At 52.1% G+C, this 135,631-nt stretch overlaps 5 protein-coding genes and 1 non-coding gene across 8 annotated transcripts; 2 read left to right on the top strand and 4 right to left on the bottom strand.

Moving 5' to 3' along the window:
• Positions 1–10,466: 10,466 nt before the first annotated feature.
• On the bottom strand, positions 10,467–31,247 carry SNUPN (snurportin 1). 2 transcript variants are annotated; one of them, XM_065906786.1, is made up of 10 exons: positions 31,167–31,247; positions 28,213–28,375; positions 26,527–26,674; positions 23,639–23,794; positions 21,892–21,996; positions 21,564–21,660; positions 19,446–19,543; positions 16,951–17,028; positions 15,332–15,412; positions 10,467–13,651 (listed from the first exon to the last, which is right to left on the bottom strand). In XM_065906786.1, exons 2-10 carry the CDS (start codon positions 28,368–28,370, stop codon positions 13,328–13,330), a joined length of 1,245 nt encoding a protein of 414 aa, XP_065762858.1. In that variant the 5' UTR covers positions 28,371–28,375; positions 31,167–31,247; the 3' UTR covers positions 10,467–13,327. The 2 variants fall into 2 exon arrangements, with proteins under 2 accessions (XP_065762858.1, XP_065762859.1); XM_065906787.1 differs by lacking the exon at positions 23,639–23,794 and having other exon boundaries at positions 10,469–13,651.
• A 6,682-nt stretch (positions 31,248–37,929) lies between these two features.
• Positions 37,930–38,036, bottom strand: LOC136147741 (U6 spliceosomal RNA). The gene has a single exon (XR_010659387.1). It is a non-coding gene; the product is annotated as a U6 spliceosomal RNA (small nuclear RNA).
• A 9,109-nt stretch (positions 38,037–47,145) lies between these two features.
• Positions 47,146–48,362, bottom strand: IMP3 (IMP U3 small nucleolar ribonucleoprotein 3). Its single transcript, XM_065906334.1, has one exon. It carries the CDS (start codon positions 48,283–48,285, stop codon positions 47,731–47,733), a length of 555 nt encoding a protein of 184 aa, XP_065762406.1. The 5' UTR covers positions 48,286–48,362; the 3' UTR covers positions 47,146–47,730.
• Positions 48,363–58,114: 9,752 nt separating this feature from the next.
• On the top strand, positions 58,115–72,437 carry SNX33 (sorting nexin 33). Its single transcript, XM_065905994.1, has 2 exons — positions 58,115–60,786; positions 67,540–72,437. Exons 1-2 carry the CDS (start codon positions 59,334–59,336, stop codon positions 67,791–67,793), a joined length of 1,707 nt encoding a protein of 568 aa, XP_065762066.1. The 5' UTR covers positions 58,115–59,333; the 3' UTR covers positions 67,794–72,437.
• An 11,043-nt stretch (positions 72,438–83,480) lies between these two features.
• On the bottom strand, positions 83,481–118,470 carry CSPG4 (chondroitin sulfate proteoglycan 4). Of its 2 annotated transcripts, none has more exons than XM_065906951.1 (10): positions 118,265–118,470; positions 99,481–99,644; positions 94,673–98,200; positions 93,055–93,537; positions 92,557–92,733; positions 90,753–90,951; positions 90,539–90,673; positions 90,273–90,439; positions 86,506–86,689; positions 83,481–86,228 (listed from the first exon to the last, which is right to left on the bottom strand). In XM_065906951.1, exons 1-10 carry the CDS (start codon positions 118,350–118,352, stop codon positions 84,394–84,396), a joined length of 6,960 nt encoding a protein of 2,319 aa, XP_065763023.1. In that variant the 5' UTR covers positions 118,353–118,470; the 3' UTR covers positions 83,481–84,393. The 2 variants fall into 2 exon arrangements, with proteins under 2 accessions (XP_065763023.1, XP_065763024.1); XM_065906952.1 differs by lacking the exon at positions 118,265–118,470 and adding an exon at positions 106,414–106,535.
• Positions 118,471–129,569: 11,099 nt separating this feature from the next.
• Positions 129,570–133,127, top strand: CIMAP1C (ciliary microtubule associated protein 1C). Its single transcript, XM_065906945.1, has 4 exons — positions 129,570–129,690; positions 130,705–130,815; positions 131,947–132,060; positions 132,649–133,127. The coding sequence occupies exons 1-4, from the start codon at positions 129,570–129,572 to the stop codon at positions 133,125–133,127; spliced, it is 825 nt and encodes a 274-aa protein (XP_065763017.1).
• Positions 133,128–135,631: the final 2,504 nt, after the last annotated feature.

Genomic DNA, 135,631 nt, shown 5'->3' with positions numbered 1-135,631 from the left:
GTGAGTTTCGTGAGGTTAAGCTCCGTGGAGGGGGAAGAAAAATAGTGTTTGAAAACTAGCTGCCTTAGGCACCTGGACTGGGGTTACTTGCTGCTATCCGTTCCTTGTGAGGAGCTCACAGTCGTCATCCACTTCCACGTCCCTTGCTGACTGGAAGACCCCTTTTAAGGTTGCTTACGAAGTCCAGGGTCCGCAGGGAGAAGAAACAGACCCTATTAGCTAGCTGCTCGCGGCCCTAGCTCGCTCTCACTCCTTGCCACCGGTATCCGGTAATCCATCACCCGCGTGGTTAATTTTAGTGCTTCAACAGAAACACCATTCAATTTCGAACCCCTTTCAGGAATCACGCAGTGTATGCAAGCGTTTGATTTTCATGAAGGCGAGAGCAGCAAAGAGCTTGGGGAAGGTCTTGGAAGTCCGTTTGGGAGTAGACAGGGCACTGGGAAGGCAGGACTGGGTCTAGCATGTTTTTGCATCATTCCAGACCAAAAATACTCTGAAAGGGATGCAGCTAACAAGTAGTGCAACAGCTAGTCCCAAGGGTACACGGCTGGAGAGGTCACAGAGGCCAACAGGAGGGATCCTCAGACAACAGAGGAAGATGCCCTGAGTTCTGATGCTCCTTCTGGGGCTTAGAAAGTAACCTCTGGTGGGACTTCCCTGGTGGTCCAGTGGTCCAATGCAGGAGACATTGGACTCCAGACTTGGTCAGGGAACTAAGACCCCACGTGCTGCAAGGCAACTGAGCCCGTAGGCAACTACTGAAGCCCACCCGCCCTAGAGCCTGAGCTCTGCCATAAGAGAAGCCACCACAATGTGAAGCCCTCAGGCCACAACTGGAGAGTAGGCCCCGCTGGAGGCAGCTAGAGAAAGACCACCGGCGGCAAAGAAGACGTAAGGCAGCCTAAGTAAATAAATATTTTTTAAAAATAAGTTAAAAGTAACCGCTGTCCTCACCTCATTTCTACATCATTGCAATAGAAACTTCAGGCTGCCTTTGATTAAAGAAACCCCTGGTTTGTTTCTGTCTCAGAGGGGTTACTTTGTCCCTTGCACCAGTAAGGATGACTCCAGGTTGAGTTCATTACCCCATAAAGAAGTTAGTTTCAGTATTGTAACCGGCTGGTCCTCTGGAGGACTATTTAACAAGTATTTTATATGCCAGGCACTGAGTCTGCCCTAGGGTTACAACCATGAACAAGACAGTGGTCTCTTCCACATGTAAAGGAATGGAACATCGTAAGCTATGTTATTAAGTGAGAAAAAAGCAAGACCCAAATAGTGTGTATAACATGCTGTCACTTGTATAAAGAAAGAAATGAATATGTATTTGTAAATTTATTTATACACCGGAAAGGTTTGAGGGGATATACAAGAAAGAGAGCCTCCCAGGAGGGGAACTGGGATTCTTGGGAACAGAAGGGAAGAGGGATACTTTCCCCTATATGGTCAATTAGACATTTTAAGTTTTTTTTAAGAACTTTTTACTAATGTATAATATACATACATAAAGGTGAAAATATGTGTACAGCATCATTTTTGTAAACTGAACACACCCATGTAACCGGCACACAGATCAAGAAATTCCCAACTTGTCAAAGTCCTCTGATGTCCCTGCCTGATCACTACTCCAGTTACTGCTATTTTGACTTCTAACAACAAATTGACTTCTAACAACAAAAAATTTAAAAAAAAATTTTTTGGAAAAGGTTATACATCCATGTGCAAATTTGCACGTGGATGTATAACCTTTTCCAAAAAAAATTTTTTTAAATAGTAACTTAGTTGCTATCCCGAAGCAGGCAAATGGCTCTAGGACTAAGCTGGAGTAGGAAATGGCAGACCTGAGTAGTACAAATCTCCGAGTGGATGTATAAGAGATTGAAGTTTCTCAGCCCACTATTTACACTTGTTTTTGCCAATGACCCTCAGGATACCAGGGGTTGGTGCAACACAGCTAATTAATTAGTATTGAACTCAAACTTGAATCCTAGCATTCTGACTCCTCATGCAGGTATCTGGTGACAGAAATTTTAAAAGGGGGAGGTTGAACTGAGTGAGCTAGGAGAGAGAGCTCAGCAGAGTTTTCAGAAGCACAGCTGTGTGTGTGGGCGTGTGGGTGTGTAAGGGAACAGTTCTCTGGAACTGTTGCCTATCACAGTCCAAACAGGATAATGTTTGGAAGTTTCTGAGCAGAGATGTAAGGAACAGAACCAAGTGCAAGGCAGCTGGCTGGATTTGCTCTTAGTGGGAAATCTTTGGAGAATCAGAGTACAAAGACTTGCCTTGAACTGCAGGCTTGGACTAACAAAATCAAGTGTAATACTGTATTCCTGTTCAATCAAATCTTAGAAACTGCAAAATGATTTGTAATACAAAAGATTGGAAACAATATAATGGCCTATCAATAAGATACTCAGTAAATAAATCATGATACACACATACACTGAACTAATAGACCACATTTGTTGTATCCTTACCAAGTGCCAGACTCTGTTCTTTTCATTCATCTAATCTCACCATCACAGTATGAGGTAGCTGAAGTTTTGATCTTCCAAAAAACATATATATATTTATGTGTGTGTGTGTGTATAAAGTAGATCCATATGTATTGACAAAGGCTTGGATTTTTCAATACTTGGCTGCAGGGCCTCAAAAGGAAGGCTAGAGGGTTGAAATAATATAGGCAACAGGAAAAAAAATCAGTTGTATTAAATTAACATGAACTGAAATCTGAAAGTGGAAAATAAATTACAAAGAGGGAACATTAGGAAGAGGAGTGTTAGGGGTTGTACATTTGTTTTTTGCTTTGAAAGCACAGGTTTCAAGTCTGTCTCTAGAAAGCTTACCCTCCCCTTCCTCCTACCTCCTTCACCAGACGAATCTGACTCATCCTTAAGGTCTCAGCTCAAAAGTCACTTCCTCAGCAAGATCTTGACTACTCCCTGAACTGCTCCCTGTTACTCTCTCCTAGCACCTTCTTATTCTTTATCAGAGAGCCGATCACCGTCAGTAATTATGCACAAGTTTCCATGTTCACTGGCCTCGTGTCTGCCTGCTTAGCCAGGAAGGCAGGAGCCACATCTGTCTTGCTAGCCCTGGTACCCTCAGTGCCTAGAGCCTAGTACCTAGTAGGCAGGTCCTTCATGAATATGTGTTGAATGACTGAATCAATAAGACAGCCACCTTAATGCTGAAACCTCTGTCTTACCATTTTCTCCTGCCTTTTAAAATATTTGTTTGAGTCTAGGAATAGAGTATTTCCAAAGCTGTGATTAGAATTTTGTAAAGTTTCCCCCATAATACCATTACTTCTAAAATCTAAAGGTTCTCTTAAATATTCCTCTAAAATATCTACTGCCTATGAAAGACATGTCTAAAAGATAGATACAGAATAAGCAAGGCCAGGGACTACCCTGGTTGTCCAGTGAAGACTTTGCCTTCCAACACAGGCAGAGTAGGTTCAATCCCTGGTCAGGGAGCTAAGATTCCACAAGCCTTGTGACCAAAGAGCCAAAACATAGAACAGAAGCAATATTGTAACAAATTCAATAAAGATTTTAAAAATGGTCCACATCAAAAACATTAAAAAAAATAAGGTCATACTCCTAACCAATGTCTAGGATAAAAATTTGTTCTCATTTATTCATAGGCCAAATCTATAATTGCTAGGATGGTCGAAGTAAGCTATGTAAGGAAGGTGAAAAATCTTGTATAGGTAACAGTTCCCCCATTACCAAATACTTTAGGGCCTGGTATTTGCCTACTGCTGTTCTCTGCTTTTTTCTATTCTTTTTTCTCTAAGCTAAAATATGATCTGTCTTCATCACAGTTTTCTTATCCGACACCCCTATCTACCACTCCCAGATCACAGACTTATCGGTTACTCGTCTGGGTTACTTCTATATCTGATACCCATTGTCTAGAGTTTACCCAACAGTTTGAATTGTAATTATTTGCTTATTTGTCTGCCTCCCCCACTAGACCATGAGTTCCTTGAAGGTACTATGAGTTCCTTGAGGGCACCATGAATTCCTTGAGGGTTCCTTAATGTCTTATTCATTGCTCTCCCTTCAGAACCTGGCATAATATATCGTTCAGAGAAGCTGGTACTCAATCAAAGTTTGCTAAAAGAATGGACCCATCCTTTTTCACAAACAAGGTCCATGCATTCATGCTCAGTCGCTTCAATTGAGTCAGACTCTTTGTGAACCTATGGACTGAAGCCCACCAGGCTCCTCTGTCCATGGGATTCTCCAGGCAAGAATACTGGAGTGGGTTGCCATGCCCTCCTCCAGGGGATCTTTCCAACCCATGGATTGAACCTGAGTTTCCTGCATCTTCTGCTTTGCAGGCAAGTTCTTTACCACTGAGCCACCAGGGAAGTCCTAAACAAGGTCCATTTCCTGCCAAAGGTACCAGATAGGTTTGGTTACCTTGGATACTTAATTGCTCATGGGAAAATATTCAGTACAGGCACAAGGTACCAATTAGTTACTTTATGCTCAGTCTCTTTGACTTACTTGTGGGGAGGCCAGAGAAGAATGGATAGGGTCCATAGATAGAACTTAATTTGAGCCAGTTTCAACTTCCTACCTTTTAAAAAACTTTTGTTAAAGTTCCTAATGAGAAGCAGAACTGACGGATTTGAGTTCCATCTTTTATTTCCCGGACTGACTCCAGAGAAAACCTGAAGGGCAAAAACAGAGGAAGAGACAGAAGACTTGAAAGACTGCCGACCCACTGGGAGGGAGGAATGGAGGAAGCTTGCTAAAAATGTTAATGGTCTGTGCAAAGTCCCAGCCAGAAGAGCTCTCTAGGTTTCAAAATTTGCCTCTTCCGGTTCCACATTGTCCCTGAAGATGGGAAGTATGCTCCTGGGTTGGGTCCAAAAGCAAGGCCTACCTCCCAGTTTCCAAGGCTGTCTCTGGGGTCATTTTTCTGCCTCATCAAAGCAGATTTTAAAAAATTAACTTTTCAAAATACTCACCATCTTGTGAAATGGATATGAGAAGCAAATAGGGCTTCCCTGGTGGCTCAGATGGGAGAGAATCTGCCTGCGGTGCAGGAGAAACAAATATACACATCCTGCTTTGGGGGACTCTGTCCCTTCCCTCCGATATTTGCTGCCTGGGGTCATTCTTTTATAATTATTGGACTATAGTTGATTTATAATGTTGTGTTAGTTTCAGGTGTAAAGCAAAGTGAATCAGTTATACATATACATATATCCACTCTTTTTAGATTCTTTTCCAATATAGGCCATTACAGAGTATTGTATAGTTTCCTGTGCTATACAGTAGGTCAGGAGTCCCCAACCTTTTTGTGGAAAGGGACCAGTTTTACGAAAGACAGATTTTCCATGGACTAGGGGTGGGGGAGATGGTTTCAGTTTTACCCACTGCTCACCTCCTGTTGTGGAACCTGGCTCCTAACCAGGTACCAACCAGCCCATGGCCTGGGGGTTGGGGTCCCCTGCAGCAGTAGGTCCTGATTAATTATCTATATTTATATATAGTAGTATATATATGTCAATCCCAGTCTCTCAGTGTATCTTCCCTCTACCCTCACCCCCTGGTAACCATAAATTTATTTTCTACATCTGTAACTCTATTTGTGTTTTGTAGATAAGTTCATTTGAACTCTTTTTTTTTTTTTTCGATTCCACCTGTAAGTAATATCATATGATATTTGTCATTTTCTGTCTGACTTACTTCACTCAGCCTGGCAATCTCTAGGTGCATCCATGTTGCTGCAAATGGTATTATTTCATTTCTTCAGGCTGAGTAATATTCCATTGTACATATGTGCTACATCTTTATCCATTACTCTGTCGGTGGACATTTAGCTTGCTTCCATGTCCTGGCTATTGTAAATAGCACTGCAGTGAACACTGGGGTGCATGGATCTTTTTGAATTATGGTTTTCTCTCTATATATGTCTAGGAGTGGGATTTCAGGACCACATGGTAGCTTCAAGTCTTTAGGTTTGTCTTTTTTTCCCTTAATCTTTTTTTTTTTTTTTTAATTTTATTGGAGTATAGTAGTATAGTTGCTTTACAATATTGTGTTAGTTTCTGTTCTACAGCAAGGTGAATTAGCCATACACATACATATATCCCCTCTTTTTGGGATTCCCTTCTCATTTAGGTCACCACAAAGCATTGAGTAGAGTTCCCTATGTTATACATAGGTTCCATATATTCCCTATGTTATATGTAGGTTCTCATTAGTTATCTATTTTATACATAGTATCAATAGTATATATATATATGTCAGTCATTTAGGTCACCACAAAGCATTGAGTAGAGTTCCCTATGTTATACATAGGTTCCATATATTCCCTATGTTATATGTAGGTTCTCATTAGTTATCTATTTTATACATAGTATCAATAGTATATATATATATATGTCAGTCAGTCCAAATCTCCCAATTCATCCTATCCACCTTTTCTCCCTTGCTATCCATGTTTGTTCTCTATGTCTTTGTCTCTATTTCTGCTTTGTAAATAAGATCATCTATACCATTTTTTTCAGATTCCACATGTATGTATTAACATATGGTATTTGTTTTTCTCTTTCTGACTTGCTTCACTGTGTTTGACAGTCTCTATAAATGACCTAAATTTCATTCCTTTTTACGGCTAAGTAATATTCCATTATATATATGTACCACATCTTTATTCATTCCTCTGATAGACATTTATGTTGTTTCCATGTCCTGGCTATTGGAAATAGTGCTGCAATGTACATTGAGGTGCATGTGTCTTTTTTTAAAGATTTATTTATTTATTTATTGTTGCACTGCGTCTTTGTTGCTGCAGGCAGGCCTTTCTTAGTTGCAGAAGAGGGGCTACTCTTCATTGTAGCACACAAGTTTCTCATTGCTGTGGCTTCTTTTGATGCAGAGCATGGGCTCTAAGGTTTTCGAGCTTCAGTACTTTCAGTAATTGGGCTTAGTAGCTGCAGCTCCCAGGCTCCAGAGCACAGTCAGTAGTTGTGGTGCACGGACTTAGTTGTTCCAAGGCATGTGGGATCTTCCTGGACCAGGGGTCAAATCCATGTTCCCTGCATTGGCAGGTGGATTCTTAACCAGTGGACCACCAGGGAAGTCCAACAAATATTTTTAAGCAAGCATGGTCTTTTGTTTTATGCCTTCACATATGTAGGGCAGAAAAGATTGATAAGCTTTGAGCTTTTAGCCAGCGTATGACTGGTTGCTTCGGTAAGATGAGCTGATTTTTGAGTCCCACTTTGTCTTAGGCTTTTGTTATTATACTCAATCTTTACATCAAAAGAAGAAACAGATTAATTTTTAAATTCTGTTTCCCCCTCCAAGTACTGAGAGGTTTGATCTTGGGCCCTGATTGATTGTGACTTACCTCCTGTTCTGTCTTCTCGGAGAGTGTCTGCTATCTAATAACAAGGCAGAGGCGAGGTGTAGAGGGGCCTGTGAGTGCTGAGAAGCTAGCAGTAATGAAGGTGGATTAAGAACAGCCTCAACAAGAATATACACTGGAGAAAATACAGTCTCATCAATCAGTGGTGCTGGGAAAACTGGACAACTCCATGCGAACGAACGAATTAGAACACTCTGTAACACCATGCACAAAAATAAACTCAGTTCAGTTCAGTTCAGTTCAGTTCACTCAGTCATGTCTCTTTGTGACCCCATGGACTGCAGCATGCCAGGCTTTCCTGTCGTTCACCAACACCCGGAGCTCGCTCAAACTCATGTGCATTGAGTCAGTGATGCCATTCAACCATTTCAATAAACTCAAAATTAAAGTCCTAAATGTAAGACCAGATACTATAAAAATCTAAGAGGAAAACATAGGCAGAACACTTTCTTTTTTGATCCAGCTCCTTGAGTAATAAAAATAAAAATAAGCAAATGGGACCTAATTAAATTTAAAAACTTTTACACAGCAAAGGAAACCATCAATAACACAGAGACAACCCTCAGAATAGGAGAAAATATTTGCAAATGAAGCAACTGACAAGGGATTAATCTTTAAAATATACAAACAGCTCTTGCAGCTCAATATCAAAAAAATGAACAACCCAATTTTTAAAAATGGATGAAAGATCTACATAGACGTTTCTCCAAAGAAGACACACAGATGGTTAAAAAGTACATAAGGTGTCATCTCAAACCCATTAGAATGGTTATCATCAAAAAATCTACAAACAATAAATGCTGGGAAAAGTGTGCAGAAAAGGGAACCCTCCTATACCGTTGGTGGGAACAGAAACTGGTACAGCCACTTTGGAGGTTCCTTCAAAAACTAAAAATAGAACTACTATCATGTGACCCAGCAATCCCACTACTGGGCATATACCCAGAGAAAATCATCAAAAAGACACATTTGGGCTTCCCTGGTGATCCAGTAGTTAAGAATCCACCTACCAAAGGAGGGGACATTTGATCCCTGGTCCAGGAAGATCCCACATGCCATGGAGCCACTAAGCCTGTGCGCCACAAATACTGACCTGTGCTCGAGAGCCTGGGAGCTACAACTCCTGAGCCCAGGCTCTGCAACTAGAGAAGCCACAGCAGGGAGAAGCCTGTGATCACAATGAAGAGGAACCCCCGATCACCACAACTAGAGAAAGCCCAAGTGCAACAATGAAGACTCAGCGCAGCCTGAAATAAATTAAATATATATGTAAGTGAAAGTCACTCAGCCGTGTCTGACTCTTTGCAACCCCACGGACTACACAGTCCATGGAACCTAAAAATGGAGTCGGTAGCCGTTCCCTCCTCCAGGGGATCTTCCCAACCCAAAGGTCGAATCCAGGTCTCCCACATTGCAGGTGGATTCTTCACCAGCTGAGCCACAAGGGATGCCCAAGAACACTGGAGTGGGTAGCCTCTCCCTTCTCCAGCGGATCTTCCTGACCCAGGAATTGAATTGGGGTCTCCTGTATTGCAGATGGATTCTTTACCAGCCGAGCTTTTTATTGATTTCTCTGTTAGAAAGGAAGTCCATAGCTGGGAAGGTAATTTCTTTCCCTCCTCCAAGGTATGTAAAGTGAAGTTTTCGTGGCTGTCGTTTTTTTGGCCACACCAGGTGGCAAGTGCAGGATCTTAGTTTCCCCCACCAGGGATCAAGGAACTTGCACCCTCTGCAGCAGAAGGGCTTAAACACTGGACTGCCCAGGATGTCCCCTTTTATGGCTCTCCTTTTAATCACATTCACAAATTAAATATAGTTCTTATTCTTAGACGCCTGCAGCATATCCAACCACCTGTTAGAACCTACACACCTCCTCTCAGTCTTCTCTCCAGGGTCACTCCCCTGGGCAGGAGAGAGGGGAGGGGGTCCCCCTCCAGACTGCATTCTCATTTCAGCTCATCATTTCATTCACTCAGCAAACATTTATTGGTGCAAGTACCAGTCAAAGTGCCCGGCACCAGGAATCAAAACATGAAAAAAACCAAGTCCCTGACCTCAAAGTGCTTACCATCTAATAGCAGAAGTCTGTCATAAATAATTCAACCTTGCCCAAAGAGAGGCTGGCCTTTGCCCTTGGCTCCTGGGAAGCAACCTCTAAGCCCTTGGAATGTCTTGACTAACAATAATGTCTTTGCACGGTTATCTTTTGCCTCACCAGATAATCCAGCAATGTGACACATAATCAGCCAGACCTCAGGAACAGCTGGAGAATGAGGTCAGCCAACCAGGTCTGTATGACCAAGTTCAACAACAAACTTTAGATGCCAAGGTACAGGTGAGATTCTCTGGTTGGCAATATTCCATGAATTTTGTCACACAATTACTAGGAAGTTTAAAGCTGTCCATGATGCTACTGGGAGAAGACCAGTGGGCAAGATCCATGTTTGGGTTTCCACTCCATTCATTTCTTCCCTTGGTTAACTTAAATCTGTTTCATTTCACTGTGATAAACTTTAACGGGGAATAAAACTCGCTTTCAGTGAGTGTATTGAGTCCTTCTGGTGAATTATCAAATCAAAGGACAGTCTTGGAGACTATCCTAACTTTGGGAAATAGATATGTAGTGGAATGGGGATGGCGCAAAGATGAGAACGGCTAATTCCACCTGCAGAGATAATGTTCCAAACAGGTATCTGTTTATTCAACATGTGGATGGTAGGGACTTCCCTGGTGGTCCAGTGGCTAAGACTTCATGTTCCCAACACAACAGGCCTGGGTTTGATCCCTGGTCAGGGAACTAGACCCCACATGCTGCAACTAAGTTTGTATGCCACAACTAAAAAGATCCCATGTGCTGCAACTAAGACCTGGAGCAGCCAAAAGTACACAGATGGGTAGGTATATTCACCAAGTGGATGAAATCAGAGAGAGGAGGGCTGGTTGGGGGAGGTGGGGAGGGGAGAAATATGAAACACGTGTTTGTACTAAACCATTAAGCAGCATGGCTAGAAAGGAGGCAGTAAAAGCGGCAAGGTATTCCATGAGACGAGACAGATACACGAAGGCCAGGTCATGAAGAAACTTGCACAGCAGGTCAAGGAGCTTTACTCGTGCCTTGTAGGCCATGGGAAGTCCTTGAAGTAACATGATCAGACTTGCATTTTTACAAAGGGTCACTCTGCCAGTTGTTGCGACAGAGACAGATTAGAGCCGAGGGGGAGGTGGCGGGGAAGACTGGTGGCAGGGAAACCAGGTGAGAGACACTGGCAGCGCTGCAGGAGAGAAATGATGGAGACTTGAATTAAGGCCTAACTACTGCCGAGTCAATCTCCCAGTCATTTCAAAATCGGCTTGCCCCAAACTGAGCTCATTATCTTTCTGCCTCGGAGTCCCTCCCAGTCGTGTTCTTCCTGAGATACTTATCCTTGTTAATAGCATATAGGCACCCAAGTTAGGAACTTAAGAATCATTCTGATGATTCCTGTCCATTTCTTTTTTTTTTCCTTAATGTCTTTATGCATAATTTATGGCAAGACAATTACTCGGCCCTCCTTTTTCACAGATTTGGTATTTGTTGCTATTTGCCAAAACTGGAAACCACCCAAATCAATACTTCACATTTTTTACACTCATTCACATTTTGTTGTCATTCAGTCGCTTGGTCATGTCTGACTCTTTTGCGACCCCATGGACTGTAGCACGCCAGGCTCCTCTGTCCATGGGATTTCCCAGGCAAGAATACTGGAGTGGGTTGCCATTTCCTCCTCCTCCTGTCCATTTTCATTTCACAGCTAGCGAGTCACCATGTCCTTAAGTCCCACCTCTCTCTTCTCCATTTCCTCTACAATCTAAGTTTGGAGTTAGATGTTAAAATGACTAATATCCAATCACAGAAACCGACAACACAACCGTCTTTGAAATGGGTGGCAAGAGGTGAACTCATAATTCACAGAGAAATATGACCAGGAGACACAGTCTATTCAGTGATTGATAAATCATACTGGCTCATTTAAAAACATGAGGGCACACCCCTGAGAAACATCCTTCAAGGTACCATTCAAAAGTATCAAGTTGTACATGGTGATAAGTTCGGCTGATTTGTTCTTTGATTCATGCATCTGTCCCCAGAGGGCATTCTTTGAGAGAAATAGTCCTTCCAGACATGATTATTTTTGGGCAAAGTCTGGTCAAGTCTCTACTGATACTAGCATGCACAGCTCCTGAAATGATACAGTTGGCTGCTGAGAGCACAAACTAGAGCATTCAGAAGATCATTAAACAGAGACTAAACCTCTAAGCAGTCTACAACATGCTTTTTGGCAAAAGGAACACGATGTTCCTATTACAGAATTGACCTAAATTTAGGAAACAGCTTACTGATGTAGGCATGCTTAAATCTGTGGCCAGCTGGGTCATTACTGGGTAGGGAAAGGGGTTTCTTCCTTCTCCAATTTTACGGTGTCAGCCTGAGCAGCCATCTAAGAGACCAACACTGAGGCTAGTTCCAGTGGGGTGCTGAATTTGTGTAATTAGGCTCTGCTTAACCACAGCTTCTGCCCGGATCCGTTCCCAGAATTGACCAACACAAAGAAACAACTGCATGTCAGACAAGATCTGACCTGGATCCTTCTGAAATTTTCTCCACAGGATACTAGTACACTGGAGTGGAATAGTGAAGACCTTTTTTCTACTAAGAGAAGTCCTAGAAAAGTGGAAAGCAGTATGGGGAGCAGATTGAGGCCATGGGAAATGGGACACATTTCCTGAACAAAGAGCAGAATCTGACTGGTTGGTGTTAGAGGCCGCCTTCCACCCCCACAGCTGCCACAGAGCTCCCGTCCACAAATCTAAGTGGATCCTGCCTGCTCAAAGCGCTTCATCAGTTCCCTTTCATCCATGATATAAAACCCCAAACCTCTGTATAACACACCTTATACACACAGGCCACTTACAGTCAGGCCCATCTCTTTCCAGCCTCCTTTACCACAGCCTCCCAGCCCCCCTTTAACCTTGAGCCATGCTGAACCAACTTCAGACCCCAGAGCAAGTCCTGCTCAGCTCTTGAGGTGTGCAACTGCATAAACTCCTGCTTCTGTGAGAAACTACCCCCTCCTTGTCCACAGAGCACATATCTGTCCCTCCTCTGAGTCTCAGCCCAGCTCTGAAACCTCCCTCTGCTCCTCCCAATCTCCCCTGCCCGCTTTCTGCACTAAAGCCATCATCCCACCATCTAGATGCTGGTGGGTTTATTTCCTCACTGGATCCTGAGCTCAAGGGCAGGGATGAAATCCTGTTCCACACCATAACCCACTCTACACCCCCGGACCTAACACAAGGCTTATTTTCTGGAAGATGTTCAAATGTTGGTGGAAGCAGTGAATGAACTCTATTTGCATTTTATCTCTGGCTGTGTCGAAACCAGAGAAAATCACACTTGTCTTCTCAGAAGAGGGAACATATTCAAATACCAAGAACTGCAGTTCCTGGTAAGACCTTTTAGAAAATGACGTTACCAACAGCAGCAACTAGAAACTCAGCAGAATGCTTAAGTGCTAAACAGAGTGAAATGGGCCAACACTTGAAGAGTCATGGTTTAGGTAGCCTGAAGGAGTGGAGATGGGGGAGATTCCTGACAGTCTAAAGTTTAAGAACCACAAATAACTTCTTAAGAATGACATATATTTACACTGTGGATCTGTGATACATTTTCACAGGAGTTGCTGCTCAAATCTGAAGACCACCCAATGTGGGAACCTTCCCTACTGTTAAAACCAGCATTTCAGATAGGAGACAAGCTCTTTCCAGCTGGAATGGCTTTGGAAGGTCTGCCTTAAAATGAAGGCACTTTGTTCTTGTCACTGGTCACCTCCCCAGCCCTCCTCTGAGACCAGCCACCATCCTGTGACTCCCAGAGGAGGCTGCCGGCCTAGTTCTCCATGAGGCTCTCCGGGTGGTTGGGGCTCTGGGGAGGGCTCTTCAGCTTGGGGGTAGACAGGTGCTCCAACTCATAGCATCCATTCTCAGAGGCCCTGGGTGTGAGCTTCCCCATTATGCCCTCCTTCTGGCTCTTCTTGTGCTCAATAATCTGCTGGAGCTGGTAGCCAGCGTATTCTGGCTTGGTGGTCAGTGGGCCGGCTGGCACAGCTACGCCAAGAACATCTGACACCATGTAGGGGCGCAGCCAGCCCACCAGAGGAGTGCTTCCGGGGCTGTAGTGGGCCTGCTTGTGGTAGAAGAGAAGCCCATCCACCTACAAGAGAGGAAACCTGGGATGAGAAGGGATTCTGGGGACCATGTCTCCAGGAGAGCTATGTACAGTGTGACAATTCCTATGGTCCAATTCTTTTTTCCTGGGTCACCGCCAGATGAAAGACAGTCCTCATTTCTCACACATGCATTTCTCTAAATGAAGAAATGGCCTAGAAAATGAAATTTTAATATATAAAAACATACAAAGTACTTTCCCATTTACAGGGTGCTTTCCTACCCACTATTTCACCCTCTTCAAGTATGTGTTAGTCACTCAGTTGTGTCCGACTCTTTGTGACCCTATGGACTATAGCCCACCAGGCTCCTCTGGCCATGGAATGTTCCAGGCAAGAATACTGGAGTGGGTAGCCATTCTCTTCTCCAAGGGATCTTCCAGACCCAGGGATGGAATCTGTCTCCTGCACTGCAGGGAGATTCTTTACCATCTGAGCCACCAGGGAAGCCCCATTTCACTCTCTAACCCACCATGAAAGTGTCTGAGAGCTGGGGCTGCTCTGGCTCCGGGAGTTCCGGGGCCTCCCCCAAACACACTGAGGATGAAGTAGCAATCCACCCTGAGCCCAGGTCTTCTCTCCTCTGATTCCATGTACTTCCTACCACCTGGAGATCCCAGTAGTGGGGGATGTGCTCCACACAGGGGACAAAGCGGGGAAACTGGACAAGCCCCTCCAAGATGCCTGACTGCTGAGTGCAAGGGAAGCAGCTGGCCAAGCAGCCAGCATTTCTGGCTGCCTGAACCTCCCCCCAAATTGTTTGAGAGCTACGTTCTGGGAAACTCAGTTTTTCTCAACGGGAAGACCTCCCACAGTCCCATATTTTCTTTTCTGTGATTCAGTGACTCATCTCTAAAAAGCATTTATTGTCACTGGGGCATAAGGGTTATAAATAAAGATGGTGTTCTTACCACCTTCTTAATTGACTCCCAGAAATGAAGGCAGCTCAGCCTTCGCTATTTCCTTATTCGGGAAGCTATGGTCCTTTTAGCAAAATTATATTCAGTTCAAGCAAATACTTGTGGGTGACGAGGCAGAATTTTAAAGGGTACGATGGGCAAAGGAAGTCTGTGGAGAGGGTACTGACACATTCCGAGGAGGACAAAAGGCTGCCCCGGGCTGAGCAGACCCTGGGGACCTGAGACTTTGAGTTGAGCACTAGAACCCGGGAAGTCCTGGGCAACCAGGGATAAGTTAGTCACCCTGCTGCCCTGCCACTGCTCAGCATGCACTGCCGTCCCTGGGGACCATCTGCTGGTCGGAGGAAGGAAGGGTTAGGAGTTCAAAGCCCTGCAGTCTGTCAGCCACAGAAGCGCCTTTACAGCATAATCAGCCGTGGTAGTCAAACATGGGGCTGATTCTCACGCTTGTAGCAGAGGACACAAGGACCCAGGAATGGAACCCTCACCTCTCTCTGGGTCTCAGTTTCTCCATCTGTAAAATGAGGGAGTGAGATGAGCTTTCCTTTCAGGGCCCTTCCAGCTCTGGCCTTCTGACTTATCTGATTCTGAAGGGTCATGAGAACATCCTTTCCCGCGAGTCAGCTTTCAGCCCTTTTTCTGACGCTCTGACACAGCAAAGTCAGAGGCACTGTTAAGACTCCAGGTAGCCAAGTTTCCCTGTGTCCCACCATCACGTCAGAGCAATAAAGACAATGGTTTTGTTACCTCAAAAGGGAAGTCCATAGACAGCACTTTACATAGGCTCTCAGGGGTACAAGGGAAGTTCTTCAGTCCCACAAATTTAAACTGAAACATGAATTAGAACAAATAATGAGTATAGGTTACAAACAATACTGGTTCCAGCAGTTGAAGAGCTAACAAGGAATCAAAGAAGAAAAGTTTTAGTCTCACCCTAACCGCCCCCCTCTACCTGTCCTCTAATTACTAGGCATAGAATTCTCAATCTTGTTTTTTACAGGAGAACCATCTGGGAAACTCTTAAAAATTACTGATGCCCAGACCTCACCCTGAAATTCTGACTGAACTGCTCTGGGGTGGGACCCAAGCATTTTTGTTTTTTAAGTTCTCCTGTTGATTTTAACATATGATCAAGACTGTGAACCACTACCCTGTACTAGGCGTGGGGACTCTGTTATTCTCCCAACCCTATGACAGCTGCCCCAAACAAAGGGCTGGTGAAATGCCACAACAGCAAAAATTTTTATAGTAAAGCAACATAACAAAGTGATGAGGATTATGACAACCTCTCAGTCAGATTGCTTGGGTCTGAAGCGCACCTCTGTCAATCATTTAATCTCCATATGCCTCCATTTTCCTGTCTATATAAAGGGATAATAAAAGCATCCACTGCATAAGGTTGTCATGCAGACACAGTGAGACAGTACAGGTAGAGCATACAGAACAGCATCTCAGAGGAAGCAGCACCCATGTTCTCCCTGGACCTTACTGATAACGTCACTAGAAGTACTGGCTCCATTTAGTGTCTGTAACTGGTTATCTAGTTGCCTTTAAAAATGCTGTAAGCAACCCAAGCAAATGCCAGTCTATAGAGCTTAACAAATAAAATGCAATGAAAATAGCCGTCCTGTGTTTAATCACTGAGTGAATAGCAAAGACACTTGGGCTATCATTCTGGACCGTGGGACCTTGGGGAAGGCAGCACCCTCTCTCTGCGCCTGCATCCTCATCTATAAAAAGAGGGAACTCACTAGATGAGGTCACTCTTAGCTCAGATACAAAAGCAGGGGTTCTCAAAGTGTTGTCCATGGACCAGCAGTACCAATTTCACTGGGGAACTTGTTAGAAATGCAAACTCTCAGGCTTTACCTCAGACCTACTGAATCAGAAACTCTGGGGGTGAAGCCCAGGAGCTTGAATTTCAACAAGCCTCCAGTGGCTATGGATGCAAGCTACAGTTTGAGAACCACCATACTAGCATTCTATATAGCATTATTAATAAAAGAAGCTATTAGCATTTTCTATCAACCACTATTTATTGAGTGCTCACCCTAAGTATTATGCTAGAAAGACATGCACATTTATATCATCTGGTTCACAGAACACCTCTGTAAGGTAGGTGTTATTAACCCTATTAAACAGATAAAGAAATTAAAGCCAAGTGAAGATATTAACTTAACCAAGTAATTGTTAAAAGCCGAAACTGGAATCTGGATAACTATTGAGCGCATACTTTTCCCACTATGCCATGCTGCCTCAAAAAGAAAAACTAAAGATAATTTTACCCATAACGATTGAATTCAGACAACAGAGCAATCCAAACCGATCCCCAGAAGGAACTCTGAAGCCCTAACACCAGGCCTTACAGGATTGAGCTTGGTTTTCTCTCCCAGTCCTTCTTCCTCTGGTAACTTTGAATCCATCCAATAGAATCGGAAATCAGTCTGCCAGAGAGACAGCGAGAGATGAAATACGGCTCCCCGTTTCATGAACAAAACATTGTTTTATGAACAAAAACGCTCCGTTCTGAAAACTGCTTGATGGGCAAAAGGCACAAATATCCAGTTATAAGACAAATAAGTACTAGGCATTGAAAGTACAACACGATGACTATGGTTAACTGTGCCGTCTGGTATGTATGATAGCTGTTGCAAGCTGTTGATCCTAACAGTTCTCAAGGCAAGGAAAAACTCTTTCTTTCTTTCTTTTGGTATCTCTATGAGATGATGGGTGTTAGCTTCCTGCACCACATATGTAAACCAAATCATTGTGCTGCACACTTTAAACTTACAGTGCTGTATTACACTTCAATAAAACTGAAAAAAAACAGTCACCTGATTGACGAAAACATAAGCCCTCCTCTCATTACCCTCACTTCTGTTAAAACACTGCTATAAGGTCAGGAAGATATCATAAAATCTTTGGATATATTTTCCTTAAATCCAATAGGATCATTAATAGTAGTAATGCCAACATTTATCACTGAAGCCTACGATGTTTCAGGCTCTATGCTAAGGACCTTATGCACATAATCGTATTAACCATCAACCATCCTCTCCAAACTGCATTATTACTATCTCCATTTTACAGGTGATGACTCAGGCTCGGAGAGATTCCATCACTCACCCAGGTGCACACAACATGACCACAGGACCAGGACTCTGCCACTCCAAAGCACACTGTGCTAACTTCTGTCTTACTTTACCCGAGAGCTAGGAACTGCTTTGTACTTGTAACTTCTCATAAACGACTACTTCTGATTCCTATCCTTCTGTTGATATTTAGGGGCTTTGCTTTTTCTTTTCAAATTTTCAAACCCCCCCCAAAAAAACAAAAAAAACAACCCACAGTCTTTTTTCTTCATATTATTAAAATATAGGTGGCTTTAGTTACCAAATTTGTAGATTGTGAATGTATGTTATGAAATACCCTTCAACAGAATTAAAGAAAAATAGGTTCTGGACTGAATTTGTGAATTCTGAGTTTGGGGATTGGCTCTGCGTTTGGGCAAGGTAGTTAACATCTGCAGCTCTCAGTTTTAATATCTAAACAGTCAGGAGTAAAAACAATAGTACATACTTATCTTCTAGAGTCGTTGTAAGGGATTCAGTGAGATCATGCTCACAAAGTGCTTAGCGATACAGGTCCTGGCTATTATTTTTTTAATTAGATGCATGTTAAAATTCTGAACTACCACCATCTGGCATGATTGGGAAACCTAGGCTGGGGTAATGACTATGGAAAGAAGCAGCCAATGGTGATAACCTGTGATTTGAATGCTTGGGCCTCTGTGAGGATCACTAGGAGGCTTGTTAAAACATAAGCCCCATCCCCATAGTTTCTGATTCAACAGGTTGAAGAATTTGCATTCTGAACAATCTTCTGAGGCCACACATTGATAACTACAATGATAAACTATTAACAATTGAGAGGGAGCATTAAAAACCCACTACTATAAAACTGGACAGAGCTTGCCAGATGGCTCAGTGGTAAAGAAGCCACCTGCCAATGCAGGAGATGTGGGTACGATCCCTGAGTTGGGAAGGTCCCCTGAAGTAGGAAATGGCAACCCACTCCAGGGTGCTTGCTTGGAAAACTCCAAAGGAGCCTGGTGGGCTACAGTCCATGGGGTTGCAAAGAGCTGGACATGACCTGGTGACTAAACAACAACAAATAAAACCAGGACAAGGTTGGGGGAGCACGGGAGCAGAGATGGACCCTGCGGGGTGACCTGGCCTCTCTCTTGATGACTGCTTGTCACTCCTAAGTATCACCAATCTGAGAAAAATGTTGTGGGAAGGTGAAACTTGAGGGGAGAATATTGGGGGGGGGGGTGCATTTCCTCCCTTGGAAAACCTGCTTCCAGAGCTAGCCCCTCAGGGGTTCATGCCCTTATAGTCATACTAAGGAGGCTCTGACATTCAGGGTCAGGATGTGGCTGGTAAGGAGTGGAGGTGGCAGAAGTCTATCTGATGGTGCTTAACACTCCACCTTCTCTTTCTGGTGCCGCCTGCACTAGGCAGCATCCCCTCCACCCACAGTCTTCCCTGCCAGCAAGCCTCCCACTCTGGAGAGAGGGGAGGGCTACAGCTTCCACGAAGTCCCAGCCTATCCCTCCACTCTGCTTCTCTTTCCTCCCCTCGAGAATGGTGATGCTTCCCTTAGTTCCTCCTACCTCTTTTTAGAAATGAAGCTAATTTAAACACACTCAAAGATGCAAGGAACATTAGATGATGTTCCTAATATACCACATCCTGTAAACATCAAGAAGCTGGTCACGGACTAAACCCACATGCTGAGCCACTTTCCTGGGAAGGGAGGAGAAAGCAAGAGAAGACATGAGGAGAGCATCAGTCCTTACCTGGCAGTCATAAAACGGGTGTCCCCGCCAGCACATCACATCCAGAACGTAGTATGTCTGGTTCACCTCATTGTAAATGCAGTCCAGAATGGTGTAGTCTGAGGGCAGAAAGTCAGTACAGGGTACCCATCAGGGCTCCCTCCACCATAATCGAGGGAGCCCCATCTTCAGGGCTTGGGAACTGCATCCAACAACCCTCAGTGATCACAGCAAGCACCAGCACTAAGGGACAAAGTTCTTCACAGCCTTTTCTGGCTGCCTGGTATAGCCCAAAGGTGGCCTGAGGTGTGACAGTACAAGAGGGGTCAAGGCCGTGCCACATGTGAACTCTGAACCTTTAGATAAGGTTTAAGAGAAGTTCAAGCTTGAAAGCAAGTAATGTCACCTTGCTTATTTAACTTCTATGCAGAGTACATCATGAGAAACGCTGGGCTGGAGGAAGCACAAGCTGGAATCAAGATTGCCGGGAGAAATATCAATAACCTCAGATATGCAGATGACACCACCCTTATGGCAGAAAGTGAAGAGGAACTAAAGAGCCTCTTGATGAAAGTGAAAGAGGAGAGTGAAAAAGTTGGCTTAAAGCTCAACATTCAGAAAACTAAGATCATGGCATCCGGTCCCATTACTTCATGGCAAGTAGATGGGGAAACAGTGGAAACAGTGGCTGACTTTATTTTTCTGGGCTCCAAGATTGCTGCAGGTGGTGATTGTAGCCATGAAATTAAAAGACGCTTACTCCTTGGAAGGAAAGTTATAACCAACCTAGACAGCATATTAAAAAGCAGAGACATTACTTTGCCAACAAAGGTCCGTCTAGTCAAGGCTATGGTTTTTCCAGTGGTCATGTATGGATGTGAGAGTTGGACTATAAAGAAAGCTGAGCACCAAAGAATTGATGCTTTTGAACTGTGGTGTTGGAGAAGACTTTTAAGAGTCCCTTGGACTGCAAGGAGATCCAACCAGTCTAACCTAAAGATCAGTCCTGAGTGTTCATTGGAAGGACTGATGTTGAAGCTGAAACTCCAATATTTTGGCCACCTGATGCGAAGAGCTGACTCATTTGAAAAGACCGTGATGCTGGGAAAGATTGAGGGCAGGAGAAAGGGATGACAGAGGATAAGATGGTTGGATGGAATCACTGACTCGATGGACATGGGTTTGAGTAGACTCCAGGAGTTGGTGATGGAAGGGAGGCCTGGCGTGCTGCGGTTCATGGGGTCGCAAAGAGTCGGACACGACTGAGCGACTGAACTGAACTGAATCTTCCATTTTAGTTGACAGTTACTTTTGAGTTTCTATCATAGGCACTGCGTTCTGTGGGAAGTATTGACTGTAAGTCATCCCTGCCTTTAGGGAAGTTACAATCCAGTTGAGATAAGGTGATTGAAGAGGAAAAAACCAAGAGCTGCAGTGTATAGCACAAACTAAGAGAAATGAGAGTTCCAGGAAAGGGGGACTGAACAGCAGGAAATGCTTCACGACCAGATAGGATATGAACAGTCTGGTGGGATCAGAGGACTAAAATAGCAGGGCAGGGGGCAGGGGAGGGCCCATTTCAGGCCAGAGTGAAAAAAAACAATGGCGGGGTTGGGGCTCAGGACAGAGGACAGCAGGAAGCACCAAGGGAGCTTAGAGACAAGAGAACTGTGTAGGCGCAGCTCTGCCAACTCCTTGCTGAATGACCGCGGGCAAGTTATTTAACCTTTAGTCTCCTCGGCTGGCCCCAGGTGGGAGGGAGAAGCTAAGGTGAGGACAAAGATAAAGGAGATAAGGGCATTTGGCAGGAAGCCCCCAGCAACAGCTTACTGTATGTTACACTTGGTCTTCTGAGGGACCTCTCCCCAGAAAACCGCACCTCTAACCTTGTGACAGAAATCCATGGGAAAGGTGTGCTGACTTTAATTCAGGGGTTTAATTCAGCAGGCCTCATAAGTGGCAGCTATTCTGCAACTGAGGAGGCCTGACTTGAAGGAGAGCCCAGTGGGCAGGACAGTATCTTTGTGCAGTTCCAAAGGTGTTCTTTCAAAGTGGGTCTTTAAAACAACTAAGCAAGTAACCAAGCACTGTCTCTTGCTGATTATAAAACTTAATAAACAGACAACGTTATGTGGGCACCTTTTGCTGTTGTTGAGTTTCGCCTGTTGCCTCCTGGCAGAAGGGAAGGAAACCTGTTGACACAGTAGCCGCTCTTGGTGTAGGCACTGGTAGAACCCTGTGGGGAGAGACAGTTACATCAGGCGTCAAGGTCTCCTCCTCCTTTTGCTTCCACATTCTGCACGGGTGCCATCAGTCCAAGGATGGCTCTCACCAAATCCCTCCCGCAGCAGTATTTCAATCCCCGGGCAGGCACAGCTGCCGGACAGATAAGGAACACAGAGCGTGCAGAGAACCCCTCAAGTTGCAGGCTGGGCATGCTGGCACGGGCATGGGAGTGGCTACTCACCTGGGAAGCCACGATAAGGGCTCTTTTTCCAACAGGGCACACGACCACAATCCATTCCTGCCCCAAATCTGAAGGGACGTCAATTAACCACTCTGAGAGCATTAACTGGGAACACAAAAAATGGTGTTAAAAGTGAACAAGGCTGATGATCCGAGTGGATTTGTGGACAGAGCAGGGAAAGGTGAAGATGGGATGAATTGAGAGACAGCACTGACATATATACATTATTATGTGTAAAACAAATAGCTGGTGGGAAGTTGCCATTAATATTTAACACAGGGAGCCCAATCTGCTGATGATCTAAAGCCGTGGAATGGGGGTAGGAGGGAGGCTCAAGAGAGAGGGGAGATATATATATATATATAATGACGAGGATTCGAGTTGTTGTATGGCAGAAACCAAAACAACACTGTAAAGCAATTTTCCACAACTTAAAAAAAACAACAACAAAAAAACAGTCAACAGGGCTGTGCTGCTCCTGTGCTTACAGTGACAAAGAATTTAAGTCCTGGGACTTCCCTGGTGGTTCAGTGGCTAAGACTTCTCCTTCCCAATGCAGGAGGTCCAGGTTCAATCCCTCGTTAGGGAAGATTCCACAAGCTGCAACGAAAGATCCTGCCTGCCACAACTAAGAACTCAATGCAGCAAATAAATAAATATTAAAAAGAAAAGAATTATATATATATATACATATATATATGTAATATGCATATGTATATACATATGTATATGCACATACACATATGTATATGTGTACATATATGTATGTACACATATGTATGTATACATATATATGTATATATGTATACGTGTGTATGTGTATGTGTATATGTATATGTATATATATGGCTTCCCTGGTGGTTCGGATGGTAAAGAATCTGCTGCAAGGCAGGAGACCCAGGTTCAATTCTCGGGTCAGAAAGATCCCCTGGAACAGGAAATGGCAACCTGCTCCAGTATTCTTGCCTGGAGAATTCCACTGACAGAGGAGCCTGACGGGCTACAGTCCATGGGGTTGCAAAGAGTTTGACATGAGTGAGTGACTAACACTTTCACTTCATGTATATATTATAATGAAAATACATGTAAAAGAATGAGAACAGAAAACAGTGACAGTGGGACCTCCACCTCACTAGCTCTTAGTAATCAACTCATCTCCTGTTCACCCTGAACTTAAACTTCTCACCTTCCTTATCTGCATCCTTATATATTCTTACTACCTCACCTCCTATACTGGAGGATGCAACCCTCTTTCCTTCCTTCCTTTGTCCACCCACCTACCTTTATCACACCATTATGTTCTAGGGGTTATACCTCAGAGATGAATAAAATCCTTTACCTTGAGATACTCTAAACTAGATCAAGTCCCAAACTACTGACCCAAACACTACACTAAAAGATGTTAGGAAATCTACCTTAAAAAAGAAAAAAAAAGGCTGTGGTAAAAGGAATTTGAAAAGATCTGCTCTTCCTTTCATCACTGGTCCCTCCCATTGATACCAAGACTTTGGCCTATCAGGTAATCCCTCCCACTGAATCTACCATCTCTCCCAACTCTCCTTCCCCGTAGGCCACAAAATACACAACCGCTAATCCTCAAACCCAAGGCAAAAATGAAACCTTTATATTCTATATTTCTATTAAGCTCTTCCACTTTCTCTATTAATACTTCATATTTCCTGCTGCTGCCTTCCCACCCACTCTCACACCCTCAGTCCAGATTTGCTACCCCCCAGATACGCCTTACCTCCCTGCAGCCGAGCATGTCTATTCCCTCATCTCCCCCTCCTTCCTCCACTCCTGGTGTGATGCTGCCAGTCATATTCTCCTTGACACATGCTCCCTTGGCTCCATGACACATGACTTTTCTGTTTCTCCTCCAAATAGTCCTCCACACACGCCCCTAAAACATGTAAATAATCTTCAGGGGGCTGTTTTAGGTCCCCCTTTTCTTTTCTCTTAGATGCTGTCCCCCGTTGGGGGTGGATCTCATCTACTTCTGTAGCTTTACTTGTCATTCCAAAGAAGATGCCTCCTAATTCTCTTCTTTTTCATCTCCAGACTTTTTTCCTTTGCTCCAATTTCGTATTTCCAGCTGTCTACTTGGTATCTCTTTCTCTGCTGGTCCTATCTGTACCTTAAACTCAGCATATCCAAAACAGAATTCACTGCCTTCTGTACCCCAAGTACTTCCCATCCCTGAAACATCCACCCTTCCCCTTCTGCATTCTGTGCCCTATTAATAATATCATCACCTCCCTCTAAGTTAATCAATCTTAAACCCAAGGCATAATCAACAATCGCTTAAACAATAGTAGTAATACAACATCAAAAGGACAAATGACGAAACACAAGATAAATTAAGACTACATCAAGCTGTAAAATTTCTGTGCTGCCAAAAACATCATGAAGAAAGTGAAGACAACCCACATAATGGAAAATATTTGCAAATCATGTATCTCATAGAGAACTTGTAAAGAACTCTTACGACTCAATAACAGAAGACAAATAACTCCACTTTTATATGGGCAAAGACTTTGAACAGACATTTCTCCAAAGATACTGGTTAATAAACACATGAAAAGAAGCTCAATCGCAAATCAAAACTGTGGAACAGCACTTCACACCCACTAGTATGGCTATACTCTAAACGCTGGACCATAACAGGTACTGGCAAATATGCAGAGAAAGGAGCTCTCGCACATCGTTGGTGGGAATGTAGAATAGTATAGTCACTTTGGAAAATAGTCTGGCAGCTCCTCAAAAGGCTAAACACAGAGTTATCACATGGCCTAGTGACTCCACTCCCAGGTATATATCCAAGAGAAGTGAAAACGGATGTCCTCACAAAAACATGGTAAACAAGTATACATAGCAGCGATATTCATAATAGCCCCAAAGTGGAACAATTCAAATGGTCACCAACTGATGGATGGAAAAACAAATGTGGTATATCTATACAACAGAATACTACTTGAAAAGGAATGAAGTTCTAACACATGCTACAACATACATGAATCCTTTTGCTAAATGAAAAAAGCCAGGCACACTTTTATGCCCTCAGTAAACTCACCATCAGCTCTTTTAGCAAACCTAGCTCCCTACCACAGTCTCTCTCTTCCAGGCCTTTCTACACACTGATGTGGGAGTCGCCCCATGAAGTCCCACCTCTGCCCCTGGCTCAAAAATTCTTAGTGCTTCCTCACAGTATAGGCCAGAGTCTAAATCGCTGTACATTTCTGCTTTATACCTCCCCCAACCCTACACTGCTCCATCCGCACATACCCTCTGTACATCCCTTCTGAACACATCATATATTCCTCTCCACATCATATATTCCTCTCCCACCTCTGCCTCTTGTTCAGTCTTATTGTGCTGCCTGAAACACCCTGAAATGCTCTGTACCTCTGCCTGTCCTACCCATGATTCAAAGCTGTCTTCTCTTTCATTAACCTTTTCCTGATTTCAAAACCCTGCTTCCTTCCCTGCTGGAAGTTAATAGCACTTTCTTACTTAAAAAAACATACTCTACACTTACCCTAGGAGTGCACGGGCTATTTCCAGCCCATGTCTACTATCATATATAGCCTAGCTATATATGATATAGAGCATAGCCTAGCTTAACAAAGAACAGGGCCTTCAACAATGTTTGCTGGGGACTTGCCCAGTGGTCCAGTGGTTAAGACTCATGCTTCCACTGCACAGGTTTGATCCCTGATCAGGGAACTAAGATTCCGCATCCACAAAGGCTTGCTCAACAGAACTCAACCGTACTTTGTCACAGAAGATGTTGTCTGTGCTATATTTGATGCAGAGAAAGAGGATGGCAGCGTGTGTACCCAGGAACCATATTCTACAAGTAGAAGAGGAGGCTGAGGTGACAAGACACTTGGGTCACAGAGAGAAGCGTGCAGCAGCAGGGTAGACCCCTGGCCCCACTCAGATACACGCCCTACCTCTGCAATAGCTGGGTTGCCCAGAGCCCCGGACAGTCTCCAGGCCTGCCTCCCCTATGGCACCACAAGCCACAATGGTTTCTTCTCTGGAATTAGCGGGGCACTAAGTGAAGTTTGCTCTAGTGGCCTGTTGTCTCATATAGTGGTCTGTTACAGTGGTCTCAACCTCAGCTGGCTGGCCTGGAGGTGCTGGGCAGTTCCCAGTGTTCAAGGGCAGCTATACTTCCAACCTCCAACCACCTGAATGTAAAGATCCAAGACGGGCATATTAGTCTACCACTTGAGAAAGATTACTAACCTGGGAGGTGGGGTGGGGCACAGTGCTGGGCTGGGCAGGCCTAATCTAAAACATCTGTATAATGACTAGTAGAGAAAGAGAAGAATGGAATCAACTAGCATATCAATAGCTCAGGGGTTTCTGGCAACAGGTCAGAAGCCTTTGCTAACAGCATGGGGTGATGATTCTGAAACCCACTATCCAGACTCCATCAGCGACACCCATCAGCACACGGAGCTGTAAGCCATCTCTTCATCTCAGAAATGTTCTGCCCATCAGCACTTTCAATGCAATTCCTAGTCTTCCTGTCACTTCCTCTCTGTTCATGGTTAAGCAAAGAGCTCTGATTGCACAGTAAATGGAGCGGGACCAGCTACACTGAATCTTCTCTGGACCACTCACTTGATTAGCATAGCGTTTTGGTAACTTCTTGCCAGTGTCAACCTCCATTTCCTCATCATCTTTCTTTTCTTCTTCTTCTTCACTCTCCATCCCCGTCCAGTCATCTTCAGCCAGTCTTCTGGCATGGTTCACATAATCCAGCCGCTTTCTGGGAGAAAAAAAAAAAAGTTATATATGACAGATGTAATTCAAAGTCTCTAAATTCAGGAGCAATTTGGAAATTGTGGTGGGAGTAAGAGATGATAGAATTTCCTTTGTAAGCCTTAACTAGTGACCACCTCCTCACAGATCCTAAATAGGAAACCCAGTTTAAGCACACTCGGCTTTCTTCAGAGTTTCCTAGGAACAAGCAAAGTACAATATTTAAAGGAATTTTCAAGTTTTGCCAGTGGCTGATCCTACTCCCTCCCACTCCACCCTAGGCGCCCATCTCCATGCAGGTGAGAGCTGACACTTCTCTGCCTGGCAGACATCAGTCTGAAGGATCTCAGGGACTGCAAGGAGGAAACACTGGGATGCAGTGAGAAGTCTGAGACAAGGACAGCTTCTGGAGCTTTCTGAGGAACAGCAATGCATCTCTCCTAACTTTCAAAAAAGACCACTTAGAAGAGCTAAGGAAATCTAATAATAATGTATCAACATTTATTCATCAACTGTAACAAGTACACCATAAGAAGTGGGGAATTCCCTGGCAGTCCAGTGGTTAGGACTTGGCATGTTCACCACTGTGGGCCTGGGTTCAATCCCTGGTCGGGGAACTAAGACCCTGCAAGCCGCTCAGCGTGACCAAAAAAAAAGAGTGAGAGAGAGAAAGGAACTTGATGTCTAGAAGACAGATTTTTCACCATGTACTCTTTTATGTATTGTGGATTTTGAACCATATGAATGTATTATCTATTCCAAACTAATTAAACACAATTAACTGTGGAGGTTATGGGGAAGGAGCGATGTGAGAATGTAATCTGCAAGCAACCCAGAAGCCACAGGGAACCATCTCTGCTATACACATCTAGCAATGAAGCAGTGGGCAAAAATGGAAACTGCAGCTGTTGATAGTTTCTCCTAATCCTTAATTCCTTACCCAGAAGAGGCCTGTGTTGCACTGAGAATAAAAGGACAGGCCTCACCTTCAGAGCAGCCCAGCCTCAAACACTCGCTATCCTATAAACTCTCTTTCCCTGTTTGCTCAGCTTGGCACTGAGACTGAAGTGTATGGAAGACATTTCCTCAGATTCCCTGTGGAATTATTTGTCTGGAACTCCCAAGGGCTCCACAGAAACATCTGGGCTGAAGGAAGACAGGAAGCCCACACCAAAGCCAGAAGTCAGAGTGCAGGAGAAGCCACACAGGGAATGTGGGGAATGGAAGTCTGGGCGTGACTTTCCTAAGTCCTTAAACTGCAAAGCTCAGTATTGCTGCCAGGAAAAAAGAAAAGAAAAAGTTAACCAGATAGTTGAGTTTTTGCTTTCAAACTTCAGTCTCTCCCTACTTCCTCACCTTTTCCCAAGCTCTGGATGTCAAGGATGTCTACCTCTGCTGGGATTTATCCCTCCCGACCTTGTGAGCAAGAACAATCTACAAAGGGTCCACTTTGAAGGGGGTTCTGTAGAGACAAGCCCGGAGCCTCCTGTGTGGTTCACAGCTGCCAGCCTAAGAGAGAAGCTAAGGAGTTAAAACATCTCTTACAATTTCTGCAGTTCCAGTAACTGGCGCCGCCGCTCACTCTGCTCCAAGGAACTGTACTTGGACTTGTACTGGGACAGGCGGGGGTGTGGGGCGGCTGTGCTGTTCAGATCTTGAGACACAGAAAAGCTACCAGCCAGGGCTTGACTCAGCTCTTCCATCTTCCCTACAAAGGAAAACATAAGAAAATGGTTCATTCATTTTGTACCACCTCCTGGGTATAGGCAGTTATGATGTAACATGATGGCTACATTCCTAAGAAACCTCACTTAATCCAAAATCACAATTATTTCCATCAGGAAAAAAAGGAAATTAAAGGGTGAGTTACATATGAGCAAAAACTTTTTTCCTCACAGATATTTTAATAATGATCATTTTGATAGTTCTGAGTGTATAAACTTCAACATCAATTATTAAGCAAATCTACCTGGTGACTGAATCTAATTTTTGCTCTTTGCCATCATTCACCAGGGATCTTATCACTAATTCCTTCTTACTATCATTGGCATTCAGTGATGTGATCAACTATCTAGTTTTTCCCCGAATAGTTCTAAAAATGCTTTTTGATAACTAATGTAATTATCTTTTTAAGACAATTTTTTTTAAAGTAATTTCTGATACAAGTTTGATGGGATGTTTAGTTTTCTAATAAATGCCAACTCACATCAAGAAAATTGAGCTCCAGGAAAAGTGCTGGTTCTAAAGCCTTGGGAGGAAGACAAGGAGCCAAAAACCCAAACCTGGCAGTTACTTTCTTGGTCTGTAGTTTGTTTTGTATGTTTGTTTGGGGCAGGCAGAAGCAAGGTTTCAAGGCCACACATGGAGGACTCACTTGGAAAAGAACTAGAATATGGAAGGCCACCTCCCAGTTCAGTTAACACCAGCTGCCCTAAGAGTGTAAAGGACTAACTGTGACACGTTCGGGAGACAGAGAGTAGATGTCACACTAGAGACAGACTACGAAGGGCAACTCTAAAGAATGGGAGTGGAAAGAGAGGATTTCACACTTCACTCACCCTTCCCTGAATGAAAGCATGGGGCAGTACAGAAGCTTGTTGCTGTTTAGTCACTCAGTCAAATCTGACTCTTTGCAACCCTATGGACTGTATGTAGCCCGTCAGGCTCCTCTGCCCATGGGATTTCCCAGGCAAGAATACTGGAGTGGGTTGCCACTTTCTGCTCCAGGGGATCTTCCCCACCCAGGGATGGAACCAGAGTCTCCTGCTTGGCAGGTGTATTCTTTATTACTGAGCCACCCAACAAGCCCTGCACAAGTGCTAACCCAAGGATTAAATGTGTGCCTCAGGGAATTCCCTGGTAGTCCAAAAGTTAGGACTCTGTGCTTTCCCTGCCCAGGGTTCAGTCCCTGGTCTGGGAACTAAGATCCCACAAGCTGCCATGGACAGGAAAAAAAAAGTGTGCCTCAGACTGCAAGAAAACAGGAATATTTGGGAGAAATTTGACTCACACAGCTGGACTGGCCCAACCCTTCAAGTTCTAGTATAAACCAGAGGGCATCACTAGGGCTTAACTCCACCCCAGGCCAGGTCCAGTACTCTCAGCATCAAAACCAACAGGTTCATTTCAGAGCCTCCATAGTTAAAAACACAACTCTATGGGCCTCTACTTGGCAACGAGTTATTTTCCATTGCACACTTGAACTCAGATTTTATTTCTTAATTTACAGCATTAGGTTTTTTTTTTTAATGCCTGCTGCAGGGTTTGTGGGATCTTAGTTCCTCAACCAGGGATGGAACCCCACCGTGAAAGCACCAAGTCCTAACCACTGGACAGCCAGAGAATTCCCTAGTTTTTTTTGTTTTTTTTTTTCTAATTTGAAAGGAACTTTTGTGTGTGTGTGGTTAAAAACACATGACATAAAAGTTTACCACTTCATCATTAAGTGTACAATCCAGTTGTGTTAATTACATTCACTGTTGTGCAAGCAATTTCCAGAACTCTCTACTCTTGCAAAATGGAAACTTTACCCACTAAACATGAATGGAAAAAAACCAAAAACTTAAAAAGTTATCAGCATGGATTTGAGGCATACTGACACATACATGTTATGCAACTAGGGGTGGCCACTCATGGTTGAGGCTAGGTGGTAAGTACTTAGGATTCTAAATTGTATGCTATTTTCTGTATTTTTCCATACTTTTGTGTAAGTCTGAATACTTCCATAATAAAATTTTTAAAATATTCATTATGACTTCAGTTTACTGAAGTAATGACCAAACCAAAAATACATTTATTAGGCCTCATCATGCCTTATCGTGGTGTGGGCTCATGCTCTGCCAAGAAGTATAAAATCCTTAAAATTGATGCCTTGTATACTGGGGCGGCTCAGCACCCCCCTTCCCTCCCCGCCCGGTCCCCTGTACCACGCTTTGTGGCTGTGCTTGGCTAGCTCCTGCTCTTTCAACCTATTCTTCGAATGGAGATAACTCAAGGGTTTTGACTTGGCGGTCTCAACACCTGCATTCATCCTCTAACTCTCCATTTCCGACCAGCCCAGGCATCTCCTCCGAGCTCCAGACTCCGCGTGTTACCCGCCACGGCTTCTACCTCCTTTCCCTCCCCCTCCGGGGACCCCCGCGTCGAATCCCCCAGCCCAGGATTTGGGGTTCCTCGGCGTCTCCCACTGGGCTTCAGTTCGGGGGCCTCTACCTGCTCCACTCGACACTCCTCCCCACCACATCCCCACACTGTTTTTCCCTATGGACCGGGTGCATGACTCGTCCCTCCCCCACAAAAGTATCCCCGAGGGGTCCTGGCTCGACAGTCGGGAACTTGAGAGTGGAAGCCCGCCCAAAAAAGAGGCCCCGGCCTCGCTCGGCCCCTCCAGATCATGCCTCGGGAGGCCGGGAGCGTGGAGCCGGCCCGAGGGAGTCACTGCCGGGAGTCTAGGGACAATGCCGGAGCCGGCGAGGCCCAAGCTCGAACTCAGGACTCACCAGGCCGAGGTGACGATTTCACGCGCAGCCTCCACCACCGCCGGGCCGACCAATCAGCTGCCGTGAGAGAGCCGGCCCCGCCCCCTTGACCGCCGCCGGGCCCACCCACCTCGCGCGGGTAGTTTCCGGCTCCTCCAGCCGTTGAGAACCCTGGGAGTTACTCCGCGCTTCGGTCACAGGTTTGCGGTTACTTCCGCCCGCAACGGCCGTGTGTTTTCCAGTCCGCCCGAATTTGGGGTCCTCCTTCTGCTTTTGTGTTGTGACCCGCCTGCAAGGTGACTTGGTTGGGCCGAGGCCTCACTCCTGGGCACGAGCTGCTCCAGGTTTCTTTGGCCAACAACAGGAACTCCGATCTCGTGACCGGGCATTCAAGTTCCTCCAGCGCCTTTGTCCTGTCGCCTCCCCAAGTTCCTCACAGGCCTTAAGGGTCCAGCTGCAGTCCGCTCTCACTCCCGTGCCCGATACAGGCAACGCAAGTTGCCCTGAATGACTGCCTCCTCCCCACCCGTCCCGCGGACCCCTAAGTCTCAGTCAGTCGTCCTCTCCCCATTTCCTCCTTAGAACACTGGAAACCTTGATTACAGCCCGTTAGTCGCCTGTGAGCTTGGCAATGGTAGGGACCTGGTTTGATTTCTGCCTCCGGCAAACGGCAAGGAACTGGTGAAGGAATGATTGAACTGGTGCTAAGGGTAGAGGGAAGCAGCTGAGGTTTAGAAAGTTAATCAAACTAGACAGTGGCCTTTGTAAACTAGGACCACAGAGATGCAAAATAGAAATATGAATAGCCATTTATTGAATACTTACGTTGAGGCGGATACCGTGTTTCACATGCATTATCTAATCTTACAGTAATACAAGGAAGTACAGACTGAAGCGCAGAGAGGTTAAGTAACTTGGTGGAAGTCACACAGCTTTTGAGTCAAATATTTAAGTTTGCGGCATAGTTGTCTTACAGGGAAGTTGAATATTACTATACTACAGAAACAGTGTTGGCACATTTTGAGTCCAAGGAATGCCAAGGTGTGGATTTGTTGCATGTTTTATGTACACGATTCCATCCATTTGGAGGTCAGATTGACGGAAGGGCAGAGGGGTCCTGGAAGACCAATTCTGTAAAAAAAAAATATTTTAGAATTTATATAAGTGAGCTTTAACTTGGCAATGATTAGGCTGTGCACTAGGTTATTTGGTGCATTGGCAGATAAAAGGTGATTTGTGAGACTGACTTTGACACCAGGATATTAAGTATTTTGCGTCTTAGAACCACCATTCTCTACCCACCACGACGGAGATTGCAGAAAATAAAAGCCCTATACATTGGAGGCAAATAGACTGACATGGACAAATTCATGCACTGAGGTCCAGGAGAATGGCTCCAGTCCATCATTCACACCAGCTAAATAACTTCCCATGTCACTGAAAAACACAAACTAAATGACACTCAGCCCAGGGGCTCATCTGGGGCCAGTTTACCATCAGGGGAACTATGCTCTACCTGCAACAATGATACCATAACTCTAGCCTCTTGCACTCCACAAGGTTGGCCACATAAACCTGTATTTAATGTCTTTAAACCAGTTTACTTTTTAGAAAAGCCTAGTACTTTTATTGTGCCCATCTTTGCATGAAATGTTCCCTTGGTATCTCTAATTTTCTTGAGATCCCTAGTCTTTCCCATTCTATTGTTTTCCTCTATTTCTTTGCATTGGTCACTGAAGAAGGCTTTCTTATCTCTCCTTGCTATTCTTTGGAATTCTGCATTCAAATAGATATATCTTTCCTTTTCTCCTTTGCCTTTAACTTCTTTTTTCAGGTATTTGTAAGGCCTCCTCAGACAACCATTTTGCCTTTTTGCATTTCTTTTCCTTGGGGATGGTCTTGATCATTGCCTCCTGTACTATGTCACAAACCTCCGCCATGGTTCTTCAGGCACTCTGTCTATCAATAAAGGACAGAAATGGTGTGGACCTAACAGAAGCAGAAATATTAAGAAGAGGTGGCAAGAATACATAGAACAACTATACAAAAGAGATCTTCATGACCCAGATAACCACGATGGTGTGATCACTCACCTAGAGCCAGACATCCTGGAATTCAAAGTCAAGTGGGCCTTAGGAAGCATCACTATAAACAAAGCTAGTGGAGGAGATGGAGTTCCAGTTGAGCTATTTCAAAGCCTAAAAGATGATGCTGTGAAAGTGCTGCACTCAATATATTTAATAAATATAATGAATTTGCACTCAGCAAACTTGGAAAACTCAGCAGTGGCCACAGGACTGGAAAAGGTCAGTTTTCATTTGAATCCCAAAGAAAGGCAATGCCAAAGATTGTTCAAACTACTGCACAGTTGCACTCATCTCACATGATAGCAAAGTAATGCTCAAAATTCTCCAAGTCAGGCTTCAACAGTACATGAGCTGTGAACTTCCAGATATTCAAGCTTGATTTAGAAAGGCAGAGATACCAGAGATCAAATTTCTAACATCTGTTGAATCATTGAAAAAGCAAGAGAGTTCCATAAAAACATCTATCTCTGCTTTATTGACTATGCCAAAGCCTTTGACTGTGTGGATCACAACAAATTGGAAAATTCTTCAAGAGATGGGAATGCCAGACCACCTTACCTGCCTCCTGAGAAGTCTGTATGCAGGTCAGGAAGCAACAGAACTAGATGTGGAATAACAGACTGGTTCCAAATCGGGAAAGAGTATGTCAAGGCTGTATATTGTCACCGTACTTATTTAACTTTTATGCAGAGTACATCACTCGAAATGCTGGGCTGGATGAAGCACAAACTGGAATCAGGATTGCTGGGAGAAATACCAATAACCTCAGAAACCCAGATGACACCACCCTTATGGCAGAAAGTGAAGAGGAACTGAAGAGCCTCTTGATGAAAGTGAAAGAGGAGAGTGAAAAAGTTGGCTTAAAACTCACCATTCAGAAAACTAAGACCATGGCTTCTGGTCCCATCACTTCATGGCAAATAGATGGGGAAATAATGGAAACAGTGAGAGACTTAATTTTTGGGGCTGCAAAATCACTGCAGATGGTGACTGCAGCCTTGAAATTAAAAGATGCTTGCTCCTTGGAAGAAAAGCTATGACAAACCTAAACATTAAAAAGCAGAGACATTACTTTGCCAACAAACGTCCATCTAAAGCTATGGTTTTTCCAGTAGTCATATATGGATGTGAGATTTGGACTATAAAGAAAGCCAACCTGGAGAAGGAAATGGCAACCCACTCCAGTATTCTTGCCTGGAAAAGTCCATGGACAGAGGAGCCTGGTGGGTTGCAGTCCATGGGGTTACATGACTGAGCATGTGTGCACGAGGGTGGAGGGAGATGGGTTGGTAGCAATAAAGTGGTAGAACTAAAAAAGTAAAAAAGGAAGCCAAGCGCTGAAAAATTGAGCTTTTGAACTGTGGTGTTGGAGAAGACTCTTGAGAGTCCCTTGGACTGCAAGGAGTTCCAACCAGTCAATCCTAAAGGAAATCAGTCCTGAATATTCACTGGCAGGACTGATGCTGAAGCTGAAACTCCCACACTTTGGCCACCTGATGTGCAGAACTGACTCTTTGGAAAAGACCTTGATGCTGGGAAAAATTGAAGACGGGAGGAGAAGGGGATGACTGAGGATGAGATGGTTGGATGGCATCACCGACTCAATGGACATGAGTTTGAGTAAGCTCTGGGAGTTGGTGATGGACAGGGAAGCCTGGCATGCTGCAGTCCATAGGATCACAAAGAGTCGGACACAGCTGAGCGGCTGAACTGAACTGAGTACGTTTATTTGAAAGAAGAACACCATATCATTACCTTAAATCACTTCCCACTTTAATAGAAAGTACCTGTGAACTCTACAGTGAAAATAGTATAATGTTATAATCTAGATACTGATGTATACAAAAAAGTGTAAGGCTGTGGACTTTGTAAAAATCAGATTAGCAAGTGTTGGAGAAGTCATAGGAGTAACTCAGAATTCTTCTTTTATATAATTAGAAAATTCACAGGAAACATCTACTTTCTCATGCTAAGACTGAATAGTATTTAAGGTGTCATTTGGGGATTTCGCTGGCAGTCCAGTAGTTAAGACTCTGGTTCCACCTCTAGTCAGGGAACTAAGATCCTGCATGCTGAGCCACATGGCCAAAAAAAAAAAGGTGGAATTTGTGTACCCGCTAAAATCTGGTACGGTTTCCCAGGTGGTGCAGTGGTAAAGAATCCACCTGCCAATAGAACCAGAGACTCGGGTTCTATTCCTGTGTTGGGAAGATCCCCTGGAGAAGGAAATGGCAACCTACTCCAGCATTCTTGCCTGGGAAATCCCATGGACAGAGGAACATGGCAGGTTACTGTCCTTGGGGTCGCAGAAGAGTCAGACAGGACTGAGTGACTGAGCACACAAAATCTGGTAAGCACCTACAGGCAGAAGAATCTCTACCTTGAAAATAGGAGATTGAGGGCAGAAAGGTGTCCACCCTTTTCCCAAAGAGGAGCCCTGAGTGTCACTCTCAGTCAATTAACAAATATGTATTTAATGCCTGCTGTTGGTCAGGTACTGTGCCAGGCCCAAGAGATAACAAAACGACCAAGACTGAGTTGATGCCTGCCTTTCAGGAACTTACAGCCCAAGTGTGGTAGGAAAGACAATAGATGCCATAGCTGAGTGCAGACCAGTACCAGGGAGCTCAGGTGACTGGACAGAGAATGAGTTGGGTGGAGCTGCTGAAGCTACACTGTTTGGGAAACTCCTCTCCCAGGAGGTAACATCTGAATCTAGACCTAAATAATGAAAAAAGGAGCCAGTCACAAGGATAGGAAGACCAACCATTTCCAGTGGAAGGCCACCAGGGGTGCAAAGAGAGGCTTTGTGTGAAGGGTAGACAGAAAGCCTTTAAACAGTTCCTGAGGTTCTCACAGCAAGTATACAGGATGGTTTGCCATTCCCTCCTCCAGTGGATCATGTTTTGTCAGAACGCTCTGCTATGACCCGTCCGTCTTGGGTGGCCCTACACTGCAGGGCTCATAGGTTCATTGAGTTACGCAGGCCCCTTCGCCATGACAAGGCAGTGATCCATGAAGGGGTGAACTGTAAAGAAGACCGAACACCAAATAATTGATGCCTTTGAACTGTGGTGCTAGAGAAGACTTCTGAAAGTCCCTTGGACAGCAAGGAGATCAAATCAGTCATCAACTTTAAGGGAAATCAACCCCGAATACTGGTTGGAAGGACTGATGCTGCTGAAGCTGAAGCACCAGTATTTTGGTCATCTGATTTGAACTCATTGGGAAAGTCTCTGATGCTGGGAAAGATTGAGGGCTCAAGAAGAGGGTGTCAGAGGATGAGATGGCTGGATGGCATCACCAATGCAATGGACCTGAACTTGGGCAAACTTTGGGAGATGGTGAGGGACAGGGAGGCCTGGCGTGCTGCAGTCCACGGGGTCGCCAAGAGTCATATATGACTCGGTGTCTGAACAACAACAGACAGAATGCCAGCAGGAGGGGGATGCAGAGGGAGACAGGGTCATAGAGGCAGGTGGGACACAGGCCTGTGGGCCAAAAGGAGTTCGGGTTTTACCTCCGTTACAGACAAAGGTTTTTAAATGGCTGTAACCTAACCAAATGTGAGCTGCAGAGAGAGTACGCTGGCTATTGGATAGAGAACTGAAATCAGCCAAGCAAGCATGGAGGTCAGGAGGTCAGTAAGCAGCACTTGCACTCAAGTTGTGGCTGTGGACATTATCGGAAGGGCTGGATTGGGGATATAGTTTAGAAAAGAAACCAAGAGGGCTTACTGTTCTTAAAAGGAAGACGTCACTAAGAATTATACATGTGTAAAAGTCTAGCCCCAGCAAAGACTTTCCCCTTGAAGTTATTGAAACTGAAAAGGGAACTGCTTTCCCCTATGTAATTCAATATTATTTAAGGCCTGGAGGGGGAAACTGAGACTGTGGAGTTGAAATAACTCACTCAGGCCATCACCTACGCCATCTGAAGGACCGATGCTTCTCACTGCCCACTTGGAGACACCTGCAGGAGAGGACTTTTTCAACTGTTTTGTGGCAGGAAAGAGAAGTTGAACTGAGAGCATGACAAAATCGTGTATCAGTGGGAGGGGTCCCATAAGCCAGGATACAGAAACTCAGTCATAGGAGACTGAAGTTCTGGGACATGACAAACCTCTTCTCTATCCCAGCATAGTTCCTGGGGCTCAGCTCTGGGTTGCAGAAAGCATGTACGAGTGATTAAGGTTTTAGGCTCTGGAGTTGGATGGCTTGGGTCTAAATTTTAACTCAGTTACTTGCTGGCTCTGGGGCCTGCATGTTTATTTCATCTCCCATATGCCTCAGTTTCCCACTTTGTAAAATGTGGCTAATAGCACCTACCTCATAAGATTATTATAGTTGAGTGAGTTATTCCAGGTAAACTCTTTAGAACAGTACCTGGCACAGGCTAAGTCCTCAAAAATGTTGTTTTGTTTGTATTTAACTTCTTCTAATAAGATAACCCTTTCTCCAACTTCCCTGGTGGTTCAGTGGTTAAGACTCTGCTTCCAGGACTTCCCTGCTGGTCCAGTGGCTAAGACTCCATGCTCCCAATGCAGGGGGCCTGAGTTCGATCCCTGATCAGGGTACTAGATCCCACAGGCTCCAGCTAAAGGTCCCAAGTGCCACATCTAAGACCCAGCACAGCCAAATAAGTAAATATATATATATATATATATATATATATTTTTTTTTTTTTTTTTTTTTTTTTTAAATATGGAACGCTTCACGAATTTGCGTGTCATCCTTGCGCAGGGGCCATGCTAACCTTCTCTGTATCGTTACAATTTTAGTATATGTGCTGCTGAAGCAAGCACGTAAACATATTTTTTTAAAAAAGATTTTGCTTCCACTGTGGAGGGGGTAAGGGCGTGGGTTTGACCCCTGGTAAGGGAAGTTCTCCATGCTGCATGATGCAGCCAGAAAACCAAACAACAACAAAAAGATAATCTTCCCCTTATTGATTTACTTACATCATAAATAAATCAACCCCAGATTAGCCTAAGAGGATGTCTTCCCTGCAGACAACAGTGCTTACCCAGATTAAGGGGCTTGAAATAACTTGTCCAAGTTATGTACAGCCAGAAAGCAACGGGGCGAGGATTTTAATCCAGGTCCCACTGATTCCAAAGTCCTAATCTTTACTCTGCAAGATCAAACCAGTCAATCCTAAAGGAAATAAATCCTGAATGTTTGTTAGAAGGACTGATGCTGAAGCTGAAGCTCCAGTACTTTGGCCACCTGATGGGACTCATTGGAAAAGACGCTGATGCTGAAAAAGATGGAAGGCAGAAGGAGCAGAGGACAACAGAGGATGAGATGGTTGGATGGCATCACTGACTCCACGGACGTGAGTCTGAGCAAGCTCTAGGAGATGGTGAAGGACAAGGAAGCCTGGTGAGCTGCAGTCCATGGGGTCGCAAAGAGCCAGACACAACTGAGCAACCAAACAGCCGGTGGTTAGGACTCTTGAGGTTTGATTTTTCTATTTTGATTTGTTTTTGTTGTTGTTTGTTTATTGACTGTGCTGGGTCTTCATCGCTGTGAGTGGCGGCAAGTTGTGGCAAGCAGGGGCTACTCTCATTGCATTGGCTTCTCTTGTTGCAGAACTTGGACTTTAGGGCACGCAGGCTCAGTAGTTGCAGCCCACCGGCTTAGTTGCCCTGAGGCATGTGGAATCTTCCCAGTTTAGTCACTCAGTCATGTCCGACTATCACTCTCGTCCCCTTCTCCTCCTGCCTTCAGTCTTTCCCAGCATCAGGGTCTTTTCTAATGAGTTGGCTCTTCGCATTAGGTGGCCAAAGTATTGGAACTTTAGCATCTTCCCGAACTGGGGATCAAACTGGCAAGCAGACTCCCAACCACTGGACCACCTGAGAAATCTGTTAGAACTCCAATCTTTCACTGCCCAGGATCCCACAAGCCTCGAGACGTGACCAAAAAAAAAAAAAAAAGCAAATTCTCAGACCCACTCCAGACCTTTTAAATCAGAAACTCAGAAGGAATGGGCAGCATCTGTTTTCACAAGCCCTCCGGGTGATACTGATGCCTGCTCAAGTTGAGAATTAGTCTAAGCCGTAAGTGTATGGAACTTGGAGCCAGCAGGAAGCAAATCCAAGGTGCATATGTGTGTAAATAAGTGACTGGGGTTTTGATAGTGGCTCAGTGGTAAAGACTTCACCTGTCAATACAGGAGACATGGGTTCGATCCCTGATCTGGGAAGATCCCACGTGCCAGGGAGCAACTGAGCCAGTGGCCCACAACTATCGAGCCTGTGCTATGGAACCTGGGAGCCGCAGTTACTGAAGCCTGCAGGCTCTGGAGCCTGTGCTCCCCAAGAGAAGCCACAGTGAGAAGTCTGCTCACTGAAACCAGCGAGTAGCCCCTGCTTGCCGCAACTAAAGAAAAGCTTGAGCAGCAAGGAAGACCCAGCACAGCCAAAGTAAATAAACATATTTTTAAAACTTAATAACCAGAACTGGAAAAAAAAAAGAACCAAAACTGAAACAAATGAAACTGTAAAACTTGTAGAAGAAACCACAAGGGAAAATCTTTATGACATTGAATTTGCCAGTGGTTTCTTGGTTATGACACTGAAAGCACAGGCAACAGAAGAAAAAAGTAGATAAACTGGACTACATCAAAAGTAAAAAGTTCTGTACATCAAAAGACACTATGGGGAATTCCCTGGCAGTCCAGTGATTAGGACTCTGTGCGTCCACTCCCAGGGGCCCAGGTTCAATCCTGGTTGGGGAACTAAGATTCCCTAAAGCTGCATGGCATGGCCAAAAAAAAAAAAACCCCAGAAAGCAAAAATAAACAAGGACCTTGTCAAGAGTGAATAGACAACCTACAGAGAAAATTTTGTAAATCAAATATCTGACAAAAGGCTAATACCTAGAATACAAAAAAGAACTACAACTCAACCAAAAAGACCTAACTTAAAACAGGCAGGAGGGGACGTCTTTGTTGCTACAGTGGATGAGTCTGCCTGCCAATGCAGGGGACATGGATTTGATTCGGGCTCTGGAGACATACCACGTACTTCAGACAACTAAGCCCATGCACCACAACTACTGAAGCCCATACTTTAGAGCCTACGAGCTGCAGCTACTGAAGCCAGCATGCCCTAGAACTGGTGCTCTGAAACAAGAGAAACCACAGCCATGAGAAGCCCGCACACCACAACTAGAGAGTAGCCCTTTCTCGACACAACTAGAAAAAGCCCTCAAGCAGCAGGGAAAATCCAGCACAGCCATAAAAAAAATAAACATAAAGTAACCCAAGGGAAGAAGCCCAGATCTGAGATTTTCCATTGTCCTCTCCCTATGAGGTCAGGACAGCATTCTTCTGATAGCTTCCATGGATGACAATATGCACAGAATGCTGCCCCCCAGAGAAGATCACCAGGCCAGAGTCTTTACTGGGGCTCCGTTACACAGAAATGGTTAACTGTCAGAATAGATGGCTAGTTGAAATTTGCTATATGATTCAGGGGGCTCAAACTGGTGCTCTCTGACAACCTAGGGGGTGGGAAGGGGTGGAAGGTGGGAGGGAGGTTCAAGAGGGAGGAGATATATGTATACCCATGGCTGATCCTTGTCGAGGTATGGCAGAAATCAACACAACATTGTAAAGCAATTATCCTTCAATTAGAAATAAATTAAAAAATAAATGGCTAACTGTCCACCTCGGGGCAGTTTTCAGCCCCTTCAGGACTCCCAACTATTGCTCCAAAACTCCCAGCCTTCATTGTGGTATGGCGCAGGGCCCCACCCTAACTCACACTGCTGTTATCTGTGCCAAGGGCACCAGGCGAAGACATTCCTATCAGACATCATGGTCCAAAAGTTTAGGGATTACCTCCCAGAAGAAAGGGTGATGACCTTTTGGGGCAAAGTTATATTCTTTTTTTTTTTTTAATATTTGTTTGTTTATTTTAACTGTGATGGATCTTTACTCGTTGTGACATGTGGGGTTTTTTTTGTTTTGGTTTTTTTTTTAGTTGCAGCATGAGAACTCTTAATTGTGGTTCGTGGGATTTAGTTTCCTGACCAGGGATTGAACCCAGGGCCCTGGCATTGGGAACACAGAGTGTTAGCCACTGAACCAGCATGGAAGTCCCCTAAGTTAAGTTCTTTACTACACCTTAATGCCAGTGGGAAGTGGCTATGGCAAATGGTGTGATAATGGTTCAGAATGACCAGACCCTGGGAGACCCAGAGTGAGGCCTGTTAGATACCCTTCTGGCTTGCTCAGCTCCCAAACCCTCAGCTGCTAGTGAGTCCAGAGATGTAAACAGCCAGCTTACTGTAGCCTCTGTCTTCTTCAGATAGGGACTGTGACTTCTATGTACTAATTTTTCATGAGCTTTGAGAGCACCATGCCTATCACCAGGGCAGGAGCTAAGGAGAGACAAATGAAGGGTGCAAAATTTAAGCAGGTGCTCATTTTTGGGGTCTAGCAAGTGCCCTGGGTGCCTTCTCCCCTTTTTTTAAAAAAAATATTTATATGGCTGCACCAGATCTTAGTTGCAGCATGCAGGATACAGTTCCCTGTTGTTTGTTGTTTAGTTGCTAAGTCGTGTCCAACTCTTTTCGGCCCTATGGACCACAGCCCGCCAGGCTCTTCTGTCCATGGGATTTTCCAGGCAAGAATACTGGAGTGGGTTGCCATTTCTCAAGGGGACTTTCCCAACCTAGGGATCGAACCTGTGTCTTCTGCTTGGCAAGTGGTTTCTTTACCACTGAGCCACATGGAAGCCCACATTTAAGGCTGAGTTGTGAGGCATGCAGAATCTTAGTTCCCCGAACAGGGATCAAACCTGTGCTCCCTGCATTGGGAGCTCACTAGACCACTAGGGAAGTCCCTCCTTTGCCTCACCTTGATCCAGCCCAGCTGGTCACTACAAAGAGGCTAAATTTGAAGCAGTTATTAAGCATCTACTGTATGCAAGGCCTCATTCTAGATCTCATGGTGGTGACACAGCTAATTTTCCATCATGCCTGAGCCACACTCTTGGGCAGTCACACTAGCCACAGGCAACTTGAGACTAATATTAAAATACCATGACACGCAAATTCGTGAAGCGTTCCATATTTAAAAAAAAAAAAAAAAAAAAAAAAAAAAAAATACCATGCAAGTTAACTGCTGCTGCTGGGGGATGAGACAAATGCATCTCAGCCAAGTTGCCAGTTTTCACAGCCAAGGCATCCTAGACCAGCTGACAACCAGCCAGCCTATCCCCAGACTTAAGAGACAGCATAGTCAAAGTCAGCAGAGTCATTAATCCAATACACATTCAATCACAAAATCTAAGTGAGCCCAGCAAAAATCTGAAGTGCCAGGTGACCTGCAAATTCATGAGCTAAATAAATGCCTACTGTTTTTAACTGAGTTTCAGGTTGGGTTTGTTATACACTGTTATTGAGGCAATAGATAACTGATACAGAAATTGGCCAGACCAAACCAACACAATAATGTGAAGCAACCATCCTTTGATTAAAAATAAATAAATAAATAAAAAAAAATTCCTCAGACCAGAGGTGCATGTGACTAAGCAGGCACAGAACGGGGCATTGCCAAAAGCTCTGACCTAAGTACTCACAGACTGAGGCCTGGGCTCTTCTTTCCTTATGTTGCTACTCCTCTGGCTTCTACAGTCCCCAAACCCTCAGCTGCTCTTGACTACTGTGGTCAGAGACATTTTTACCTTGACATAGCTCACGTGTGAAATCACGTGCAAAGGCCTCAGGTGGAATGGCAGCCTGGGACCTGCTTTTATCCACAACGTTCCCAGGTCAGCTTGGTTCTATAATTTTTTTTTTTTTTTTGGCTACGCCACAGGACATGTGGGATCTTAATTTCCCAACCACAGATTGAACTCACGGCCCCTGGTTTGGAAGCTCATAAGCCTTAAGCAACAGGCTGCCAGGGAAGTCCCGGTCCTGTCGTTTTGACTCTTCAGATCCAGCCAGTCTCTTGGACATCCCTTACAGTGAGGCTTGCCCGAGTCCATCTGGGCACACAAGCTCATTAGAGGGCTTTGTGATATCGTCACATTATCTTCATTTCACAGATGAGCAAACAAGGCTCTGAGGTGGGAGGACGCTTATTTGTGATTAAATGGGAAATAGATGGGGAAACAGTGGAAACAGTGCCAGATTTTATTTTTTTGGGGTCCAAAATCACTGCAGATGGTGATTGCAGCCATGAAATTAAAAGATGCTTACTCCTTGGTAGGAAAGTTATGACCAACCTGGATAGCATATTTAAAAGCAGAGACATTACTTTGCCAACAAAGGTCTGTCTAGTCAAGGCTATGGTTTTTCCACTGGTCATGTATGGATGTGAGAGTTGGACTGTAAAGAAAGCTGAGCGCCGAAGAATTGATGCTTTTAAGCTGTGGTGTTGGAGAAGACTCTTGAGAGTCCCTTGGACTGCAAGGAAATCCAACCAGTCTAACCTAAAGGAGATCATTCCTGGGTGTTCATTGGAAGGACTGATGTTGAAGCTGAAACTCCAGTATTTTGGCCACTTGATGCGAAGAGCTGACTCATTTGAAAAGACCCTGATGCTTGGAAAGATTGAGGGCAGGAGGAGAAGGGGACAACAGAGGATGTGATGGTTGGATGGCATCACTGACTTGATGAACACGAGTTTGAGTAAGCTCCGGGAGTTGGCGATGGACAGGGAGGCCTGGCGTGCTGCGGTTCATGGGGTCACAAAAAGTCGGATACGACTGAGTGACTGAACTGAACTGAATTACCACAGAATCTTCTCTACTTCTCTATGGTTGAGATCAGAGACAGAATGCCCATTATATTTTCTATAAGTTTCAGTTTCCTCCTTAGAATGCTTGATTCGAAATTCTTGGTCAGTTTCCAGAGGTTTGGATTGTGGCGCTGTTGCCATAGGGTGCAGTAGCAGTCAGTTGGAGAGACTCAGGAAAATAATAGAGCCATATGACGATAAAATGACCTGATGTACCAGTGAGATGTTATTCTTTCCAAAAACAAAAAACTACATTGGAAATTTCTCCAAGTCATTGTGTTAAGAAAGACATGTTTCAAAGCCCCACCAAAAATAGGCAAGTAAGTGGGAAGAGAGGTAAGGACTAATCAAAGGCAGCAGAGAGAACATGAAAAATTAAACTTTTTACAAGTTTAATCTGGAGCCATTCTGTCAAACTAGAGGTCACAGATAAGAAAATTTATATTGTAGTTGTTGTTGAGTGTGTTTGGGGATGTTGCTCCTTTGGGTGCATCCGTTTGTTGCCTGGCAAGTCATAAACTTGTTGCTTAGTTGCTGAGTTGTCTGACTCTTGCCACTTCACGGACTGTAGCCCTCCAGGCTCCTCTGTCCATGGAATTCTCCAAGAAAGAATACTGGAGTGGGTTGCCATTTCCTTCTCCAGGGGCACATTTTTTAATCCATTAGGCATTTTTGTGTAATATGTTTATCTCCCTGTACTTCTGTGACCTGGGGAAAGAGGATGGGAGCTCAGCTCACATGCCAGTAACTTCTGTCAGGGCTTTATAGGAATTAAGCCATTTATTCCTCTCTATAGTTTTAAATGTCAGTACTATTATTACCCATCTCCCTTTTCATTTTTATAAACTGTAGTATGTATATGGTGGTGGTTTAGTCACTAAGTTGTGTCTGACTCTTTATGACCCTATGGACTGTAGCCTGCCAGGCTCTTCTGTCCATGGGATTTCCCAGGCAAGAATACTGGAGTGGGTTGCCATTTCCTTCTCCAGGTGTGTGTGTGTGTGTGTATAACAGAATTTGTCATTTTAGCCTTTTTTTTTCTTTCATTTTAGCCATTTTTAAGTGTACAATTCAGTGGTATTATATTTGCAATGTTGTACAACCATTACCACTATTTCCAATTTTTTCTTCATTGCCCCAATCAGAAACTCTGGACCCATTAAATAATAATTTCCCATTCTTCCCCCCTACTCTATATTACCATATTTGTGACAAGGAAAATGGAGGCACATAGAGGCCAAGTAAAATAATCAATACACAGCTAGTGGGGCACAGACCTGGCGGCCTTCTGAATCACTTGTCTTGCAGGGGTTTTTTTTTTGGTTTGTTTTTTAAGCCCAAATTTTCTGGTTACAGGTTCTGGTAAGTTATTTCTTTCCACTCTTTCCCCTCAAAGAGAGAAGAAATAGCTTTTCTAAAGAATCTTGAATTTTACTCCTAACTTTCTAAACCAAGTTTCCTTCATGAGAACTTTGAAGTTGTATCTGCTTGAGTGCTAAGGGCAGGATTCAACTATACCAAAGGGACCAGTCTGCCTTGCCCTGTGGGGTCTAGTGAGAGTTGGAGGGCTGCAGGCAGTTTCCACTTTCTAGAACCACTAAATTCTTCCCCATAAGATCCTTAATTCTAAGATCCCTGAGGACACTCCTCAAATGGGCAAGAGATTCTGCTCAGCCACCACAATGGAGGAGTGGGATTGTTTCTTCTTCTTCTCTTAAATGAATGGCACTGAGAAGAATACAGTCTTTACAGCTCCATGAGCCTAGACCTGAACCCCAGCTTTGGACAAGTTCTCCCAAATTTGTTTGCCAAACTGAAAATGTGTAAATACCACCACCTACCTGTAAGGGTTGTTAGGAAAAGAAATGGCAGCCTAACACAGACAGGACCTCAATGAATGTTAGTCAAACCTTGGCAACTCAATGCGTGCTCCTTATTCAAGTCAAACCTTTACACCCTGTTGGGGACCAACCATGTTGTCTAGAGCTGCTGCTTCTCTGCTCGCTTGGAAACTCAGGTCAAGAACTCTCTCTAAACCCTGATGTTTCCCAAGGGCTGGCTGTGACAATGTTTGCACTTTTTTTTTTGTTTGGACATGCCCTGTGCCATGGGACATCCTTGTTCCCGACCAGGGATCAAACTAGCGCCCCCTGCATTGGAAGCACAGAGTCTTAACCACTGTCTTGCCAGGGAAGTCCCGCATGACTCTTTAGAAGCATTCCAGCTCCACCACTTAATTGGCTATGCAATCTGGGGTAGTTTGACCCATCTCTGCCTCAGTTCCCTTATTTGAAAAGTAGATAACTGGGCTCCCCACATCATTGAATTGTTAGATTAAATGGATTAAGATACGTAATGCACTAATTGTCTGACATACAGTAGAAGCATCTGCTATTACTGTCATCTCCCGTGTCACCTTCTCTTGTTTCTTCACCAAATGTTGCCTTACACCTGGGGAAATGGAGACGGTACAGGTAAAAGCAACCCAGTGGTCTTGGCATTCTATTTTCCTTGTAGTGGTACTGAGTAAAAGAAGTAGTCTTCCTTCCAGTGAGCCGGCAGCATTAGAACAGATCCTCTCCCTTCATGTTCTTCAATTGTCATCAGGCTAGGCTCTCTGACTCCCAATTCATCCTTTGTGCCCCTCAATAAAACCCACTCTAATTGGGCAATTAACCTTTCTCTAAATTAAAGGCTGGGCAGGTAGTGATGGCAGGCTGTGATGGATAGTAGCTGTGGAGCCGCTGCTCTGGGCAGGCGGCCCTGGGGCCTTCTGAGGGCTCCATTCCTAAGAATTTTCCAAGATCCTCCTGGGCTACTTCTAACCACTAGATGGACAAGCTACAGGGTGATTATTTCCTTAGGCAAGCAAACACTTCAGCCCTTTAATATGGTATTTCCTGAGGCTGGAATAGTAACAGGAAGTCCTGTGGGGAAGAGTTCTGCCAAAACACTCATTCTGAGGAAGGGATCAGTAAACTGACAAATCTGCCCAGCCCTGTACAACATCCTGCAGCCTCCACACGTGGAACCCAGGGCAGGTCTCACCCACAGGCAGCTCACTGCCATCACTATTCTTCTGTGGGTTCCTGAATTCAGGGAGACCTATAGATGCGACCCTATGTGACAAACCCAGACAAAAATCTGCACTTAAAAAAAGCAGGTAGGTCATTTATTGGCATTAGGAGAGCATTCCTTTAAACAAGAGAAAGAACTCTGACCACTAAAATATCATCCATTTTATGAAAACTTGAGACCAACCTCTACGACATCTATATACAGTTTAATCACGAACAAGAGCAAGGATTCGAGTTAAATTAAACCACACTTCCTGTTACAAGGAAATGAAAGGAAAGCTGGGGGCGAGGGTAGGCCCTCCCCCATCCCAAGTCCCTGCATTCACACCGCAATGTTTCAGGTACGAGACATAACAATTCCCCAGTGCGGCACAAAACCGCTTCCCATTGTTTCTTACGGCAGTCACTGAATTACCAATTGTCCAAGGGCTAAGAAAATTTCGTGGAAAAGGGCGTACCCTTTGGCTCCGCGCGTGGCCTGTAGCTGAGGAGGCAAGTTCTTAAGAACCGACGACTGGCTGATACACTCTTGCGGAGACGCGCATTCATAGAATCTCAAGCTCGTGTCTCAGCTTCCCCATCTATAACATGCAGTCTTGGCGAGGGGAGATCCACTAGGCTCCCCATCTGTAAAATGCAGTCTTGGCGAGGGGAGATCCGCTAGGCGTCCAAATCGAAATCGTCACGCTCCTCATTGTACTCCAGCACGTGCCGCTTGATCTTGGACGAGTCAACCCAGGTGACAAAGTCCTCCATGCTTCGCGTGACAAGGAAGGCGGGGTCTGTGACCACGTCGGGGCCCACGCGCACGTGGCCCTGCTCCACGAATGCCACGGCGGCCTGGAGGTGCTGAGCCATGCGCAGCTTAAGCAGCACGGTGGGCAGGCGGCGGCGGCAAAAGGACGAGGCCGTGACGAAATCGCAGAGCTCCAGCGATCCCCGCGTGGGCACTAGGCCGAGCGCATACAGCTTATCCAGCAGCGCGGCCGAGGAGCGCACGCGAAACGGGTCACGCTCCGGCAGATCGCGTAGGCGCCGGGCCAGCTCGCGCACAGCACGGCTCAGCTGGTTGTAGCGCGTATAGTCCTCGCGCCGCTGCAGCCGATAACGCCGCAACACGCGTAGCTCATGCAGGTTGTGATCTGTGACCTCCCAGTTCAGAAAGTCCACCTGCTTCAGCAGCTTCTGCTCGTGAAACTTAAGCTTCCGCACCATGATGGCGGCGCAAACGCTGCCGGTCCGGAGGCTCGGCGCGCATTCCGGCTGTCGCGCGACTTCCGCCTCAGTACGGCTAGACCCGGCCGCCTTGGGGACCCTGCGCCAATGAAAGGAAGACTCAGGGCCAGGCCTCCCATTTCCATTGGTCAGGATGAGGCCACGCCCCGTGTTCGTTTCTCGCGTTTCTTCTCCGCGTTCTCTGAGGGAGGCGGAGGGAAGAAACGCTCGGAGAGGCCGGGGTTGGGAGAGGCGGCCTCCGAGGCGAGTCTGTGAGGTTTTAAGTTGCTGAGAATGAATTACTTAGTGCCGTAATTGTTTCCTCTTGTTTAGGTTTCTGTCATTCAGGGCCTCTCTGGAGAGCCTCTTCCAGAAGAGCCAAAGAGGATAGCTCCGGGAAAGAGGGGTGACCGCCGCGCTAATATGGATTTACTGTGCTAACTGTGGCAGGGGGCGAGGGGTGGGTAGGGGGCTGCCCTCCCACCGAGTGGGGGCTTCTCGGAGCCGACAGGGGCTGATCGAACATCCCCACAGCCTACTAACCGCAAGTCCATTACGAGGCGGGCGGAGCTTTTTCACCCTACCAATTGGGGCTTGAGTTCAGTACTGATTCCCAGGCTACTTCCTGCATGCCCAGAATCAGGATCTACACTGGAGTCACTTGGGAATCTGTATTGTTAACAAGAATGCCAGGTGATTCATAAAATCCACTAAATTTGAAAAACTTGGATAGTACAAATCCTTACTCTTTAATCCGGGCTGAAAAGAATTAGCCTGGCAGGTTGGATTTCTGGAGTATTTAGTGAACAGACAACACTTTTTCTGCAAATTATATCTGTTTTAGTTTAGTGTAGCGCTACAGGACTACTTCTTTATTTACCCAAGACTATGACGCCACCTAGCTTCTTTGCCTGTAATTTTATTTTTGTACGCTTTTCATTGTTTTTTTAAAGATAGAATATTTGATATGGGCGATACTATATGTAACATGTGAGATACAAAGAATACTTGTGGACCCAACAGCCAGTTTAAGAAAGCATCACCAGGACCTATTCAACCACTGTCCCAGTCAGAGGTAAAGATATCTGTTGTCCTGAATTTAGTGTTTATCTTTGCCTTTTATTTAAAAAGAAAAATAGTTCTATCATTTTATGCATCCCTAAGTATATTGAGAATTTTCTTACTTGAAGCATAGCCCATGGATCAGCAGAGAGCTGTTGAAAATGCAGAATTTCAGACCCCATTCTGAACTTACAGAATCAGAATCTGCATTTAACCAGATCCCCAGGTAATTTGCATGCATGATATTTGAGAAGTGTTGCTTAGATGATATCACATATGGAATTTTTTATATATAGCTGCAGTTGCTTTTTAAAAAACTGCTGCATTATATTCCATTGTTTTGTTGTTATTCACTTGCTCAGTTGTGTTCGACTCTTTGCAACCCCACGGACTGCAGCACTCCAGGCTTCCCTGTCCTTCACTATCTCCTTGAGTTTGCTTAAACTCATGTCCATTGAGTTGATGATGCCATCCAGTTATCTCATCCTCTATTGTTCCCTTTTCCTCCTGCCTTCTATCTTTTCTTAGTATCAGCGTCTTTCCTGATGAGTCGGCTCTTTGAGTCAGGTGGCCAAAGTATTGGAGCTTCAACTTCAGCATCAGTCCTTCCAATTAATATTCAGGGTTGATTTCCTTTAGGATGGACTGGTTGGATCTCCGTGCAGTCCAAAGGACTCTCAAGAGTCTTTTCCATCATCACAGTTTGAAAGCATCAGTTCTTCAGAGCTCAGCCTTCTTTATGGTCCAACTGTCACATCCATATATGACTACTAGAAAAACCATGTTTGGTTCTATCCAATTTATTAATCCATCTCCTGTTGGATTTTTTCTTTTTTTGGAGTGACTATTTTTTAGCAGTGCTATGTTCCTGTAGGTTTCCTGTTGTACCTATGCAGTAGCTTCTAGTATACATCTTGAAGTTGAATTACTGAGTTGTAAAGGATACGTGAATATGTAAAGTGCATGCTCAGCTTTACTGCTGCTGCTGCTAAGTCACTTCAGTCGTGTCCGACTCTGTGCGACCCCATAGACGGCAGCCCACCAGGCTCCGCTGTCTCTGGGATTCTCCAGGCAAGAACACTGGAGTGGGCTGCCATTTCCTTCTCCAATGTATGAAAGTGAAAAGTGAGAGTGAAGTCGCTCAGTTCTGTCTGACTCTTTATGACCCCATGGACTGCAGCCTACCAGGCTCTTCCGTCCATGGGATTTTCCAGGCAAGAGTGCTGGAGTGGGGTGCCGTTGCCTTCTCCGGCTCAGCTTTACTAGCTATTGTCAAATTGTTTTCCAAAGGGGCTGTACCAATTTATATTCCTTTGTAATTACATGAGAGTTTCCTTTGCTCCTCATTCTTGACAGTGCTTGGTTGGTAGACTTTTTAAATATTTGTGAATCTGATGAGTGTGTGATGGTATTTCACTGTGATTTTAATTTGCATTTCCTGATGAATAAAGGTTTCATATATGTTTCTTCCTCTGTGGAATGCCTCTTTGTGTATTTTTCTGTTGGTTTGTGGGGTAGGTAGAATAGTGACCCCCCCCCCCCAACCCCCAAGATGTCCACCCAGAGCCTGTGATGTTACCTTATATGAGAAAAGGGATCTTGTGGATGTGATTAAATTAAGCATCTTGAGACAGTGACATTGTCCTGGATTAACTGAGTTAGTCTCATTAATCACCAATGTCCTTAGAAGTGAAGAGGGAGGCAGAAGAGTCAGGGATATATGATGATGCATGCAGAAGTCTCAGGTGTGATTTCTGACTTTGAGGATGATTGGGAGCCAGGAGCAGAGGAGTGTGGGCAACCTTTAGAAGTGGGAAAAAGCAAAGAAGTGGTTTTTTTACCTAGAGCCTTCAGGAGGAACATGGCCCTTGCTGACACCTTGATTTGAGCCCAGTGAGATCCAGTGTGGTTTTCTGGTCTCGAACACAGTGAAAGAATAAATCTGTGTTGCAAGCCACTAAGTTTGTGGTAATTTGTTGTAGCTACAATAGGAAACATACAGACTGTTTGCTTTTTTTCTACTTTATTTGAAGGTGTGATTTGTATATTCTGGATAGTAATCCTTAACCAGTTATCTATAGTGTGCAAATATCTTTTCCCAGTTTGCACTTCATCCCCACCCTTCATATTCCCCCAGCCCCACTCCCTTCCATCTTCAGCCTTTGTTTGGTGTTTGTGGGAGGACTCTTGGTTAACTCCCTTCTCCCTAGACAATAAACATAATAAATAAGTAAATTATATTTGTTAGCAGGTGATAAGTGTCATTAAAAAAAATTGAGCCAGACAGAGCTTGGGGTGAGGATGGGCTGTAATTTTAAACAGGGCATGTCAAGGTAGGTCTTACTGAGAAGGTAGTATTTCGTGGTGGGTTAGCCATGTAGATATCTAGAGGAAGAGCATTTCAAGAAGAGGAAGCAGTGAGTGCAAATGCCTTAAGATAGAAATGTGCCTGGCATCTCAGAAGAGGAATAACAAAGCCATCTTGGCTAGAGCAGAGTGGGCCAGTAGGTGAGGAAAGGGGGCTCAGATAACAGAGGCCCCACAGGCTCTCTTAAGATCTTTGGTTTTTAGGTTGAGTGAGATGAGGACACTGGAGGGTTTTGAACTGAGAACTGACATCTAACTTATGTTTTAAAAGAACCACTCTGACTGCTATGTTGAGAACAGACTGTCAGGAGGCAGAGGTGGAAACATAGAGGCCATTAGGAAGTTGTCGTGATGTAGGTGAGAAGGGTGGTAGCTGGGACCAGGAAAGCAGTTGTGAGATGCCAGTGAGAGAGGAGTTCCAGAATAAGGAGAAAGGTCAAAAGGTCAACACTCCAGTTATGGACCTAAGCAAGTGTCAGAAAGTAATTACTGCCTCAGATGGGGGAGATTGCCAAACAGAACAGATTTGGGCGGCAAGATTAGAAATTCAGCTTTGGACATGTTGGGTTGGAGATGTCTGCTAGACATGCAAAGGGAGATGGCAAGGAGAACGACATGTAAGTCTGGTGTTTTATTTTTTATGTTTTTTGTCAAACCTCGAGGCATTTAGGATTTTAGTTCCCCAACCAGGGATAGAACTTGTGCCCCTTGTAGTGGAAGCATCAAGTCCTAACCACTGGACCACCAGGGGGTTCCCTCAGTTTGGTATCAGCCCAGAAAAAGGCCTGAGCTGAAGATTTAAAATTTGGGATATTATTGGCAGAAAGATGGTGTTTGAAGCCATGAGTCTGAGTGAAGTTGTCAAATAAGTGAAAATAGAAAAAGACAAGAGGACCACGCTACTAGTAGGCACTCTGGTGTCAAGAATTATTGACTTTTTGTCCCTTTCCGGCATTCAAGAAGTCGAAGTGAGATGTGAAATTCTGGATTTCCTTGGGTCTTCCTGTTGGAGCCATGATCAACTGTGCTGACAAAACAGGAGCCAAAAATCTGTATATCATCTCTGTGAAGGCAATCAACGGATGACTGAACAGACTTCCTGCTGCTGGTGTGGGTGACATGGTGATGGCCACAATCAAGAAAGGCAAGTCAGAGCTGAGAGAACGTACATCCAGCGATGGTAATTTGACAATGAAACTCATACTGGAGAAAAGATGGTGTGTTTCTTTATTTTGAAGATAATGCAGGGGTCAGAGTAAACAATCCCTGGAGGAGGAAATGGCATTCCACTCCAGTATCCTGTCCGTGTACGGACAGAGGAGCTTGGCGGACTACAGTTCATGTAGTCACAAATAGTCTGACATGACTGAGCAATTGAGCACATAGTAAACAGTAAAGGCAAGATGAAAGGTTCTGCTGTTACAGGATCAGTTGCAAAGGAGTGTGCAGACCTGAGGCCCAGGATTGCATCCAGTGCTGGCAGCATTGCGTGCTTCTTCGATGTATTTGTAAAAAAGATGTAAAATAAAAATTATTTTCTCTCCCCCCCAAAAAAAAACAACAACAGAATTATTGGAGAGAAGTGGATGAACCAGTGTGGTAGAAGGGAAACCAGGAGAGTATGGCTGGCCAGTGCAAACGAAGAAAGTGTATCCAGGGGGAAGGAGTGATCAGCCTGGTCAAATGCTACAGAGAGCCTAAGTACAAGAGAAGGGCTGAGAATAACCATTAGGTCATTGATGACTGATAAGAAGAGTTTCAGTGGAGTGTGAGATTGAAAGAATGGCTAGAGGGGTTTAAGAAGAGAAAGGGAGGAAAAATGTTGCAAACAGCTGTTAGAGATGACTGTTTTGAGAACTTTGCTGCAAAGGTGAGCAGATAAGGGACTTGGTAGATGGTCCAGTAGTTAAGAATCTGCCTTGCAATGCAGGGGGCATGAATTTGATCCCTGGTCAGGGAACTAAGATCTTACGTGCCCGGGGCGACTAAGGCCGTAAGCAACAACTTCAGAGCCCTTGCGCTCTGGAGCCCATAACATGCCATAACAAAGATCCTGCATGCCACAAGTAAGACCTGATGCAGCCAAAAAAAAAAAAAAAAAAAAAAAAAAAGCCACCAGAGGTGGGGTGCAGTGGGGGGGGAAGTGGAGTCAATAATCTATTTTTTAAAGGTGTGGATTGACTCTTCCCTCAATATCGACATCTTGTTGGTTGTCATTCCAGTCAGTTCTACCCCCATAAAATCCCAAATCTACTTCTCCCCAGACCATTACCTCAGGCCTTCATCATCTCTTGAATGCATTTCTGTAGTAAACGTCCAGTGTGTCTACCATGCTAGCCACCAGCAGAATCAGCCTGGAAACCACTGGCCATTGTTCCCCCTTGCTGATTCCTTTCCTAAAGGAGGAAAGCTGGGATGGGGGATGGATGCTGTTTCCTGTGTCTGAGTCAGGGTCGCAGCAGGAAAGAGAGAACACACTCCAATTAGAACAACACGAGGAGAATTTAATAAAAATTTTCCCAAAGGAATGGGCAGGGTGTGGGGAAACCACAAAGGTTAGTGCAGTTGCCTGAGAGTGGTAACTGTGGGTCCTGTTACCCATAGGTTTGAAGAGAGTTGGGAATAGAAGATATAGGTTCTGGATATCTCAGTGAAGCTTCAGAGTGAGTTTTCCTCAAGAACCTGAAAATAGAGTGGCTACTGTGAGACAGAAACCACCACCTCCCTCAACAGATACGGAAATAAATCCAAGGTGTAAATGTGTATAAATATGTGACTTGGGCTTCCCTGGTGGCTCAGTGGTAAAGAACCCACCTGCCAATGCAGGAGTTATGGGCTTGATCCCTAGTCTGGGAAGATCCCAAATGCCATGGAGCAACTAAGCCCGTGTGCCACAGCTGTTAAGCCTGTGCTCTAGGTACTCCACGAGAGAGGCCACTGCAACCACTCTAGAAGCTTGTGCACCACAACTAGAGAGTATCCCCACTAGCTGCAACCAGAGAAGGCCTGCGTGCAGCAACAAAGACCTAGCACAATCAAAATAAATAAATAAAATTATAAATATGTGACTGAAGCATTTGGGAACCAACTAAAGACCATCAGGGTGGTGACTGGGGGTCCCTCTGAGGGGTAGGGTTAGACTAGGGGTTAGGCTGAGCACCGAAGAACTGATACTTTCAAACTGTGGTGTTAGAGAAGATTCTTGAGAGTCCCTTGGACAGTGAGGAGATAAAACCAGTCAATCCTATAGGAAATTAACCCTGAATATTCACTGGAAGGACTGCTACTGAAGCTCCAATGCTTTGGCCACCTGATCTGAAGAGCCAACTCATTGGAAAAGACCCTGATGCTGGGAAAGATTGAGGGCAGGAGGAGAAGGGAATGACAGAGGATGAGATGGTTGGGTGGCTTCATCAACTCAATGGACATGAGTTTGAGCAAATGCTGGGAGACAGTGAAGGACAGGGAAGCCTGGCATGCTGCAGTCCATGGGGTCACAAAGAGTTGGACACAACTGAGCAACTGAACAGCAACTAGTAGGGTGAGTAGAAATCCCATCGATTTTATTAAGTGAGTTAATAAAGGTAGAACATTTACAACAGTCTAGCACTCAACAAGCACTAAGGGAGTAGCTGCTTCTGTTAAACCAAGTTTGAAGAGAGGTTCTGCAAACAGAAGAGAGATCACAGAAAAGGGGTGTCCTGGAAGCAGCTGTAGGAAACATATTCAGTCTCTGGTCCTGGTGATCCTAGACTGAACTGAGTCCTTAGAATCAAGGCTGCACCTATGGTTGAGGGAACCAGACCTCAAGGTTTCTTGGCTGAGAGAACCATTGGTTCCTCCCATCCTGGGGCACTCAGTTTCACTGAACCAAACTTCTGGTAACTGGGCTTCCCAGGGAGCAGCTCAAATTGCCTTGATCTATTGATGCATAAATTCAGGTATGCCTGGACAGTTGAATTTCTTTTTGCAAAGTAATACCTGGGCTTCTGGGGTTTACACATAAACCTTTATTCTGGTCAAATGCCAGCTCTGCGTGGGGCATTGGATCTACTCACTGAACCAGTGAAATTGGCTTTTGGAGCCAGAAACCTGCAAATTACACCCTTCAAAACAACCCAAGGTGGGGAATTCCCTGGCAGCTTAGGGGTTAGGGCTCTGTGCTTCTACTGCAGGGGGCATGGGTTCTATTCCTGGTTGGGGAACTAAGATGCTGCATGCTAAGCCGCCAAAAGAAAAAAACCAAAACAACAGCCCAAGGTGCCCACCTTTACAGCACCACCTTGTGCTAGTTAATCTACAACAAGTGGGAAGTATGAGCATGAGGGGGAAAGAGGTTCTAGTTAGAGGAGGTAGACAAGGCTCACGGCATAGCCAGGAAGGGGAGTAGGGGCTGAAGCCTTTGTTCATCTTGGGTACCTCCTGTCGACTTAAAAAAATTGCACAACATGAGAGTTGCAAATTAAGTTTTATCTGGGGGCAAAATGCAGATTGTAGCCTGGGAAACAGCACCTCAGATAGCTCTGAGAAACTGTTCCACAGAGGTGGGTGGGGGGGAGGACAGTATATATGTGATTTTGGTAAAGGGGGAGTACATTGTAATCAAGCAAATCTTTTTTGTAGAAGTCTCTGCTAGTCTTATGAAGCTTCTGTTAATCAGCATTAAGGATTTTAGTTTTAGTGCTTTTCTTAATATGAGGAGCTACAAGAATTGGGCTCATAACATCAGCTCCGGAGAATATCTATCTGAAGACCTGTTTTTCCCTGAGCATAGAGTACCTCATTTCTGCTTTCCACCCTGAACTCCTTCAGGGATGTTGAAGGTCAGTGCTGCAGCAGCACATGCTTTAATCCTTACAGAGTTAGATAGGTAGATGGCAAGTGCCAATTCGTAGTTGACACTCCTCCTCCGGGAAGCGTTCCTTGATCTTTGCTCAACCCAGGTTGGGATAGGTGACCTCCAGTCACATTTCATGGCACTGACCACACTGCGCAGGGAACATGGCTTTATTTTCCTGATACATCTGAACTTCCCATAGGTGAGGAAAATAGCTTATTTGTCTTTGTAGCCCAGGAGGCCTGGTACAGAATACTCAGTTAATGTTTCTTTGAGTGCAGGATCAAATGAAAGAGACAAAGACAGAATGAATGAACAGAGGACAAGAGTTGTTATTGTTAGATTGCTTAGGCCTGTCCAACTCTTTGGTACACCATGAACTGCAGAATGCCAGGCTTCCCTGTCCTTCACTATCTACTGGAGTTTGCTCAAACTCATGTTCATGGAGTCAGTGATGTCATCCAACCGTCTCATCCTATGTCACCCCCTTCCCCTCCTGCCTTCAATCTTCCCCAGCATCAGGGTCTCTTTCAATGTGCGGGCTCTTCTTGTAAGACAAGAGGGCAGACTGTAAACTCTCCAGGGCGGGCACCACCACTACCGTGTGGTACCGTGATCCCCAGTGCCCAGCACAATGTCTGGCAGAATCAATGACCAGGGTCAAGTCCCCTTTACCTCCTCCCAGAGCCCCAACCCGACCATTCCGCTCTTCTTCTTGGTGCTAGCAAAGACAAGACGCTGGTCGCCAGCCGCCCAAAGCACGACGGAACCTGATCGTGCCTACTCTAGTTCCCCGTCACTGCAGATGCAGTCTTGTCTTTCTTCCTGAAGCGAGTCGCCCAGGACAGGGGTTCTCCTGGCCCTGTCCGTCTAGGGTACAAGGAGCCGCAGCAGCCCGTATTCCAGCCTGCTCAAGCTTTTTCCAGGAGGGCACCGCTGGCTTTGGGGCCCCCTCCAGAAAACAATCCCCAGGCGGCGCCACGGCCGCGTCCGCCGGAGCGCTGGCGGGGCGGGGAAGCGGGAGCGGGGGCCTGCGGGTTTCCGTGCACCCTTCCTCCTCCTCCCGTGTTCTGGCTCTGGCGCTTTCCTTCTAACCTCGCACGTTGCAAACTTTCAGAGTTTTCCTCACTTGCGTCACGGAAAAGGCAAGAGGGTGACGGAGGCCGGGAGGCGAGGCGGCTGCTGGAGAGCTCCCCCGCGCGGCGCTTGAGCCCCTCGGGGCGAGAGGTGTCTCCCAGAGAGCGCGGACAGGCTGCGGGGGTGCGGCTGCGCTAGGGGCTGTCCCCGGAGGCTGCCTCTCGTCCGCGATCGATCGTCTCCTTGCTCTCGCATCCCGATCTCCCCGCGAGTGAGCGAAGGCGCCCGCCACAAGAGAAAAGAGAGGAGTAGGCGGGAGCCGGGCTGCGGCGTCCCAGGCCAGCGGGAGGGCGGAGCCGGGCAGTCCCTGGCCAGCCAGGACGCACGGAAGTGCCGCGGAGTTTGTCCAATTCCCCAGCCTGCTTTTCCTTTTCCCTCCCTCTCCCCACCCCTCAACCCCCCCTCCCCGTCCCCCCGCCGGCTATTCCCTCCTTCCTCGGGACGCCACCTCCCGGAATCGCCTTTTTTTCTGTTGTTTTGGATCTGGCTTCTCGCTGGCGGCGCCGAGGAGCTGCGAACGCTAGAGAAGAACGCGGGCTCGGGGCGCAGCCCGCCGCTCACCGGCGGGATCCCCCAGGGCAGAGCAGAGGACGGACGGACAGACGGCTGGACAGACGGCTGGCCGCACCATCACCTCTCGGAGCTCACTCTCCAAACTCCTGTTGAGTGTGTGCGTGCACGCGAGGGGTGAGGGGTATACGTCCGGCGCGCCAAGGCCGGTTACCAAGGGGATTACCTTTGGACGGGGGTCCTTGGACTCAGATCAGGGTCATCTTCGGGCTCAGAAACTGCTGAGGAATTAGGCAAACAAAAGAGGCCACTCAGCTAGTGGCCAGGAGTCGCCTGAGCGCCTCGTCGCGTCCCCTCCTTTCCCCCGGGTGGGGGCTGGCCGTTTGGGGGCGGGGAGAGGGCACCCAAGCCGGCTGGGGGCTGGGGGCCGGCCGGGCCGCCGGGTCGCAGAGTTGGCTGGCCTGTTGTGTAAGCCTCAGTCCTTGTTTTCCCGGCCTGGCTTGTTGTGAAGCCGGACACATCCACCCCTGGATTCGACTCAGGAGGTTGCCGCTTTTCTCCTTGCCCCTCTTGGATTTTCTGGATTTTTGAAAACCCAGTGGCCCAGGAAGAGGAGGAGGAAGGAGGAAGGAGATCTGCAGAGGAATGTGAGAGCCTCCAGAGGCCCAGGCTGGAGGAGCCAGAAGGAGCTGGGAGCCAGAGCTGCCGGAGTTTCTGGGACGGTGGTTTCCGAGTGATTCTCTTCTATTTTAGAACATTGTTTCAGCGGAGAGTGTCCAATTTTGCCTGCTCAGGGCTGGTTTTCTCCTAGTCACTTGACTTTTCTTCTAGGAGTGGGAGGAGAGACTCTCCCGTGCAGGGGCTGCGGAAGGAAGGGAGGAAGACCAGGGACATGAGCCCTCCCCGCTCACAGGCATGTGCCGGCAGACCTGGTAGGGCCAATTCTGGGCCGTGGACATTGCTTTGAAGAGAGGGAGGCTGGATACCTTCTGTGGGTGCTCAGACCCCGCAGTAAGGACTGAGAGACTGAGGGCTGTGACCGGTCTTGAGCTGCTCGTGCATCCTCAGACACCCTAACAAGTGTCCTCAGTTCTGGACAGGACTCTCCTCATCGTTCTCTACCACCGGCCCAGACATGGCACTCAAAGGGCGAGCCCTCTATGACTTCCGCAGCGAGAACAAGGAGGAGATCAGCATCTGGCAGGACGAGGACCTGGTCATCTTCAGTGAGACCTCGCTGGATGGCTGGCTGCAGGGCCAGAACAGCCGTGGGGAGACCGGGCTCTTCCCTGCCTCTTATGTGGAGATCCTCCGTTCTGACACCGGCTCCAACCATGCCGACTACTCCGGCAGCCCCGCAGGCTCTCTGGGCACCCAGGTGAGCTTGTATGACAGCTCCAACACTTCCAGGAGTGGTGGCTTCCTGTCAAACCAGGGTAGTTTCGAGGAGGACGATGATGACGACTGGGATGACTGGGATGATGGATGCACGGTGGTGGAGGAGCCACGGGCTGGTGGGCTGGGCACCAACGGGCACCCTCCGCTCAACCTCTCCTACCCTGGTGCCTACCCCAGCCAACACATGGCCTTCCGGCCCAAGCCGCCGCTGGAGCGGCAGGACAGCCTGGCCTCTGCCAAGCGAGGCAGCGTGGTGGGACGCAACCTCAACCGCTTCTCGTGCTTCGTGCGCTCTGGTGTGGAGGCCTTCATCCTGGGCGACGTGCCCATGATGGCCAAGATCGCTGAGACCTACTCCATTGAAATGGGCCCTCGCGGCCCCCAGTGGAAGGCCAACCCCCACCCGTTTTCCTGCTCCGTGGAGGACCCCACCAAACAGACCAAATTCAAGGGCATCAAAAGCTACATCTCCTACAAGCTCACACCCACTCACGCCAGCTCACCTGTCTACCGGCGCTACAAACACTTCGACTGGCTCTACAACCGTCTGTTGCACAAATTCACTGTCATTTCAGTGCCTCACCTCCCGGAGAAGCAGGCCACAGGTCGCTTTGAGGAGGACTTCATTGAGAAGCGGAAGCGGCGGCTTATCCTCTGGATGGACCACATGACCAGCCACCCTGTGCTGTCCCAGTATGAGGGTTTCCAGCATTTCCTCAGCTGCCTGGATGACAAGCAGTGGAAGATGGGCAAACGCCGGGCCGAGAAGGACGAGATGGTGGGCGCCAGCTTCCTGCTCACCTTCCAGATCCCTACGGAGCACCAGGACCTGCAGGACGTGGAGGACCGCGTAGACACCTTCAAAGCCTTCAGCAAGAAGATGGACGACAGCGTCCTGCAGCTCAGCACGGTGGCCTCGGAGCTGGTGCGCAAGCATGTGGGGGGCTTCCGCAAGGAATTCCAGAAGCTGGGCAATGCCTTCCAGGCCATCAGCCACGCCTTCCAGATGGACCCCCCTTTCAGCTCTGAGGCCCTCAACAGCGCCATCTCTCACACGGGCCGAACCTATGAAATGGTTGGTGAGATGTTCGCCGAGCAGCCCAAGAATGACCTCTTCCGGATGCTCGACACACTGTCACTCTACCAGGGCCTGCTCTCCAACTTCCCCGACATCATCCACCTGCAGAAAGGTAAGGGCCAGTGTGGGCTGGAGACCCTGACAGCGTCTGCGCTTTGCAGGGCACAGGGGCTGTGAGGATGGCCTAGAAGGGGCAGAGCGGCTCAGCTAGTCTTTCGGTCTCTGTCTCATTCGTTCATTCAGCAAGGGTGTTGAGCACTTAGCAGATGACAGGTGCTATTCTAGGTACAGGATATTTATGGGCAGGTCTGGTCCCTGTCCTCATGGAGTTCACTGTTTACCTTCTTGTCTGTTCATTCATTCACTCACTCACTCATTCATTCATTCATTTTCTCTGTTTCTGTCTCATTTACTCATTATATATTGAGTCCTCCAAGTTATTAGGTTGGGTTCTGGGAACACGGAGCTGACCAGGGCCCACGCCTTGCCCTTGAGGAGCCCACCGGCTTATGGGGGACATGGACACAGACTCAGATAACAAGAGCACAGAGCGTAGCCTATCTTCCCGCTTGTCACCAGCTCACCTCCCTGCCTTTGCAACTTCAGAGACTGTTCTCATGGCCGCACATCCTATCTGTGAGCTTCCTCCCTATCTGTGTTCAGGAGGGGTGGCTGTCCCCATTTTGCAGACGAAGGAGCTGTGTCCACAGAAGGGTGGCTTGCACAAGGAGTCTGTGGCCTCGCTGAGACTGTCCCTTCCTTTTGCACCTCCCCAAGGATACATGCTTTTTGGCCACCTCCCAAGCTCAGCCGTGTGTTCCGTTCTCACGGTCTCCTCCCTAGGGGAGGGACAGGATGGGTCCCTGTTACTGTGGGGCTGTCAAGGAACTGCCAGGGAAATGACTCATAGCCGGGTCACCGAGGGGCACCCGGAATGGACTGAAGGAGAAGCCGGGGGTCCAGGGCACTGCCCACGTGGTCCATCCGATTCCCCCTTCCTGAGCCTGGCTTCTCTTCTTGCCTGAGCACTGAGTCAGGAGCTGACCCGGCAGGTGGCTGAGTCTTGCGGACTACAGGCAGGGCAGGAGGGAGGTGTGGTCCTCCCCAGGGCTGCTTGGTAACTCAGGAAGAACGTCTGCAGGGCGTGGGGCTGGCTCCCAGGCCCCTGAGCCCTGAGGTCAGGCCTGGCTTGGTGGAGAGTTTTCCTCTGGGCGGGGTCAGGAAGCCGGCTCTGCACTGAGCCTGGGGAACAGCAAACATCACTGCCCTACCTTGGTTGCTGGTAGCAAACCAGCCTTGTTCTCCTTTTGTTGTTGTTGTTCAGTCACTAAGTTGTGTCCGATTCTTTGCAACCCCGTGGACTGCAGCACACCGGGCTTGCCTGTCCTTCTCTATCTCCCAGAGTTTGCTCAGACTCATGTCCATTGAGTCAGTGATGCCATCCAACCATCTTTAGGAGGTTAACTTCTAAACCTTCTCCACCTTCCAGACTCTTTTCTCCCCTTACTGTCTGTCTCTTCCTCCTTCTCCTCTCTGCCTTTTTTTTTTTTCTTTCTTCTCCACATTCCTCTTTTCCTCCTTCCCTTCTTTCAGCTTCAGGAGACATGACCTGAGTTCTGGTCTTGGCTCTGCCCCCAATTTGCTGTGTGTCCCTGGACAGTGCCTTCCCCTCTCTGGGCATTAGTTCCTCAATCTGTAACACAGAGTGGACACTGTGAGCTCTCAGGCCTTCAAGGGAGTGGGGTGGGGGAGAGAGTCCTGGGGAGGGTCTGGTCAAGGACAGAGTGATGCCTTAGTTTCGACTCTGAGTTCTGGGCAGGGACAGGGCAGGGGTGGTGGCTGGGGCCGGCTGGCCCACTGGGGCAGGTGTCGCCTTGTGCGGAAATAGAGCCACGCTCACTGCTGCACTAGGACCTGGGAAAGCTGGTTCAACCAGCTCCTCGGGTGGCGTGTTCATGTGTGGGCAGCAGGAGAAAGGTGAGCAGGGGCACAGTGATGAAACAGCTGCTCCCATCCGTGTCTGGGGACCCTCCACCCAGGGCAGAGCTGGGGGTGGGAAGGCAACCCTGTACTCAGGGCTCCCAGACTCCCATTAGAGCAGGAGGGAGTAAAGGCAGTCTGGCCTTTCTGACCCTGGATCGGGGGGACAGAGCTGAGAGAGGCCACTTCTGAGTTTCCACTGGAGGCTAAGATGAGGGGCCAGTGGTCCTCTGGGGGTGATGTATTCAACCTCAGACAGAGGCCGCACCCACCTTCCCTTACCCAGAGGGCGCCTCCCCATTCTGCCAAGGGCTTTGGGGCTTTCTCTTCCACTTTCTAGGCTCTGTACCACCACTCCCAGCCCTGTGTGGGGCAGGTACTACAGTGGTTAGGGAGTGGGGCTTGAATCTGGCTGAGACAGAATCGGGCAGGCTTTGGGGAACCACAGCCTGCCGCGGGGAGAAGAGGTCCCATGGTGGCCCTGTGAATAGAGATCTTTCACAGAGGGAGGAGCAGGAAAGTTGGGGCCTGGGTGCCCAGGATGCTGTCAGCCTGTTCATACACTCTAAAATATGGTGAGCATTTGGGAGAGGCTTTGCAAGGAAGAAGACAGGAGGCCTGGTAGGGTTTAGGAGACCAGAATTTGGACAAATGTTGTCTTTGAGGTGACCCTGATTGAATTTCCTCCCCTGAGAAAGCTTAGGAAAATGGGCCATGGAACCCATTTGGTGCAGAGTTGAAGCCCACCAGCCTGGTCTGCTACCAGCCTGGTCCCTGGAGCTCAGTTCAGGGGTTTCTCCTAAAGGGAGAAGGGTAACCATGTGATTTATCATCCAAACCAGGGCAATCTTGTAGGGGGAAAAGAGAGCCTTGATAATAGTTAACCTGGAACGGACCACCAGCCCAGGTGGGATACATGAGTCAGGTGCTCGGGCCTGGTGCACTGGGAGGACCCTGAGGAGTCGGGTGGGGAGGGAGGTGGGAGGGGGGATCGGGATGGGGAATACATGTAACTATATGGCTGATTCATGTCAATGTATGACAAAACCCACTGAAATGTTGTAAAGTGATTGGCCTCCAACTAATAAAATAATATTAAAAAAAAAAAAAAAAAAAAAAATAGTTAACCTGGGACAGCAAGGGGAAACAGTGACTGTCCAGGGCCCCTGCCTGAGAGCCAGCCAGGGCAGGACTCTGTTCTAAGACTCGTCACAAACCACGGAGGTTAGTGTGGGTCCCTCTGTTCTCAGATGAGGAGCAGTGAGGGGGGCTGATCATCAGAGCAGGAATTGGAACCCCAGTGTCTCTAACTATACAGCCAGGCTGTTTCCACTGTGCCAGACAGATGGGACAGGGAGGTCCCTGAGGGGTGGTGTCTGGGGTAGACAAGCCAGAAGGGGAAGGACCAAGGAAGGAGTTGGGTACCCTCTCACCAACTCAGCTGGCATCCTCTGTGGACTAGAGGCAGGCCCTGGACCACACAGCATGCATGGAGGGTCATGGTGCTTACAGGTTGTCCAAGGTAAAGTGGCCCTTGCAGGACCAAGTTCTATCCTGGGGGAATAGGTGGGTTTAGCCTCTGTGCTCTGGGCCATCACTTAACTTTCCTTCTGCCTCCCCTCCTAGGCTCCCATGAACAAAGAATCATATGGCCCTGAGCCACCACCAGCTGGGTCTCAGCTGTGACTGAAAAGCAGTTTGCACCTAGCTACACATAGCATCTGGAGCTCTTATCTTGTCAGGCTCCATCCCAAGTGCTTTAAACGTATTAGTTCAATTAAACCTCTGCTCTAACTAGAAGGCGAGTACCATCATTATCCCATTTTACTGATGTGGAAACCCTAAAGTGCTATATTGCCCTGAGCAGCTGTCAGCAGCATCATATGTAGTCCAACCTGTCCTGTTTGACAGTGGGGAGACCTGCCATCCTTGTTGGAGGTGACACAGTGGATTAGGACCCAGACCTCCTGCCCTCAACCTAGGGTAGGGACAAGATGGATTCAGGTGGGAGTTTAGGCAACATGCCTGAGACCCTGGGGATCTGAAACTCCAACCTTCCCATCCCTGTTTCTGGGATCCGGCCTACAGGACAACTGCCAGGGCAGGAGGTGCCCAGGTTCCTCAGCTCTCAGGGTGAGTCCTAGGTGGAATGTGGTGGGGTGAGGGGGGACTGGCCCAAGTCCTGACTCCCAGTTTGTCTCTGGGGTGCGTTAGTGTTAGCTGGTACCAGTCCCACATCTGAGTCACAGGGTGGAGGGTGACAGAGAGCAGGGTGGGGCCTCCTCTGGCCCCCATAGCCTTTGCCCCCCATCCCTGGCTCCCTGCCTGTCTGTGGATACCTAGCAATTGCAATAGACTCGTTCCTATTATCTGGGCCTCAATTTCCTTCCTCTAGAGCCATGGGCTTGTGCTCAGTCGTGTCTGACACTTTGTGACCCCATGGACTTTGTAACCCACCAGACTCCTGTCCATGGGACTCTCCAGGCAAGAATACTGGAGTGGGTAACCATTCCCTTCTCCAGGGGATCTTCCCAACCCAGGGATCAAACCTAAGTCTCCCGAGTTGCAGGTGGATTCTTTACCATTTGAGCCACCAGGGAAGCCCAAGGCCATGGGCTGTTTAAGGCCTTAAATAGCTTCTCAAATGCAGGTCCACCCCCACCGCACCCAGACTTTCTCAGGAAGGTGGAATCCAGATTGGTATGTTCCCTTTGCTGAAGCCTAACTCTAGTTTCTTTGTCCAGCTATTTTCTACCTTTCTTCTGGTTCTTTCTACCCCTTGGGACCTTCCCAAATTCCTGAGTCCATTGTCTGGATATCTCACGTATGTGCCTGGAGGACCTGGCCTGGGCTCCCTGCACTAGAAGTGGTGTCCACTCCCCACTCTGCAGGGCTCCCTCGGGGCCAGATATCCCGCACTTTGTGGGCAGGAAGGAGGCTGGAAGCCCCTGGACAAGTACTTTCCCACCAGGACCTGAGTTTCCTCTGAAGAATCCTGGCATGGTGGTGGAGCTGAAGGTGGCCGTGGGGGTGGGGGCTGGACAGCTGTCCTCCAAGATCGCTCCAGCTCTGAGGCCTCTCATGGGGGTCTCATCTTGGTCCCACGGTCAATCCCTCTCCTTCTGCCCGGGTCTGGGTGATCAACCTGGGAAAGGGACCCAATCTGGAAGAATCTGAATGAATCAATAAGGATGAAACCAGAGGCAAGAAGAGGTGGTTCAAGGAAGGTGCTGCAAGGACCGAGTGGGCTGGGAGCTGGGCACTGCAGAGTTCTCTTGGGTGCTGTGTGAGCAGTTCTGGAAGTGTTGCCAATGTGAGTCGGCCTGCCCGAAATGGCGCTATTTGCTGATTAGCCACACACTTGCCGCCTTCCGTGGGTACTGCTCCTTCTAAAGGCAGAGTATTTCCAGCACATAATAAATGCTCAGTAAACGCGTCCTGAATGCATTGAACAACCTGAGAGTAAACAGATGGTGTTTCAAAGGTCCCTGAGAGGCCCCCTTAAGGAGGAGGTGGGAAGCATGTAAAACAAGCCTGTTGCTCATGTGCAGTGGGTGCTTTTGAAGCACTCTGGGAGCATGCTGTCCTCTGTGCCAAGCCTGCCCACCGCCATACTCTTCTTCACACGGTGGATTTCCTACAGCCCTGAGAGGAGTGCCTTGCTAGGCACAGACAGACTGCCTCCCCGGCTCAGCAGCTGCCCACTGGCTTCAGCGCAGCATCAGTCAAGTGCCCATTAATTCAGAACTGAAATCGTTTCACCAGTTGCTTGTTGATTCACTCAGGTTCTTCCAAATTGGGTCCCTTCTGCAGGTTCATCCCCTGACTCCCCATCTGTCACCTGGTTATGACAATGACCTCCTCTAGTCCCTTGGGGACTGGGGTGAGGAGGGAGCAGAGCTTATATGTGAGACACACACAGAGGAAAACTCCAGGTGGCCTTTCAGCCTCTGTTTTAGAATCAGCAGTGTGCTGGGGGCAGGGAGAAGGATGCTCCATGTGGGAGTGGCACCTGATCAGAGCCTTGAATTATGCATAAGGATCCAGGAGGCAGAGATAGGGAGGTAGGAGAGAAAGGGTGAGTTTGATGAATATGGGGTCAGTGCGGAACAGGTGCAGGGTTCAACTTCCAGAGGGCCTCCCAGGCCAGGAGAACGGGGGACCTTGCTCTGCAGGCCAGAAGGAAGCCAGAGGAGACCTGGAGCTATGGGTGCCAGCTTGGCTGCTCGTCAGGTGCCATAGAGAACCTCTCAGAGGTTGGGACTGAAGTGGGGAGACCCGTGGAGGGGCCTGTTGTAGCAGTCCAGTGAGATTGAATTAGTTTAGCAGACACGTGTCAGAATCTGCGTGGGCTAGGCTTTGTTCTAGGTGCTAGAGACATTGAGCTCATACCTGGAGAGATGCAGTCAGAAAAACCACAGAGAGGGAAGAGCTGTAGTAGAGGGAAGCCCAGGACGCCTGAGAGTATGGAGACGCACCTGATGCATTGGGACCACCCAGAAGGCTTCCTGGAGAAGGTGATATCCGAGCTGAATGGGGAACCAGCATGAGGGGTGATGAGGCCTCTGGTGGATGGGGACAGCCTGGTTGTAGAAGTCAGTACAGCTCGCAGGGTTGTGACCGGTCAGGTGTGCGCTGCTGGTGGTGCCTCAGGTTTGGAGGGAAGAGGGTATGTCTGGCTTAGGACATGCTGAAGGTGAGGGTTCGGGGACATCCCGGTGGAGACATCAAGTGGCTGGACCATGGGTCTGGAGTCCAGGAGGGGGGCCCGAGTTGAGCTGGTGAGGGTGCTGTCTGCCCTCGAAGGGTCTCAGGGCAGGGTTAGGGAGCGAATGGGAGCGACCGGAGCCCTAACCGCCCTTGCCCTCCGCTCTGCCCGTGCCAGGCGCCTTCGCCAAGGTGAAGGAGAGCCAGCGCATGAGTGATGAGGGCCGCATGGCGCAGGAGGAGGCTGACGGCATCCGCCGGCGCTGCCGCGTGGTGGGCTTTGCCCTGCAGGCCGAGATGAACCACTTCCACCAGCGCCGCGAGCTCGACTTCAAGCACATGATGCAGAACTACTTGCGCCAGCAGATCCTGTTCTACCAGCGGGTCGGCCAGCAGCTGGAGAAGACGCTACGCATGTATGACAGCCTCTGACCGCGTGGCCCAGGCCCTCACCCCGCCCCCAGGGCCTTCCCACACCAGCAGTGCCTGGAGGGCGGGGAGTTGGGGGTGGCCTCTGGAGGAGTCATGAATATCCCTGGGAAAGTCCCCCACCCCTTAGAGCTGGGGGCACAGCGGGGATGAGAACAGGGCCAGGAGCCCTCCAGGCCCAGGCCTGGGCTGCTGGTCAGTCACTTGAGGCCAGGCCGGGGTCTTAACTTCCCCTGGAGCCTTAGCGCATGCCCACCTGGCCACTTCCCCCTCATTTGTTCAGTAGAAATGCGGGCCTGCTGCGGCCCCAGGTCAGACACTGGGCATCCAGGGGTGCGACACGCCTGCTCTTATCCCCTGTTGAAGTGGGGGGTCAGACACAGAAGCAGGCAGGGGCAATACAGAATGATCGATGGTAAGGAAGGGGCTTCTGGAAGCTCGTGGAAGGGACCACTCGTTCTGTCGGTCAGGGATGACTCCATGGAGCAGGTGACATGGGAGCAGTGTGTCTTGAAGGATGACAAGAACCTGCCAGACAGTGGGGACAGTGGACGGGGAAGGCATTCAGAGAAGAACAGCCTGGACAAAGCTGTGGAGGCATAGAAACACCTCTTCTCCTCTCCTTTATCTTTCCCTAGCAAGTTTGGTGCCCCCTTGGTGTGTCCCCTTGTGTGACAGAGGGCAGGGATCTGCCTGGCTCCCATGCCCCTGTCCCTGCCCTGCTCCCCGCCACCCCGCAGGAGGGGCTGCAGGCCAATTCCCTCCTGACTCCCCCTTCACCAGCTGAGCCCCCTCACTCCCTGGCTAGGGACCATGCAGCATCTTTGCCCTGGGCTCAAGGTGCTGAGACAAGCCACAGACCGCAGGATTTTGGTGGTACCAGCCTGGAGGGCACACCTACAAGTTACTGGGTATTTGAGTTCACCAGCCATAGCTCTCACACTCCGGGCAGGCTTGGATCTCCGGCTCCCAGGGGCCAGCTTACCCGTCGCCCCAGGGATCCTGGGCCCACCTGCCCATCACCAGGCTCACTGTGATGACATCCAGGTCCTGGGGGGATTGTGCTGTCTCCCACTCATGTTTACATCCTCGAGGGAGCTCTTCCCACACCCCCCAGGCCGGGGTATGGTCGGAAACTGACAGACGCCGCTGCTGGCCCTCCCGGGAGGTCATGGCTATTTCTGGCTGCTGCTGCTTCAATCTTCATTCTTTCTTGTTTTCTTGATAAACCTTTTCCAATTACGATAACAAAAGTATGACTCCTTATTTGGATCCTGGGGGGGATGAGGGTGGAGGGAAGGATGGAGCTCTAGTTGTCCCTGGGAGCAGCTGGACCAGATTCTGAGGTCGTGATGGGCACAGCATTCACCCCAGAACCTCAAAAGTTGGTGGGGAGAGGGCAGTGCAGGTGGTTGGGGCTAGCTGGGTGGCCATGGACCCCAGCTCAACGCAGACCCTTCCTAGACCTCACTCTCCTCTTTTCTCAAATGGGTGGAGTCCTGCTGGGGGTTTGGCTGTGCTGTTCTGTGATCCAGGACTGAGGGTCACAAGAGGAAGGGACAGTCTAGTCGGCAGGGGGTTCAGTCTCCCCAGGAGTCCACATCACAGCCTTGCCCCCAGGAAAGCCCAGTCCAGGAGAGGGGGTGGGACTCAGACCCCGTGTCCTTCCCCGGGCCGTCCAGTCCAGGGTGCCCAGTCCTGAGTGGCTTCCTGGTTGGAAACTGAGGTGGACCCCCCAGCTGTGCCCTTGGGCATGTCCTAGGCAGGATGGACAAGAATCTGTTTGCACACGGGAAAGAGGAGGGCTGGGAGGTCAAGGTCCTCTTGGGGGCAGTGGAGACTGGGTGGAGGGAGGGCTGCTGGGGTCCGGGCATCAGGGGAGGCTTTGACTGGGCTGGGGGCTGCGGGATCTCACGGCAGTGAGATGGAATAAGGGGCGGCAGGTATAGCAGGGTAGAGGCAGTAAAGGCTCCCAGATCCAGCAGAGCGTCCTCAGAGGAACTTCTGGAATGGGCCCCTGGCCCTGGGTCAAAATTAGGTCAGATTTGGGACTTTCTGTGGAATTTTCCCCTCTCTTCTCCCTGCCCTCCTTTCATTTTCCAACCCATCCGAGGACCTTCCCACCCTTAACCTCTTCTCAGCTTCAACCTCCAGGCAGCCTTCTGCAGTGAGCTCTCTGACCATGGGGAGAGGCAGGGGTGAGGGGGTGGTCTTCCCAGGGCTCGTCTGTGTTGAATGATGGGAATGCTCTTAACACCAGTGCCTGGAGAGTCCCCTGTTCATGCTTCCTGCCCTGGGAATAGCGTCACCTCTTGTGTTTCTCGAGAGGAGGGACCACCTCCCACACCTTCTGTCCTCAGGGTGAGGGGGTCTGATCTGACACGTTTCTCAGGAGGAGCTGCACCTAGGAAAAGTATCGAGATGTGAGGTAAGGGAAGGGAAGGACAGGCCAAGCCTCTGAGGTCTCTAGGCTGGGATGGACATCTGTGTAGTGGAAGCGGGGATGTCACAACCCTTCTCTCAGTGTGGGTCGGGGTGCTGGGGAATTTGAGATTGATCTGGGCTAGCCAGCCTCTTTCAGCAAGGGCTGGGGGACCAGTGTGCATGGGGGACCAGTCTGGTGGTGGCTGGGCCTGCTGGCCGGCCTCAGTCACACGCCAGGCAGATGTTCCAGACTGAGCTAGGCCCAGCTGCCTCCAGTTTCCTCCCTTGGGAGGAGGGTGGAAAACAAGGCCTCTCTTTCTGCCCTGGGCAGCTACCAGGACCTGGAGGTGGGGGGCAGGGGACCCCGAGCCCCAGTCTTGGCCCAGCCCAGGGAAGGAGTCTGCTTTGTGGCCTCATATGGGGGTTGGGGAATGGGGATGGCTCTGTGATCCTGCATCCTATTGCCTCCCGGGCACAGGAGGGCCATGGACCACGGGGCCACTGCTGGGCCACGGCTGTAGCAGAGCCAGGTCTGGTCACAGACACGGTTGCCCAACCCAAAGCAGATGGAGCCACATACCCTGCCCACGGGCACACAGGTCACACCTGGTTCCACACACACACACACACACACACATGCATGGTCACATGCTGACACACCTGCACTCCCAGCCACAGTGCCACACAGTCACACCTTCCCAGCCACATCCACACTTGCCCACACCTACATGCATGTTGTCTGTCTCAGCCATTTTGTCACTCATAGCCCCACCATAGTCCTGTGCACACAGGATTCACCCAGGGGCACACACACCAAGACATGCATGGCCACAAAGTCACACATGCACATAGCGAAGGTGTCATACACATAGATGCTCATAGACTCGGCCTGCATCACCTCCTGGGGGAACCAGTCCGGATCCTCCCTTATCTGACACCACCAAGTTCAGTTCCTCGTTGCACAGGTGGGAAACCTGGCTATATCACCCAGTGGGGATGGGGTATGCTCTGGGGTCAGAGACCAGTTCCCAGTAGGCTCTGTGGCCTGGTCTTGGCCACTCCTGGGCGGTCCCTGGGGCCAGGCTGCCTCTGAAGGCCCCTGGCTGAACCCACTCAACAAAGCTCCAGGCATCTCGCATCTAAGAGCCAGGATGTGGTGGGCAAGTCCCAGGCCTGGGCGGGAGGAACATTCCTGCACCATCTCCTCCCCAAGCCTGCAAGGACTGGGCCCGCCCTGCCTGCCCGCCCGCTGACTCAGGCCTCCAGGAGCCAAGCCGGCTTGGCTCCCTCACCCACCCCAACCCACCCCAACCTGCTTCCCCACCACTGCGGCTCTGATTCCTCTCTCTACTGCTTGGGGCAAGAGGAGATGGTGAGGCCTTGGCAAAAAGACCGTGAGGAAGCATAAAAATTCACCTCCCCCAGATATAGCTCAGAAGGGCTGATTGTGAAACCCCGCTCCGGGCTTTGGCAAAGCTTTTTTCCTTTGGTTTTGTTTGGTTAGTCAAACCCCAATGCAGTCTACTCTGTTTAAAAAGCAGTGTCTCACGCAGTTGCGTCCTCCTTGGTCCACATGGCAGCCCTGGTAGGCAGTAATGCCATTTCACAGACAAAGAGACTGAGGCTTGGCCCGAGAGAGGATGCGACCTGGCTGGGATCACACAGTGGGTCAGGGGTGGTTAGACTTGAACCCAACTCTCTGGCCACATTCCCTAGAGTCACCTTGATTAACTCCAGAGGGGTTGGCAGATCTTAGCTCCAGAGGTGTGAAAGAATGGGAGGCTGGCAAACTAACTGCTGAAATGTGCAGGGACTTTGAGGGTGGGGTGACTCCCGCCAGCCCCCCAGGGATGAAGAGGCTGAGGGCGGCATTGCACAGTGAGGTCTGCAGTGACTCAGGGTCTCCATTTACAAATGAACATGTGCGAGGAACATCACTTCATTTTTCTGTAATGACCTGAATTTCCCTTTTGCTTTCTCATTAACCCACCCAATAGAAAAGTAATCTGAAATCAATCTTGGGACCCTCCTTTCCTCAGGGAGGCATGTAAGTTTTGGGGTTGGCACATTTGAAGACCCTAGGCAGACCCCTGGCACTTTGAATTTTAGATGCTGAATCCCTGATCCTATCACTCGTATGAAATTTTGCCTGCATTCCTCATTAAAGGTCATTCATATATAGCTACTTGAGTTGGGTTCAGTTAATTACTTGACAATGTCTTGTCGTGTAGATATTTAATTAAATTTTATTCATTTTGATTTTGTCTTTATTTTCTCTTGCTTTTTGGTGTTTTGCTACTTTTTATCCACCTGGCTACAAACATTGTTGTGGGTCTTGCAGTGCCCCTGGACCCTGGCACTGGGCCTGGGTGCCCTCCATGGTCTTAGGTTAGCACCGGACCTTTGGCTCATCTTCCCGAATCTCCTGCCTTTCCACCACCTGCTCCTTTGATCCCACCCTCAAGCCTCCGTGGGTCTGGCCCTTTTTCAGTTTGGGGCACTCCAGGTTCCCTCAAGTGTCCCTGTGCCTGTGGGCCTCAGGGAACCTCAGAGTGAAAGTGAAAGTGAAGTGGCTCAGTTGTGTCCGGCTCTTTGCGGCCCTGTGGACTGTAGCCCGCCAGGCTCCTCTGTCCATGGGATTCTCCAGGCAAGAATACTGGAGTGGGTTGCCATTTCCTTCTCCAGGGGATCTTCCCAGCCCAGGGATCGAACCTGGGTCTCCCGCGTTGCAGGCAGACGCTTTATCCTCTGAGCCACCAAGGAACCTCAAGGGGCTGGCAAAATCATTCCACAGCCTCCACCACACATCCAAGCATCAGGTGCTCTGGGAAGCTGTTTAGAGACCCTCTGCAACCCTTTGTCTTCTGAGGTCTGGTCCTGCCTGGGAAAGGCATTCAAGTCCGCACTGTGCCTGGATCTCCCAGCATCTGGGGCATCTACCACCCCCGGGGCAAGCGGTACCGTGGTGGACAACGGATGGCCAGTGTTTCACAACCACCCAATATGCAAGAGATAATCAACATCATTTCACAGACCGGGAAATAGGGCCCAGTGAGGGAGATGCAGAGTAGCAGACTGGTGTGAGTGGTACCCAGGGTCTGGGCTACATCTGGTGGGGAAGCAAATGGCTGATGCCTGAGGTAGGAGCTGGGGGCTGGCTGGCGCCTGGAGGTACCTGAGGTCTCTTCTGAGCTGACTTAGTCCCTTGGCTGCCATTGGAAGGAGTGCTCTGAGTGAGGGTAGCATGAGGCTCTGGCACACAGCCCTGCTGCCCCCCAGACACAAAGCCCCTTTTCCTCCACCACTCAGAGGCAGGATCCGCGTGGCTGAGTCTGAGTACAAATCCACTCTACACCTGCTTGTCATTGGGATGTTACTTAACGCTGCCATGCCTCCACTTCTCCATTTATAACAGGAATTCCAGATGGCTGTGGGGGGCTGGTCTATGAGCCAAGCACGTCAGCAGGACAGTGCCTGCACATAGCCAAAGGCCCAGTAAGGAGCAGCTGGGATTACCAGCCTCTGAGCAGCCCTAGAGACAGGCGGGACCAGGAATACCTTACCCCACTACAGGAGTGAGAAAACTGATTGGACGAGCCCTCTAAGGCCACCCAGTGGGTGGATGTCAGGGCTGGGCCTGAGTGCACAACAGCGGCCACTGAGTGGCTGCCACGTGCTGCTCCGTGCTGGGCACTGGCCTCAGTGCCCCCGTAAACTCTCTCCTTGCTCACCATGGTCTGGAAGGTGAGAACCACTTCTGGACCTCTCCAGCAGACGGAGACTCAGAGGCAGAGTCACCTGCGTGAGACGGTGCAGCTGCTTGGCAGCAGGCAGGACTGACTTCTGCCTGGACACAGCCTTGCCCTTCCCATGGCGCCAGGCGCCCTTCCAAGGCTGGCAGGCTGGTTGGTGGGCAGGGGTGGGTGGGCAACTGTCCTGTGGTAGAGAGAGTGCAGGAGTGCTAGGAATCGAGGGGAATCACAGGGGAGGTGGTGGGGATTGGTGGAGGTGACCATGCGCCTTCAAGGGGTTAGGTGGAAAGGCAGAGGGCTTGGCCCACAGAGAGCGCTGAGCAAATGTTTATTGAGTGATCATTTTCTGTGGCCTTCTCTGATGGCTCAGGTGGTAAAGAATCTGCCTTAGGCTGGGGTATGTGAGCAGGATCTGAAGGCGACTGTACAGATGAGGCCGGGAGCGGTGGGGGGCTGGGTTCTGGTGTCCAGGAAGAACGTGAGTCAGAAGCCTCCTTGCTCGAGGGGCTGACATGGGAGGCGGTGGTGAGGGTTGGTAAGGAAATGCTAGGACTAGGGACCCTGTGGGTGCTGCGGATGAGCTGGAGAGCACGGGGGCTGCAGTCCTGGGGCTTCTGTGTGGGGCTGGGTGGGGCAGGCAGGGTGGGGCGAAGGCTCTGTGCCTGGTGTCCCAGAGTGTGTGTGCATCCCTCTGTGTGCTTGCTGGGGGGCTGACACTGGGTGTGAGGTCCCCACCGGGGCGCTCTTTGCCTGTAGTCAACCGGTTGCACATGCTCCCCACTGTGTCCCTAGCCCTCACTTCCAAGCTCAGGTCCTGCTTTGGAATCATGCTTGAAAGTGAATATGAAAGTTGCTCATTGGTGTTCGACTCTTTACGACCCCATGGGCTATACAGTCTGTGGAATTCTCTAGGCCAGAATACTGGAGTGGGTAGCCTTTCCCTTCTCCAGGGGATCTTCCCAACCTAGGGATCGAACCCAGGACTCTCACATTTCCAGCAGATTCTTTACCAACTAAGCCACAGGGGAAGCCCAAGAATACTGGAGTGGGTAGCCTCTTCTGTCTCCAGGGGATCTTCCCAACCCAGGAATTGAACCAGGGTCTCCTGCATTGCAGGTAGATTCTTTACCAACTGAGCTCTCAGGGAATCGTGCTTAGCTTCTCTCTTTTTCTCACTTTACATCCACCCGTGAGCAAAGTGCCTCAAAAGAGATCCTACATTGGATCCGTCTCACCATCTCACCATGAGTCCCAAGCCAGTCCCATGCTTGCCCAGACTACTGTAGTAGTCTCCAAACACTTCTGTTGTCTCCTCCTCCCAAAGATCCAACAGGAGCCAGAGTGAGCTCTGTGTTTTTTTTCTTTAATATTTATTTGTTTGGCTGTGTTGGGCGTATATATGTGTACCTGCCACATGTGGGCACTTTCTTGTGGCCACTACAACTACTCTAGTTGTAGTTCATGGGCTTAGTTGCCCCTCGGCACGTGGGATCTCAGTTCCCTGACCAGGGATTGAACCCATGTCCCCTGCATTGGGAGGCAGATTCTTAACTACTGGATCATCACAGGAGTCTCCAGAGTGGTTTTTAAGACCATATTCTAAATCAAATCACATCTGTCCCGTGCTTTCGACCTCCAGGGAATCCTGCTGTTCTTTTTTTTTTTTTCCTGCTGTTCTTAAGAGAGATTCCTAACTCTTATTACAGCCACAAGGCCCCTTTGATCTCACTGTAAAATCCTGTGTATTTTGGTCACAGAATTCCAGACCTACTGAACTGCTATTTCTCAAGCTTGTTATACCTCAGGACCTTTGCATTTGTGGGTCCCCTCTGTCTGGAATGTTCTTTTTTCTGCCTTCTAACAAAAAGCTATATGTAGCATCTAACTTGGGCACTTTTAAGTACTTGTAGAAGAGACTGTGTGATATCTAGAGTTTGCTGGAAGCAAGGAATGCTGGGAGTAAGACACTGGCCCAGGGTTGATAATTGTTCTTCCTCCCAAATGTCTGTGTGTTTGAACCTCAGTTAATTCAGGTCTTTGCTTAAAACATCACCTCCTTGGAGAAGCCTTCCTTGACTTCTTAGTTCTAGTGCTTTGTATCTTTACCCTGCCTTTTTCCCCCCTTCATTTTACTTATTATCAATTGCCAATTAAATATGTACATGTATTTAACTTTTTATTTTGGAAAGTTGCCAGCATATACAAAATAGAGAAACTAATACAGTATCATGGATCACTGTGTGTCCATACTTGAGCTTCAACAATTATCAACCCTGGGCCAGTATCTTACTCCCCCACATTTGTTGCTTCCAAAAAACTCAAGATATCACACAATCTCCTCTGCAAGTTAGATGTTAAATATATCTGTTTGTTAGAAGACAGCCTTCAGGGGACCTGGGGTAACTCTGTTGTGCCCAGCATGGTGCCTGGCTCATAGCTGGTGACCCAGAAGGTCTACATGGCAGTGTCTTGGGTCTCTGGGGAGAAGGTGTGTGTGGGTTCTGGTTTGCACAGGTCGGCTGCTGTCAGGGAGTCAATCTGCACATGTCTGCATGCACGGCCGCATGTGGCAGTCCCTTAAATTGTGTGTGTGTGCACACACGTGTGTGTTGCCGCAGCAGCTGGTGGCTGAATGCATGCTTCCCGGCTGATGTCATCTCCCACACCCCCTAGAAGCCAGTGACTTGCTCTGGGGAGTCGTTCCCTCTTCCTAAGCAAAGTGTGGGTATGAATGGGTGGGAGGGATCAGATCCTATCCACTGCCCCCACCCCCACCCCGCCCTGCTTTAGAGGCCTGGGTTCAAGGCCAGAGCAGAGAGCCCCTCCCTGCTCCTCTGGTTAGCGGGAGGCTGTGCCGTCCTAGCTGGCCGAGCGGGCAGCCTCCTTCCTTCCCTGCACCGCACCCCTGCCCTGTTGGCTTGGCTGGGAGGAGTGTGGGGTACATACGTGTGAGGGTGGTGGTGTTCCAACCTGACCAACTCTTTAGGCTCCTCGGGTGACTCCTGGGTAATTGGGCAAACAGGGCCACTCACACTGGGGGTGACTGGGTGCAGAGCTCTGGTCCAGGTCTCAGAGCTCCCCACTTCCTACCCTGGTTCTGCGTCATAAGAGGTGGACCCTGGGGGCATGGGCAGTGGGAAGGAGTGCTTCCAGCCCAACACCAGGCTTACTCTTGGGGGCTGCTTCTGCTCAGACCTGGCTTCCACGGGAGCGTCTCTCAGTCTGCCCCCAGAGCAGACTGCTCCAGGGCCTGTCTCCTCCTCGCTCAAGCTCTGCATCTTCCTCCCTCTTAATACTCTCACTTAACCTCAGGTAAGTCCTCTGACTCAATGGGGAGGCGGGAGGTCAGAGTGGGGCTGCTGGCTTCTCCTACCCAGAACCTGGCCCCTTGCTGCACACCTCACTCTCCCTGCCCAAGCCCAGCAAAGCACATGCTCCCACGTCCATCTTCTTCAGGTGGGGGATGCATGCATCTGGCCTTCCAGGAAGACTGAACATTTGTTCAGCACCTACTATGCACCAGGTACTGTGACAGCTGTGATAAATTACAAATATCACAGTAACACCAACCTGGAAGCACCTACAGCAGGCCAGATCCATGCCAGGCAATTCAACAACCACTGCTGTTACAACAGCAACTCATCACAGTGTCTTACTGACTGTTTGTTTACACACGTACTGAGTGGTCACTGCGTATCCAGGTCTCTTCTAAGAGCTTTGCCACAGCCACGACCCTTTGAAACAAAGCCTTGGTCAGTTGCTCTGCTAGGTCCTAACTCAGGCAGAGGAGCGGGAGCTGGCCTGGGCCTCTGGCTGGCCACATTGCACAGATGCTGGAAGGGACAGGAGATGGGGCAGAAATGAAGCAGTGGGGCTCTAGGCAGAAAGCAGGCGGCCTGCTCCTCCCAGCTGGCTCTATCCTCTCCGGTGTCAATGATCCCATCACGAGTGAAAACAGGTGGGTGGACTTGTACAAGTTCACTGGGCTGGCACAGTCTCCACCTCTGCCCTCCCTCCTTCAGTTCACGGATTCCGCCCCCAGACTCTGAGGTCCTCAGGGCAGACGATGGGGCAGTAGGGCGAAGGTCCTGACGCCTGGAAGCTTGTCGGAGTCCTCAGACCTTGCCCCAGCCATCTGTGCAGGTGCCACCCTCTCAAGGCAACCTTTTAGCCGGGTTGACTCAGAGGGGGACTTTCCCCCGAGTCACCGCCTTCCAGGAGTGCCCAGGCTCTGCCAGCCTCGCCCATCTGCCTGCTTGCTCAACAGCCCTTTACAACAGGCTCCACCTTCCTCAACAAGACCCAACAGGGCTCCCCCTGCTGCTCTCTGGTTCTTGGCGGTCTCTGCCCCAGTCAGCATGGCTGGCAGCCCTGGCCCACCTGCGCTTGCCCTGCCGCCTTTGTGGGAACCAGGAATCCCACTGCTGGGAGAGGCATCCTTGGCGTCTGGAGGGGTTTGGAGACTTGAGGAGGCCCAGCTCTGCCAGCAGATTGCTATGTGACTGTGGCAAGGCATTCCTGTAAGGTTGGGACTCTGAGCCCCCAAGCTGAATGCAGGCAGTCCCGCGGTGGTTAGACCAGCTGGGCCAGGAAGGTTCTGGCAAGGGGTTGGAGTAGCAGGGGAGCCTGAGTGGTAGGGGTTCTAGTTTGTCTCCCCCTCCTGCCCTGTGTAATCCATTGTGACTCTCTCTCTGGTGGGCTTCCACATTTAACTTGGTCAAAGTGTTCTGCCCATGAGACTCTGAGCAGATAGACCTCAGGTCTTTGGGTGGGAGGGAGCCATGGTTCGCGTGTGGAGGGACAGAGGAGAGTCTGGGAGGGAGAGAGTCAAACCTGCCCTTTAGAAACCTGAGGTCTGCCTGGGCTCGGGAGGGGAGGCAGGAGCCGGAGCAGCAGTGGGGAGCCTCGTCAGCTCTCCTAGGGGATGAGGGAAGCTGGGAAAAGAGGTCTGGGTGGGCCTGGTGGTGAGAGACCTCTTGGGTCTGTGGGGAGGGGCTGTATTCTTGCAATAGATGTTTCCTGGCCATCTTTGCATGCCTCGCATTGGGCTGGCATGACCCTGCCCCGACGGAGCACATAGCGTTGAATTATGCTTCCTATAAGGTGTAGACCTCCTGCAGGGAAGGGCGGCAAGGCTGGGACCTTCTCCCAGGCTGGGGGCCTCCGAGATCTGGGAGGGGAGGGGACTTGGGTGCTCCAGAGACAGTCCCACTAGCAGGGCAGCACACAGGCTGGAGGTCAGAGTCAGCGTTTATTTAGGGGGTGCAGAAGAGTTAGTTTGGAAGCCTCTGTCCAGCCCCTCCTGCTCCCCACCCTCTCTACCTTCTATGGAGAGCTCTGGGGAGGCCCAGCCTCACTTCTTGATCATGCTGGGAGGTAGCCGGGCCAGTGGCTTCTTCCCTCTTCTGACTGCCGTGCTCTGCCCTGGAGGAGACCCAACGCACTGACTGGTAACCTTGGCTGGACACCTCCCTTCTTCGTCCCTCCCTCTGCATGTGGGAAGGGGCCAGGGAGGGAAGGACGGGCTGGATCGCAGACGGCGGGGTGCACAGAGTTGCTGCACTGGCTGGGGACCTGTCTGTCGCTGGGAGGTAAGGGTGGGAGTGGGCAACTCCTTGCCGACTCTCTTCTCTGGATCAGACCTGCCTGCCAGCCTCACCCCTGCTTCAAGGACTTAGACAGCCTAGCTAATTTGGACTTCAGGACTGACACCTGAGCCCTTTGTGACCTCACAAAGCTTCAGAAGGAAGCCTTGGGTGTAGCTCCAGGCTAAGGGCTAGCTGAGCTGGCAATTCCTAGGTTGGGGGCCCAGGGAGCCGTGTTAGGGTAGAAAAGTCACTTCTGGGCCACTGGTTGATTTAAGCAAGGGCTGCTTCTGTCTTTAGGGGCTCCCAGGACATCAGAAGGGTGAAGGAACACAGTACCACCCACCAGTTATCCTGGTGGCCACAGGGGGCTCTCCGAGGAGTTGGCACCTTTTATGACGACAACAGCCGTCAGTTAAATACTGTACCTCATTGCATAGAGAATGCATATGTGAGCAGTAGGTGGGTTGGCCATGCTCGGCATTAGCACTGCGTGGCTGCTCCTGGTGTGGAAAGACCCAGTGCTCTGTAAGGAGAAAGGAAGCAGCCAGAGCCAGAGGGCCTCCCACCAGCCAGCTCACGCCGCTGGGTTAGGGCACACACGGTGTGGTTGTTCCTCACTGGCATGTCTGGGGCTCTTCAGGAAGGGCTGGGTATATTTCTGTTTGCTTCTCCCACAGGATTTTTGGCACCAAATACCCTTGCCAATGCCTGAATAATCCCAGCGTTGATTACCCAGGCATGACATTAACTATGAGAGGACCTAGGATGGGGCTGTAGAGAGAGGAATCCAGCACGTCTGGTTGCCCCATCTTGGCTCCAGTCACTTGTCAGGGCTCCCTCACATGTGCCAGCCAGGAACAGCAGACCCAACCTGAGAAATTGGTGGTGTGTGTATGTGTGTGGGGGTGTTGCTGCTCAGGTACCTCCAGCCCTTTAAGATCTGGAATCTTCAGGGCCCAGAGGAAGATGCTAACACCCTTGGCAGTTCCCATTGGTCAGGAGAGATTGGTTGTGGGGAAGGAGGACCATTTCTCTTCCTTCCTATTGGAGGACAATGGTTCCAGCTCTGCGGGTTCTACAGCTGCCCCGGCAACTCCACTTAAAGGGCCAGCTCACAGAATGAGGAGAGGGGCTCAAAGGAAACCCCCCGCCCTTTTTTTTAGCATCTAAGAGGCTAAACCACTGAAGGTGGTGGGCAAGGCTTCTTCCAAGCTGGGGACCTGAGCCCCTCTGGCAAGCCCTACCCTACTCCCCACACTCCTTTCCACCATCTTTCCTACAGTGGGGTCACTTCCCCACTGTGCGGAAGTGAGTTCGGACCTAGTGATGGGCTGAATATCCCAGGTACCACATGGCCAGCTCCTGGGACCTTGGGAGGACCATAGGCAAGGGGCACTCAACTCTGGAGTTTGTGTACTTATAAGTGCATGTTTGTGTGTGTGTGTAGGGGGTACACAGGCAAGTATGTATCTCTGTGTTGTGTTTCTGAAGGCCTGAAAGTGCACAGCTGTGAGCACAAGCCCACACTGTGTGTGTGTGTGTGTGTGTGTGTGTTTGTGTCTAACAAGGTCAGAGGCTCCCGGACATTCCTGAGTGCTTGTACACAGGCTGGCGCCTATCCTCAGTGCCTGGGAGGAACCAGCTCCTTAAATGAAGGAATGGTGAGTTATTTTGTAAAGTGGGTAGCAACCTCCTTAAGTTGGGGGTGCTTATCTGAAATCTGCAAGGGATTTACCTAATAAACCGAGGCCCCGCATTTAGAATGGGCTCTGAGGATGGTGTGCCAGTCAAAGACCCTCTCCCAGGTCCTGGCAGAGACGCTGGCACAACGCCTAGGTGCCAGCCCACTGTCCAGCCCAGGCTTGAAGGAGCAAGAGCAGTATTGGCCTGTGCCAGCTCGCTGGGGGCAGGGCAGGCTGGGCCACGTGAACAGAGAGGGTGTCGTCAGGCCTCTTGGGGGAACCTGAGCCGAGCCAGATCCTGCCTGGCGGGTCCGTCACCTTCATCTCAGCTTACACTCCCAGGGAAACTGGCTGCTCTGGGTGGAGGCTGGCCCTAGATATCAGGGCCCTGAGGATGCAGCCTTGAACTCCAAAGAGAAGCTGACCAGAGAGTGGGGCGTGGCATGGAGACGCCCTTGGCAGGGCCCCTGGGTGAGGCTGGCATGGGGTGGATTGGAGAGGCCAGGCTTGAAAAGGAAGCCAGAGCTAGGACTTTGAGCTCCGGGTACAGAGGGATCTCTGTAGAGCCTCCACTTATGGGTCCTGGCCACCTTCCATGAAGGGGAGGCTTTCAATGTAGCAACAGGAACTGGCTGTGGTCAGGGTTCTTGGTCTACCCAATGCAGGAGACATGAGACACAGGTTTGAACTCTGGGTTGGAAAGATCCCCTGGAGTAGGAAATGGCAACCCACTCCAGAATTCTTGCCTGGAGAATCCCCATGGACAGAGGAGCCTGGTGGGCTACAGTCCGTAAGGTCGTGAAGAGTCAGAAAGAATGAAGTGACTTAACGTGCATGCGTGGCTGCCTGCTCTGCGAGGCTCTAGACAAGCCTCTTGCCCTCTTAATCCCGCTGGGTCCTCTGGGGGCCTTCCTGCAGTGACCCACCAGGATTCCAGGTTTCCTTCCCAAAACTTCTGAGAGTGGGGGAAGTCCTAGGAGACTGGATGCTGAGATGTGAAGGGGGGAGATGCATCGTGGGGAGGGGTGGCCCAGGGACAGAAGCGTGGGAGGGAGGGAATCTCCTCTCTTGCCCTAATTCCTGGTTCAGATGCTACAGATGTGGAAACAGCAGAGAGGTGATGCTGCTGAGCTGCCAGAGGCTGGCTGGGGCCCCCCACCCCCAGTGCAGCTGTGCTCAGGTCCCAGATGCCCCTCCCTTCACCCCTCCCCCTCCCCCGGCCTCCCACATCCCCCCAGAGCTCAGACCACTTTCCTGCTGTTCTTCTGAGGACTCCAACCTGCTCCCAGGGCCTGGGCTCTTCTCTGGGAGCTAGAATCTGTCTCCATTGCCCACGACCCTGGGAGACCCTCTGAAGGGAAAGGACCAGAGAGCGGTGGCTCCTCAGGAACTCATGAAAGACCGTCTGAGGATGCTTTGTCTCAGATCTATCTCTGGTTACAGGGACAGACAACTTTTTGGAACACTTGCTGCTCGCTCTGCCTTTGAAAAGAAGCATTCTTGGTCCTCTCGTTGGAAGGGCTGGTTGTTCAGTCCCTCGGTTTTGTCTAACTCTTTGTGACCCATGGACTGTAGTCTGCCAGGCTCCTCTGTCCATGGGACTGCCTAGGCAAGAATATACTGGAGTAGGGTGCCATTTCCTTCTCCAGGGGATCTTCCCATCCAGGGATTGAACCCGTGGCTCCTGTATTGACAGATGGGTTCTTTACCTTTGAGCCACCAGGGAAACACTGCTGGAAGGGCAGAGACCAGCAGAAATCTTCCATGGGAAAATCTCCAGTGGAAAATCCACCTGTGGTGGTCCCCCTCTATCCCTCTCCCCATGCCCCAGCCTTGGGATCCCCAAGTCCCCCTGTGTCCCTGGCCCCATGCCCCAGCCTTGGGGTCCCCAAGTCCCCCTCTCTCCCCATCTTTGCTGTTCCAACCTCTTGAGAGGTGGACAGAGAAATAGGGCTGTGGAGCCCAAAACTGAGGCTAAGACATCTGCAGCTGGGGCTCTGAATGTTTCTTGGTTTTCTTTTTCCTTTCTTCAAGCTCTTTGAAGAGGGCCTAGTTATCTCTACCAAACCAAAGCCCCATCCCACAAAGACTGGCCCACCTGCCCACACAGGTGGAGGCAGAGATCTGAAAGGCTCCAGGAGGTGGAAATTCAGGCCCCATCTATCCTGGTGACAGGCCTGGGAGAGTGCAGGCTAGTGTGGACGGGGCTCCAGTACACAGTCAGACAAACAACACACAGCTGTCTAGAACTTCTGAAGCACCTTTTATCCAGGCCTCACAGAGCCCAGTGCCCCCAAGCACCCACCCCACAGTCCTCAAGGGGCACAGGCATTGCAGCAGTCCAGGGCTTGAGAACCTGTATGCTCCCCAGCCCAGCCCTCTCCAGGGCCACAGACCCACTCTCGCCTAGCCATCAGTCCATCAGGGTGGGGCCTTGGGACTGAGCTGGCCTCAGACCTTTCTCCATCCCTTACCCTAGGGGCTCCATCAGTCTGGGCTGGCTCAGCACCATGTTAAATAGCTTCCTTGCAATCCCCCTTAAATAAAACCATCCCAGAGCAACCCACCCACCTGGCACCCTGGATATATGATTCCACTGCTTATGCTTTTGAGAGAGTAGGGGGGACCCTCTCCTCCTGCCCTCTGCCCCAGGGAATAGCATCTCCCTGAAAGACCAGGGGAAGTTTTCCTCCCCATCCTGGGCAGAGATGAGGGCAGGCCTGGCATAGCGTGGAAAATCCAGGAATCCCCATCTAGCCCCGCCATCCCTCTCTGCTTCTTGCCCTCTTAGCAGCCTGGGTCAAGTGTGACTTACCCAAGGTCACAGACCCAGGACTCAGAGTCCTGCTCATCTAGGAGGCGGCTCTGGTTTTGATCACCCACACTAGCTCCAGGGCAGGGACCTGACTCTGAGCCCACCTCTGTTCTCGGCCCCTTGCAGTTCTCTTGGCCGGAAGTGAGCTGGGGAGGTTCCAGCTCTTGTTTCCACTTGGTCCTGGATCCCTGGGCCTGCTTCCCAGCACCCTCCACACCCTGGGGTCCCCAGGACTCTCTGGCCCTGGGGAGACTCAGACAGCACCAGGGCATGGGAGCAATGGGGCTGGGGCCCGACCAAGCCTGTCCCTGGCCCAATCGGCATCTGGGCCCAGGCCAGGCCTCACACCCAGTACTGGCCATTCTTGAGGGCAGGGTTGGCTGTCCGGCAGAACTGCAGCAGCTCGGGGTCAGGCTGGCCCCCCGGCGGGGGCCCCTGGCCAGGCACCGCCGTCAGTGGGATGGCCTGGCCTGGCTCCACCTTGCGGAAGGTCTCGGCGTCACTGGCCAGGCCGTTTCGGGGCTTGGCGGTCAGCACCTGGACGTTGTGCTTGCCTGTCTTGTTGCGTTTGCGGAGGTAGAAGAGCAGAGGCACAATGAGGGCCAGGAGCAGGAGGATCAGGCAAATGGGGATGATGACGCTGAACATGTTGGCCTCCAGGAAGCCCAGGAAGCCCCCGCTGGCCATGGGGGGCACGGGGCTGGAGGTCGCTGGGCTTGGCCCGCCCGTGGGGGTGCCGCTCTCTGGCTCCCCGGCTTCGGTCCGAGCAGCCTCAGGCAGACTGAGCAGGGCCACTCTGTAGGTCCGGGCTGCGTTGAAAGGCTCCGTGGCAAAGTCCAGCGAGGCCACAGCGGGAGGGACACCGCTTGCCCACAGCTCCAGAGTGAGACTGTCACCCATGGGGCCGGGAGAGCTACCCTCTGGCCTGCCTACCTCCAGCCCCAGCCGGCCATCCTCAAGGTCCTGCTGAGTGAACTGCTCCACAAGCTGGGCTCCCCGAGGCTCTGTCCTGGCCCGGGGCACTCGAACCACGCGGCTGTGCCGGGGTCCTGCCAAGAGCCGGAAACGAGGCACACTGCCCGTGCGGTTGGCCAGCTCTCCCGCATCTAAGACAGTGGGGTCCAGGCGCAGGGTGGCACCCTGGGGCCATGGCCCACCTGTCCACACGTGCAGCAGAGCCCTCACGGTGATGTTCACCGTGGCGGATGCATTGGCACCCCTGGCCAGCGCCAGGATGCTGAACTGATCGTGAGAGGAGGAGAAGTTGGTGAAGGCAAAGACCACGTCTCCCTGGTCTACCTGGAGCTGGCTGAAGGCTGTGGCAGGCTGCCCGCCCACCAGCAGATGCCCGTACTGGGGCCCCTGGGTGAGGCGGTAGGCTGCGTCTGGCTCCTCCCGATCGGAAACCACGCGGAGCTGCTGCCGGCTGAGGGAGGAGCGCCCTAAAGCTTGGGGCACCTCCAGGGGCGCCCGCAGCTGCACCTCAATGGCTGAGGGCAGGACGTCCACCGCCAGGGACATGAGCAGCGGGGGGCTGGCCCCGTCGGACACGCTCAGCTGGAACACGCCCACCACGCTGCTCCCATTAGCCACGAACGCCAGGCGTCCTGCATCCACGTCAGCCTGCGTGAAGCGGGTCACCGGCCCCGGGCTGGCCCCCGCCAGGCTCAGGAAGCCGTTGTGGGGGGCCCGCTGCACCTCATACTCGATCTCCCCGGGAGCGGAGTCTGGGTCCACCACGCTCAGCTGGGCCCGGGAGACAGGGCTGCGGGAGCCCCGGGTGAGCCGGAGCGGGACGGAGGCCTGAGGCTGCGGCGGCCGCTCATTCACATCGCGCACCGTGATGGCGAAGGCCTCCGAGGTCTGCGGTCCCGCCACGGGGGCCCCCGCCGGCCCCTGGAGGTGGGCGCGGAAGCGGAAGCCATCCTGCTCGGCGCCGCCGCCGCCGTGGGCGTACACCAGCTGCCTGGCGGCCAGCTCAGACTGCAGGAAGTGGGGCCGCCCGGCGTGGAGGGGCTCCCCGGACACCAACAGCTGGCCCCGCGTGGGGAACTGCGTGATCTGGAAGAGCACGTCATGCTCCAGGCGCCGGGACGATGGGACGCTGGCCAGGAGGTTGGCGGCGTCGAGGGCCGCGGTGGTGATCTCGGCCCTCTGGCCTTCGGAGACCCAGAGACCTGGGGATGGGACACAGGCTGTGAAGGTCCCGTCCACCAAAGGGAGAGCCGTGGACCTTCAGACCAGAGTCTTCAAGGCCCGGTTGTCCCTCCCCTCTGAGACCAGGCACCCCAGCCTGGACCTCAGGGTCCCAGGAGGACTGGGATCCTATCCCTCTGCTGACCCCACCTGCCCATCCTCCCTGTAATGTACCAGGTCCTCAGAGCTGACATGAGCTGCTGACTTTTGGCCTTGTGTCCCCCACCCCCAAATTTGCCAGCCCGTGATGCTGTTCACCTTTGTTCCTCCAGAGGCGGCTGGGGCGCTGGGGACAGGCAGCCTCGAAAGTCACAGTCACGGCAAGGGTGGCGACCATGTCGGGGGCAGGGGGTGAGGACAGCTGGAGCTCCAGGGTGTCATGGGCCTCCCAGAAGGGCTCAGAGGGCATCTCATGCTCAAACAGAACGTTCCCAGCATATACCTGCGGGGACACCCCACTGGTTGGATGGGATCCTGCAGGGCCTGGGACCCCCTCGGAGGCTGGTGCTGGCACTGGGCGCTGGGGTCTCCCTGGTAGACCCCCAGAGCCCAGCCACGCTCGCGGCTCTCCCCAGTGTGCCTCGCTCTATGTCTCCTTCATCAGCTTAGCAGGTTGCCACAAAACAGTCACATGACAGTGAAGAGCTAGGCTCTGGATCCGGACGCCTCTGTCAAACCCCAGCTCTGCCACCTTGGGCGAGTCACCTCATCTCTCGGAGCCCCTGGGAAAGCAGTACTCCATCTGTGCCTCTGTCCACAGCAGCTCGGTCCTCTTTTGCATGAAATCCCTGTCCCTCCTCCCTACTGAAGCCACCACTTCTACCAATGCCCATCTTCTCCCCACGGCATCAATGTCCCCCCAGACGGATCAGTCCCAACATTAGGTAACTATGCTTTCCGTCCATCTTAAAGAAGAAACCTCTCCCGACTTTACTTTTTACACCAACATTCATTCTTCCACCTTTTAGGCTCTTTGCAGCAAAAAGCCAGAAGGAATAGTCTGTACTCTCCCCTATGCAGTCTTGAGCACATTGCCCCCAGACTTCGGTTCCTGCTGTTGCCAGGGGGACCATGGCCTCCATGTCACTGAATCCAGAGGCCAGTTCTCAGCAGCATTGGACACAAGTGAGTGTTCCTTCCTCCAGCCTACCCGATGACTTCCAAGCGGTTCTGCTCCCTTGGTTGACCTCCAGCCTTACTAGTTGCTTCTTCACAGACTCTCCTGCTGGTCCTGCCCCTTCCCCCCGATGTCTGTGGTTTGGCCTTGTCAGTCTGCCTACAGGCACTACCCATGTACTCTCACTGGGTCTCACATCCTCAGATGCCAGCCATGAGACAACCCCTTTATTTGTCTCTCCAACCCCGGGCTTCACTCTCCTGAACTCCAGGCTCATAGCCACCTGCTTCCTGGGCAGCTCCACTGGGATGTCTGAGGGACAGCTCAAACTCAGCATATCCGAGACGACCCCTGACCTGCTCCGCTTCTCTCAGCCTTTCCATTGTGGAGGGCAAGGCTCTGTTCTTCCCGTGGCTCGGGTCCCCAGACCCTGAGTCACCCCTGATTCCTCGCTTCCTCTCTTAACAGTGTCATCTCTGGCCTGGGTCATTGCCGGAGCCTCCTAACTGTGTCCTGGCTCTCTCTCTGTCCCTCACGCATGCGTGCTAAGTCACTTCAGTCGTGTCCGACTCGTTGCAACCCTATGGAGCCTAGCCCGCCAGGCTCCTCTGTCCAATGGGGAGTCTCCAGGTAAGGAGTGGGTTGCCAGGCCCTCCTCGAGGGGATCTTTCTGACCCAGGGATAGAACCTGCATCTGTTAGGTCTCCTGCATTCGCAGGTGGGTTCTAACACAGAAGTCAGGGTGAGCCTTTAAAAATGTAAGTTGGGTTCTGTCAGTCTTGCTCAGACAGTGCAATGGCTCAGCACCCTTTGGCTTCAAAGACCCGGTGTGACCCTTACCTGAGACCTCACCTCCTCCCTCTCCACCCCAGCCACGCCCGCGCCCGCTGTTCTCTAGGGCCAGCTGTTAAACACCAAGGAATAGTCTCCACTTCCATCAAGAAATCCACTCCCTCCCCTTCTAATCCCAGTGTGTCTTCTTGGCTTATCTTTTGTTTTCCCCTTTTAGGAGACACAGGGAACTATTTTCCTTCTCGTGGAAAAACAGTACTTGTGCAATAGTGAGGAGGAAGCCGACTGGGGTCACAGTGTGTGGGAGGCTCTAGGCTTCCATCTCACTACTGCACCGGGGTTGTGGTGAAGTGGGGCACCCTGCCGAGTCAGGAGGGGGAGCAGAGCAGGTCTGAGCAGGAGGTGCTCTTCAGAGGCTGTCCAGGAGAGGGGAACACAAACTTTTTAAGAAACTGGAAATCAGGTTGTGTGTGGATGAAATACCCCAAAGGTTATATCTTGACCACTAACTTAAAAATATTAAATGCATGTGCAAGCCAAATAAAACACATCTGTGGGCCAGCTGTGGTCCACAAGGACTGCCAGTTTTGACCTCTGGCCCGGTGCTGACTGATGAGCAGGAAGGAAACAGAGACTCTCGGGAGCTGAGTCGGGGGAAGCTGGAGGTCTGGGTACACGAGGTACTTGTGGGTGGGGGGGCTGTCTGGTTGGGGATGAGGTAAGTCACAGGCGAGGTGAAGAGGGGTCCCTGGCCTCTGGGAACCAGCAGCATCCTTTGCTGAAAGAATCCTGGACTAGCAATCCGAAGGCATAGCCCCGGGATGGCTTCAAATAGCCACAGGATCCGAATAAAGTCCCTTGACCTCTGTAAGCCTCAGTTTCCTTATTTGTAGAATGGAGACACCTGGCCCCTGTCTCCTCTCCACTCCCCTCAGCTCAGAGTACTGTGCCACCGAGGCGCTGTCAGATCCCACCCGGTTCTGCCCTGCCCCCTTCACCAAGGGGAGGGTGTGTCTGCTTCAAAGCCTCCTCCAGCTTCCCTGGGTAGTGCTGCCAGCCTGGCCCCCTGGTGGCCATTCGATCTAGTCCACAGTGTGGGGGAGGGGCCTGAAGTCCTCCTCCTGCTCCACCCCCCTCCCTGGGCATCCTGGGATTCAGGGTGCACAGCTGCCCTGCTGAATATTTAATTTTGGGGGGGGGGCTGGGAAGGGGGGCCATAGCAGATGCTGGGAGCACAGAGAACCCGAGCCTGGGGGACGGTGATGTGAGAGACCTGAGAACCTCTTCCCACCCTCATTAAAGTTCCTTCCTGCCCTCACCTGGAAGACAACCCCCCCCCACCCCCCACCGCCATGCTCCACCTTCAGGGAGAGCCAAGGCTGCCCTGGAATGCTGGGCGCCTCCTGCGCTTACAGGGACCTTAATTTAAATGATGGCTGCTGGCCCCACTGGCCCAGGTAGCACAGAGCGCTCTGGAACCCCCACAGAAGCAGCCCGGTGGTCTGCCTCTTCCCATGGTTGAGAGTTCTAGCTTTCACTGGTGGTGTCTGCTCCGGGACAGCTGTGTCCTGAAGCTGCCCTGAAGCATGGATGGCAGCTTCACCCCCAGCTCGACTTACTCAGCTGCTTGTGTCCACTCGTCTGCTTTCAGGACCCACTCTGCTTCTTTCTGGCTTTTCACCTGAGCCCCAGGCACACATCTCTGCCCTCAAGCCCACCAGCTGCCTTCATCCCAAACTCTATCCCCCCCAAACCACTGTGCCTCACCAGCCACTGGGGTGTCTAGTGTCCCCTATGCAGTATACCCTTGCCCTAGTCCCCTTGGGTCCAAGTGCAGTTCCTTCTGGAAGCCAAGTCTGAGAACCTGATACCTGCTCTGGGCCCCTAGAGCCCTGGTCTCCTGCATCCTTCTTCCTTTCTCTGGAACACTAAGCCCCATCCCTCCCCCATCCCCCAGCCTGGCAGCTTCTGGAAGGTGGGGCATGCAGGGCCTGGACCACGGTAGGCCCAGGGAGGCTGGAGCTGGGATGCGTGTCCACAAGTTTGTCCAGGAGGAGAGTGGGCCTTAGACTGGATGGAGTCTAAGCCTCGAGTGACTGAAGAGAGGGGCCCTTACCTCTGCCTGAGTGAAGTTCTCCAGGGCCTCCCTGGTGCTGCCCTGCTGGGTGTGGAAGAGCCGGCCAAGCCGGGGGCCCCCCAATACCCGGTAGAGCAGGTGTTGGGGGTCAGTGCCCGCACTGGAACTGGCTCTCAGGATCTGGCTGCTGAGCGGCTGGACGGACCCTGCAAGAGGCCAAGGGGGACTGTCGGCCTTTGACCGGGAGCCAGGGCCAGACCCACGGCCGCTGGGGAGGCAGAGGGGCCCTGGTGTGACTCGCCCACCTGGGCAGACGGTCAGCGTCCGGCTGCCCTCCAGGGAGAGGAGCAGCTGCTTCTGGGCCGTCACCCGGAAGAAGTGTCCCGCGGAGTTGTGCTCGCCATCAGACAGGCTGAAGCGGAAGCCTCCGTCCAGGGCTCCTAGGACGGGAGGGGAGTTGAGCCTCGCCGGCCCACACGGGCACCCAGCCTCAGGGCACCCCCACCTCTCGGCACCCACCTCTGTGTGAGAACAGCACGAGTCCGCCGTCGAGCTGGGCCTGGGTGAAGCTGTGGATCTCGGTGCTCGGCGCTGTACTCAGCACCACCCGTCCATTGCTGGGCCGCTCCAGGGTGTAGACCAGGTCCTCGGGTCCGGAGTCGCTGTCTGTGCCCGTAAGGGCCTCTGCTGGGATGGGCACCGTGGTCTCCTCCCACATCTGGGGATACAGGCCTGTGAGGGGTCTGCTCCCACCAAGCCCACCCACTTCATTCCTCCCTGGCCTGGGCGCATCGTCAGGGCTCCAACTGTACCGCCATACGGGGCTTCCCCGCACAAAGGGGCCCTCCACCCCATTCACTTTCCCCTGTTGGCCCAAGGTTCCCATGCCCAGGCTCCCAGCTCTCCATCTGCCCTAGTCCAGCTTGTCCCTCAAGACCAGCTCATGTACCCCTAACCCAGGAAGCCCCCAGCTTTCACCTGGCAGAGACCCCCCAACCCTGACCCACAGTGCTGCCTCTGTGGTTCACCAGCAGGGCAGGGGTCTCCCTTCAGACCCTCCATGGTGAGTCTGGGCAGGAGCATGGGATGGGAATCAAATCAGGATACTTAGAAATGGGCTCTCTTTCCAGGTGAGGGAGGGGGTGGGAGGCGTGGTGAGCTGGAGAGGCTGGTGGCAGGCCACTGTCTTGCAGTGTTTGATGGGGACCCAGGTGTTCCCAGTGCAATCAGGAGCCCCCAGGCAGGTGGGTAAAGGCTTCCTGGGTGCAGGCAGCCCCTCCCCACGCTGAGTGAAGGGGAGACCCCACAAGCCTCCGTCCTGTTAGCAGGACAGAATCCCGTTCTGAGGGTCCAATTGGGTTAGCAACTTATGAGCAGTATTGGGGAGGGGATCCCTAGAAAACCAAGCACGCTGGGATTCCTTCTCCCAGCCCAAGGCTGATCTCAGCCAGAGCTCTGGAAGGAGGGCCATAATGTATAGACCGGGCTTTAGCACGGGGCTCCTGGCACAAACATGGTAGACAGCACCACCTGGTGGCGAAATGGCACACAGCGCCATCTGACTGTGGTCTCCGGGCAGCCCTCAGCCTGAAACCGACCCTCTGCTGGCCTCCCCCGCACCGGGCTGTTCCCCACAGGCACATCCTATACACCAAAGATTCTCATGTCACAGACAGCCCAAAGCAGCCCTCTTCTGAAACCTTCCATAGCTACTGCTGAGCCAGAGGCTATATATACCCTAGAGGTCAGCATTCAGGGCCCTGCCCGTCTGCTATCCTGCTGTGTGGCCCTGGTCAAGCCACACTCTTTCCGTTCCATCGGTGACTCCCGCTGTGACCCTGGAGAAGTCCTGTCACCTGTCTGGGCCTCAGCTTCCACCTCTGCTGGATGGGGACACCACTACCCTGCAGCAGTGTAAGAATCAGGGGATTGGGGAGTCAAGCTGCGGCCTGCACTTGCTGGGGCTGGAAGTGGGGAGCAGTTGGAGTCCACCCCTAAGGGTTAGAAACAGCTTTCTTCAGGAGTCCTGGTGTTGAGCCAGAGCAAAAGCTTCCTGATAAGGGTGAGTCCAGGGAGCAGCGGGATCAAGCATGTCCATTCACAAGGCTGTCTGCTGCACTTGTAAGTGACCAATTACAAAGCCTCACACCTGTGTTTTATCTTTGGTGCGGTAGCTCTTCTCTCCTCCCAACAACCTAGGGCATCATGGGGCAGGATCCCCATTTTACAGAGGAGGAAACTGAGGCTCACAGAAGGGGAGCTACATGCTGGGCTTCTCTGGTGGGGACGGGGACAGTGGGAGGCGGTCCTAGAACGCTCTCACCTGCAGGCCTGTGTTTGTGGTGAGGATGGGGGGCTGGTCGTTGACAGGCAGGATGGTGATGGTGAAGACCACGGGGTGGCTCTGGCGGTCCATCTCTGAGGCATTAGCCACTAGGACAAAACTGTCTGCCAGCGTCTCGCTCCCATCATGCACGTAGCGGATCAGCTGCTGTTCCACCTGTGGGCAGGTCCCAGGTCAGAGGTCAGGCCCCAGCAGGCCTGAGTCCCCTGGTGGGTCTCAGGCCCAGCACCCTTCATGCCCTGCCTTTGGGCACGGGAGACTGACTCCTTCAGAGCCTCTGTTTCTGCAGGCGGTGATGGGGACCGTCATTTCTCCCAGAGTGAAAGAATGAAGGAAATGGGGACACTCATCTCTCTCTGCCGGTGAAGGAGGGTGAGATGAGATGCCCAGTAAATGTGAGCTCCTGCCTCCTCTCCCTGCATACCCCCAGACTTGACCCCCAGAGCTGGGCTGCACCCTGGGCCTTCCTGACCGTACCTCTCTCCAGGAGAAGGCACTGAGGCTCCCGTCTTGAGGCCCCTCCTCTCTCTGCAGGGCCCCATGCCGCGGCGGTTCCAGCAGCTGCAGGTGGAGGGACGGCAGCGTGGGGAAGTAGGGCCCAGCGACGCGGAGCAGGGGCGGGGCCAGGGTGCGGGCACCGCCCTCCGGGACACTGAAGTTCTGTGCCTCCAGGGGGATGGCGGCGGGCAGCACCTCCAACTCCACGCGGACGCCCTCGAGGGGAGCACCCAGGCCTGAGGACACATCCAGGGAGAAGGTGTCGCTCCAGACCTCCGGGCGGGAGTGCAGGTACAGGACCCTGCCCGCATCCACTGCCTCCTGGGAGAAACGGTGCACGGGGTCCAGGCTGGGCGGCTCGGCTGCCACGGCGTCGTGGGACAGCATCACCAGGTAGCCGGCGCTCGGCGGGGTCTTCACCGAGAACACGATGTCCGCCGGCGGCACTGCCTCCTGGGCTGCCTGGTTATCAGAGGGGTCACAGGGGGAGCCTGTTGAGGCCTCTGAGACACACACACTCTCGTGGAAATGTATACAATCACACAGTCTGAGGTTCAGTGACACGGACGTACAGTCTTAGCACACGCCAATGTGTGCACCCACACACACACACGTCACACACGGACATACACACTGCCTCGCCATGCCACGCTACTGCCACCAGAGGGCGCCCCATCCTTCTGAGCGACCTGGATTCCTACACTACGGGGCTCTATGGAGCTTGCAGACCCGAGTCCAGTCCAGGGCCTGGAAGGAAGGTGCTCCCTCATCTGATGACCCAGCCATAACAGGCTACACACCACCCCAAGCTCAATGTCTGATTCTGCCCCTCTGCCTGGAAGACTGTCCCCCTGCTCTCTGCTGTTAAACCCCAGACTTTTCAAAGCTCTTCAAAGCTGCCTTCTCCTGGGCAAAGACTTTCAGCCACCAGACATGTTTAGTCACCGTCTGCCCTGAAGTCTTGACAGGTTCAACAACCACAAGAGGCTCAGAAGTTGGCAGCAGCTTATTCCCAGTAGGAGAATAAGGCCCAGAGAGGGCAAGCGACTGGTGTGAGGTCACACAGCAAGGCAATGGACCTACTGGATGGCCTGTGGTTGCTCAGTAAGGTTCCTGGGTGGCCAGCAACCCTCAAGGCCTGGTCTGAGGTCCAGGAAAAGAACTGAAGACACAGGGGCTGGCCAGGGGGGTGGGGGAAGCCAAACCTGTCTCTAAGGCCTGTAATCCTCAAAGTCTGCACCCGTCAAAACCCTCCAGACAGCCTACTCCTATTCGAGTGCAGATGCTCAGGCTCCACATCAGACTCTGTGGTCTGGGTAGAGCCCAGAAATCTGCATGTTGGCCACAGCGTGTTCATGTGTGCATGTGACATGTGCAGAAACACGCAACCCACAGGCAGCCGTGCATACACAACAATGCCCAGAAACCCTCAGGCACACAACATGCAGATGCATAGGTACACGCCCAAGGCACATACACACACCTGGCCCAGAAGCCACCACACTTACATCCCAAACCATCCAAGCAAGCATGCCTGGCATGACTGCTGGGGGTAGGGGCCTGTTTACCTGGCCCAGACCCCTGCTCAGCCCTTTACCTCCAGTAGGTCCCTTCTGATCTCAGCTGCCTCTCCCTGGAAGACATAGATCTTCTTGTGCCGGACCAGGTGCAGGGGGGCCACTGGCCCCTCGATGGCAATGGTCACTTGCAGGGTGGCTTCCGTATGCACAGGCCCTGCCTCCACAGAAAAGGCGAGGGTATCACGGGGGCTGAGGCTGCCATTGTGGCTGTAGAGAATGGCTCTCTCCAGCAGGTCCTGCTGGGTGAAGCTGGTGACTGGCTGGTCAGCCCGGAGCAGCTGCCCCCAGCGTGGACCGGATGTGACCTGGTAGTGGACCTCATCTCCACTGCGGATATCTAGGTTGGTGTCCAGGGGGAGCACAGCTGTGTCAATGGTGCCCTGGCCTCCTTGAGGGACCACCAGGCTGGAGCCGTTGGCCACACGGAGGTAAGGCTCGGAGGCCTGCACTTCGAGCAGCGCGGTGGCCTGGTGCTGCCCGTCGGACACCTGCAGCTGGATCCAGCCACGGTCGGCCCCCGAGTGCACAAACAGGACCCGCCGGTTCCTGAGATCCTCCTGGGTAAAGCGGTATATGGGCCGAGAGGGCTCGTCCACAGCCACGATACTGCCAAAGAGGAGGTCCTTACGGGTCAGCACTAGCTGAGCATCTGCAAAGCCGGAGTCGGCGTCGCTGAAGGCCACGTCGTCCGTGGTCAGCAGCCGCTGCCCGCCGCGAGCCACGTGGAAGACGCGGCTGATGGTCTGCACAGGAGCGTGGTCGTTCACGGGCTGGATGGCCACGCGGAAGACACCCCGTACCTCCTCCCAGGCCATGTCACTGCTGCCCTCGCCCTGGCGGGTAGCCACAAAGGGGATGTCATCTTCTGTGGTCTCCGAGTTGTCGTGCTGGTAGACCAGCCGGCCGTGCAGCAGGTCCTCGTTGGTGAAGGATGTCACCATGGTGGCCTTGTCCTGTGCATCCCGCCACACCAACCTGCCGTGGCGGGGTCGCTCCATGACCTCATAGAGGTAGCTGGCGCTGTTGAGACTCTTGACGAAGAGGTGGTCAGCAGAGAGGACACCCTCCCCGCCCTCGGGCACCGAGAGGAGGACGTTGGTGAGGACGGGGGCATCCGGATCACCGCCGATGTAGATGGGGAAGGTGTACAGTGGGGAGAAGTGTGGTGGGGCCGTGACACGGAAATGGAAGGCATCCTCGACTGCCTCTGAGTCACGAGCTGTGGCCCCGTAAGTCACCCGGCCGGCCCGCAGGTCATCCTGGGTGAAGCTCTGGCCGTCTGACAGCCGCGTGCCCTGGAGCTGAAGATTGCCCTTCCTGGGGGCCTGAACCACCTCATAGAGGAAAGTGGTGGGGTGCGGGCCTGCCTCCTCCAGGGTGGCCTCCAGGTGGGCTGTGGTGAGGGCCTCCTGCTGGGTGTTCTGGGTGTGCAGTGGCTCCAGCCGCAGCAGCCGCACCGTGGCTCTCTGGACCGTCACTGGGAAGGTCAGATTGCTCAGGGCCTCCTGGCCCACCTGCACCTCCAGGGCCACGCTCTCCACCGTGTCCTCGGCGTGGTGCTGGGGGTCAGTGCTCAGGTACCGTACGCGGCCCTGCTCCACGTCCCGCTGGTGGAAGGCCTGTGTAGATCGCCACTCGGTGCCCTCCGCCCCACCTGCCCCCTGCTTCTGCAGCTCTCCCAACTGCAGGGCCCCGGTGACTCGGAACAGCACGCTCACATCCTGCCCCACAGCATTGGTCTGCACCGACAGGTTGGCGGGCAAGACAGGTGCAGCGGAGCCCTGGGCCAGGCGCAGCCCTGTGTTGTGGAGGACCTGAATGGCCGGCCTGACGGCCACCACCTTCAGCGTGACTGGGGGGCTGGCTTGCAGCCCATCGCTGACCCGGAATGTCAGGTCCGCAGCGGGCCCGCCGCGATGGACGTAGACCAGGCTCCCTGCCTCCAGCTCCCGGCAGGAGAACTCGGTTGCTGGCTCCCCGGGCTGGTCTCGGCGCTCCACGGGTAGGCCGGCGGGGGCACCGAGGAGTTGGAAGGTGAGGCCCTCGCAGACAGAGTCTGGGTCGTAGGCCTGGAAGACCTCCGGCCCCAGGGGCTTCTGAGTGTGTTCCAGGATCACCATGAGGCTGCCATGCGGGAAGATGACGCGAGGTGGGTCATTGACAGGGTTCACCTGAATGGGCAGGATGTATGTTTGGCCCCTGCGAAGGCAGGAAGGCACGGCCCCCCGAGTCGTCACTGACACCTCGAGCACCAGCTGGTCGGAGGGGTCCTCGGAGCCATCATGGACAAAGCGGGCCTTGCGGTTCACCACGTCCAGGAGGGTGAACATCTTCCGCGCCTGGGCGCCTGGGATGTCCAGCTCCAGCTCGCCGTGGCGGGCCCCGCGGCTCACGCTGAACAGTACCTGGGACTTGCGCAGCTCGGCCTCGTTCAGGTCCAGCGTGGGCTGCACGTGCCGCCACTCCAGCCAGGCTGTGCCTCCCTCGGCCACCACCAGCGGGCTGACGGTCAGCAGCTGGGTGAAATTCGCAAAGACCGGAGGCAGCCCCGGTTCTGGCACACAGGGCTCGGGCAGCTCCATGGCCGACCACACCTCAGGCGCCAGGGTGGAGAAAGCTTCGTATGGGCCGTAGGCGTCCTCCTCATACTCATCTTCCTCCAGCCTGCAGCCGGCTGCCATGTTGCGGGTCAGCAAGGCTTCCCGGAGCCCCTGCCTCTGACTGTTGATGCTGAGATCCTCCATGCAGCCCAGGAGGGAGACATTGACAGCCAGGCCCAGACGGTGCTCCTGGAGGTGGCGAGAGGCCTCGGCATCCAGCCCCCCGAGGAGGAGATTGCCTCGTGGCTCCAGGTAGCTGAGGACCCCACGGTTGGAAGTCCGTGTGGGGTACTGGTCCACGGAGATTTCCAGCCGGTGAGCATCCACATGGATGCTGACCTCGTGGGGCTGCCCGTCGGCCACAGGCACGCTGTTGTGGAGCAGTACAGTGCCCTGGCCCTTCTCCACCACGGCCCGCAGGTGGCCCTCAAATATGTCCACGTAGATGAAGTCCCCCTGCCGGCCCCCGGCCTGGAAGGCCAGGGGCGCCTTCTGGCTCCGTGTGGTGAGTGTAAACTCCAGGGTGCCTTCGTCCCGAGTGCCCCAGGCAGGGAAGGCGGCCAGCGAGTAGGGCCCAGAGAAGCCCATGGCCACATCGTCACCGGCAGAGAACTCCTCGGCACAGCCCTCAGGCACATCCGCCGTCAGCGGCCGGAGGAGGCTGCGGCCATTGAGGATGGCTGTGTGGAGGCAACCCCGCAGGGGTCGGCTGGCTCTCGTCAGGTAGGGCAGGTCAAGGCTCCCCGTGCCCCCCAGGAAGAGCCCATAGGGGACCTCCAGGGGGGCTCTCTGGACTGGGGCTGAGGCATTCAGGAGCCCATCGACTGACAGCAAGGCCCAGCTGTCTGACACGGTCAGCTCCACGATGTGGGGGACAGAGTCGCTCAGCAGCATCTCTGCCGGGGTCTGCACCCTCACCTCCTCCTGGCCCAGGAGAAGTCGGACCTGAGGAGACACAGCAGGGAAGGAAGCACATTGCATCCAGCACTTCTGCGGTAAAAGCGGAACTGGCTTCCCACACTTGGGGTCCCCGAAGCAGAGGGCCTAGAACAAGCGCTTCTCAAGCCACTCCCTTCTCTTTCCTGCCAGCTCTTTACTCGTCCCCCAAACCCTCCCCAGAGTGATTTCTGAACCAGGCCCAGAAGGACTCAGGGGACCCCGATGTGAATAAGATGTGGTCCCTGCCCACCCAGACCTGTCATAGGAGTGGGGCATCAATAGCCCTGGCAGGAAGAAAGAACATCAGTGCCAGGGTGTACCAGGCCATGTTCAACAGTGACACCTTGTGGCAGTGAGAGGCAATGGCGGCATCAGATGGACGGGACCAGAGTCCTCTCCCCACTGGAGTGTAGAAACAGATGGCTCCCCCAAAGGTGAACTAAGACCGCATGTACTCAAACTCTTCATGGTTAGGGGAAAGCCTCCAGAGATGGCCAGAAGACTCTTTGCGAATAAAACTTGTGGTGACTTGAACGATGAAATAAAATTAAGGAAGCTGTGGGGCTTCCCAGGTGGCTCAGTAGTAAAGAATCCGCCTGCCAGTGCAGGAGACACGGGTGCGTTCCCTGGGTCAGGAAGATCCCCTGGAGAAGGAAATGGCTACCTGCTCCAGTATTCTTGCCTGGAGAATCCCATGGACAGAGGAGCCTGGCAGGCTACAATCCATGGAGTCACAAAAAGGTTGGACATGACTTAGCAATTGAACAACAGCAGTAGCATTCCTGGCTGTTCCATCACCAACAGACAGTGGTGATACTGTCATAGTAGTGATAGAGGGTGGCCAGGGCTTTGCCAGAGGAATGCACAGGGGTGTTGGGACCCAGGAGAGGGGAATCCGCCCAGGTGAGGAAGGGGTACCCATGATGAGACTTCAAGGAGAGGCTGGAGTGAGGTAGGTGCAGGGAATGAATGAAGCTTGCATCAGGCAGAGTGGTGAGCAAAGGCCTGCCAAGAGCAAGAGACCATGGGATGGCAGAGAATGGAGTGCTCAGAGTCAGGGTGCTCAGAACACCGAGGACCGGCGAGGGGTCTTGGTGAGAAGCGTGGCTGGAGAGCAAAAGGGCAGAGCCAGTTCCCGAGGGGGCTGACACTTCTGTCCATCTCACAGTGGGGGCGGGGGGGCCCTGGAGGCCTCAAGGTGAAAGTGACATGCACAAGGTCACAGTTGGTGGGTGGGGGGTGCACTGGAAGCTAGAGAAGGAGTCCAGCAGGGCGACGTCACTGACCTGCAGGCGCCCGGAGTAGAGCTGCAGGAGCAGGTAGTCAGCAGGGCCTGCCGCCAGGAGAAGCAGGGCCTCGGGCTGGGCCGTGGAAAACTCCAGCTGTAGGGCTATGTCGGTCAGAGCCGTGGCCACAGGCACCTCCAGGTGGTTCTCTCCGAAGAAGGAGGCTGTGTGACAAGAGAGAGCTGTGGTGAAGGGCGGCCCTGTGCCTGGAGGAGGAATGGTGCCTCGGTGGACAGTTGGGTGGTAGGGACGGCGCTTCAGGCCGGGGCTCCCCCACGGTTCTCCATGGTGCCCCCCGTGGCCTCTGCTGGTCCTGGCACCAGAAGGCACTGCCTCGCCTCATGTCCAGCCCAGATCCTGGCTCTGAAGGAGGTCAGACCCAGCAATCCCAAGCATCGAGGTCTCTCTCCTCCTTGGGGGTTTCTGGGGCCAGAGGCTTATGCCAGCTCTGGCTCTCTTCCCCTGGGCCCTAGAGGAATCCGCATCCTGGGTCTGGCTCCTTCCTGGCTCAAAGGGAAACCATCACTGGCCTAATCAACTGGCCCGATGGCCACAACCCCAGGAATGAAGCTCTAGGAGAACCACTGCTACCCAAACTGATCCCTGCTCAGAGTCTTCGCCGAGGCGCCCATCTGGCTTAGCTCCTGGATTGGCTGGCCATGGCTGAGCCCTGGTGGTGGTGAGTCCACCCGAGAGCAAAGGCTCTGAGCCCAGATGGAGACCATGTGTGATGCCAGACCCAAAAGGGGCCAAAGCTTCCTCCATCACCCTGTATTGCTTCCTGCTGCTTAGATATTAATGGTCCCTGGTGAGCTGTCAGATCCGGCCCCATTATTTCCACCGTGGCCCGGAAGCCAGGGTTCAGCTGAGTTCTCCAAGCCTGGATCTCAGACTGAAGGCGAGGCCTGGGAGTGGCTGACGGTCTGATGGGGCCTCCCACGACAGGAGGTCATATTTGGGGTTTCCCAGGGTCACTGTGTAGGCCCTACACTGGGACACCTTCTCTTTTTACGTTGTCACCCCCTCCAGGAAGTTTCTCCAAATGAGCTTCCCTTGGCCTCTAACCTGCTGCCACAATTTCTGGTCCATTCCTTTCATGGAGACTAGTGCCAAATATATTACTGACTCTGCCCCCTTGATGTCCAGGGCTGGGGTGGGGTAAGGGGAGACAGGAGGGGGTTAAAAAGATGATTCATCCTCCTTGGGCTTCTCTTAAATCCTCTGTGAGTCAGTCAAGCCTGTTGGCCTCATTAGGGATGATCTGACACCAGCCATCTATGCGCTGTTCCGCGGGGGGGCCTGAGCCAGCTAACCTGCACCCGAGGAAGCTGCATCAGCCACTGGAGGAGTCCCAGACTCGTGTGCCCTAGGGCAGTCAACACAGCCTGTAGAGATGGAGGGGCGCCCAAGAAAGGTGAAGCTCTCCCCTTCAGGCTGAGCTGAAATCCCTTCTACTTATCCCCTCTTGCCAGCACTTGCTGGCCACACCAGAGCCTTCTCTAGGAAGCTAAAGAAATCAAAGCAAAACTGCAAAGCCATCTAGGCGGACACGGCTCGGTGGGCCCAGCACACCTCGGCGTCCGCAGGGGGCAGACCAGGGAACTGGCAGCTGGCAGGCGCCTACAGGGGTGTTTTATCTGCAAGACCACAGATTCTGAGGAACGAAACGCAGCATACTAAGCTGGGGGCAGCCACAGGCAAGGAGCGGAGGCAGGTGGCCCCCCGTAGGATGGAGCCACCACCACGGCAAAGCTCAGAGCGGCTGGCAAGAGACCACCGTAACACTTTCAGGAATTTTGTAAGCCAGGTGACGCTGCCCAGAGAGCTTCTTTATACCATGGGAAGAGGCAAACACATCGATCAGGGCTCCCTCTCTCCCGGAGAGCCTGTTGCTAAACCTTCACTGGCCTAACATGCACTGGTTGGGGGCCCCTCTGCTTCCCAGCTGTGTGCGAGTGAGCCCAGGCCCCCACCCACACTCCCTTTCACTACAGGTGGGTGTCAACCTGCCAGGGCGCGGTCCAGCTGGGGACCAGGCAGGAACTGAAGCAGCTGGCTGGCTCTAACCATTGAACCACCTGCCTGCAGCGCCCTCCTGGCGCGGGGGAGTGGCAGCCTGTTTGGTCCGGTTCTCCAGGCCAGAGCGGGAGGGCGTCAGGAAGCAGAGGAACTTTCCAGAGAGAGCTGGGGTCTGAATGGGCCCATTGAGGGGCTGGGCCCTGCTGTTTCCTGTGGGGCCACGCGGGAAGGGCTCACACAGGCTGCCTTGTGCAGCCGGCAGCGCACAGGCCGGGAAGCCCCCTCGCCCCAACAGAGGCCTCTGAGGCCTTGCTGGCTGCGGTTTTGGAAACTCTGACAGCGCCATTCCCCCCATCTCCTGGTCTCCTGCCGCCTCTCTAACTGTGTCTGATGGGTGGCAGTTGTAAGAACCAAGAGTCCCTGTCCTGAGCGGTGGGCCGGGGGAACTGCTGGAGAGGGCCTTCAGATGGAGAAGGCAGGCAGGATAAAGATGGCGTGAGCTAGGAATCAGTCCTGGAGGGCTTCCTGGGGGCGGTGAGGGTTATGTAGAGGAGAGGGAGGGAAATGGGCAATCTCGGAGGGAAGCAAGGCCAAGAGGCTGGCGGGGATGTACAGGTTCTGGAAATGTTGAAGACAGAGGAGTAGAGAGGAGAGCAGCAGGGGCCACACCAGGCTCGGCAGCCTGATAGGGATGCCAGGGCAGTGAGGGGGAGAGAGGAGGCCTCATTACAGCCTGGAGGCCTGGCCTTGACTCTCCTGGGTCAAGAAGGCCCATGATTCATCAAAACACCAGTTTAGGCCTGCACCAGCTATGTGGGCTGTCCTCTGGGCCAGAAGGAGCCCAATTCAGGCCTCAGTGTCACCATTCTGTAAAATGGGCACCCCTTCCCACTCTCTTCCACTCCTGTCTGTAGGGCTTAGTCCTGAAAGTCCCTTTCTGGCCTGAGGTCTGCTCTCAAAGGTGAGTGTGCAGAAGGTCAATGGTGTGGGCTGCTCGGACAGCTCCAAACTTTTGGCATGGGGGGATCAGGATGCCTCAGAGGGCCCGAGGGACAAGCAGGAGGAGCAGGACGAGCGCCCCAGGTATGGGTTTCACTGCCTGGAAGAAGGTACACAGGCGGGTGTCCGGGGCTGCGGAGATGTATACTCGCCTGTGTGTGCCAGTGTGTGGGTGGCTGTGGGGAGTGTGTTTTGGGTTTGCGTAAGGCTGTGTGTTTGTGCATGTGTGCGCGTGTGGGCCGGGAGCTGCCAGGACAGGGCAATGATTGTGCCCAGGCCTGTCCTGCCCCTCGGGTGCCCGCCTGCCGTGACTTGGCTGCTCTGGGCTCCATGAAAGGGGCAGTGTATTCCTGGAGGGCGGCCACCCCTCCCGCCCGGCACCCATCCGCCCGAGAGGTTTGCTGAAGGTGGAGCATCCCACAGCTTCCCGCCCTTCCTGCCCACGAACAGGGCGCTGCTGTCTGGGTCCAGGGCGGGCGCCTCCATCCCTCTTCCTGAGATGAGGGCTGGGGGCACAGAAAGAGTCTGTCTCCATTCCCGCCGCACCCCTTCCTCACACATGGAGGTGAAGCCTAGGCCAAGGTCCCCCAACAAGCCACCCTCTGGCAGAGCATGGGTTACGCTGGCATCTCCTGGCTCCCTGGGCCACTCCTAGGATGTTTATGAGTGAGGACCTGGTCCCTGTCCCTGGGGGACCCCAAACAGGAGGCTTACTTGCATCGTGGCATTCAACCCTCTGCCTGACAGCAGGATTTTGGCCTCTCAGTCTCTCACGGGCTCCCCAACCACCCCCCAGGCTGGCGAGGGGCAGGGGCTCAAGCAAAGGTACCTTTCCAGTCCTGGGACTGCTGCAGACCCAGCTCCTTCCAGGTCCTCAGAACCCCTGGGGTTGGCCAAGTCTGTCTCTCCCTGTCTCTGTCCCACGATCCCCTTGTCTCTGCCTCTGCTCATCCACTTTTCTCCCTCTCTTGGTCTTCAGCCCCCTCTTCCCCTTCCCATCCCGGCTGTAACTGGGGGTACCACCCTTGCCCTAGGACAGTCCAAAGAGCCAGACCTACCCCCCCAGCCCTTGGTGATGGTTGCACAATATCAAGGCTCTCTGTGGCCCTTGCCTGGAGGAGGACACTTGGCTTCCATTTACCAGACAGACAGTTGAGGCTTCAGAGGAGAAGCAATTTGACAGAAGCAGAAAGCCTGCAGCTCCAGGCCTTGCCACCTGTCAGAGCGCTGCCTGCCTGGGCACTCCACCCCACCCACCCTCGGGCAATCAATTTCTGTGTGCCCCGCTTCCATCACATTCCTGGTTGCCTGGGGGCAGCTAGGCGGCCCCGCAGCCAGCATGCGTCATGGGCAGCAGCAGCATTCCTGGGTGTCTGCTGCCGCCTGACTTTATAAGGGAGAAAGTTCGGGAGCCCAGAGCTGCTGGGCAGGATGGCTGGTGGGGAATGCCTGGCCCTGCAGTCAAGGGTGGGGTGGTGGGAGACCTGGACCAGTGGATGTGGGGGAGATTCAGCTAGTGATGCTGAGATGGAGCAGGAGGTGAGAGGTGGGCGGGGAGAAAAGGGGAACCCATACATTTATTCATTCATCATTCATTCACCAATATAATAACATAGCCATGGGAATGTAAAAGGGGAACGAAGCCGAGAGACACAGAAAGCCTAAGAAAGGTATGAAAAGTGAGCTTAAAAAATAAGACGCCCCCCCTCCACAAAGACTGAATTCAGGAATCCAGACGGAGGCCGGAGGTAGGAGATGGAGGAAGAAAAACCAGGAGAGAGCGGGAAGGATGTGGGACAGGAGCGGGGAGGGTGAGGAGGCGGGGAGATCTGCCAGCCAGCGGGGGGAGGAGGGGTCCCACTCTGGGGTGAAGCTGGGCTTCTCCTCCAGGACCTCTCGGGGTTTGGCCCCAGGGGTGACAGATCCTGTTTCTAACCAGATCCTCGGTAGGCAGCGGTGAGGCTGGGAGAGTCCCTCTGAGGGAGTCTGAGGGGCTGCGGAGAGCGCCAAGGCAGGGCTGAAGGGCTGTCTGTCTCCGCTCGGGGAGGGGTGTGTGTGGCCCACCTGTGGGCTGAAAGCCGGGCCTGTGATGCCAGGGATGGCCCGGGCGCTCTGCCCTGTCACCCAGGTTCTCTGGACCTCATGCCTGATCCCCTCCTCGCGCCTCCAAGGGACTCATTTTTTTCTTCACCAGCACTCTGTTCCCAAGCCAGGGAACCTCTGGGGAGGTCGGGGTGTGGTGGAAAGTTCCCTCTGATTCAGAACCAGGGCTTCCGCCCCCAGGATTGCCAGTGAGGCCAATATTCCCGCCACCGCCCCCTCCCATTTCAGAGCTGGGAAAGCGAAAGTGTGGGGATGAGAACTAGACCCCACAGAGCACTGTAGACCCCCAAATGACCTCAGTGAGCTGTGTGTGGGCATGAGTGTGTGTGAGTGCAGGTCAGCGCCACGAATCACGGCAGGTCAAGGTGAGTGTGGGCAGGTGAGGATTCGGTGCCGTGGGCCCAGTCTGGCTCCGGATGCTGGACCATGACTCCCTGGCTACACCTGCTCCCCGGGCTCCCAGGTGAGGGAGAAGCTGTCATCGCACCTACTCAGGTGCCCAACCTTCCCTCATCACATCCCACAGTCCCCCCAGCCTCAGCCGTCCCAAACCGAGCTATGACCTTCCACCCAGGCTGTTTCCACTGAAGATAACAAGGGGGAAAGTTAGAGGGATGACTTCAGGTCAGACCAAAAGGACAGCATAGCCTGCGCATGGTGATGACACTGGGGTCACAGAGCCAAGGCTAGATGGCTCAGTACCTGTGGGGCTGGCACCTAGGAGATGCTCACACGCCTGCAGACCCACAGTGTGCATGGCACTGGCTCTGCTACCCTGATTCCAGACCAGGGACTGACCCAGAGCCACCCCAGAGGCCCGCCAACCACCCTCGCCTCTCCTGGCCCGCAAGCTGTAGCCATAGGAACAGCAATAGATGATGGGAGTCAACTTCCGTGGGGGCTTCCCTGGGGGCTCAGAGGGTAAAGAATCCACCTGCAATGTGGGAGACGTGCGTTCAATCCCTGGGTCGGGAAGATCCCCTGGAGAAGGGAACGGCTACCCGCTCCAGTATTCTTGCCTGGAGAATTCCATGGACAGAGGAGCCTGGTGGGCTACAGTCCATGGGGTTGCAAACAGTCGGGCACGACTGAGCAACTTTCACTTTCACTCTCATGGGAGTTAAAAAAGCAGCCTTCTTCTTGGGAGACAGTAGCTGTCTCCATAGAGCATAGGTCTATGAGGGCAGGTCCTCCTGCCCACCTCCCCATCTCAACACTATGGAGACCTCACTGGGGTCAAGATGACCCCGCCCTTCCTCACTCCAAGAACTCTGGAACTCTGAGACTCCCCCTTGGGGTACTTAACCTCTTCAGATGCCTTTCTGGCTCCTTGCAAGGTCCAAAAGGCCAAGGCAGGATAACAGTTTCCTTAACTATTGGCTGATCTCTGACCCTGGTCATTGGCCTTGGTTATCACTTAATCAAGCATCCGAAGCCACCCGTGCTGAGTGGCATATGCTGGGGAACATTTCCAATTCACGGACTCCCTGTGGAAGGTGAGCACCCCTGGAAAGGAAGCAGGGAATGGGTGGGGGTGGGAGATGCCGAGCTTGGTCCACAGGCACCAACAGGGGCAAGGCTGGTACCCTGGGCGCCCAGTCACGTGTTCCAACCCTGCGGCCACGTGGGGCACAGAGGAAGTGGGAGGGAAAATGAGAGGTTGTGCTGGAAGCAGCAGCCCAGAGTCCACCCAGGCTGGAGGGTTGGGGTGGGGAGGAAGCAGGGCCCTCAAAGAAGTCTTTGTGGAGCCTCTGCTGCTCCCCGGGGTGGGGCGGCCGCAGTGCGGAGCAATTCCCAGTGGCTTTTCCTTGCCTTGTAATTTGCCTCCTTCTAGGGCAGCTGGGTGGATTTCCATGCCCTTTTCCACATCCCCTTCCCTCCGGCTTTCTTGGCTGCAGAAGCAGGTGGGATCCTCATCTCAGCAGACCTTGGCTGAGAAGAAAGAGAGGGAAGGACCCTTGCCTGGCGTCGGGCCTGCAGCCCCCAGTCCCCAGCAGGGTCCTTGTGAGGTTGCTCCCATTTTACAGGTGAGAAAACTGAGGCTTGAAGACGGCAGTCGTCTGTGTTAGGGTGTCAAGATGGGCTGCGGCTGGGCTGGGATTCAAGCCCCCGCGCATGCAGCTCCAGAGCTGGGTGCTGTGGATTCAGGGAGGGGTGTGTGCACACAGAAGCACAGAGGGGAGGGGGTTAGTCACTGTCTGTGAATCGGAAGTGCAGCATCTGCTTCTGGCCCCAGAGGGAGGAGGGTGTGAGAGCTGGCCCCCTGCCTCAGCAAGACACACTTTCCCCTTCCCTTCCTGTCCTAGGGGGCTCCCTCTCTCAGGGCTGGGGGTGGAGGTGGGAGGGAGTGAGCGGGGCGGGGGAGCATCTGCTTGCCATGGGTGGTTTGGCAGCTGGCCTTTCCCAGCGTGGCTGGCTCGGGGCCGGCTGGGCCAGGGAAGGACCTTCTTCAAGGCTGGCTGAAGGCGGCACGTTCCAGAAACCAGTGATAAGTGCTACTCATGCCCACTGGGGTCTTGGAGGTCAGAGAAGAGGGTGGAGAGGCAGGGGTGTTGGCTCTGCTGGGGGTGAGACGGGGCTCTCTGGTGGGCCAGCCCCTGTCGTGGCCAGAAGCCACAGCCTGGATGCCTGTTGCTCATCTCCAAGTCTCCCCATCGTTCTGGGCTGAGAAACCACTGAGGGCAGGGCTGCCGGAGAGATGTCTCAGGGCTTCCCCCAGCCTGGCAGGCAGATCTTGGAGACAGTGAGTGTGCAAGCTGGGATGGGAATACTGGAAGCAGTGACTGTGGCTTTGGACAGAGGCCTGGACCCATTTGGCTCAGATTGTGCTCAATAGGCCGAGTGCCTCGGAGAAGCCACCACCATCTGTGCCTCAGTTCCCCCACCTGAAATATATGATAGAGGGGTGGGGTGACCCCACAGACAGAAGTCTCACATCCAGGAGACTGGGGGAAGCAGAGGCTTGGATCAGGGATCACCCACCAACCTATACACACACCCTTGGCCTCTGGCTAGCCCAGCCCAGCAGAAAGTGGCTGGTGGAGAGGTGCGATTTCTGCAACAGGCAGAGCGCAGCCGCCTCCGGCCTGAGTGGCCACACGTCTGGCGAGACTGGAGGCTCTGGAGGACAAGACCCAGCGCCTGTATCCGCAGATCAGTGCAACTGCCATCCTGGAGGCCCACACACATGCACCAGCAGAGCAAATGTCGGCGCCCAAGGGGATGTAGGGACAATGATGGTGACATGCCCACAGGAAGGCTTTCCTACCAGCACTGCTGTCTGACGGCAGACAGGCCGAGAAGCAAGTCCCTGGCACTGGTGCTGTGCCCGCAGGAATGTGCGGCCTCAGAGGGTGGACCAGGAAACCTCAGTGACCTGGCTGGGGAACTCTGTGCTAACCAAGATCCACCAAGATCCCCAGCCCGACACCCCCTGCCCCACCGCTGGGCAGGCCTGACTCCTCTTGGAATAGTTCCGGGCCTAGCACCCTCACCTGCCGGCTCTGTAGACCTCTCCAGCCTGTCTGCACCCACTGAGCTCTGCCCCATCTCTGGCTCCCTCTCTCCAGCCCCCCACTTCTTCCCGGGGTTCAGGCACTGGCTCTTTGCTCTGGTAGGCCTATCTCTGTCTCCAGCACCAAGTCTCCAGGGCTTGGGCCTGCCTGCCAATGTCCCCTGGACATTTACACCAGGAACACCCACGGGAAGCCCCCCAAACCCAAGCCCACTTGTTCAAGCCAGACTCAGCATCATCTATCCTCCAACCTGCTCACCACCCAGTGAAGGGCCCACAGGCACCCACTGCTGGGCAGAAATCTGAAAGTCGCTCTGACCCTCTCCTTCCTCCTGACCTTGAATGAACTTCCCATCCATTCAGCCCCTGCATCGTCCTTCAAATGTGTCTCCCATCTTGCTTCTCTGTGCCATTCCGCAAGACAGATGGTCACCATCCCTCGCCTGGCTTAATGAACTTCCTGCCTCCTTTTGTTAATCGAAGCCACAGTTAGCCTAAACTAAGTCGCTCCATCATCCTCGCTTGCCTGGATGCCTTCTGTGGCTCCCCAGTGCCTCCCACCAAGCCCCAGACCTCTGGTGTGTCATTGAAGGTGCTGGGTGACCCTGTCCCCCCCCCCCCCCCCCCCGCCAGGCTCTCCTGTTCACTCCTCCAAACACCCAAAGGTGCCAGCCTCACCAGACCTTGGCTGTTTTCCCTCCACACCTGACAGGTCTGCACTCCGGCCTTTGCTCAGGCTGGGTTTTCTGCCCAGCAAGCTCTCCTTTCCCTTTTGCCTGTGAAATGCCTTCACACTCCTTCAGGAAAGACAGGCTCCCCACCCTTCCCCGCAGCCCATAGCTCCCTCTCTGCATTTGGGGTGCAAAGAGACTCCACCGCGGCTTGAGGAGTTGTGTGACTATCACCTCTCTCTGCTAACACTGTGAGCCTCCGGGACAAGACGGGCAAGGGAGGAGAAGGCCTGGCAGGGCAGGCGGGGGCTGCGTTCCCTGGCTGACCCAGCCGGGAGGGGCTGCACCTAAGAGGCTTGCCCCAGCTCTGCCCCTGCAACTTGTCTTACCTCCAGGCTTGCTTCCAGTCCTCCTCTGCCCTCCGGGGCCCCAGTGCCTGCAGGTTGGGGCGGGGTGGGCGTGGGGCGGGACACAGTGGCTGGGGCGCAGTGTGGCACTGCCCCAGCTGGAGAGTGCTTTTCTGGGCCTGTGGTGACAGTCTGGGGCTTGTTTTGAAAGAAAATAGACTCTGAGCCCCTATTTATAGCTGGAGGCCATAGCCACAGACAGGAGATGGATGGCGTTTGAGGCTGTGCAGTCCCGTGCTCAGGAAGGGGCCGGGGTGGAGCCATTCCCAGGCCCCCTGCCCCCCTTTCTGAGCCTCCAAGGAAACGTCTGAGGGATCCTAACGTTCCCTGGGACAGGATGTAGCCTGCGCTCTGGGGCGGGAAGGAGGGGGCTTGGGTGATGAGGATGGAAATTTTCTCGCAGCATGGGTCCCAGGGGCCCAGAGTCCGTGGTGGGAATGGCTGGAGGTGAGGGTGTGTGATGTCTAGGAGCCTAGGAGGCGGAGAAGGGCCTGTGGAGGGTGGGGGTGCCGGCTGCCATTGCGACTGGGTGATGGACAAAGAACAGGCCAGAGAGATGGGGCAGCCAGAGAGGGCCGGGCAGTGGTGGGGAAAGAGATGAAGAGACGGCCTTGGGGAGAGACGGGGAGAGACGGGGGTGGGGGGCGGAGCGGTGGCCCAGCTGACATGGTGAATAGAGGGGAGACAGAGGGAGCGGGGAGGAGCTGAAGTGGGGCTTCTGTCCCACAGAAAGTCTTCACGGTGCTCTGGGCAGACTGGTTAGTGCGCATCGGATCCAGGTGAGGAAGGGCAGGAATCAGGCATCTCTGGGGCCAGTACCCCAGAAGGCCAGACCGCTGCCCACTCCCACCACCCCCAGGGCTGGAGACCCTGAGTGCCTGGCAGTCTAAGGCTGGGAGGTCCCCGGGTCCGTTTGGAGGCAAAGCAAAGCTGTGGGGGCAGAGCTGATGCTGAAGGGCTTTGTCGCCAAGGTCTCTGAAGGGCTGTCCTGAACAGGGGGGTGGGGTTGTTCCAGGACTGCTGGGGACAGGTCTGGGTTCTGACTTGCTGGGTGGGGAGTTCCCTGGGCCTGGAGGGGTTCCAAGCTGAGGCGGTGGCCCGCGCTCACACCTGCCACCAGTTTCTATTCAGGCCCCTCCCTTGGTTGGGCCGTTGGGGGCTAGGGGGTGTCTATAGTCCCGGTCATGTGTCATGGAGTTATAGCCACAACCGGTGACTCAGACAGTTAAAAAAGGAGCAGCTCTGAGCAATGACTCAACTGGCTCTGGAGGGGCTGGGTGGGTCTGGCTGGTACAGGATGGGGTGGTCTGGGTTTATTTTTGGTGGGGTGGGGCTGGGGCCAGGGGGCTGGAAGATGGGAACCGGGGGTGGAGAGGAGCCGTTGCTCTCATCCCAGGAGAACCCCAGGGCTCTGTGCCAACTTAGAAAAACGGTTTCTCCATGCCAGGGAGCTCTGGCAGCCTGGGCCTCCTCTCAGTCCTGTTCTAAGCCCAGCCTGCCTTGCTGTGTGGACCCAGACAAGCGGCCGGCTCTCTCCGGATAGAAGCAGAGGTCTTTCTCCTGCTCCCAAGAGGCTTCAGGTCAGAATTTTAGAGCTGACCTTGGAGAATGGACATCTGACCCAGAGACCCAGAGAGGGACAGAGGTCTGCCCAAGGCCACAACAGCAGGGCCAGTTATCCCAAGGGCTGCCATCACACATCTGGCTCAAGTCCTTGCAATATCTCTCCTATTCCAGGGCTGTCAGCTGTTGGAGGGGCAGGCCCCCGTTTGAGTACCTTCTCCCTGGAGGGGCTCAGCTGGGCTCCAGATGAAAGTACAAGGGCCAGATGCCCAGAGATGGAGCCTGAGCTGGGGACAGGAGCCTGGACTCTATTAGCACACTACCGGGGAGCTGGCCAGTCTCTGCCCAACAGTCTGTTCAGGGGATGAAGGCAGAGGATGCCCCCACACTGGGATCATGGCTTGTGGGGGCCAAGGCTCTTTACCCAGAGAGTCCGTCCAGGTGGCACTCCCCTAGGCTGCTTACCCCAGTCTTTATCCATTTCCTGAGACCTCCCCTCATCTCTACCAACTCTGATCTCACATATCCATGGACTCAGGCATCACCTATACCTCTGGTGGGTCCAAGCAGCCCAGGCAAGGCAGAGAGAATCCTCAGTTCTTCATTCGAGATCCTCTTGCTACAGATGCAGCCACTGCTGCTTGATGAGTGGCAGTAATAGCCCCACAGGAGCTCCTGGGGAACCATCTCACATCACTGGGCCCTGGCCTCCAGCCCCTACCGTCAGAGGAGCCCGTGAAGGTTGGGGAGAGAGCAAGAAAAAGACAAGCTTCTAGGCTTCTAATCCTATAAAGGTCTTGATGCCTGCTCCTTCTCTCCATTCCCATCCATCTACTTCTGGGACAGGAGTCATTTGGTCACTCATTCAACAGATTGGTTGTGCTGCATCCTGGCTCAATCATTTCTATCCAAGGGGCCATTAGGCTTTGGGGTGGGGCTCAGAGGGGGCTGTTCTGCTTCTCTTCATACAGGAGGGCTGGCTGTGTGGACCTCAGCCCAGTGAGTCAATCAGATGTAGCCCCCCCAACCCTTTCTGAAGGGTCCTGGGCTGGCTGGCAGGCAGAGGCTGGCTTGACAGCTCCCCTGGGAGCCTGCCTCCCATTTTCTACATCACTTTGCCCCAGACAGACCTTCTCCTAGGGCCACCTCATTCAATCTCCTGCTTTGGAAACTTTCTCAAAGATTCCTAAGCAGGAACCCCGCATTCCACCCTACTCCAATGATGAGCCTGCCTCCCTCCAGAAGAATATGTTAATAACGGAATATCAGCAACCTCAGGGGCAGGCACCTACTGAGCATTTACTCCAGACAAATCCTCAACACACAGGAGGCAGGAATTATTTATCCCATTTTAGAGAAGAGAAAACTGAGGCTCAGAAAGGCCTGGTCACTTGCATTGAGTGGCTGGGTGGTAATTGAATTCTGAGCTCTCTAACACCCTGTTCTTGACCAGGTGAGCCTGGCCTCCTGCCTCCCCCAGCCCTGCAGAGCTGAGGACTCAGAGGAGGGAGAGGTGGGGCCTGAGTCAGGACTGAGGGGCGGGCGGGAGGGAAGCTTACTCTGAGCTGCTCCAAGACGCCCAAAAAGGGTGATTCGTTTCTTCCCTCACCACGGTGAGAAGCGTGTGTGTGTGTGTGTGTGTGTGTGTGTGTGTGTGTCTGGGCCTGAGGCTGGCCTGGCTGGCCTCCAGCCGTAGGAGAGCTGCGCGGGCCCCAGTCGCTGTACGCAGGGAAGCGGCAGGGAGGGGCTGGTGTCGTGGGAATCAACATCCTGGGCCCACTGATATTTATAGCTGCCCCCTCCTGAAATATGGGGAGGAGGGGCTGCTCTTAGGTGGGAACGGAAGTTGGTCTTCTCCTCCCCACCCCCTCGATCTTCCCAGAGAGCAGGATGGCCCAGGCTAAGGGGCCCTGGCTGGGTGGTGGAGCTGGGGGCTGTGTCCTGAGCTGGGGGTTCCCCCAGGCTGCTGGCTCGGGGGCTGGACACTCTCCTTGTTAGGCCCTTAGCCAGGCTGTTGAAAGTACTCTGTGTGTGTGTGTGCACATGTGTGTGCAACCATGCACACACACACACACACATGCACGCATACCTACTAAGTGTCACAGTGATGGAGGTCACGGAACAGGGGCAGGGGCCAGGTGAGGGTGGGTGGGGGAAAGGCCTGTAACCCCACAGAGATGGAGGGGAGGGCCCCAGAAGGGTGGCAGACCACGCTGTATCCCTCAATAATCAATGGTTAGATTATGGGGGGTGAAGCTGGAGCTGAACCTTGAAGGACAGAGAGAAAAAGAGAAAAGACCAGTTGTAGGCAACAGCGTGGGCAGTGGTGGAAGGGTCCCAGGGATTACTGATTGTTATCTGATGGTCTAGTTCACCATCCAGACAATGGGACACAGCATAATCCTTGAACGTGGGTCCCAGCTGATCTGCTGGGGAGAGAGAGGGCCCAGCCACAGCCCTGGGTCCTGCAGGCAGGGGGCACCATGGCGGGTGCTGTAATCTTGATTTGGATTCTTTGAAAGACAGGAAGTCCTCTCTTGTATCTGACCTGACTCTCCCCTGCTCTCAGAATGTTTTAACTCAAAGCAATTAATTAGTTTTCAAGTTTTTTAGTTTTTTTTTACAAAGCCACAGAACGCTTTATCAAAACTGTATCTTACACAAAACCTCCATCTATAAACACACGTTCATGGGACTGCTATGCATGAATCAGGGTGGCACAAGCATCCTGTATTCCCAGATATGGGAATGTAAAGTCCCGGAGCACTTCGGACATAGTCTGAAAATCTCCGTTGGCTCAGTGATCTCTGTGCCCCTTGTGGGCTCCATCCTGGGCTCCACAAGATTGTGGTGACCTCAGAGAAAAGCAGAGGGGACGTCCGCCCTCTGGGAGCTGCTGGCCATATGGGGAAGGTCACACCCAAACCAGGATACAAGGACAAGGAGCCAAGAGGCCTACCACCCACCCTGCTAAGGACTTGCTATCTGACTAGGAAGACAGCAGCCCCTCTCTGGGTCCTGATTTCCCTATGAACATCCTGGGGCAGCTGGCCTGGGCTGGGGAGTCTCTGCAGTGAGGTCTGGGAGGGGAGGCCACCTCACTGACCACCAGGACACTTAAGCCACGAGAGACACACGCTGAAACAGTTTAGCCTAAGCAGTGGCAGGACGCCTGGCTGATACCCATGAGCACTGGCAGAGCTGGCTCTTTGGCAGGTTGGCAGCGGCAGGGGTGTGGGCAGGAGCTGAGTGGGAGGCAGCATGGTCAACAGGAGAAGCGCTGTCCAGAACATGGGTGAGCCATGCCGCCAAGCCACCATGACGGCAGCCCCAGGGCACTCCCCTGCATCTGAGGCAAATGTGGCTTCATTTGCCACCCCAGCCCTTGGGGCGGGGTGGTAGGCATTTTTGAAGAGGATCTGCTTGTGCCGTGAGGATGTGGGGAGGGTCTAGAAAGGTGAGGGGCACTTGCTGGAGGGGTCTGCGGAGATGGACACAGAGATCCGGGGTCCCCAGGGGACTGTCTTTCTCCTAAAGACCTGTCTCTCTCCCCTGGTGGGGGGCGGCCCACCTGGCCTGAGCTGGGAAAGGTGACTGTTGTTGGGGTGAGCGAGAACACCATAGCCCGTGTGCCCAAAGAGTGGCCTGAGGCTAGTCCCCGATGTTCTCAGTCTCAGTTTCCATATCTGTAAATGGGAATGTTGCGTGACTTGCAGAGCTGCCATAAGGCTGCAGGACAATGTGGCCAGTGCCTACTCAGGGGCTTTCTCTGGAGTTATGGACCCTGCTGGGAGTTACGGACCCTTCTGAGAAGTAGAAAGAGCCACGAGACCCTACCCCAGGGAGAATCCAAGTTCAAAATTGTTCATATGAATTCAGTTCATTCAAAAATTACTCACATTCAGTAATAATGGTACTAGAGTTCTTTTGAAACACATCCTAAACCTGTACCTGGAGAAGGAGTCTTTTATTATTATATTTTCTTGGTCTCATCTCCAAGCATGTGGGATCTTAGTTCCCTGACCAGGGATCAAACCTGTGCTTTTGCATTGCAAGTGCAGAGTCTTAACCACTGGACCACCCGGGAAGTCTCTGGAGAAGGAGTCTTAACTCTTGAAGGCTCTATAGTACCACAGTACCGGGCACACACTGGGTCAGGGCATGTTAGAAGCAAAAGGGCAGCTGGATGGGGCGGGAGTCGGGGAGAGGTGGTAAAAGAGCCGAGGGACCTGGAAGGGAGGAGACTCGAGTCCCAGACCCAAAGGTCCCCTTGTTTACTGAGCCCCAGCGCAGCTTAGCACCCCCCCTCCCCCCGTCTTGTCCTCACCTCTTTCCCTGAAGGCTCCACCCAGCCCAGGTCTGGGAGCTGGTTGTGTACACGGTTTCTCGGGCCTACAGCTGTGTGCGCCAGTGTGTGTGTGTATCAGGGCTGTTTCCAATTCCCCCCCCACCCGCCCCCTCCTGGGCAGCACGCCCAGTTCCCTATACACTTCCTCTGCGCGCTCTGCAAACCCTACTCCCCTCCGCCCTTCGTTGGCCGCCTGGCCCACCTGGCGCAGCCCCCTCCTTGGGCCCCCCAGGCGGCAGCACTGAAAGGCTCTTCTTGTCTTGGCCGGGCAGGCAGGCGGGCAGAGTGTTGGGAAGGGGGGCTCAGCTATACTTGGTTCTGGAACAGCACTTTCAGAGTCCGGGTGGGCTGGGTGGAGGGCACTGGCCCTTGCCCCGCTCTAGAGGGCTGGAGCCCCAGTGTACACACACACACACACACACACACACACACACACACACACACACACAAGACTCAGGCTATCTCTGTCTCCGGTCAGAGAGGGTCCCCCAGACCATCCTTAGAGGCAACAGAGTCCTACCCTGGCTCAATTCCTTGCTCTGATGCTCCCCTGCCCCCACGCTAGCCCTGCTCTCTAAGACACCTCCATCACTTCAGGGCCCCCACCCAGATGATACAAGAACCCTCTCCGCCTGGCACTCCCTCCTGAGTCCCACTTGCATCCCTCATCTGCTGCCTTTCAAAGTCAGCTACAGTAGGCAGGGGAGAGGTGCAGAAGCCACTCGCCCTGTATGCTCTGTGCCCACTCTGACCTCCCGGTTTCACTTGTGCTATACCCCCCTACTGGAACCACATCAGCTCTAACTCAATCTCCCCAATGCTTGTGGCTCTGCCGGGATTCCCATAAGGCTCAGAAGGGAATGGACACCACACTTACCATGCACACTGGCATAGGGGCCCAAGCCTCACTGACTACGCAGGTGGGGAGCTCCCACAAAGTGGGGCTGGGGGGCTCCTCCTGGGCAGCGGGGTTTCTCTGTGGGTTAGGCCACTTTGCTTCCCTCCTGGGCCCTCAGGCTCCCTGTGTGTACAATCGGAAGTTTGACCCAGGTGGTCTCCAAAGGTGCTTGACTCTCAGGCCCCATGACCTGGATGCTCTGGAACGTTGACGAGTGCGGGGAAAGCATCCCAGTGTGCCTCACTCTGGTACCTGAGACTCAGAGGCTTTTGGGGTAGGCTTTTGGTGTCCAAGAGGGGTGGCAGTGATACCTTCCACGGGTAAGGGCTGCCCCGATTGCAGAGACCAGGACAGGGAGCTAAGCCAGGCCTGGGGACAGAGGTGGGCTGCTGGAGGGGAGCTCAGACTGGGAGGGGGAGAAGGTACTGGCTCCCCCACCCCCTCACCACTTCCAAATCCCTCCTATAGGACGGGGTTGCTTGATGTTTTAAACCCCACTGGCACCATGCACCTCTCTAAACCTCTCTAAAACCTGCGCTGGCTCCCTACTGCCAGCAGGGCTTGGGCTGTGAGCTTCATTTTGCCATTTCAGGTTTCTCTGCCCCACCCCAGTGGCTCTTTCTGGCTTGTGCTTAAAAATACATGCCTTCTAGCCAGGCTACTGGCCTCCTAATCTCCGCTCATATCCATCTCAGAGCCTGTGCTCACTGACCCCCTTCCCATCCTCCAAGGCTTAGCTCAAGGATCACCCTCTGTCCCGTCCTAGCTTGCCTCTGAATTTCTCTTCACCATACTCTTCGTCTGGATCTTTGCAGACATGATAGGAATTGCTGTTTGAGTTTTAAAGTGCTTTCCTGCCTTCTGAATGAGTCCAAGTCCAATCTGTATTTCTGTGCACTCCCGACTGCCCAGCACAATGTCTGCACATTGTTGATGCCGGGAAGGTATTTGGGAATGGCTCTCAGTTGAAGCCCAAGGAGGTGGGTCCTGGAGTCGCTCTTTTGGCTAGAGGCTGGGGGCTGGGTGTGCATCCATCTCTCTAGTCAGCTCAGATGCCCCCTTCCCATCTCTCTAGAGGCTTAGCCTATCACCCACCCCATGAGACCTTGAAGGATGGAGTTCCTGGGGATGGGAACAGGGAGCCTGGGGATCCAGCTCTGCCTCATTCCAGTGGGGGGCTCTCCCCTGACTCATTTCCCTTTTGGGTACCGCATGATTACTGTCCATTTCAACTGGCTTCCCCATCTGATGGGGAGAGGGGTGTGGCCTAGGTCCTTGGAAGAGAGACTCAGGCCCTTCTTCAGCTCAAAGTTGTTCTTGGGAATGGTCCCGAAAGATGTAGGCTGAAGCACTGATTCATACATACATGGGTAGTAATGACTGATGAGCCCTGAGGCCACAGTTCTTATGGCATAACTAGACCATGCCTTCACCAAGGGAAGAATGCCATAATGGTGGGATTTCTGGCATTGGAATAGAGACTGGATATGTCCTAGCACTTCTCAGACGGCATTCCATTTCTGCTAGAGTCAAGTACCAATGCCTGGGACAGGGAGGTGTGCAGGGGGTCGCCCAGGGCTGTCTGTCTGAGGGGTGCCAGCCCTGCCTCTAGGAGCCTGAAGAGTGGGTGGTCCTGTCTGTCACCAGCTAGGCTTTCTCAGTGAGGAGAGAGAAGACAGGAAGGGGAGGAAGGGGTGGTGGTGAAGACAGAGAATGCACCCGGCAGAGTGGGCCACAGCTGGAGGAGACCCAAGGATGCTGGAGGAGGTGGAGGCTGGGGTGCATTCGGGGCCCCACACGGGGTGGGGAGGGTGGCTTCCTCCGCATTGCCCACCTTGCACACTCCCCGTTCCTGGCCTGGGTATCGGAAGTTTGGGACTCCCTGTCACCGGGTGTCCTTTGGGCATCGACTCGGTCACAGAGAGCCTGCTGGATATGGGGAGCCCAGGCGGCACGGGGGCGTCCCTTCTGGGTCTAGAGGACAATCCTGCACAGAGCCACGCCCTAGACAAGCGACCCAGGGGCCAACTTCAGATAACCAGAGCCCACATGACCCCCAGATGGCGAGCTGTCGCTGGGGATCTTGCCTCCCCTGGGGGTGGAGTGGTATCCACAGAGACCCCAGCCGGGAACAGCAGAAGTGCAGCCCCCTTGTTTCCCCGACTGGGGGCCACTTCTGGGTCCTCCTGTCCCTTTTCTCTGCCTAAGAAACCCTCCACCGCTCCCGCCAGTCTGGGTCGGGGTCTCCGGCCCCTCACTCACCTGTGGATGCTGGTCCCACCAACACAGCGAAGGTCAGAGCCAGGGCCAGGGCGGGGGCTGGAAGCGGGAGCCGGGGACCCCAGCGCATCGCGGCGGCGGGCTGGGCAGCGGGGACTTGCGAGGAGCGGAGTCCGGAGCCTGGAGCTTGGACGCAAGAGTCTTTTGAGTTGAGAGAACTGGCGCGGGGCTGTGGCTCCCGGGCGTCCCGCCGCCTACTTAACGCCGGGGCGGGGCAGGCGCCTACCCGCGCTCCGGTTTCAGGCCGGGGCTCTCCCGGCTGCCCCCCCACTTCCAGCCGTCTTAAAGGGCCCGTGCTGGTTCTCCTCCCCGTCGAGGGTGAGAGGATCCTTACAGCTCGGTCAGACCCAGGTTCCACCTTAGAGATTCGGAACAAAATCCCAGAGGATTCCGGACTCGCCGGGACTCCCGGGAGAACTCCTCTGCGAGGAGATGTGAGCTGGGCTGGTCCCCTCGCTTCTCTGACCTCTGCTCTTGCAAGGATTGTGGGTGCGGGGCGTCCTCACGCCAGGTCTGGGAGGAAGGACAGATGCCCTCCACCCCACGGACTGCTTTGGGGCTGCTTTGCCTCTGAGGTGTCTTGAGGATGCCATTTGGTCAGAGAAGCACCAGCCTGAAGTTCTGTACAGCGCAGTGCCCACTGGCATTGCCTCTTTGACTTTTTCTGCCTCAACGACTCAGTCGGTAAAGGAGAGATGTTTTAGATTCTCCCACAAGGCAGGAGGGATCCTCAACTCCATGGGATCATTTGCCTCAAATGGACCCTGCCCAGTGGCTGTCGACCATTCCTGCCCTCGTTTCATGGAGGAGGAGACTGGCTCAGAGCTGGAAGTGGTTCTCGAGAGGCCCCCAGATGGACAGTAGGTACCTGGTCTTATGGGACCAGAACCCAAGGCCTCCTGAATCTGTTTTCAACTTCCTCTGGGGCGGCCTCCTGGAAATCTGGCCCTGGATTTATCACCTACCTAATAGTTTCAGGCTGGGGCCCTGCTCTCCTTGGCTCCTTCCCAGGCAACAGTCTCAGCCTTGTCCCAAACAGGAGAAAGGGCAATGTTACTGTAGAGCTTCTGGAGTCCAGAGGCTCTGCTTGCCCTCTGTCTAGTCCCAGCACTGGCATCGCCTGGCCTCGGTTTCTTTGCCCAGCGAATGGGTGGAAGAGCACCCCTGGAGTGTCTCCCCTCCCTTCCTCCATCAGAATCTATTACCCTTGCCTGCTCTAGCCCACCCCCAACCCCATCCCACCACTCACTCTCTCCTCAACCTCTCCCCTTGCCCGGTGATAGTCCTAAAGTGTGTGTATGGCCCTTCAAAGTTTGCAACAAAATTGTGCCCCATTCTGCAAATGAAGAAACTGAGGCTGAGGGAGGTTAAGGGACTTGAGCAAGTCTACACAGCTTCCCTGGTGGCTCAGACGATAAAGAATCTGCTTGCAATGCAGGCGACCCAGTTTTCATTCCTGGGTTGGGAGGATTCCCTACAGAAGGGAATTGCAACCCACTCCAGTATTCTTGCCTAGAGAATACCATGGCCAGAGGAGCCTGGTGGGCTACAGTCCATGGGATCACAAAGAGTTGAGCATGACTGAGTGATAAACACTTTAACTTAAACACAGCTGCTAGGAGGTAGAGTCAGGTCTTTGGCCCCAAGCCCACAGTACAGTGGTAACTGGGGCTCTGGGTTCAAATCCCAGCTTTCCTGCTTAGCTGTCCAACTTGAGCAAATCACTTCATGTCTCTGTGGTTTCCTTCTTTGTAAAATTGGCTTTGTGAGGATTAAAGGCTTTAATGTACCTCAAGTGCCTAGCCCAGGGTATAGCCCAGCAGGTGCTCAACAAATGCTTGTCTTTTTTTCCCTCCTTGCCCTGTAGGCCTGCTGCACATCCTCCCTGGGTCTCACAGTTTGCATGTAACTTCCAGAGGCAGCTGCACACAGTAGGCACCCAATAAATGCATGCTGGGATTGACTTAGAAGCCAGTTGCTGCTGTTCTGGGGGAATTTTGGCAAACCTAACAACTCCCCTCCAGTTCACCCTAGGAGGCCTGGGGTGGCTGGGCTGTGCTTAGCTGGTCTTGGTGGCAGTAAAGCCATCAATTCCATACTTGTCCCTTGTTTTTCCTTCTCTCCAAGTCAGCAAGGCACCTGGTCCTTGTTAGGGACTAATTAATGGCCAAGTGTGGGGGCCAAGTGTGGGGGCCAAGTGTGGGCCCCAAGTTGCCGGGGCTGCTGAGAAGACAATATTTGGAGGAAAAGAGCTTTCTTCTTAGGAATGAAAAAAAGAAAGGAGGAGAGGACTTTTGCTTCTTTATGAATCAAAAATATGGGTGGAGATTTCCAGCCACCCCATCTGTCCATCCTTCCCCCTCCCCATCTTCTCGCAGCTCCTCCCCGACCCCCACCCACTCAGATTTACCACAACTACCAGGAGTTATTGGTCTTGTCTGTGGAGCCTCCAGACGGAGTTCCCACCCACAGCTTAGATTCAAGTCGGGATTTGCTTGCAGCCTCCCCCTGCCTGGTTGCTAGCTGGGGAGAGAAACACAGGCCTGGAAAAATAATGGCAACTGGCAGGGCAGTAATAACCCACTGGTGCTTCCCTGCTCGGGCTTCTCAGTTTACAAAACATCCACCTGGTCTCTTGACAACCGTGGGAAGCGTGTGTGTTGGGGGACAGTGTTCCTTTTTCACTGATGAGAAAACTGAGGCTCTAGCGGTAAAGGGATGCCAGGGCCCTGGAGCCAGCCTGCTGGGCCTTTGTTCAGCCTGTAGCCAGGGATTTGAGCCCCGGACTGGTGCTGAGCAGCATCATATCAGGAAGACTGGCGCAAAGTTGAGGCCTTTTGTCTTGAAACTGATCCCTGACTGCCTCTTATCGTCTCAGAACAAAGGCCATGGTCGGGCAGTGCCTGCTCCTCAATTGTCCCCCCTCCCCGCCAGCCTCCTCAGCGTGCCCCCCACTAAGGCCCCCACATCCTCATCTTTAGTAGAGCCCATCAGGACCTCCTGAGCATCCTCAAACTTCTTCCTCTGCCTTCTGACTTTCTCTGGCTTGGGTTGACCAGGTGTCCCGAGTGACCATCCCTGACCTCCCCTGCCTCTCTGGCCATATCTCGCCGTCCTCCAGGAAGTCCTCCCTGCCTTCCTTCCCACCCTGAACTCCCTTTTCACAGACTCCCTCTGTATTCTCCTAGTGCCCCCCGCTCCCCCCCACCCCACCTCTCTGGGGCACGCCGAGTTGAGACAATACTTCCTGTCCTCTCGGTAGATTTCTTCCCAGCAAAGCACAGGACAGGGCGCCCAGGATGGGGGAAGAGGGGGAAGACCTAGGACACACTTGAAGAATGAGGAAGGATGCCCACGGCTGAGGGCTGAAGGAGAAGTCAAAATGCTGCCTCAGTTTCCCCAAATGATGGGCTTCTGGGAGGACAGACGACAGAGACTCGCATCACCGGCTTCTCCACTGCAGAGTTCAGTCAGGCGTGCGGGCCAGGTCCTCCCGGTCACCCCCATGCTTACGCCGTTTGGTGAAGAGCGCCCGCTCTGGCTGTGGCCGTGGCCATGCCATGCCTTGGGTGGGGCCTGGCACTCTGAGTGCCTCTGTGTTTTGTACCCTGACTGCCTGGGCCCCACCCAGGGAGCCTGTGGCCAAAGCCGGATTGCGGGTAAATGGCGGGTGCTGTGCCCTAGTGGGGCAAAGCCTCAGCTCCCGTTGCACAGGTCCTCACCTCAGGGAAGTGGCCTTCCACCGTGAAGGATCTAGAACCCAGGCCACTACTGCACAGTTGGGGCTTTTGGTCTCAATTCCGTGACCCCAAAGTCACATGGCCAGGAGCTCCATGGTGGTGGGCCCCAGGCCTGGGCCCCTGACCCAGGGCCTAGGCTAGGAGTGGCCTTGCTCCTGCTCCTGGCTGGAGGCATCCACGGGGCTCCTCCAAGCACAAGGCAGCCAGGACGGGAGGGGTGGGGCCTGCTATTCCCAACAATTACACAGTTCAGGAGCTGAAAAGTTATATTTGCTGCCCTTGGGAGCCGGCTGTGGGCTGTGGATGGGAGGCCTGTGGCAGGGTTTCTCCTGGCCAGGGGCAGGCTCTCCCCATGCCCAAGCTGTCCTGGGGAGATGGGGATTGGGGGAGGTTGGGGACCCTCTCAGGGCCTCTGTTCCCAGGAGCAGCACTCATCTTCCACACCACGTTCACAAAGGCTGTGGCTTCAGTGGCTGTGACCAGCTGGCCGCAGCTGACTCCTCCTGGGGTTGTGCTATTTCTAAATATTGGCTCAGGCTGTTAACCCCTGCTCTGCTCCATCTGTGGATATTCAGCTTGGCTGCAGAGAGAGCCTCTGGGAGTCTTCGTTTGGATGGAAAATATTCGTGAGCGTATTTGCTCAGGGTCTAGTGTGGGGCAGATCCTTTTGGGGGCTGGGGTGGGGCTCCTAAAAGAAGGGTGAGAAATACCTGCTTAGGATCGGGGATGAGGCTTCAGTGGGTGTTAGGAGACATGGTCTGAGCTGGCAGCTGGGCAGGGCAGTGGAAAGAATGTGGGGTTAGGAGCCAGAGGTCTTGTCCTGCCAAGCCTTTTCTGTGTGGCCTCAGGCGAGTCACTTCACCTCTCAGCACCTTCACCCTCATCTGTAAATTAGAACTGCCCTGGTACTTGGATGACGCCCTCCAATGGAGGCGCAGGGGCTTCATGAACTGAAGGGCAGCACCTGTTGGTTATGAAGAGGGCAACTCTTGATGCCAGGGTTGTGTTCTCTGCACATCTCCCAGGAATCCTTTGAAGGAGAGGTAAAACTCACAACCAAGAGGTGGTTGGAGTGAGCTGACAGGGCTGTCTTCAGCCTGTGTGGGGTTTAGTGCGTGTCCCACTTCGCCTAAGGGTGTATAGCTTGGATCTCAGCCCCTGTTGGTCCCATTAGCTAGGGGTCCTTGTACAGTGAAAACACCGTGAAAGCCAGCCTCCAAGATGGCCGTCATCTTCTGGCATTCTCAGCCTTGGGGAGTCACTGTCCACACTGAATAAGGCTGACCTGAATGGTCACTGAAGGTGTCCTACTCTTTGCAACCGCCTGGACTATATAGCCCACCAGGCTCCTCTCTCCTTGGGATTTTCCAGGTGATAATACTGGAGTGGATTTCCATACCCTTCTCCAAGGGATCTTCCCAACCCAGGAATCGAACCCAGGCCTCTTGCGTTGTAGGTGGATTCTTTGCCCTGTGAGCTACCAGGGAATGGCCAACAGGGCTTTGCAGAAATGATGGAGTATGATTTCCAGGCTCAGTCACAAAAGACATGGTGACCTCTGCCTTGTTCTCTTCTGATTACTTGCTCTGGGGAAAGCTAGCCGCCGTGAGCTGAGGACAGGTGAGCAGCCTGCAGAGAGCTCCTGTGGAGAAGAGCTGAGGCCTTTTGTCAACGGTCAGCACCGACTCACCATTCAGCTGAGTGAGCCTTCTTGGAAGCGTATATGCCAGCCCCAGCCATACTTTCAGATGACTGTAGCTCCTGACTGCCACTTCTGGAGAAATCTGGAGCCAGAACCATCCAGCTAAGCCACTTCTAAACTCCAGAGCCACAGAAACTGTGTGTGATAATAAATGTTTATCACTCTTTTAAGTTCTTAAGCTTTGAGGATAATTTGTTACACAGCAAGAGATAATTGATACAAACTTCCATGAATGTAAATTGTAGTCTAGTCAGCCAGACTGGGCCTGTGTCTGGGTTTAGAAAGTAGGACTCTGTTCCCATGAGGAGTGACCTTTTTCCTGATCAATCAATGGATTGACTCATTCATTTATTCCACAAACATTTCTTAAGCACTTACCACATGTCAGGACACTTTGTTGGGAACTGGAGCACAAGGGTGAGTGACAGGAGCCCTGCGTTTGGGAACTCATCGTCTCCCTAAGTGACTTGATGATTATTGGATGTGGGGAGTAAGGACAAGGGAGATGTCCAGGACAAGCCCAGATTTCTTGCTTGGATACTTAGATGGGTTATGGCATCATTCATTGAGATAAATGGGGTCAAGGGGCATCTCATGAGAAGAACTCTGGGCATGTTAATTTTTAGATGTTTTGAGAATCTCAAGTGATACTGTGCAGGCTGTCAGATACATGGATTTAAACTTCTAAGAAGGGCTGAGCCAGAGATATATATATTTGAGAATTGTTGGGATACAGATGATGGGAATGAAGCAACAGAGGAGATGAGAGTTCCCAGAGAGAGGAGAATGGTGGAAAGGGAGAGGAAGTTCCCAAGACTGAACTCTGAGACGCCAACATTTTTTTCTAAAAAAAATTTTTTTTTTACATCATTTCAGACTTACAGAAAAGTAGGAAGGCCATTACAAATATTTCCCACATACTCTTCACCAAGATTTCCCAAACGGTAATATTTTATCACATTTTAAATTATTTTCTATGTATAGACATATTTTTTGCCTATAAGAATTTTTTGAGAGTAAGTCACAGACATAACGCTACTTATCTTTAAATGCTTCAGTGTGTATTTCCTGGGAACAAGGACCTTCTCTTTCCGAACTAGAGTGCAATGACCCAAATCAGGAAATTAAGGTTGGTATTATACTTTTAACTAGCCACAGACTTTTTTCTTGTTCTTTCAATTCCCCAATAATATTCTTGCTGGCAAAAGAAAATCCTGGCTCTGACATTACACTTAGTTGTCCTATTTCTTGAGTTTCCATTATTGTAGAAAACCTCTTCAGTATTTTTTTTGTCTTTCACAATATTGTCATTTTGGGCACGTATAGACCTGTTGTTTTGTAACATGAATGTTGATTTGAGTTTATTTGGTTTCTTTGTAGACTCAGGTTTACATACCTTTGGTGGGAGCACCCCGGAAGTGATCCTATGTCCTTTTTTAAAAAATGATTTGTTTGGTTGTGCTGGGTTTTTGTTGTGGCATGACAGATCTTTAGTTGCGACACGCAAACTCTTAGCTGTGGCGCATGGCATCTCGTTCCCTGACCAGGGATGGAACCCGGGCCCCTTGCATTGGGAGTGTGGAGTCTTAGCCACTGGACCCCCAGCGAGGTCTTGATTCGTGTCCTTCTCAGTGCATCCTCTCGAGAGGTACACAGCATCTATTTTGTCCCATTGTCGATGATGTTAACTTCCAACACTTGGTTGAGGTGATGCCTGCCAGGATTCTCCCTGTATTTTCTCATTTTTCCCTTCGTAATTAATGAGCGTGTGCCAGCACTGACAGGTCAGGTTGAAGAAGAAGAGCCAGAGATTGTGAAGGGGGCCGTGGGGATATGGGAGGAAGACCAGAACATCTTGGAACCAGGAAGAGGGGCTGCAAGAAGGAGGGAGTGATGGGTCATTGAGGCCCAGTGCTCCTGAGAGGCCAATCTGATGAGGGTGAGAAGTGGCCATTGGCGCGGCTTCCACATGCGGGTCACAGTTTAGGTGGAGGATGGGCCTGAAGCCAGCTTGTAGGGAGTCAGTGTTACAGGGAGGTGAGAATGAGACAGCAGGGAAAACGCCTCTTAGGGGAAGCTGACTGGGGAGAGGTGTGTGCAACCGGGGAGATACTTTTAATTTTTTTAATTATCTTTTTTCTATAAAAAATTTGTCTTTTTGTCTATAGCAGTAATTAAAAAAATTTTTTTATTCAAGTGGGACTGATTTACAATGTGTGCCAATTCTGCTCTAGAGCAAAGTGACACAGTTATACACAAATAGACATTCTTTTTTTTTTAAAAATATTCTTTTCTGCTATGGTTTATCATAGGATATTGAATATAGCTCCCTGTGCTAGATGATTTTTAATAGATGGGAGAGATACAGAGTATATAGAGTGTGATGGGAAGGGCCAGGTGAGGGGTTAAAGGAGAGGATGGCAGTGGACAGTGAAATATTCTCGAGATGCAGAGGAGATGGGAGAGGGTCTTGGTGGGCCCTCCTAAGCCCCAGGAGGGAAGCAGGAGCAGGTGCCAGTGGAAGCTGGTGGTTCTGACAGTGTGGGAAGGAGGCTTTGAGTCCAAGGTCAGTCTGACGGCCCCTGTGCGCTCTGTGAGCAAGATGCAGAGCAGCGGGCTGGAGGGAGGGCCAGGTACCAGGAGGGGAATAAACCGTGTTTGAAATGATCTCTGGGGAGAGGGAGAGAGCAAGCTGACCAGCACGGAGGTGGGTGGCTGGGTGGCATGGACTCAAGTCCATGAGTCTATTCCCAACAGGTCTTGCAGGAGGGCAGGTCAGATGTGGTGACTCAAGGCTGGGATTTACCAGCATGAGTGTTGGACAAGGTGGGCAGCCTGAAAGAGGAGCGGGGGGAGGTGCTGGCTCACTGATGGGGTCTTGGTGATAGCAGGCAGAAGTGGAATGGTGAGAACAGGGGATGGTGTTCCTGAGAGGAAGGTGAGAAACCCAGAATGTGCTGGGGAGGGTAGCTGGGAGGGAGTGGAGAGGAGGCATTTGGAGACTCTGGGAGAAGGAGGTCTGGGAACTGGGAGGCCCAGAGTTGTGAGTGGTCCCTGGGGAGGCCTAAGTGACCAGGATAATGGCAGGAGTTGGGGGTGGGGAAGAAGACCATGAGCCAAGGCTGCCAGGTTTGTAAGTCGGGACAGATGGCAATTCTGAGAGATAAGGAGGGGCACCCTGGATCCTGGGGTCTTCACGGAGCCATGCCCTTGTCAGGGAGGCGACACACTGGATACCCGCTCCACCTTGAGCTCGGAGGAACAGAGCAGTAACTTTGGAGAGAACTGAGGGCTGTCTCCAGGGTCAACTAAGTTTCAGTTAAAGTTGGAGGGAAGGGAGCCTTTGGAGCAGAGATGGGGTGACCTTCCAGGGTGGAGAGTGTCTCAGTTTCCCTAAAAGAACCAGGCACAAGGATGGTAGACAGCAACAGTGTGTGTAGCGGGGTCAGAAAGGCTCCTTGGGCCTGAGAAACTTGGAGACCACCACTCTCCACCAGCCCAGGATGGTGAAGGCTGCAGCCCAACATCTGGTCCCTATTAGTACGAGGGGACCATCAGGACTGGGGCCCAGCAGGCTGCAACTTCCAGCAGGAAAAGCTGGCAAGGATGAGGGTGAGGAGGCGGCACCGCCCGTGGCCCGAGGCCAACTGAGGCTGGGCCAATCCCAGCCTTGCCCAGCCCTCCCCCATTCAGAAATCAAAGGCTTTGCTGCCCCTCGGGTGATGAGAAAGACACAGGAAGGAACTGCTGTGCTGGGTGTGGGCACCCTGCCCTCTGTTTCAAGCCTTCAGCCCCACAAGTCGGGGGCTGAAGCGTGCAGCAGCGTACCTGCTGGTCTGCTCTGAGTCCTCATCGTGCCTGCTGGCCGGAATGAGTTCAGAGCATGGTTTGGTTTCCATTCGATTAGAGGCTGTGATCCAAAGAGAGCTCTGGGGCTTGTGTTCTGGTCCCGTCTTTGCTACTAATGTGATGGGAAGCTTTGGGCAAGTCTCGGGCCCTTTTGAGTCCTCAACTGTATTATCTGTGTACCGGGGCTATGACAGACACCCTCTCTAAAGTCGGTGGTCATCTATGCCCAATATGGAAACCACTCTAGATCATATCCCTGGTCTGAGCTATGAACTAGTAGGTGAAGCAGACCCCAGGGCCCCCGAGCCTCCTGTTTTATTGGGGTGAGGGGGTGTCGAGCATTTCCTCAGCCCCAAGGCTCATCCATCAATCACCTGGCAGCTAAACATCTTCCCTATTCTTCAGTGTTTGCTCTTACACTCCCGCCACTCAGGAGATGCTCTTGACCACAAGCACAGGAAGTAGCTTCTTCTTTTTTAAAAAAATAATTTTATTTATTTTTTGGCTATGCATGCATTGAAGCACGCGAGCTTTTCTCTGGTTGCAGCGAGTGGGGCTCACTCTGTAGTTGCAGTGCGCGGGCTTCTCGTTGCGGTGGCTTCTCTTGTTGTGCAGCACAGGCTCTAGGGCGCATGGGCTTCAGTAGCTGCGGCACGTGGCCTCAAGAGTTACAGCTCCCATGCTCTAGAGTACAGGCTCAATAGTTGTGGTGCTTGGGCTTAGTTGCTTTGAAGTGTGTGGCATCTTCCCGGACTAGGGATCAAACCCCCATCTTCTGCACTGGCAGGCGGATTCTTTATCGCTGAGCCACCAGGGAAGCCTCAGGAAGTAGTTTCTTGAGGCCTCAGCCCCACCCTCCATCCTCTTTTATTTGCACCTATTCCCTGCCTGAGATGTCAGCAGTAGTCAAATATTCCTAGACATGGATCCCTAAAGACACCATCCCTGGGATAGGAATCTGAGAAGTTATCAGACAGTCACACCTTAGTGTGAAATAATTGGCTTGATACTTGCCCGAGAAAAAAGTAGACTGCGATAGAAGTGGAGGGCATGTCCAGAATCTGGGGGATAGGTGGGAGGGGCGGAGAGTAGACTGCCACTCCAGGGGACTGGGCAGGTAGCAAGAACCCCTCACCCATGACCTGTCCACTGTTTCACCACCTCCAGTGCACCCACCAGGAGTGAGAGTCCCTTGGACTGCAAGGAGATCAAACCAGTCAATCCTAAAGGAAATCAACCCTTGAGTATTCATTAGAAGGACTGATGCTGAAGCTGAAGCTCCAATACTTTGGCCATCTGACGTGAAGAGCTGACTCATTGGAAAAGACCTTGATGCTGGGAAAGATAGATGGCAAGAGGAGAAGGGGACGACAGAGGATGAGATGGTTGGATGGCATCACCGACCTGATGGACATGAGTTTGAGCAAGTTCTGGGAGATGGTGAAGAACAGAGAAGCCTGTGTGCTGCAGCCCATGGGGTCGCAAAGAGTCGGACCCAACTGAGCGACTGAACAATGACAAACCCGGAGTGAAGAGCTGGGTCTGTCCCTCCACTTTGCCCTTTCTGCTTTCCGATCCAGGGTCCTGGGGCCCCTCAGGCTACTTAGCCAGGTTGGGAGCAGGGACAGTGGGGTTGAGTTCTCAGGGTTCCACAGCTTTGCTTCCAGCATAGAATTTCTACGCCACAGTCCAGGCACCACGGCAACTGGAGGAAATAAACACTCGGGCTTTCACATCCAAGTTCCGCAGTGATGTCATCCTTAGCTCCTGCCTGCGGGGCCCTGCAGCTGGCCGCACCCCAGACAGCTTCAGCTGCTCAAGTCGGAGGACTGCTTTGCTTCTCAGCCCTCACGCCGCCTGTGGCGTCGGGGAGAGAGAGAGTGGACACAGGGGCTTGGGCAGGGGTGCCCGGAACAGGTCTCACTCAGGCCCAGCTCCTTGCCCGCTGCTCCAGGTCTCTCAGTAGCTGCTATTGCCCCTCCGCTGGGCCCCAGACATGAAACTGTCCAAGGGCGTCAAGAACCCTGTGTTCTATGGGCAGCAGCCAGAGAAAAAGGTGCCACTGTCCTCAGGGCACGAGATAAAGCAGACCCCTGTGGTCCTGGCGATGCTCAAAGGTGAGAGCAGACCACTGACCTGGGCTTGGGCTCATTCCTCTCTCTGAAGAGTGGCTGAAGGTGTCCTAACCTTGCAGCCCTCCCTCTTACAAACCCCCTTCAGGCTCTTCTCAAAGCCACAGAAGATCTGCACTTCCAAGCTAAACTCCACAAGCAGAATTAACTCCTGGGAATTTGGGGAGGGTGGTGGGAAGGGGTTTGAAGTGAGGCCAGTTTTGGAAAAAGACTAGGGATTCAATGGCATCTTTAGTCCATATTAGCTTTCCTCACTTCCCTTGAGTCTTACTCTCAACTGAAAGCAGACAAACTAATTCTTACTACATTGTTGATGACTGGCTTTTGCTGTACGTGGGGGTTGTTTAGTATGTGATTAAATGTTTGGGCTCTGTTGGCTGATGTCTTAGAATTTTCATAAGACAGGCTTGTGAGACTTTGTGTGAATTGATATTTCTAAACCTCAGTTAGAGGCTGAACATCTATAAGATGGGAAAAACAAGAATATGTATCTCACAGAGTTCTTGAGAGGCTTAACTGAGATAATCCATAGAAAGTGCTTAGCATAGTGCTCGGCACAGAATAAGTTCTCAGTTACTTGTAACTATTACTTTTCTTATTATGCATTGTCTGTCCAAGAGAAATTGCATTTTATTTAGGAACATTAACTTTCCCCAAAGGAAGCGGCTCGATAGTGGGATTTGTGGCTGTGTGACATTAGGAGGAGCAAAGACCCCAGTGTTCTTGTTTTTTATTTAATATTAATTTATTTGGCTGCACCAGGTCTTAGTTGCGGCTCATGAGGTATTTAGTCGTTGCATGTGAACTCTTAGTTGCAGTATGTGGGATCTAGCTCCCTGACCAGGGATTGAACCCAGGCCCCCTGCATTGGGAGCGCAGTCTTAGCCACTGGCCCACCAGGGAAGTTCCTGCAGTGGTCTTAAGCACACTGTATTCAGGGCTTTCCCTGCCTCTGATCTGGCAGGCCCAGGCTGAGGGCTTCTCTCTCTGTGCTCACAGGTCCGGGGCCCGCCAAGTACCTCCGGCCATCCTGCACGGGCTACATAGACCATGACGTCTCCATGTTCCAGGAGCCGGCCTATACCCTGCATGCCCGGCACTCGGAGAAGCGTGAGTGCTAGCCACACCCGTTGTCCCCGCGGGTGTAGGGTCATTAATATTGGGTGTTTGGGGCGGTGTGAAAGGGGAGGAGTCATTACCTGTAGCCACAGGCCCCCGGGAGCCCAGGCCTGTCCTGAGTGGGACACCCAGGTGGCCTGCTAGGTCCAGGAGGAAGTCGGCAGGGGGCCAAGTTACCCGCCCCTCTGAAGGCACCTCCCAGCTGGCCCCCCCGAGGGAGCTGTGAAGTGACCTGTTGCATCCAGCTGGCAGGGCCTCCTTTCTGACTGGTCCTTGGCCGGCGCCCTTCAGTTCTGACGGCTGGGGTTCACGTGCCAAAGCAGCTGGGCAGGAATAACAGGGATGGGGTGGAGGGAAGGGGGTGGGAGTGGTGGACTCAGGGCCTCCCGGATGGCTTAGAATCCCCTGGAAGGCAGCGAGTCGAGGGCCGGCGAAGAGCTGGTGCTGATGGCCACGGCTGGTGAGAGAGCGGGCAGCAGTGTGTATCTGGGGGTCTGAGATCCAGGCACCTCACTGGGGTAACACACCCTTTTCAGCAGGGGAACCCCCCCCTTTCTGGGGCTGGGTCCTTTCTTCATTCTAATAATAGCCACCATGGGCTTTCCTGGTGGCTCAGCGGCAAAGATTCTACCTGCAATGCAGAAGCCGCAGGAGACATGGGTTTGATCCCTGGGGCGGGGAGATCCTCTGGAGGAGGGCGTGGCAACCCACTCCAGTATTCTTGCCTGGAGAATCCCATGGACAGAGAAGCCTGGCGGGCTACAGTCCATGGGGTCGCAAAGAGTCAGACACAACTGAAGCGACTTCACACACACACACACACACACACACACACACACACACACACACACACGCCTGTTATTGTCGCCTTGGCACCAGTCCCTGGCAGCCGTTACTTTATCTGTTCCTCTGAACAAGTTCTAGAGAATGTTAGGCCGTGTGTTAAAAGATCCATTTTACAGATGAGGAAATAAAGGCTCCCCAAATCCCCAAGAGCCCAAGGCATTAGGAAGGCGCCCTCGGTCCTTTTCTGGGGGAGGGGGATCTTGCTTGGATGCAGAGGCCAGACTCACCCTGGGGCGGCCTCTGGGGTGACCAGCCCTTTCCTTTGCTGCCTTGCAGGGATCATGGACATACGAAGCCCCGGGCCTTGCTATTTCTTGGATCCTAAGATAACTCGGTTTGGCATGGCCAGCTGTCCTCAGGTTCCCATGGCAGAGCACATCTCTAACCTGCGTAAGATGGGCCGGAAGAGGAAGGTCGGGGGTGGGAGGTTGGGGGGTGGGAGGTTGGAGGGTGGGGGTCCACGCTTAGGGCACAAGCAGGAGCAAAGGGGTCATGACTCCCTTCGCCAGGTGTGTCTGCAGAAAAGGTCACTTCAAGACACCCATGTCACCGTGTCTGGGTCACAGTACTTAATGTCTGGAGGCCAATGTTCCATGTATGTTGCAGGGTGATATGGTAAAAATATCACAGGGCTTGCATCATGCTAATGAGTTCACAGACTACTGATTCCAACACGTTTTCTTGGTGCTGTCACAGGGACAATGACAGCCAAGGGTGGCGTTCTGATGATGCTCGGGCTTTTTATATTATGAAGACAGTGTCACAATCCTGATGCCAGGATGGCGAAGTCCCTCCCCACCCTCGTCCCAGAGCCGCATGCAGGGAGGTGATGTTCCCGCCCGATGCTAAGGTGGTCATAGTAAAGTCACACCAGGCTCACCAAGACCTCGCCCCCTCCCTAGACTCGTTAGTCCATCACCAGGAGATTAGCCCTGGTTCCGGCCCTGAGACCCCTCCCCTTCATTCGTCTACATTCAGGTCTGAGCCCCACCCCGGCGCCCTGCCAATACCACCTGGAGAAGACCCACCCGCCTGGGGAACGCAGGGCTCCTGAGTACTCCTTTGGCTTCCGGTGCCCATACCGAGTGATGGACCCCAATCCGGGCCCCAACCAGTACCAGATGCCACTCCTGCTGGGGCCCAACCTCCCTGCCAACAAAGCTGCCCCTTGCTATAGCTTGGCCCACTTGGACAAGAACTGGTTCTACAAGAATACGGCAAGAGGCCCCGGACCGGCGGCACACACCCGGCCGGAGCCATCCGTCTATCAGAACCGCGGCCCTGTCTACAGCATGGCCAAGCGCTTTGGCTACCTGGCAGACCACACACCTCGGCCTGGCCCTGGCTCCCACAATGTCCAGCAGGTCACGGTACACAAGCCCCGCCCGCCCGCTTTCACCATGGGCATCAAGCATTCGGCCCACCTATGCCCGCTGATCATCGACGTTCGCGACTGAGGCCCCACCTGGTCACTCCCCCCCACCACCCTGTCCCCAGAAGTTATTTTTCTATACCGAATTGAGCAACTTATCTAGGTTTTAAGTAGCAGAGCTGGTGCCTGCTGTCTCCAGCACGTAGAGGGCGTTAGATAAATATTTTCATTTATTTATTCCTTGGTTTTGCAAACACAGCTGCTTTCTTTGGGCCCTGCCCTGGGTGAGGAGCTGGGGATACTGGGAGGTGTGGGAGAGGTCCTTGTCCAGGAGATGTTCTGCTGTGGCTCATCAGGGGAGACAGCTCTGTGCCTCCAAGGAGCTCTGGGTAGAGACTCCGGGGAGCTGAGTTCCAGCCCCGCACTTGCCACTGGAGTGCTGTGTGGCCTCGTGCAGCTCCCACACCTCTCTGGGCCTCGGTGAGGGGGGAGGAGGCACCTAGGGGATGGCTAAGTTCCCTCCAGCTCCTGATCTGTTTGATTCTGATCCCGGATGGTGGCCAGCATCTGAGAGAGGAGTGAGGAGCAGGGTGAGTGGGTGTGCGCACAGGAAGGAGGGGCCGTGCTGGTTGGGGACGGGGGGAGGGCAGTTTTCCTGGGGGAGGAACCCCAGGAATGAGCAGAGACTGTGAGTAGCATGGAGCGTATCATTGGTGGAGGTAAAGATGAAGAGGATGGCACGCAGGTGGGACCCAAGGGTACAAGAGCAGGGAACCAGGGCAGGCTCAGAGGGTGGGCACCTGGGCTCTTGGAGGCTGGCCTGCAATGAGACCAGGTGGTGGGCAACTTGACGGGGACTCAGGATCTGTCCTCAGGGTGTTGGGGCTGGAGGAGATGTGGTCTTTTCAGAATTCCTTGGGCAGTGAGAGCAGGTTGGGCAAGATGGGCAGAGCCTGGAGGCTAGGGATCAGCGTAGGGGGGAAGGAAAGGGGAAGGGAGCTGCTGGGAGGAGGGTCTATATGTCACATGCTGTCTTTGGAGTCACCTGTGTGTCCCCGCCCCAACCACTTAGCCCTAGTGTCTAAGCTCTAGTGTCTTAGCTCTGGTGTCTGGCGGCAGGGGAGAGGAGAGAGCTGTGAACTGACCAGTAGGGGGCAGTGTTGCCTCACTCATGAGTCCAGGCAACGCTCAGTGCCCCCACCCCTTCTGGCTTTGCTGCTTTTGAAATGCCTGGTGCCCGCTCTCCTGCTGATCTCTGGGGAGCCTGGGGTCTTGGGGGCTGGTGTTTGTCCTTCTTTAATTCTTGGTATCCAGATCCCCTGTTCTGATTGCCCTCATCCCTAAGACAAGCCCCTCTCTTATCTCCCCTGGCCACAGGAGATGTGGGGAGCACTGGCCCTGCTGCTCTACAGCCCCTGGAAGTGAGAAAAGGGCGGCAGGAACTGTGGAGGGAGGGGGGCTTAGGGAAGGAAGAGGGGAGGCTGAATCTGCCCCAGACCTGATGGCTCAGGCAGAGGCACGTTCCTCCGCAGCCCCTGTCCCCGAAGCAGAGGGAGGCAGGAGGAAGGAGCCACTAGGAACCAGTGTCTGATGGCTCATCCCTGCGAATTTGAGCAATATGCAAGTTTTATCTTTATTTTTAAAATGTTGTTTATTCATTTTTGGCTGTGCTGGGTCTTTGCTGCTGCATGGGCTTTCTTCTCCAGTTGCTGTGAGTGGGGGCTACTCTTTCATCGTGGTGCAAGGGCTGCTCACTGCGGTGGCTTCTACTGTTGTGGAGCACCGGCTCTAGGGCACATGGGCTCATTAGTCACGGCGTGTGGGCTCACGCCATGGTTCTTGGACCCTAGAGTACTGACTTGATAGTTGTGTTGCACAGGCTTCGTTGCTCTGCGGCATGTGGGATCTTCTCGGACCAGGGATCGAACCTGCGTCTCCTGCGTTGACAGGAGGATTCTTTACCACTGATCCACCAGGGAAGTTCAATATTCAAGTTTTAACTTAAAATGAAAATGGTATTGAAGAACTAACTCTAGGTAGAAAGGAGTAGAGACTATCTTTGGAATATTAAAAAGAAATAAACAACTGAATAGTTAAAAAGGGGGGCTTGTAGAAAACCCCACTGGGGTCATTCTTGACTCTGGGCCTGAAATGTCCTCCCCTTCCCACCCCAGCGTGCAGGCCTGGGGTATTGTGTCTGTCCTATCCTTCCCACTCCTCCACAAGTCTGGTCTGGGCAGGCTCGAGAGACAGCCAGTGAGCTTGGGGACCCATCTGTCTTGCAGCAGATTAGAAAGACGTCGTTTTGCCGACAATGTCATTTATCATGGTGGCTGCAAAAATTAGTGATGCTTGGGCTGGATGTGTTGGTTGGGGGTGGGGGCTGGCAGGTGGCAGCGGCTGCTGCTCTCCAGTGTCACCAGGTCGGGGAAACTACAGGCCAACCTCTGAATAGGGGTTTTCTGATTTAATGATCAGGTCATCCCAAGGCCCTCCATTAGAAAAAAGAAGAAAACTGAGTCCCAGAGCCAGGGAAATAGCTTTGACCAGATGACAAGATAATGGCCTGACTCTAAATAAAGGTCTAGT

Source organism: Muntiacus reevesi, chromosome 15 (assembly GCF_963930625.1).
Source record: "Muntiacus reevesi chromosome 15, mMunRee1.1, whole genome shotgun sequence".
In the NCBI taxonomy this organism is placed as follows: domain Eukaryota; kingdom Metazoa; phylum Chordata; class Mammalia; order Artiodactyla; family Cervidae; genus Muntiacus; species Muntiacus reevesi.
Note: the sequence above shows the minus strand (reverse complement) of the source record. Positions and strands in the feature narration are given on the sequence as shown.

What these genes read in the sequence shown, in the direction of transcription:
- CSPG4 (XM_065906951.1), bottom strand. Translation starts at nt 118,352, where the DNA reads ATGCGCTGGGGTCCCCGGCTCCCGCTTCCAGCCCCCGCCCTGGCCCTG. An exon ending in CCACAAACACAGGCCTGCAG is followed by an intron (nt 90,952 to 92,556) that starts GTGAGAGCGTTC and finishes CTGTATCCCCAG; the next exon opens with ATGTGGGAGGAGACCACGGT. An exon ending in CGTGCTGTTCTCACACAGAG is followed by an intron (nt 90,674 to 90,752) that starts GTGGGTGCCGAG and finishes CTCCCGTCCTAG; the next exon opens with GAGCCCTGGACGGAGGCTTC.
- CIMAP1C (XM_065906945.1), top strand. Translation starts at nt 129,570, where the DNA reads ATGAAACTGTCCAAGGGCGTCAAGAACCCTGTGTTCTATGGGCAGCAG. An exon ending in GGTCCTGGCGATGCTCAAAG is followed by an intron (nt 129,691 to 130,704) that starts GTGAGAGCAGAC and finishes CTGTGCTCACAG; the next exon opens with GTCCGGGGCCCGCCAAGTAC. An exon ending in TGCCCGGCACTCGGAGAAGC is followed by an intron (nt 130,816 to 131,946) that starts GTGAGTGCTAGC and finishes GCTGCCTTGCAG; the next exon opens with GGATCATGGACATACGAAGC.
- SNUPN (XM_065906786.1), bottom strand. Translation starts at nt 28,370, where the DNA reads ATGGAAGAGCTGAGTCAAGCCCTGGCTGGTAGCTTTTCTGTGTCTCAA. An exon ending in AAACTCAACAACAGCAAAAG is followed by an intron (nt 19,544 to 21,563) that starts GTGCCCACATAA and finishes TTCTGCCCTCAG; the next exon opens with ACTACACCATTCTGGACTGC. An exon ending in ACCCGTTTTATGACTGCCAG is followed by an intron (nt 17,029 to 19,445) that starts GTAAGGACTGAT and finishes TCTCTCTGGCAG; the next exon opens with ACTGATTTCCGATTCTATTG.
- IMP3 (XM_065906334.1), bottom strand. Translation starts at nt 48,285, where the DNA reads ATGGTGCGGAAGCTTAAGTTTCACGAGCAGAAGCTGCTGAAGCAGGTG.
- SNX33 (XM_065905994.1), top strand. Translation starts at nt 59,334, where the DNA reads ATGGCACTCAAAGGGCGAGCCCTCTATGACTTCCGCAGCGAGAACAAG. An exon ending in CATCATCCACCTGCAGAAAG is followed by an intron (nt 60,787 to 67,539) that starts GTAAGGGCCAGT and finishes TGCCCGTGCCAG; the next exon opens with GCGCCTTCGCCAAGGTGAAG.